This window comes from Pholis gunnellus (assembly GCF_910591455.1).
Source record: "Pholis gunnellus genome assembly, chromosome: 20".
NCBI lineage: Eukaryota > Metazoa > Chordata > Actinopteri > Perciformes > Pholidae > Pholis > Pholis gunnellus.
In genome coordinates, this window is record NC_136547.1 from 2442975 (window position 1) to 2552500 (window position 109526).

A 109526-nucleotide genomic window follows, 5' to 3' on the forward strand; every position below is an offset into this window, starting at 1 on the left:
GCACTGGGGAGGAAGGTGGTTGACAGCATATGACTGCTGCTGGCACTGACAATGGATGGATCAGACTGCCAGAAAAGAAAAAAAGCCTTTTCCCACATTCAAGAAAAAATAGGATTGTCTCACTACATCCTGTCAGCGCATCTAGGCGCACGTGCAGCTAACATTCTTTTTTATAAGCTTCTAATATTCACGTGCGTGTGTCACGAAGTGGCCTGATTGGTGTTCACTCTACCATTAGCAGTTATTGCTGTGATTGCAGGATCATATTAGAAACCACGGCACCGTCTCTAAGTTCTCCTCACATTCAGCAGCGCCACCATGCAGCCACAAAGCGGAAGTCCATTTCCGCCACTGGGAGGAAAAATGCTAACTCATCACAATGAGTTAGCATTTCAAAAGAAATTACCTAAAATAATAATATAAAAATAATGACTCAGTATCTCAAAATAATGACTTGGTATCTCAAAATGATGACATAGTATCTCAAAAATAATGACTTAAAATTCCAAAATCATCACTTAGTATCTCAAAATAGTCATTTAGTGCTCAGGCTGTGCAAAGAAGACTTTTAATAAGGTATGGATTAACACATTCACACACATTCATACCTAAATAGCAAAAGGTTTCCAACTAATGATGATAGATAGGAGAGATATGATGTGCTTGTTGCAAACTATTTTACAGTAGAGCTGTACAGCACTGATTGATCAGAGGACATCTACAACATGAATGGATTCTAATGCTGATCAGATCCCACACACACATAACATGCCATGTCAATATAAAACTAGCAGCATCTGCTTTCAAAAGACCAAACGATCGTATGCCAGTTATAACAACATTTCAGTGTGTTGTTGTGATGAGAGAAGCTGTCATCACAGAGCCTGTGGTACAGCGTGAGGTTTAACATCTCAGCTTTCACACGCTATAGCTGCCTGCCAAGGTTTCTTCCCACTGCTCCATGACTGCTGTCCTGGTAAATGGACACCACATCCACAGTAAGTTAGTGTGTGTCTGTGTGTGTGTGTGTGTGTGTGTGTGTGATTAGGACTCCCGTTACTGATGCTGACACAGACACAGATAGGGGCAACGTTGCCTTCACTCGAAGCCCCGACATCTAAAAACTAAAAAGGTTTATGATGGTCAGACACATGAGTCTGTGAGCTAAAGCTGTAAATACAACCGTCTTTATGAACAAATGATATGACATGTCAGTTACAATGGGAGATAATTAAAGATCAAGAATTTCCTTCCCCTTCTAAAGACATATATTTGTGTGTCAGAAAGGAACAGTTATCAATACATAAAATATGCCATGAGTTTGGTAAGCATTCCTATGAAAGCTCAGTATTTATGTTAAATGATCATCTATCAACAGGCCATGCAGTGGGTATCAGGCTGTGTCTTCATACATCTACTGAGCCCTTAATTACCATGTGAACTGCCTTTATGTATCTTTTAAAGCGAGTTACAAATACATTGTATTATTATTATTATTATTATTAGAATTACCATTCTCTAACCCTGACCAAACATACATTTAACCTGCCTTTAAATTTTATTCTCATCCAAGCAAAGAGCAGATACTGCTGATCTACAGTGACTGGCCCTACTGGCTTTATTGGTAACATCATCTGAATGCCATGTTCTGCTCAGTGGTGCCACCATCATCACTATCTGGTTCTACTCTTGGTAATAGCCACTATAGCAAGAGTGTCTGCTAGGAGATACGTCTCCCGATTATATCCCTTGACCTGTCTTAACAATAAATAAAATATACAATATACACACAGACATTGACTGAAACTGGCTGCAGTGTCTGCTTTAGGCTCCCCCTCTTAAACACAGTCCAGCCAACCTCCATTGGATGAACCTTTGGCATACACCCACGCTTCTCTGCCTGTACAGCTTAGCTGTCCTCTCAAAGGCCATGTTTTCTGCATCCAACTGTGTTCCAGACCACAACACCAGATCCCATTGGTTCGTGGACATGCCGTTATGAAGCCTCAAGTTCAGCATATTGGCTGTCGCCATCTTGTTTTTTTGCAACCAGAAGTTACAGCTATGCTACTGCATGACAATTTGTTTTCCTGGAGGTAATTTGAACATTTAAGGTTAAGGTTCTTTTGCACTTGGTGATTTTATAGAGAACGTTTAAGTGAATACACAAGAAGACACAGGTTGATCAAAGCACACACACATATATATTATTTGTTTTTCTAATCATCTCACTTATTTAATTTTTTCTTCATTTCATTATATTATTTTTCAACTTCCATATTTATTGTTACATTTTATTCTGTGTATTTATTTCCCTGGGTGATGCCTCTGTTTTACCGTACTTTACTCATTACTTGAAGGCAGCATTCACCTCAGCCCCACCACAGGCTGACTTGAGCCGCGCATGCGTGTCAGCATGCGAAAAACCCCGTGCACCCACGCCACCAAGCATCCGGTAATTAAAAAAGCGAAGATGCGGAAAAAAAGTGTGAAGAGACAAGCAAGAAGCTACCGGAACCGGTAGCATCCGGATGATGCTGTTGCTGCTAGGACGTTAAACCGGTGCCATTTGTGTTGTTGTTGTTTAGCCGGCTGTGACTCCAGAGAGCCTGCATGCGCAAACTCCTGGCGCTGTCCAAGGTAGGAACCCCCCCACCCCGGTGTCCTTCAACTGTGCAGCCGCTCGTCTCCACCGCGGACCCGGCTAGCGACAGCAGCAAGTGCAGCAGTGTGAAAGAGAGTCGGAGAGTTTTAGTGAGCCACTGTCTGCTCCAGGTTGGCGATAGTCATCAGAGTAACTAGCAACACCGACACACAAACACGACGTGATTATCGTTGAGGGTAATGAACTCACTTTCTACAACTACAGTGAACTGACGTTACATGTGGCGTTCACGTACACCACAGCTGTAGGATCCATCCTAGCTCCTTCCGGAAGCTGATTATCCCCGTGGTCAGTGTGATAACTTGATGCCAGTCACAGGAGAATAGTTTACTTTTATTTTTATTTTATTTATCAGGGTCAGTTAACTCACCATATATAGTAGGCTACTATTCAGCCTGTGAAAACAGTCGTGTCATGTCCTGTTCTGGTCTCTCTGGACGTCATGAAGAGATGCTATCAAGTTGCATCATGACAAGTGGAGGATCCCCATTTTTTTAGATTTGACCCATACTAGGGATTCAACGTCCAGACAAAACTAAAAAAAAAAAACTCAACTCATATCAACTCAAGGCATGATCACATCCACACAGCTCCACGGACACCCTCCCGTCTTGACTGTCTTCTTCTTCTTCTTCTGATTATCTGGTAGACTGGAAGCCTTGCAGCACATTGCTACCTTTACCAGTTCAGCATCAGATCTAGTTCCACAGACGTGAGCCTTTGAACTGGAGGCCTGCTTTGACTCTTCCTGGTATCGGTGGGATCGAGTCGGTTATTTAACGAGGTTGTCAGTACTGAGTTGTGATAGCTCTGCTCTTTCTTTTGTATCTAGCAGATGTTTGACAGTTTTGTGGTCGGGATGCTACGCCGGAAGCAGACCACTCGACACAGTATTCAGTATCGCAGTATGTGTCAGTCAGTAAAGATAATTGTTTATTATAACAGATAATAGGCCTAAGCTATGTGATTATGACATCTTGGCAGAAAGTCTTTGGCACTAAGCATACAAGAGTGTAGTTATTGTGACTGAATGAGCGGGCCTTATAGAATATGATACAGTTTGTGCACATTAGATCGTTGGTAGACAGCACTTTTTCACCACCACCAACAAACTGTGTGGAGTCTCCATGGCTGAGATGACCTGTTTGCTGTACCGGGGAAACAGAGGAGACAAAGGAAATGGGGGTTTGTTGGTCTCCAGACTTGCAACATTGTTGGGTTGGCTCATCAGAGAGGAAAGCTCTGGTCCGGTTGTGAACACCGGCTGTGGAGCTTGTGCTAACCTTCTCTATTTTGTTCAGAGGTGTGACTGCTGCTGTGACTAATGCATTAGATTCAATTAAGACTGCATATCTTTAGGTTTTCTGAATTGAAAACCTCTCTCACTTTGAGCTATATGGTTTGAGCTAGTTAGCTTATAGCTTTGACTATGTTTTTAAGCATATGATGGTTCAAACCTCACCCACTTTCACTCCACACACCTGACCAATCACTGAGTGATGTGGCCGTTTCAGAAAGTTGCGAACATTGTCATGTTGCAGATGTTGAATGCAGATTCCACCCCTTAGATGGCCTCACAAAGCCACACAGTGTGGTGTACTTTGTAAAAGGCTTGGTTTGCCTTCAGCTTCGGCGCACGCTAGATGTTAAAAACATGCGACCTGTCGGACTTGGGGCTTGCTCTCAGTGAGTTGCTGTGGTTGGTGCTGTGTTAATGAAGGCTGGCAGACTGCTGCTCAGCTGGATAAATGTCACCAGAGTTCAAGCTGTGTGTGTGTGTGTGTGTGTGAGGCTGATGGGGGACATCATGCTATTTATTACCATTTTTTCCTTCCCAATACAGACTCCAATACCTGAACTTGCGTATGAGCTGACAAATTACTGCTCCGTGTGTTAAAAACATCAAATGTTAAACAGCTCATAATTCCCTCTCTAATATCTATTTCATATTGCTTTGAAAACATCTCCTTCAAACAACTGGATTTATTCACGTTTCTCACCAAAACTCCTTTTTACAAAATTACGTTTAAACGCATCACGATAACGTTATAATTCACCTTCGCCCAATACCGAAAAGAGCATGAACGCATCATAATTTACGTTAGCCGTTAGCTCCACCATTTAGCCAAACAGGACGGTGCTGGCCTCCGGCTGTATAACAGCTAACGGCTAACGTTAGCTCTCCTGCTGGTTTCAACACAGGTTTGCGTTTCACAATGTAGCGTGATCACAATGTTTTTAGATACTGTTCTTATCTATGGTGTTGTGTGTCAAGGTGTTACTTCATAATTTACATTTTTAATGTATCTACATGCTTTCAATCACTGACTTAGCTGATCTGCACTCAACACTCCATTGTTTGTTTTGTGTTAACCTCAGTTTAATATTATTCAACTTTTATTTCCAGACACATGAGTCCATATAGCAACAAAAAACAAATGCAACAACAACAAAAAAACCAACAACTAAATAGAATACAATATGCCAAAGTCACTCGAGGTTAAAAAACATACAGACATTTGTTCCAATGTTTCCAAAAACAAGAAGAATACCTTGTGTCACTCTGTGTTGGCTCAGTTAAGACATTTATGATCACTTTTCTGAGTCATTCAATCGACTTTTGAATTTGTTGATAACATTCCTCAACACAGCATGGAAGGTGGGAACATTATGTGTCACAAACATATTAGTAACACTTGTCCATCTTGGAAGCTTGAGCAAGATTCTAAAAGCATCATTAAATGCCACCTGAATCTTCTTCATGTTGGCTTTACTGCAGCTGCACCACAGGCGGGCTGTATACAGTGGAGTACAGTAGGCTCTAAAGAGAGCTGTTTTAACATCTTCTGTACACATGTGAGATATTGGTTTGTGCATACAGTTTGCAGCTCTTGGCCTCCCATAAAAACGAAGGGAAATGTAGCTTCTGATCCTCCTTGCTTTTAGCTTTTAGCTAATAAATGATGTTTGGTTTTAATAAGTGCAACCTTGCGTGGACTCCCTCCGTGTCCCCGAGCCGGTTTGTAACAGAGAGCAGCTGGTTTAATGAGTTGTCAATCATTCCCATCTGTGTCGCATTCTGTCTCTTCCAACTTGTCTTATTTTCTTCTTCTGCAGCTCTTGAGAAGAGGAAGTCGACATGCCTCCAAAACCACTCAGCAGAAAAGAGCGGAGGAAGTTGTACACCTCACTGGCAGGCGAGGTAAGATATGATTCATAGAGACAGATAAAGAAGATGGATGCCCTCATCCTTTATTGTGACGCTTAACTCGCTGCTCAGACAAGGTCAAAGTGAGGGAACACTACACTACCAAGCACCGCTTGTCCCAGCTAAATAAAAACGATTCAGCATGATTTCTGTAGTTTCACAGTTAATGAACTGTTGAACGTTCACATTTTTAACACAATACATATATACATGAATAACAAACATCATGTAACTGTTTACAGAAGACAAAAAAAATCACAAAATAACAAAAAGAAAATTGAATTTGAACATTTCTTTAAATAAATAAAGAAAAAATGTAAGAACAAAAACACAAATGTCAAAAAGCGTTGGCAGTGTTTCAGTACTATTAGTGGGATACCAGATATTCCAGGAAAAGTAATGTTGATGCCTATTGTGCTACCAACATAAGCAGGGGTCAATCGCTGTTACCCAGACTGAGATACACAATATATCTCAATACATTTGTCCCACCTATCAGTACTTCTATAGGACATCTGCTGCCTGATCTGTTTTCAGTAAAGCAGTCCTGAAAGGATGAGCCCCCTGGGGTCTTCTAACCCCTCAGGAGGACTGGCTTACTCACCGTGATGCAAATCAAAATCCAGTCTCATGCACTGCAGTCGGCAACTTGTAGAGGATCACCCAGTTCACACAGCCTTGGTTTTAAAGTCACAATTGTCCTCAGACATTTCTGTAATACGTCTGTGTACCAGCTTCCAAAAGTCCTGGATCTCCAGGGACTCCCACAGCCTGTGAAGTGCAGGGCCCTCTGAGTCTGGGGCCCGGACACCTCCAGCACTCCGCTCACATCACATCATAGTGCTTAAACAAAAGTAGTATCATGTCACCATCTAGTGGAAAGAGAACCGAATCGCACATCTCTGAGATGCAGTTACTTCACTCTAGTGTTTTCATGGGACTTCAAGTGAATTGGAGGATCTTAAAATAGGTCTACACTGGAAATGACTTACTTGAAACTCGACTTGACTCGTTATTCCAGTGGAGTAAACAATACGAGCACATTAGTGCATTTGTATGCTTTATATACATGTTTAAGGGCATGATAATGGTGAGGGCAATGTGGATATATTGAATTCAAATACCGTTATAAATCAGTGCTGCTCATTTATTATTATTCATTTATTTGCCACAGTGCCATCGATGGCCTGAAACACCCAGAGCTATCAAAGGAATGGGTTGCATGGCATGGAGGGCCTGCATCATCATCTCACAGTGAATACTGTCACATGGCTTCATGTTGGTCATTACCACTATTTACCTACAGTCAACCTGTATGTGAGAGATTATATTTTATTCAAGCTAATTGTGTGACGTCAAATTATAAGAGAAGTTGTCCCGAGAACTTTTCCCATAGAGCAGGTCGAGATGTTACTCTATAATGTAGAGGTGACAACAGCAAGACTCCCTGACCTTAGGCAGCCATCATCTGCCCTGACCGGTTGTGTTGAGAGCAGAAATAATACTAAAACCGTGGCAACTGATCAGAAAACAGTTGTATTAATAATTTTTGTAGCAGAGGACACAGACGAACAAGCTCAGATCAAAGAACGCTCATGTTTTGGAAGGCATTGACAAATGACCTGCGGGATATGTATGAGTTGGCTCATTCCAGGTATAATTGCATCTTGAGGGCAGTGCTGTCCAGAAGCAAGATGAGAGAGATGCTCCTGCAAAACTGTAACTGACACATGAAAGAGGACTTTGGGCCCCGGCTGAATGTCTGCTACTGCTTTGTTCGAGTTATTAAACTAGCAAGCTAGAAAAATGCATGGATAGCAACACTTTTCTTCAAAATGATAGCCTAAAAATGATAGACTGAATAAAACGAACGTCATTCAACATGTAGGTGATGTAATTTAAAATATAGATTTAGGTGGTATTATAAAAGAATGTGCTTAAATTCTTTAAGAAGTCGGTTTGCAAACTGGTGTATTGAGGACGGTTACTCTGACTCACCCTTTATTATAAACATAGCACAAAAGTAAGGAAGTTTGTGTTTGGTAGATTATTTCTTTGTTGTAACAATGCTTCTTGGCAATACATCTTATACCGTTGGAAAGCCTGTTTATTTTCCTTTTAAGTGGTGCCACATTTGTAAGGAACATGCATTTGTGGGATGAGCAGCAGAGCTGAGTATGTGGGTTGCGCCCATGAAAAATTTGCCAAATCTTCTCTGCCAATGCCAACAGAGCGGTTTATCAGAGACTACCTCCAGAATTTGGGAGTTGAGAGGATGTAATGGCCTGCTAGCAGGCCTGACCTCAACCCCATTGAACACTTGTGGGATCAGCTTGGGCGTGCTGTTCATGCCAGAGTAACCAACACAACCACGTTGGCTGACTTACGACAAATGCTTTTTGAAGAATGGGATGCATCCCACAGCAGTGTGTGAGCAGGCTGGTGACCAGCATGAGGAGGAGGAGCCAGGCTGTTGTGGCTGTGGATGGTTCTTCCACACGCTGCTGAGGCTCCTGTTTGTTAAATGAATAAATTGTTAAATTGCCAATATGTCTTGTTTCTTCAGACTTCAATCATCCAATCCACCACACAATGGCAAAATAAGCTGTTTGGCATTGGCAGAGAAGATTTGACAAATGTTTTGAACCATGATCTTTTCCTTAACATGACCAAGTATTTATGTTGCTTAACCCAAACCTAAACCTTAAACTTAGTAAAACTACATTGAAAGTGTATTTTGAAAAGACACTGTATCCAATAGAGATTGGAAATTGCCACGCCGTCCCTGACACATCCAAAACTGACACTATGAACATAGAGTGTCATAGTTTGAAGCTTAAGGCCACTTGCCAAGCGTAGGTATTTGAAGAATTCGGAGTGAGAGTGTTGGAAAGAACCAAAGAAAAGTATCAGATTTGAGGAATCCCAATCAGTGTAAGTGAAATGTTCTGTCTCAGCAGATCATCTGTCGGTTTGGATATTGATATTGATTGACTCATCTGCCAGACATCCAAAGAACTGTGATCCCAATCTCTACGCTCTGAGCTTCAGTCACGATCAAAACATGGACCTGAGTCTGAGCTGTGGGACAAGCTATATTCTACCTCATGTTTCCTTTTAGAAGTTATTTATCTGAGCCTTTATATATATATATATATATATATAAGGGTAAAAGTTGAATATTTATAGATTGGGCTTCGTTTTAAATCACACAGAACATTCCGGCATTTTGAAAATGGCACACCAAGTCCCATTGAGTATTGATATTGTTTATTGTCTTTCAGTGCAATTGTATGATAATGGGAGACATACGTGTTAAAAACATGCCAAAAATAAAACAAGCTTAGTTTCTGGAAATGTTTTGAAATTGTAAGATTGTAAGAAGTTATCTCCTCGGGTGTGGTCCATAAAAATGTCCAAAACATTGCACTGGAACAGACTGTATGGTTCCTTGTATATAGTGCAGACAGAGACAGCAGTACATCTGAGATAGTGTGAGGAGGTAAACAGCTTAGTAAGACCAGGAGGCATGAAGGCTTTATTGGTATGTATCATTGATTGAAACACTAACGACTCTAGAGAGAGTCTTTGTCTACTTTGTAGTTATCTACTCAACAGTCCAGGAAAGAGGCTCCTCCTGAGAGAGAGAGGCAAAAGCAAAGACGTACTATATGAGTTCCTAGATTTGTATGTATTGTTTTCATTTTAAATTGAGAAGAAAAAAGTAAAAATTAGGTTTTGAACAAACACTCGCCTGTCTATGTCGCGTGGCAGACACCTAAACCGAGCCGTAGCCTCCGGGATGGATGGATAACTGACTTGGCCTACCGGACACATGCCCAGGGGACCAATGTGTCAGTGCCCCCCCCCCGGCCTTCACCTACCAAAATGTCCATCAAAGAGACACGTATTAACCAGGAAGAGACTCAAAATGAGGAAAAAACATAAAACGACTACAAAGAGACACAAAAAGACTGAAACAACTACAAAGAGATGCAAACCAGTTCCAAAGAGACGACAAAGAGACTCACAACAATTAAAAGGGGCAAAACAAGCACAAAGAGACACAAAAAGACCAAAACAACTACAGAGACTAAATACCACTACAAAGAGGCACACAGCAACTTCAAAGAGACACAAAATGACCACATAGAGACTCAAAATCACAGACAGATGTGTAACAAATACAAAGAGACACAATTAAGAGCAAAAAAAGGGCCTAACGTCTTTGTGTCCTAGGAGAGGCCTTTTGCATGTCTGTCAAGGGGCCCATGTTCTCATAATCTGCCCATGGCTAACAGTAGCTCCTCACAGGTCACTTATGTAAATCCTATGGTTCAGACACAAACGTATTATTTGAAGTCTGATGGGCTGGTTTTCGTGTGATCTCGTGATCATGAAGCTCGTGGGATGTTGTGAGAATCCACTTTGCTTAACTTCTGTGGAATTACTGGACATTCTCGTAAAAGGTGCGCTCACCTTAACCCATGCAATGACACGCCATAGGAGAGGGAAACGTGCCGTCGTGCTCGTGCTTCTTCGCATACGGGGTTCTCATACGCTGCTGTTGGGCACATTTCTCTCCAACGTCTGCTCACTGTGCAACAAACTGGATGAACTTCAGCTACTGGTGGGGAGAGACAGAGACTTTTCTTCATCCTCCGTCTTGTGCTTCACTGAGACCTGGCTCTGTGAAACGATACCGGACTCTGCGCTCCAGCTGGCAGGCTTCCAGCTGTTCAGAGTGGATCGCGATACCGAGCTGTCCGGCAAATCGAAGAGTGGAGGAATCTGTTTCTATACCAACAGTGGCTGGTGTAACGATGTGACAGTTTTTCTGCTGCACTGTTCTCCTGATCTGGAATCTTTCATCATAAACTGTAAACCCTTCTACTCCCCCCGTGAGTTCGCTTCATTCATTCTAGTCGGTGTTTACATTCCGCCGCAGCCCAACGTACAAGAGGCACAGTGCGCTCGCCGACCAGATACTGAGTGTGGAGCGGACCAACCCGGTCTCTTTAGTTATTGTCCTTGGTGACTTTAACAAAGGAAACCTCAGTCACAAACTCCCCAAATACAGACAGTTTATTAAATGCTCAACCAGAGAGGAGAACATTTTAGACCACTGTTACACCACAATCAGCGGGGCTTATCACGCCGTCCCTCGTGCTGCACTGGGTCTCCCTGACCACGTCATGGTCCATCTGATTCCTACATACAGGCAGAAATCAAAGCTCTGTAAACTTGTGGTGAGGAAATTCAAGCAGTGGACCAGTGAAGCTAGGGAGGATCTTCGGGCGTGTTTAGACTGTACAGACTGGGATATTTTCAGGACTGCTACCAACAGTCTGGGTGAGTACATAGAGGCTGTGACGTCATACATCAACTTCTGCGAGGACAGCTGTGTTCCAACAAGCACCAGGGTGGTTTACAGTGGAACTCAGACAGCTAAGGCTGCACAAGGATCAGGCATTTAGGAGTGGGAACAAGAACTTGTATAAAGAGTCAGAATACAGGTTTAGCCAGGCGGTGAGAGATGCTAAACGACTGTACTCTGAGAAACTGCAACACCAGCTCTCAGCAAGAGACAGATCACCAACTACAAGCCAAAAGCCCCACACTCCATGAATGACCTCCACCTGGCAAATGAGCTGAACGAGTTCTACTGTCACTTTGAAAGACAATGGGACAGTCCTGACTCCATCCCCCATGGCTCCATCAACCAGCCCCAGACCACCAGGTCCCTCTCCCCCAGCCCAGCAGGAGCCCATGCCTCTGTACCATCCATCCCAGTGCCTCCCTCACCCCCAGGTCCCCCTCCCCCAGCTCAGCAGGGGCCCATGTCCCTGTACGACCCATCCCAGTATCCCCCCCGCCCCCCTCCCCAGTGACGACTCTCTCTATTCTGGAGAGAGACGTCAACAGGCTTTTTAAAAGACAGAATCCCCTGAAGCAGCCGTCCCAGACTCTGTCTCCCCTTCCACCCTGAAGCATTGTGCTGATCAGCTGTCTCCGGTGTTTACAGACATCTTCAACACCTCACTGGAGACATGCCACGTACCAGCCTGCTTCAAGGCCTCCACCATCATCCCCGTCCCCCAAAAAACAAGGATCACAGGACTTAACGACTACAGGCCCGTCGTCCTGACCTCTGTGGTCATGAAGTCTTTTGAGCGCCTTGTCCTGTCCCACCTAAAAACCCTCACTGAACCCCTACTGGACCCCCTGCAGTTCGCCTACAAAGCCAACAGGTCTGTAGACGACGCAGTCAACATTTCATCTAGGGCTGCAACTAACGATTATTTTAATAATCGATTAATCTGTCGATTATTTCTTCGATTAATCGATGAATCGGATAAAAAAGCAAAGCATTAATTTCCTACCGAAAAAATCACGTGACGCTGTGGCGCGATAGCCTATCAGCGTTGAGATATTTCTCCTGTCATCGCTGACGTCCTGCCGTTCTTGAATCAGGAAATTAATACTGTAGCCGTCTGTGTTCACCCAGAGCTCTACGATCCCTCATATCAATAGAGACCAAACTATGTGTATAAATGTGTGTGTGTAAACCATATGGTGCAAACAATGAAATAGACGCTGCCGTATTTACGTCTAGATGACGTTATTGTGAGTGCTCCATCAACACTCAACATAACGTCATCTAGACGTAAATATGGCAGCGTCTATTCATTGTTTGCACCATATGGTGCATGTGCCTGGCTGCATGTGAAGTGTTTCGCTCACCCGCTCAGGCTGGCCTCACAACAGGCATTAAATCTGCCAACAGCAGCCAGGCTCATGGGGCGCATAACTGTCTCTCTGCGCATAACTGGCTCTCTGCCCTTGACGTCCACGCATCGCAGGTTATACCAGTTATATAACTCTTACATCGTACTTATAGAAGTTATAGACACCTTTGCATTCAGTTAAGTTTGTCAGGTGCATGCAACATTTATGACAGTGTTGGTCAGTCTGTCTGCTTGACAATCCCATTTTGCTGCAATAAAAATGATTGAAGTGAGATGAACAGACTGAAAACTTTATCTTATTAGATAAAACATGTTGACACAGTTTTCCTTTGGGGACATCATTTGCAGTTGAAAACAGGTAATACATCGCAATATATGTTATCGCAATACTCGCATACTAGCATATTGCAGTATCGTGATAATATCGCAGTATCGTGATAATACCGCAGTATTGTGATAATATCGTATTGTGACCTAAGTATCGTGATAATATCGTATCGCGGTATCTCTCGCGATTCCCACCCCTAGAAAAACCACGTCTCAGCCTCCCGGATCATCAGCACCGGTTCCCCCCAAGGCTGCGTTCTTTCCCCTCTGCTCTTCTCCCTGTACACCAACAGCTGCACCTCCAGTCACCAGACCGTCAAGCTCCTGAAGTTTACGGATGACACCATCCGCATTAGACTCATCTCTGGTGGGTATAAGTCCACCTACAGGTGGGAGATTGACCATCTGGTGACCTGGTGCGGTCTGATCAACCTAGAGCTCAACGCTCTAAAGACAGTGGAGATGGTTGTGGATTTCGGGAAGAATGCAGCCATACCTGCTCCTATCACCCTGTGTGACTCCCCGGTCGATGCTGTGGAGTCCTTCCGCTTCCTGAGCTCCACCATAACCCAGGACCTGCAGTTGGAGCTTAACATCAGCTCCATCACTAAGAAGGCTCAGCAGAGGATGTACTTCCTGAGGCAGTTGAAGAAGTTCAACCTGCCAAAGACAATGATGGTGCACTTCTACACAGCCATCGTGGAGTCCATCCTCTGCTCCTCCATCACGGTCTGGTACGCTGCAGCCATAGCCAAGGACAAAGGCAGACTGCAGCGCATCATTCGCTTGTTCGCATCAAGGACCCTGAAACAAGCAAGGAAGATTGTAGCCGACCCCTCTCACCCTGGACAGAAACTTTTCGTGCCCCTTCCATCTGGCAGGAGGCTGCGGTCCATCAGGACCAAGACCTCACGCCACATAAACAGTTTTTTCCCGTCTTCAGTTGGGCTCATCAACAAAGCCCGGGACCCCCACTGACTCTGCCATCCCCAGGACAATTTCCTACCTGTACACTCCCCTGCACATCCCTTCTAGGTGTCTTATTGAAATACACTTAACACTTTTACATTACACTTACATTTCACTTGTTTATAGTCCTGTTATCTGTTCAATTGTGCACTTTATTTTACATTTTACTGTCAATTTCAATATGTTTCTACTTTTTGCACTGTGTTGATTGTTGTTGATTGTTTAATGTTATGCACCACCCGCCATGTAAAATGTCTTGTATGTGCAACATACCTTGTCAATAAACGATTCTGATTCTGCTTCTGACACAAACTCAACACTTCCCCCATGGTTACCTGCTGTCTTGATAAATACAAGGTTAGTATCTATTGTATTTACGTCATGCCATCATTACTACAAGTCATACTCACCACTGTTCGGAGGTTCAAATACTGTATTTGTACACAAACCAGCAGTCCAACTTTCGACAGTGATATACTGTATAGTTATGTAACAACTGCGATTGTTATATAACCCACCCGTTTAAAATGTATTGAGGAGTAAAGTTCCGCATATTTGGGCAGATGCTGCTGTGAGTGACAGGTGGGTGTTGTCTCAGGTCGCAAGCTGTATTGCTCTGCTTCATCACCTGGGCCAGTCTCAGCCCCACTGACTTTCCACCTGTTTGCCTTTTTTTAGAGTTAGATTGTGTTGTCACTGCCAAGATGGCGACAGACAGAGCCACCCACTTTGGGCACCCACAACAGCTCTTCAGAAAGCTATTGGTGACTCCTACAGTCCATATTTAGACATATTTAGAACAACTGTGGCTCAGTGATGGAGCAGGTCATCCTTCAATCAGAGGATCGGTGGTTCAATCCTCGGCTCTGCTAGTCCATATCGATGTGTCCTTGGGCAAGACAGCTAACCCCAGAATTGCTCCTGAATGGTGTATTTGGTGTATGTGTGGGTATGAATGGTTAGATAGTCCTGATGGGCAGGTGGCACCTTGCATGGTAGCCCCTGTCATCAGTGTATGAATGGGTGAATGATGACATGTAGTGTTAAAGTGCTTTGAGTGGTCGGAGGACTAGAAAAAGTCTATACAAGTACAATCCATTTACCATTAAAGTTGTCTTGATTTTTCAGCGTTTCCCACATTTCCCAATTTTGTATATTTTAAAATGAAATGCATCAATCTGGAGCACTTTGGAGCAAAATTAAGAGGCTACTTCTAAGAAGAACTTTGTGCTATTGTAAACAAATGAATGCTCTTAAACTACTGCAGTACTTAAGTAACATCTATAGATACTTGTACAAGTGGCCGGCCGTGCATTTTATACCTGGGCCTTCACTACTGAAATACCACCTTATATCCACTTGATGGCGGCACAGCTAGGGTTATTATTCATTTCTAGGGCTGTAACATATACGTATATATATTTGTATTAAACCGTTCGGTACGAGGCTTACAAACCGAACAATACGTTTGAATATTACTAGTACATTTGGAAAATGCAGAAGCTTAAATTGTAGGAAATATAATATTTTCTGGGCTCACTAGGAGACAACGGTCTGTGTGACCTCTGAACCGGAACAAAATAAACCACAACAAAAAACAGCTCAGGCTCTGCAAGTGTTCTGGGAGGCTAGGCTAACTAGCTTAACGGGAAAACATGGCAGCAACATGCATTCTGCTACACACTCAAGGGCCATTCAGATATTAGATGTAAAAAAACGAACCAGTTGACTTACCAAATGCTGATCACATCCTCTTTTCTTTGTTGACAAAAAGTTTAATCCCACGGTTAAATCCCAACTCACAAATTCGTTTCTCTTCCAATTTCAGCCATTGAGTGTTAAAAAACAAAGCTAGGTAAAAAACAAAAACATCTACACCAAGCAAAATGCAAAAAATATAATTTCTTCCATATCTTTAAATTTGAACTCACTACTCCGACTAAGCCTCTGCTGTAAGTTTCGTTTAACAAAAGTCACGTGTTCGCCCACTGACCAATCACAGCACACGCTGCATCTCACTGCAGCGCTGCTCCTGAAAACTGAGCTGTGTGTTAATGCTGACGTGCTTATAGGCCAGCTAGCAGCTCTGGCACGTCAAAGAATACGTCCAACATGTCAAACTAAAGATCTGATTGGTTGAACACTATGACAATCAACAATATCGTCCCCATTCACTTAAACTGCACATGGAGGCACTGGTGAGTCTGCAGGCCTCGGGCCTCTCTTCTTACCTAAAGACACAGAGGTGAAATCTGATTGGATAAAAGCTCTACTTAAAACAAGCTGCACTGGAAGCAGAGCAACTGAGGAAGACAGTAGCTGTGCAATGAGAACATAAGATAATGGGAAAAATATTTTTATAAATGATGATACATAATTTAGAGAAGGCTTTGCAGGCCCTGACGGCCCACCACTGACTTGTACTAAATTGAGTGTTTCCATTTGATGTAACTTTATACTTCTAGTTTACTACATAACAGAGGAAAATATTGTACTTTTAACTTCACCACATTTATTTGACAATATAAGTTACTGGTTAGGCTATTTTGCAGATTCAGATAATAATTAATTAATACAAAATATAAATCATCTTAATAACTATGATTGTTTATTAATTATATATTTTAAGTATATAAAGTAGTTAAAATGATCTCCGTCTTCACCAGCAGTAACATTAAAGTGGTGAACAAATGTATGCATGAATAGTTATAATCCAATGATACAGGCCATTCTTAAATGTATTATTTGCATACTATTTGCATAATTCCGCGCTGGACTAGAGCCAGTCGCTGTGCACCTCGCAGAGGAAATATGCCTTGAGAGGGCCAGACAGCCTGTTGAGAACAGTAGAAATGTTTTTGGTTCATTATGAATCTGTGGTGGGACAAAATAGACCACAGTCTAGGTAAACAATGGGAAACACTGTATTTGTAGTATTTAGCCACGCCAGCCACAGAGCTCCAGGGATGTAAATGCCGGTCGGTTAGTCCACCACTTTGGTTCAAAAACTTGAATGGATTGCCATGACATTTTGTACAGACAGTCATGTTCCAAAGAGGATCAAGCCCACTGACTTTGGTGATCTCTGAAAGTTTTAATTCAGCGCTACTAGGATAGATGCAAAATGTTTGCATTGGGAATTATGAATTTCTTCTAAAATTAAGTTTGTGAGCTTCACGAAAGATTACTAAACATAAGAATGAAAGACTACGTGAAAACTAAATGCTGTACATTATTTTGGTTCCTTGATGTGATCTGGTGACTCCGGTGTGGAGACCACATAGCTGCACTGGCTGCCTCTCTTGTGCAGAGCTACCCCAGCCCTCCATCTCCACTTCCTCCCATGCCTGCCACATTTCATTTTTATTCAAGAACACGGGCCTGCAGGATCCGCCTTCACATCGACGGGTCGCGCAAAAGACACTGCATGAATATCTTATGAAGTTGACATGCCAGATAAGCCTTGGCTGCTTGAAGCATGCTACTTTGAAGTTTTCTCCTCTGCCGCTTTGCCTTTTTATTAGGAGCTGTTTATTCACACGCGATGAAATCAAATCTTTTGTGCTACGTACATTTGACTCGCATGCAGAAATCAGAAAGCCATATGTTTTGGCCCAAACCCGTGATAATCAACCCTTTTTCCTCTCGTCATGTTCCTCGCATAGCTGCTGCTTGGTTGTGTGTTGATTTGTGTGGACGGAGAGAGAGATTGATATGCATTTCAAAGTGATGTGTGCGCTTGTTAGCTAAGATATTTTTGCGTGCCTTGTTCTGTGATGTATTGAGTGTATCTGGGTCGCTCTGCTGCCTTTGGCTTAATGGTGTAATAAAACACAATGTAAGCATTTCTCATATCTCAACCACAACAAGCCTATTAATAGATTCTCAGTCAGTCGGAGTGATGTCGTCTTGGCAGCATATCTGTTCATTTTGAGTGGTTACCTTTTGAATATGTCACACGGGGAAACTGAGTGATTGAAGGCAGATTTCACTCATCAGTAAACAAAAGAATATCTCTTCTGTATATCCGTTTAATTGCCCTGTGAAAGAGCCAATTAACATGTTAGAGCTAAGGCTAACCTGATGGCAGCCTCATACCCAAACTGAGGGTATCAAATACCGATAAGATACCAGTGCAAGAATGAATGTATATTTGGTATTTATGTTGAGTTATGTTTCATTTAAATGCATTTAGATAAAGTATTTTCTTTCTGCTTGGTGAGAAAAGAGTAAGTTAGATTAAGCAGCAAGGCTGAGCTGTTGGATGGAGTTTGTTTCTGATGCAGTTGTTGAGTAAATGTATGGTCTGGTTGGAGTCCAAGCTCAGTGCACCAAGCCACCCATCCATCCATCCATCCACCCACCCACCCATCCATCCACCCATCCATCCACCCATCCATCCATCCACCCACCCATCCATCCATCCATCCCTCCACCCACCCACCCACCCATCCATCCATCCATCCATCCACCCATCCACCCATCCATCCATCCATCCATCCATCCACCCACCCACCCACCCACCCATCCATCCATCCACCCATCCCTCCACCCACCCACCCACCCATCCATCCATCCATCCACCCATCCACCCACCCATCCATCCATCCATCCACCCACCCATCCATCCATCCACCCACCCACCCATCCATCCATCCATCCACCCATCCACCCACCCATCCATCCATCCATCCACCCATCCATCCACCCACCCATCCACCCATCCCTCCACCCACCCACCCACCCATCCATCCATCCATCCACCCATCCACCCACCCATCCACCCATCCATCCATCCACCCATCCCTCCACCCACCCACCCACCCATCCATCCATCCATCCACCCATCCACCCACCCATCCATCCATCCATCCACCCATCCATCCATCCATCCACCCATCCATCCATCCATCCATCCATCCACCCACCCATCCATCCATCCATCCATCCACCCACCCATCCATCCATCCATCCATCCATCCATCCATCCACCCATCCATCCAATGCACAGATCAAAAAGTGAAATGACAATATGCTTTGTCCTGTTTCTCTAGAATCTCTATCTGTGCCGACCTCTTATGCCTCTCTACATGGTTGTAGAGATCTAAATCAAGAAAATGTAGACTGAGGACATTTTTATGCCTCCACGCTGGCAACAGCCGTGGCCGTAGGCATTATGTTTTTTGTCCGTCCGTCTCATTCTCCTGAATGTGATATCTCAGGAACGCCAGGAATTCCTTCAGATGTGGCTCAAACTTCCACTTGGATCTAAGGATGAACTGGTTCGATTTATTTTATGCATCGGGTCAAACGTCTTCAACTGTTATGTGGGGGCCTGGTTTCTGTCTGAATGTAGAGTGTTCAAAAATAATTTCTGTGTGTTACAGCTTTGGTTTTGTTCATCAGTCCTCTCAGTAATAATAACAGTGTACTCTACCAAGGTAATTGCTCAAATCCGGACACATAGTGACATCAGCTAAAATGTGCCGTCAGACGATCCTGGTTGTAAACAAATCTTTAGATTAATCAAACCTGTTGGGTAGAGAAAGTGAATGTTAGCAGTATAATTACCACCCAAGTTGTCCATTGCAGTTTACAGAACCACTTTGTCTAACGTTTTTGTCTTCTAACTGCTTCTTTTTCTTTCCCCGTCACACTTTTTATGGTGCAATAGGAGGCTAATGTAGGCTAACAACAGTTGGCACTTGTCGTCCATGGCAGCGAAAAACACTTTCATGCAGCAGACTGAAGAAATGCAAATTATAAATATTGGGCGTCGCTCGGGGTTAACACAGGGTACCATGGTAACATTTCTTATAGATGATGCTTTAAAGGTGGCACATTTATCTATTTATTTGTATTTATACCCCATAAACTTCTATTTAAGTAGGGAAAAGTATTAAAAGCCTTCATTCTGCAGAAAATCAATGTCCCTTTGTTGTGTACAGTGTAGACAGAGACAATCAAAATTTAGCTTTGATCTGGCTCCAACTAGTTATAGTCTACAAGGTGTTTGATTGTACTTTAATGTTCTCAACAGGTGTGTGTGTGTGTGTGTGTATGTATCAGGCTCTGAGTCCTTTCATGCTTTATTGCTGCCGCTGTGCAGTGCTGACACCTGTATTCCCCAGACAACAAAGCTCATTAGTCACTCCTCAGGGAGGAGAGAGAAGAAGAAAGAGAAAAAAAGGCCTGTCATACTTGGCTCTGATGTCATATTTACTGTGGCAGCTTTTTATATCATCTCATGTAGTTTTACTGTGTGAGGACATTATCTATAGCAGATTACATAATATGATACTGTTATTATTATCATCTACAGGTGATTATGTATCCGAATTTGTTCGTGTGAATGTTTGTGTCGTTTATTGTTTGAAAAGAAAAGAGGAAATTGGAATCTGCCAATACAACTACAATCAGTGCATCTCTTGTATGTATGATTGTATTTATGTATGTACTGCAAGCTATCTGTAACTGTTACTTAGCAAATGACAAATGCAGACTACAATGGAACGCGTCTTCTTGCCAGTATGGGAGGAGAGCTGGTTAGCTGTTAGCAGCTGGTGGGCAGTAGAGTCAAAGGCGTGTGATTGGCTAACAGAGCTAACAGCTAATGGAACTGGACACACAACAGGACTGACAGTTTGTGTTCTGAGGACGCATTAAACAGGCAACATGAACGCTACACGGTGTACTGCAGTTTAGCTGCAAAAAGCCGGTGCAGACAGTTGCATAGATTAAAAGATGGGTGTTGTGGTTTGTATTCATTTAAACCAACATTCTACCTAGTATGGATATAGTATAATATGCTTCTTGTCTGAGACTGCACTGTGTTCACACGCTCGTCACTGCTTGTATGAACTGGCCCCTGATTGGCTAGATCTGGAGCCCCTTTTCTGCATGATTGGTCCTGTGTGTGTGTGTGTGTGTGTGTGTGTGTGTGTGTGTGTGTGTGTGTGTGTGTGTGTGCGGGACAATTCTGTGTGCAAAATATGTGTGGGCTTGCTGCTATTCACCTTCTAAGTGAGTCTATTAATATCATGATTCAAATCAGAACATAGTAATTTATAGAAATTACCTTGTTATTGCCGGTAGTTGCTCTCTTACAAAAGAGTGAATATGATACACATTTTCTTTCACATTTAATATAACGTATGACTCATGGAGACATACAGTAGATGTCAAATATACTTTTCTATAGAGCAGTGTTTCCACACGTCCAGGAAAACCTGTTTTTGGAACTTTGCAGCCATAGAAATCCCAAATTTGCCCCAAATGTCCAAATAACAATGAGCTAAAACCATGTTCAATGTGCAGCATGATTATATCAGACTGATGTATGAAGTGTCACAGGCTGCAAAGGTCTTTTTGTCCAGCTGAAGTTAAAGCTCCGTTCAGCAACAGTAACACTGAAATAGTAACAATGTTTTTTTTTTTACATACATGACAATATTACAATCATTCCTAAGTAGAATAGTAATCTTCAGACGCACTTAAAAAACAAAGATAGCAAGAGTAGCGAGAACCATCGCCTGTACAAATAAAGTGATTAGTTTTCATTACTGTATGGCTTCATATTAATTATACTGTTACTGTACAGCTGTTAGGATTGTGGCCAATCTTCTATTTGCAATTAATTAATATGCATTCAATCCAGTTCAATTATTTAAATGAAAATGATAATCTACTCTGGCTAAGGTAGTTCATCAAGAGTAAAATAATAGCTGTGATTTAACTGCACGTGGGACTGTTGGGACCGGAAGTCCACTGTCTGTGGTCATCACAGTGACCAGTGTCTGTGTGTGATGAGAGGACACGTGAGCCCTTGTTGCTGTACTTTATCTCCTTGGAGCAGAGGCTGCATTTAGCATACCCTTAACGTTTGTCTTTAAAATATGCTTCTGGTATTTGTGTTCCCCTCAGGATGGATTGTTTTAACTTTGGTGATCCCCTGATTTTTCATCCAGCACCATCATCAGGTCAAAATGTGAATTTTTCCAATACTTTGGTCGAGAACTAGATTCCTGCAGCACTAGTATCAGCTTGTCATATTTCTGTATTGAATGCAAACACACATTTATTAACATTTTCTTTTGCCAATTTTGGAAATGTTTCCTCGTAAGGTATTATATTATATATTAATATGATTTTGTCCTGAACACCAGAGTTTATAGTTCATTATGCAGCTATCAGTCTGGTAAGACTAAATTCATAGTATATGCATTCTATAATTAAACACGTTTGAATGATATTTTATGGTGGAAAATGCATCATTAAACGTCTCTGGTGTGTTTCTGAGCACGAAGCCAGCAGCTTATACGTAGATTTGGCCTATTTAGTATTAAAATGGGGAGCGATGACGGACTGACACCGTAATGGCAGCCATTACTCAGAGCTGTCAGTGTGTACCTACCTGACTCCATTCACCCTCCACATCTCCGTCTCCATCCGTCTCTCTGTCTCCTCCGACAGCCCTCACTTATGGATTTCAGCTTGTCAAAGAAGCACATCAATGCATCTCCGGTGTTGGAGGAACAGACAGACAGAGGGCGGAGTATGAAATAAGATGAGGCTCCAATGATCCATGTGGGGAAATGGGGTCGCTCCAGCAACAGAAGGGAAATAGATAAAGAAAAATAGAATATTACGGACTACAGAGCCAGCAGTTGGTATTGAACATAACAAACATTTCAGCTTGTCAGGAAATAAAAATGTATGAGGAGTTATGAAATAGTTATGAAGAAGTGCAAACAGCAGGAGAACACGGTGAGACAAAAAAAAGTACCTTTTGAATTATGGTAAAAAAGTCAACATAAAAATGGAGTGTATATGATATTGAATGAGGGTTTGAATTACAAATGAGTCATGGTTCAGGGTCTAGCAGGGTGCAGAGCTACTGTTTGCTCTTCTCTGAAACTCTCTGGCAAGGAATATTAGACCCAACACTTCAAATAGTGGGGAAGACAAGCCCAGTTGCCAGGAAATAATGGTGGTATTGTACATTTCTGCAAAACAAGGATACGGTGAAGTACAATGAGGGACCAAAGAGCAAGTGACGTAGTATATATGTGTGACGACTGTTGTGTGTTCTATGTTTTTAGTGTATAGCTTTTTTATGATGATTTTAATGTTGCTGTAAAGTGTCTTTGAGAATTTTGAAAAGCGCTCTATAAATAAAATGTATTATTATTATTATATCGAGCGAGCGTTATTGAAAGTTACGTGGTTTAATAACTAGTATAGCATGCCAGAGAGTCCATAAAGATGGGTGGGAGGAGTGGTGGTCAAACAAACTCAAGACTTTCACCCAGGAGACCTCTGTTTGTGTCCCATGTGAAACCAAAAGTAAACGTTGACTTCAACGCTGTTACATAACGCTACATAAAAAAAGTCCAGGCTAGTTATTTATTTACGCTAGTTACATTGTTACGGTTGCTAGCAATGTTGTTATGCTACACTGTTGCGCCACATCATTGTGCTAAGTTGTCATGCCACATTGTTACGCTACGTTGTTCCTTTATTAACATAGACAATTAACTTTTTTCTAACCGTAACCAGTAGTTTTGTTGCATTAACCTAACCGTTTCACAATGTGGCATTGTGCCTTTCTGCAAGCGTGACACGAGGCTGATATAAAACGTGCTTATCAGAAACGTTGACGTTCAACGTATTCCATGGTTTACAGTAATGGACAATGCCAATATTTTTTTCTGGGGACTTGGTTGGAAGAAAAAATAAGGTAACGCAGGAAAAAATCCAGACAAATAAAATGTAATGCATTGCAACTTCCGTGCAGCCTTTCTTGAGAAGGGTCTAACCTCCATGTAGACACCAACGACGTTACATCAACCATGGTCGAAACAAGCACTGCTTCTGCTGCGTTGGACATGTTGAGGAAGTCCCAGATACTTTGGAAAACTAAACTTGTTTCACCGAGCCGTACTCAATGTATCTAGCAAGTCACACGTTGCCTGAATTAATCTGGTTTACTATGAACACAAAATCAACAGATTTTGCTATGATTTAAGTGCAATAAATACATAATGATGCCGATATGTAAAAAGTCTGCTTTGTCAAGTCTGTCCGCAATACCACAAGCAAACAACTTTTAAAATGCTTCTTTTCTGAATGGAGTTTGTATCAAACATTGTAGCTGCATTGTCTTTTGCATTGCCGCTTTATGTAATCATGCCATGCGGATATCTAGCTTTCTGTTTTTATGTGAACACACCATTAGTGTGATAAGGACTATAGCCTCATGTTAAGTATTCTTACATTGAGTATCTGAGCACTTCACCTCACTGCCTACAAGCAATGCCTTGCAACCTGTTACTCATGCACACCGTGCAGAGCCTGGCTTCACCAGTATTTTGGCTTAAATCCAAATCGATGGCTGTGACATCATGCAGCTTCTGCCCATTCACTTTTCTGTATCCTGATGAAATATGGGCTAAATTTAGAGCAGAGAGCTTCAGCCTCCGCTGGTGTCAGAGACACATATGACGTCTGTAGCTCTCTCCCTCCTCCTCCTCCTCGCTCTCTCCTTTCGTCCTCTCCTTCTGCTTTTCTCTGCTCTGCTCCTGAAATTGGTTGAACATGGCAGCGCACGTCTTGGTTCTATGTCCAGTTTGCACACAAAAATAGAGGAAGCTGTCAATCCTCCCATTTGCTCACCCGTCTCTCTAATCTCTCTCTCTCTCTCTCTCTCTCTCTCTCTCTAATCTCTCTCTCTCTCTCACACACATGAACACATACAGAAGAGGAGGGGGGGTTAGCCAAGCCTCTTCATCTCTTTAATGCTTGCACACCCTCAAACACCCGCAGGCTCTACCTCTCTCCCTCCCTCCCTCCCCCTCTCTCTCTCCACCTCTCTCTCCCTCCCTCCCCCTCTCTCTATCTTTCTCTCTCTCTCTCTCTCTCGCCACCTCTCTCTCTCTCTCACACATACACACACACACACACACACACACACACATAGAGTCTGTAGTTGCAGCAGTAGCGAGCAGAGGAAGCCAGGGCGAGCGAGCCTCTGCCACGATCACAGAGAGCGGCTCATCGCGTACAGCCGAGCCGTCATGAGCCGGTCACCGGGAGTCGGCAGCACCGGGGAGGAGGAGGAGGCTGGGTAGGAGGGAGAGAGGAAGAGAGAAAGAGAGAGAAAGGCTTTTGTTCTAATTAAATGTCTCTCGCTCTCTGTCTGCATCATGCTGTACTTCCAGCTGGTGATCATGGCCGGGACCGTCATGCTGGCCTACTACTTCGAGTACACCGACACCTTCAGCGTGCACGTGCAGGGCTTTTTCTGCTACGACACGGCGTACACCAAGCCCTACCTGGGACCGGAGGACAGCAGCGCCGTCCCGCCCGTCCTGCTGTACGCCCTGGTGGCCGGGCTGCCCACGCTGCTGGTGAGTGTACTCCTCATCAGAGAACTCACCCAATCAGACCGGCGCTGGTCCACTGATGGACGCTCATCAGACACGTAACATGCATCTCTTTTCATTCATAGAAGCCACATTCATTCTGCTCTCTCTTCACCCCTCGTCTTTCACCACACAATGATCATAGTGCTGACATATAATCAATGAATAATTGATCCATTGCATGAGGTCATTTGTCATTCTGTGGTTGCAGCGTTGTGAGCTTTCTCTGTTGTAATTTTAGACTGAAAATCTTTTGGTTTTGGAATGTTGGTGGGATTCATAAAATATTTATAGATCTCACGTTAGCTTCTAGGATCTTCTGTGATGACACATTTCACAATGTTGTGTAGTATAATTAATTATCAAAAAATATTTCTCATGTGCTACTCAAGATTATTGTATTGTTATAAGAAACTCAAACTAGAATTTCGAATAAATATCTATGTTTTCCCTCAGGGCACAGCCCCACGTAGATTACTGCTGACTTTAACTTGACGTTTGCTCCTCACTGTCATGCAACTGTCAAGAACCTAATTTAAAACGTCACCCCCATCACGCCCCCACGAGTTATTAGCTGTCATCCAACTAAATAGTACCCTGAGTTCTTCTGATATTATTATTTTTTCTCATTAAGATAGCATCTTCTTTTGGACTGAAATGACAAGATGAAATTTCAAATGTCATAAACAGGCAGCCTTCCAATAGATAAGTGCACGAGATCAAATGTGAAAGCTACTGTGTATCTGTATTGATTTAACAGGGTGGACCAATGCTCCATCTCATGACTTTAGCAGTTATCTCAGGGGGGATGTCGTTCATGATTCAGCCTCCATGTAGATGACTTGTGACTCTGGTCTCATCAGTGCCGCATGGTATACTGTCCAACAGACTGCGCTGATTGTGCCATTGGTCAGTGGATGAGACCTGTAGCTGCTCTCTGAAGGAATATTGAACCTGAGTGATTCCTGTCATGTTTGTTTTCTTTACGCTCATGGATTTTTTGGCCACTTGGGGGCAGCGTTACAAGCTGTTAAGGTTTAGAGGGCTTCCAGACTAACTTCCTCTTACTCATCCAGTCTTTTAGAAAGTACAGCATGGTATTAATCAGTGACACTGGCTCAGTCGGTCTCTCGCTGTCTGCACTTTCATCATCAGTGGCTTCTGGGTCGGAACGTTTTGTTTTCTCTCCCTACCCACCAGCCCCCTCCTCTCTCCTCCTCATTTAGTTTTTTGTTAAATAATCAGCTATAGGCTGCTTCATTTTCGGAACGCAGTAACAGCTAAACGGATTGTTTCGTAACGTTCTATGCCGCTACATACGCGCGCATGACATTTAATTAATCTCAAAACCTGTGCACATTAGATAATATGAGCCCTGTGATAATGAACTTCATGCACCACTCGACATTCAATCACACAAGAATTTATCACATATGCAAACCGTATTTGGAAGCAGTCTGGAGCTCTGGTTCTTTATTAGCACCCACCACTAATGTAAATGTGTTAAACACAGTATTAACACTACCAGCCTATAGGTCAAGTTAATGTGGTGACTGCAAACAGTTGACTATTTATACACCCAGCAGACATGGAGCTACAATAATATTCATTTATAGTCGTCCCGTATTCACTCTCTTTTAGCTCTGTTTTTGGTCTCCACCACCTCTTTAGCTGCTAAAGGCTCCGCGGTGTTCTCCAGCTAGTCTCTAACAGAGTACAGTGTCAGTGTACAGTGGCTTTATCGGAACTGCCTGCTGCTGCGAGAAATAATTTCAACGAGAGCTGAGTTTGAAGGTGAAAGAAGAGCCACGTCTTTCACAGTTTGTAATTTGAGCCTTTTTTTATATAGAAAATAGACTAGTGCAGCGTTGAGATAGAGCTTCCCTGTAGAGCAGGGGTGGCCAACCCGCGGCTCCCGAGCCGCATGCGGCTCTTTGCCCGGTTTCATGCGGCTCTTACGTTCATATCGAAGTTTGTATTTGTGTTTTTTTAATGTGCGTGTTCGCTTCGCTTGAGTTAAATACGGTATTTTCGTCAAACGCGCATGTGCGGCCACAGATTACGTTCCTCGTCGACCCATTTAACGCCGAGACGGACTGTTTGAAAGCCCCGCTAGTCACAGATGAGGATGCGGCTGAGTTGGAGATGATCGATCTTTGTGAGGAGGACCAACTCAAACCTGCTTTAAGGGACGGGACCATTGAGTTCTGGAAAAGTGTGCCAATGAAAAAATACCCCAATGTCAAACGGGCTGCGCTTAAGATACTGTCAATGTTTGGGTCAACATACGTCTGCGAGTCTGTGTTTTCTACCCTGAAACACGTGAAATCAAAGCATCGATCTGTTCTGACTGACACCATGTGAAAGAATTGCTTCCAGTGGCAACAACGGAATACAAGCCAGATTTGAAGAGGATTGTTCAAGGCAAGGAATGCCAGAAGTCCCACTAAGTAACATGCATAGTAAAATAAAAACACTATTGTAAATTTGTAGCGTATCCCTCCGAATGATGGTTCGACACTTAACTGATGATTGTGTAATTTATTGATTAATCAAACAAACAACAAACAACTTAAGAGCTTGTGCCTCTTCGGGGGGGTACTCATCCCGTACCGTTAGTATCTATTTCCAACCGTCTTTCTCCCGTCCGTTACTCTCTGTCCCACCGTCTTTCTCTCCGTCCGTTACTCTCTGTCCGTTACTCTCTGTCCGTTACTCTCTCTCCTTGCGCACACAAAACCACTTCCGTCTATTACTCTCAGAGCTGCTTTCAAAATAAAAGCATTTCGTTTTAAAAACAATAAAGACATAAACTCAGAAAAACAGGCAAAACATGCAACGAAAAACAACAGATTGCTTGCCACACATGAATTTGGTTATTTACAAAATTATTATATTTTTGTTTGTGGACTTGGTTGAACTGAGAGTTTGTCTGTGTGAGACAGTGCACACAATGTTCATTGTTGAAAATGACTGGCCTGTGGTCTTAGGAGTCAATTTCTGTCATTATCATGTTGGTGTGTGACATTTACAATAAATCTGGCTGAGCAAAGGTATGTGTGTGTGTGAGGAAGGGATAGGGTGATGTTCATGTGTGCCCATGTGTATGATGTGGCTCTTTGCAGTAACACAGTAAAAAATGTGGCTCTTGGTCTCTGACTGGTTGGCCACCCCTGCTGTAGATCAAAGCTCACCTCTGTGAGTGTTCCATGATGTGATTCTCAGATCACATTTGAATGGCATAGAGACTGACTTGCAGTGTGACAGCTCAGTTAGAAAGATCTTCAAAGCAGAGCTATCCAACATGACTTGCTTTAAATACTCCCTGATGGGCTTCTTATTATTTTTTACCTTGACCTTTGCTTTGCATTCTAATCACGAAATATCAGGATCAGATTCAACACGGACTGCAGAGAGCTCCTTGCCTCACCATGAATACTCCCTGGCCCGCTGAATCAATGACGCTAAATGACAATTTGTGGGATGAACTAAAAAAACATGGAATGGGATTACTTCTGCAGTGGCTGGTCTGAAGCCCGACAGTGCAGGCTGAGCTTTCACACACAGTGACCCTGCTGCTGGGTGCATGTAGGACTGTCTGTACGCCTCTGTGTCTGTTTCAGCTGCTCGCCTGCCTGCCTGTCGACAACAGACACACACACAGCTGAAATCACTGCACACAGGCATCCTGGCACGTCATACTGCACACAGTCTCAAAGCATGCAATATTCTATTTAAGCAGAATTAACAGCATAAGTTTGCTTATGTCTCCTCTGCTGCTCTGGGAGTTTCTCTTTGACGGCGCTCTGCATTTACACTGCGTACCACTTCATGTTGTAATTAAGTCCGGATGTTGGGTTTCAGACGGACAGGGTCTTGGACGCAGTGGCGGGCCGTGCATTTCATACCTGGGCCTTCACTGCTGAAATACCACCTTATAACCACATGGTGGCGCCACAGCTAGGGTTATTATTTGTTTCTTGGGCTGTAACTATATAACGTTACGTATTTGTATTAAACCGTTTGGTACGAGGCTTACAAACCGAACAATACGTTTGAACAGTGGTCGCCAAACTATGGCCCGCAGGCCGGATGCGGCCCGCCTCCACATTTGGTCCGGCCCCCTGAACAATACCAGAGACGCATTATGATTTTTTTTCAGTCTGCACAATTAATCGAATTTTAATCGCGATCACGATTTTGGCTGCCACGATTAAATGAGCATGATCGTCTGCGATATTAACGTTTAAAATACGTGCTCTGCTACATATCAAATCAAACGCTTCCTGAATCAGCCAACCACCAGGGGGCGAACGAGATGAGAGCTGTCATGCGCGCACCCTGTAGAAGTAGAAGAGTAGAAGAAGTAGAAGAGCCGAGAGACGAGAGCTTGAAGGACGAGTACTTGTGCTTAATTTATTTACACGCCGGCATGTCATGTCTGTCACTACATGGTCGCGCGTTTTCAATTCCCCTGCTCTCTTTATCGCGCACGGCGGTGTTCCGCCCCGATCCCGGCGCACGATGCAACAGTCGCTCACCTGCGAGTAGCACCCCCCCCCCCCCCCCCCCCCCCCCCAATAATCGGGCCCTAGGTCAAACGATATGTTCAGTGATGTGGCCCTCACAGGAAAAAGTTTGGGGACCCCTGCGTTTGAATAATACTAGTGCATTTGGAAAGTACAGAAGCTTAAATTGTAGGAAATATAAGGCAGTTTTCTGCGCTCACTAGGAGACAACGGTCTGTGTGACCTCTGAACCGGAACAAAAACAGCTGGGGCTCCGCAAGTGTTCCGGGAGGCTAGGCTAACTAGCTTAGCGGGAAAACAACAGCAGCAACATGCATTCTGCTACACACTTGAGGGCCATTCAGATATTAGATGTAAAAAAACGAACCAGTTGACTTACCAAATGCTGATCACATCCTCTTTTCTTTGTTGACAAAGAATTTAATCCCACGTTTAAATTCCAACTCACAAATCCGTTTCTCCTCCTCCTTCAGCCATTGAGTGTTAAAAAACAAAGCTAGGTATAAAAAAAAACTAAGCCTCTGACTAAGCCTCTGCTGTAAGTTTCATTTCACAATAGTCACGTGTTCGCCCACTGACCAATCACAGCACACGCTGCATCTCACTGCAGCGCTGCTCCTGCAAACTGAGCTGTGTGTTAATGCTGACGTGCTTATAGGCCAGCTAGCAGCTCTCGCATGTCAAAGAATACGCCTAACATGTCAAACTAAAGATCTGATTGGTTGAACACTATGACAATCAACAATATCGTCCCCATTCACTTAAACTGCACATGGAGGCACTGGTGAGTCTGCAGGCCTCGGGCCTCTCTTCTTACCTAGAGACACAGAGGTGAAATCTGATTGGATAAAAGCTCTACTTAAAACAAGCTGCACTGGAAGCAGAGCAACTGAGGAACACAGTAGCTGTGCAATGAGAACATAAGATAATGGGAACAATATTTTTATAAATTATGATACGTGTAGTGTATTTAAGAAAAAATATTAAATTATAAAATAGCCATAACTTTGTTATTCTGTTTAGGCCAGCAGAGAAGGCTTTGAAGGCCCTGACGGCCCGCCACTGCTTGGACGTGTCATGTAGACATGTGCAGCTTTGGTGCAACATGGGCATGGATGTGGACCGAGCTTAAGAGACACCATCTCTTTAATCTTAATCTTGTTAAAATGTTCTAATCAGACTGTGTGGACGTCTCTCTGCTGTTCTGGCTCATGCACGTGAACCAGCACAGAAAGCTAAATTGCCGTGTGAAGTGGAATATAAATCAGAGGACATGCTAAATAATAATTGCTCTGAAAACAGCTGAGAACGGGGAAGCATGACAACAACAGCTTAACAGACGGATAGACGCTTCTTCAGGAAATCATATTACTGTTTGAATGGTGCAGAGCGGCCTGGCATGAACACACAGAGCCACAAATCTGTGGCCAGAGGCAGATGGTTTGTTTGTTTCATTTGTACGATGGTGATAGAAATACATGATGAGAAATGTTGATGAAGCAGTTTACAGTATATTACATTGATTTAACGGCATGCCAGTTAAACAACCACATCATACAGTAAAATGTTGTTAGCAGCCTCGGCAGCCGAGTGTCTACAGCGCAAAGCTGAAAATTCACCCGTTCGTTTCTGGCCTTGGAACCTTGAATGTCATACACTCCACCCCATCATGCTATTCATTTTTCCCGTGACTCTCCCGGTTCAGTCATCAGTGCAGAAGATAAACAATAAAGCCTGTGTTCATACAAAAATTGAGGAAGAAGTTAACCCTCTGAACCCCAAGCAGTTTCACTGTTTTTTTGCTCCGGTCACATGTTTCTCTCTGTGGCCTTGATTTTCACTACAGTATAAAAGTCCTGCACCTCTATGGAAACAACACAGCCATGAAGAGAAGCAGAGATAACTCACTCTTTGCTATCTTTCTTTGATCATTTCTTTTACAAAAATTGGCAAACAATGGAATCTATAAATACACAAACATTTTTAGTTTTACCAATGCTGGAAACAAATGGGTCTACGAGTCATATACATTAAACTATTTACATTTGTACAGCCTCTCCTCTCTGCTCTGTGTTCAGCAGCCTGAAGTTCAGTCAAAGATTCACAGCATTGTTGTCACGTGACTGTTGGTCTCAAGTGAATCATGGCTTCTTAGTTGCGCTGAGGAGTTCAGAATTTAATGTTTTTTACAGGATCTGTTTTGAGCATAAGGTTTATTCGGGGCAAGATTTTAAATGAGACATGTAGAATAACATGTTTTTGCTGAAATGTCAGAATTTCAAGCTTAGTTACGGTTGCTTTTTCAGATGAAAGTGTCAGTCACACATGAAGTGTTTAAGAACCGTCGGAGAGAAGAAAATCTGACGATTATGACAGTATTCAAAGCTTCTGGCAATACAATGAACGGTGTCGTTTTGGCAAGTGTTTAAACAAAACATGCGTTTAGATCCCGCCGGATAACTAGAACTCTCAAGGTACAGTTTGGCATAAATATCCAGTCACCAAGCTTTAAAAGCTTATGGCTGGGTGGTACAGTGTTGAATCAGTTCTTTGAAACCGTGTTTTGTTCTCAACAATAAATAACAGCAATGTCCCAGTTCTTCAGTATAGACAGGTTTCAGTGGAACCGTTCTCAACTGTGTGTCTGTCTGTGAACAGAAGGAATTACATCCGTAATGGAAAATCCTCCACCTGGCGATTTACGTCCATGTTTGCTACCAATCAATGTAGGAGGTAGTGTTCCTTTTATGTTGTGAATGTGACTTTGGTGCAGGAGACAGGAGTTGTCACAGCACGGCTCACTACTTGACTGTTGCCTGATTTTACTGTTTCATTCAAACAGGTCTGGCTGTTAGTGTTGCCGTCTTGGCAACTTTCTTGCTATATTTAGCGTCTTTTGGAGCTAGTGCTGCTAGCTACTTTCATTGGAAAAGAGTTGGCAACACTGGGCTGTGTTTATTGGGGTTTTATTTGATATCGCTTGAGGCCTTCACACGCTAAGGGTGTTTTATTCATGCGATTCATTTGCATGTCAATATATTATTTGGAACGGTTGTTTTTATAATGAGTTCATAGAATGTGAATATTATGCGCAAAAATTATTTATTAACCTCAATCAATCCATTTTCTGGAGCTTTTTGCACCGCAAATTACGGCATCAACCAATCGAGTTGTGTGGAAGGGACATATTGCAAGTGTACAACAACAGGGAAGCTCTGTGGTCTGAACCAAGACGGTGCCAGACGCTGCTCTGGTTCAGTTTGGTCCTGGTGGTTGGTCCTCTGCCTGAGCGAATCTATTGGAACCTTTTATTGAAAAAGTCTTGCTGTCACTGTATGAATAGTTTTGATGCAAAAATAATCTCAGCCAAGTACAAAACCTGAAAACACCCAGTGAAGAAAAGATATAGTCCATATGCATTTGCTGATTTTGTTTTACTCTCAACATGGATGTCACCATTCTAGCCCCCAGTGTCATTATAAGCTTTTTTTTTTTACACTTGACACATCCTTGTTCCCCTTGGCTCAGAAAAGCCCTCATCAGTCTGCTAATGATCTTTCAGAATCCACATGTAAATGAGTGATACTCATCATTGGCAGCTTGAAACTCATTGAATATTCTATGTAACCAGAAGCATTCCCAGCTGAGCTGGAGCTGCTTTAGAGGCATAAAAAGACGCATTGTTCAGGGTGGTTAGGAAACCCAGTCGACTTGTTAGAAGTCACCCATCAGTTCTCCCAGTCCAGACTGGTTGATTAATTTAAAGGTCTGCTGTTTGAAGTCAGGCCAGCCAGTTTACATGGAAGTGTCTCACTGGCTATTTCTCCAAGAGAAAATAGAACATTTTGGTTAACACTGCTGTGTGTGATGTAACACGCTCCTGCTTTTAGAAAGATTTAGTTCTGATGACTGATGGACTCAACCAGACTTAGCCACACATAAATCATGTCCAGGGATACTCCAGGGTGGGTTTTGTACTCTAGATACACTCCTCTCTCTTCCTCCTCGTCTGCATAAGAAGTTTCTTTTTTCTTTTTGCACTTTAGTATAAAAGTGAATCATGCTTTAGTTGCCAGGAGTGGGTTCCATCCACTACAATAAACTATACATTTATTGGCTCAAATTTTTCTGAAATTAGGTACAGATGCAAACGTAAGCAAGATCTCCAAGCGCAAACTCAAATTGCCGTGACCAGCGATTCTAACTTAAAGCCAGGATTCTGGCTTCCCGGCTTTATAGCAACTGGCCCATTCCAAAAGGCCACGCCCCCTGACAACACTGCAAGCAGCAATACTGGGGGCCAAGCAATTGGCTCCTTCCAAACGGCCACATGCTCCGAACTGATGATGATAATAAAAGAGCAAGTGCTGCTCATTTTTGCCCATGGCCAGGTTAGGAACAAGCACATTTATGATTGAAACAGGCAACCTGCAGGACTGCTCCCAGTTCTACGTGTGAATAAATCGTGCTCATCTCCTGTGTACTCCATTTTAGCAAATTGTAACATGCATTATTCCCCTGGTGCTCTTAATAACTGAGTCAGCAGCTTCTAGGGCAAACAAAGTAATAAGAGACAAACAAACGGATCCATAAATTCCTAATTACCCACATCATCCAATATGTGAGTGGTGGAGAGGACAACAGGGTGTCCATGTAGTTCCTCAGCTCCACTCTGTGAAGACGAAAACAAAGCAAAGATTGAAGTGTGCTACAGAACATTGGCTCCCACTGTTCTCAGGAAACTATTTTCTTTGCAAGAATAAAAGTGCCATGAAGATGGATGTTCATCTGCACAGCAGAGAGTCTGTCCGAAAGCCTCAGCCTGCTGCACCCAGCTACTGAGAGCTAAATCCCTCTGAAGCTCATGACATGCTTTAAAAACAGTCCTTGGCCCTATCTGTTATTTGTTCCCCTTCCAAGTGTAAAGATTATGAGACAAAGACAATACACCTCATACAAGAACCATTATATATACAAATCTATTATGGGAAGTAACATAGTTATTTGTGTTCCAAGAAGTTTTTTGCTGTTGCTGTCTGTATCTCATGTCTCATGTTGGGGCCTTAAAGTGCATTTTCTGTGCTCAACCTGAGACCAAAGGAGCTGTTGTGAGCAAACAACTGTGGCACCAGAAGCCTATAACATATTGGTAAATTCCCCCAAAATGAAATGGCCACTAACCAGAACTTGAAGAATGTTTGCAGGATAACTTACAATTTCATCTAATGTACTCTTTTAGTTAACAAATGGAGAAATTGTCAATTATTTTATGGACCAAAAGAGCCCTTGGTCTATTGCCCTGTATCTGGTCTCATTTTAATGGATGAATCAGTTTGAATTTGTGGTTTTCCGTTGGAACCATGAAAAGGAGTTGACATAAATACTTGAAAACACTGAGTGTGGGCATAAATAGTAGCCCTGTGTGTATCAGCAGCTGCATTTTGCGCTGCTATGGCTATGGTGTGGTCAGCTGGGGTGGTTTCGATGTGCATGTTCTGCTGCTGCTTTAGTTTAGTGTCTCACATGCTTTTTTCAGTCCCATAATGAATTGGGTGTTTACAAACAATGCAGTGAGCCTTCCCTGCCTCGGTTAACCTGCTGAAGCAACTGAAGAGGACGGTGTGTCCCTCGACCTTCACCGTCTCCTCCACCCAACTCCACTTCCACTTAATCTCCACGCCTTCATCAACGGCCTTCACCTCTTCACCTACAGCTACCTTGGCCATCTTACCTTGTGTTTACGTGACAGGCAAATGGAGTGTGTATTTCTGCTGTTCTATAATTCTAACGTTAAGAGCCTGAAATCATTCAATAGTACCCCGACTTGAACTGGTGACAAATGAACAACCATGGGTTCTTTGTTGCTTTCTGTCAGCACTCGTTTACACAGCATAAAAAAGCAGTTCAGCAATCCAGCTAACGATATATTTGCTGTTTTTACAGCTGCTTCTTCTGAAAGTGTGAACACCTGCATGACAAAAGAAATGCCCACTTCCAAAGAATATACAAATCTGTAAAGACTTTATTTTCAATAGTTGCCATGCTTGATGGAAAGTGCCAGTGCTGTTTTTATTCACGTTGTCTATTTGTTTCTGGAAAAACTTGTCCACACAGAAGCAGAGAACACAAACATGTTCTTACATGAGGCCCAGTAACTTTGTTTCTGTTCTTATTCTTGTACTACAATCTGTATTATTGGGGTTATTCTTAAAGGACGTAACATGACTTCTTTTTCCACACAAAACAAAATTCAAACAATACAGAATCTAGAGTAAAGGCCCATCAGCACCCTGGTATAAATATCTTTTCAGTAGTTTATTTGTTTTCTCTGTTGACATTCTGTGTGCTGCGATCTAGAGCCTGACAGATACATCGTCCACTGCGCATCAGAAGCACACCTACGGCTATTTTCACTATTTTCTGCCGCACAAAAGATAATTCTGGTTGATTATTAAGAGAAGCAATCTGTACAAACAGAAAATGTCTCAGCACTCTAAACCCTCTGTGATACACCTGAGCTGTTGGTGTTAGTCCTTCAGAAAAGAGGCCGACGTGAAACAACTAGACAGAAGTAATGTTTAGTAGAAGAGGCGGAGATACTCACCTCTCCACCCACATATACTGGATTGCCAAGAATTGAAGGCAGCTGTGAGACAGGTCATGTTGTGACTAAGTGTTTAAGGTCACTGGCGAATGCGAAGGAAATCACCCGCTGCTGTAAAAATAGACAGGCAGGGTGAGAGAAACTATAAAGCAGAGTCAGATCAAGACTGACTCACACTGCATTGAAATGCACCGAACGTCGAGTAAATCTCTGAGTGGATTTGTTCTAAACTGGAGATGAAATGGCTGTTTGCTATTAGATTGACTATACAATGCTAATGAAGAAACGTACTTAGAAAGCCTTAACTGAATTGGGACAGTGCTCTCCATAATGAGTTGGCTGAATTGATTGGAAAGTGTTTACAGAAGAGTATTCCTTTAATAAACAGGCAATTCTCCCAGCAGATAATATCCCGTCCTGAAAAAAACCACTGAGGTCTGATTGTGCTATCAGTCACTTGATTACAGTCTGAAATATCTTGTTGATTCATCTGCTGCCTGTGGATTTTGGAACACACAGTTTGCTCTGTTAAGGATAAAAGAACTGAGATCATGAGTTGATCACGTCTATCTGCTATATGCCTTGCGGTTTTTACAATTGAGTTATTTCACTGATGATTTGTCAGAGTGGCATTAATGTCTCTGTACTGCAGTGACTACAATTAGTTTGAGGAGTTGAAAACATTGCACCTAGGATTATTCAATAAAGTTTTCTGAACTAAATGACAAAATATAGTTTGTAACTCCACTGAATGAGAATGGGCATTTCCCTTGCCTCTCAGCGGCTCTCAAGGTGGCCACCGCTGAGCCGGTAGCTAGAAGCTAATGGTGCTGGAATCACTAACAGTGCAAACAACAGCAGCAGTGCTTACAGAGCTGAACAGTGTGAGACCGCTTCCGAGGCTACGCCGTCCCGGGCCGTTTATCAGCTGTAACTGCTGTGAGGGCGCAGTGCAGAGCGACGACCCTGAGCTCGCCAGCGGGGCGCGCTCACATGCACGAACATGCACTCAGATAGATGTCTACAAAGCAAATAGAAGCTCTGATCACAACACACACAGAGGGAGAGCGACCTCATTCTCTGCTCAGCTAGACATTACTGCACTTTACTGTTACTTACAAGTTAAGGCATAAAAAAGGCTTTGTGAGGTTTGGGGAAAGTTTAGGTTTAAAAAGCACCCGTTGTTGAAGTTAGGGGAACTTTAGCTGATGCGTTTATACAAAACAACTTACATATGTGCATTCAACCATGTGAGTACTTAGGTTGGTCCCCTTAGTATTGAGGGAGTAGTAAGCCGGTCGGCAGTAGTAGAGCAAAGTGGAGGTGCTGGGGTCTACGCTTTGACCATGTGCTGGATGTAGGATGGGCCTGAGCCATTCACAGCATGATAGGCAAGAACCATAATCCTGAGTCAGATTCGAGCTGCCACCAGGAGCCAGTGCAGGGTGCAGTGGAGCGGGGTAGCGGGAGAGAACTTGGGTAGTTGAAGACCAGCCAGGATGTTGCGTTCTGAATAAGCTGCAGGGGTTGGATGGCAGTAAATTGCAGTAGCATAGGCACGAGATGCCATGAGCCTTACAAGCTTACAAGGTTCAGACGTAGATCCTCTCCAAGTTACCCATGCTGTCCTTGAGGTTGGATGTAAACGGGGAGAGTGCAGAACCCAGGTCGAGCTTGGTCAGAGATATAAGAAACCAATGTTTGTCGGGCACAGGGAAACAAACAGTGATCTCCTTTGTTAAAGTCTGGTGCTTTGTTCTGGGGGTCAGGGGGAAGTGTCTTCCTTTGCTTTCAGTTGACCTCCCCTTTCAATATCTTTGGTCTGTGGGAGGGAACAGACACAGAGAGAACACACTAGAAAGAACTCAGCCAACTGGTGAAATCAAATCAAGATTTATTGCTGAGGGATTGATTGATTTCTTTTATGGTCATTGATTGAGTTCAAACAGAGCTTTACTCTGTTGTCGGCTTTTTAATACTGGTTGCCGAATGAGTCTACAGAATACAGAAGTTTCAATTGAAGTCTTTCACAACCACAGGCAACACAATGCCTTAGTTTCTGTACTGATACCACAATATTGTGTTTTTCTACACCACACTTACTATTCATTTTATAAGTTTTCCCCTAACAACTCCAACTCCAACATTTTCGTTTTACACTTTGATACATTTCGGAATACATTTGTGACTGTGAGATTGAAACAGCAGTCTTTTGAGATTATTGTCATTTTCATAATATGTCAAATTAAATATAGATCATTATTATGTATTTATTTAAACCTGAAAACCATGCCAGACTTTTCCAGCCCTGAATAGTTCCTGTAGCTCTCAGAGTGCTTGAAATGGTTCTTGGTTTCGAGACCGGTCTCAAGACCACTTTTTGATTGTGTTCCTCGGCCTTGTCTCGGTCTCAGACAAAGAGGACACTGGATTTCATTTCAAGACCGGTCAAGACTACAACTGTGGGCATATCGCTAAACTGCCGGTGCATCGCCTGATTTATTTAACATCATTACTCTGACTACTCATAGAAAACAAAGGAACCTGCCCACACATATAATGATTATTTTATCACGACGTTTCTCATGGTACATTTATACACACACACACACACACACACACACACACACACGCACGCATAAACAGTATATATGGCAATAAAAGAGGTGAATGAAGAAGAATCTTCATTTGTTTTCTGTGGGTGGTTTAATGGGAATGTGGACAGATCAGATCAATTTAAGTAGTGCAAATGATTTGCATGACACATCATATCAAAGGTGTGTCATGCAGTGTGGGACTGGTTTGATCTTGGTCTGGTCTCGCCCTGCCTTGCTCTCGGTTTTGACCTGGCCTCAACCCCATAATGTTTCTTGTCTCGGTCTAGATACACTCTGCTCTTGATAATAATTGGTCTCGGTTTAGGTGGTCTTAACTACAACACTGGTAGTTCTACCAGGTTGCAGCCCCAAAAGTCTTCACCAATCAATGTGGTCAAGCAGCCTGTATTTCAAAAACTTTTTACACCCGGTGGTATGGACACATTTTGGTCGGTCCTCAAAAGGTTTGAGTTACAAATTGCACCAAATAAATAGGATAAATATGTTCTAAACTAGTAATTAAGGAACTATAGAGTTGAGTCCTTTCATTCTACAGTCAAAGTAACTGATTTAAAATGTGTATACAGGCCATTTGATGACTATTTGAAAGATGACTTCGAATATCCAGACCACTAAACTTAATGTCAGGCTGATCTGACATGGCACATTTGAAAAAGGATCACAATAACATCAATTGCATCAGGCATTCCCCCTAAGATCTCCCATCTGCCCAGAGATGGGTCTGTGGTCAAGTCCCCCGAGCCTTCAATTCCAAACACCTTTGTTAAATTAGGACCTCACATATTCAAATGCCCCATCTCTGTTCACCGCTGTAGTCAGCAGTCCAGTCCACACATCAGCTGTGGGGGGTTCTCCAATATTGCTGCATGGTGCTGTGCTTAAAAAGGCAATGAGAGGAAGAGTGGGAGGCAGGGGGAGAGTTTAAGGCTTAGCTGAAAGCCAAGAGAGACAAGCCACTCTAACCTCTGCATTATAATCACACACTCGGCACATTATCATCCTCATTTGTAATAGCCCAGTGACCCTCTCTTAAGAATCTATCCATGGATCTCAATATGGCAGAGGAGATAATGGAACACACTAATTCACTTTCCCACATGACAGATTGAGTTGCTTTTGTTCTGGGAAGGTTTTGATGCAGCTGCAGTAGGTTTGGAAGCAGCAGCAAGGCATACGACCGGATTGTAGTTGAAAATGTCCCTTTCAATCTAGCAAAACATATTATGAAATCAGTCATCAGGCTTTCCCAATAGTCGAATAAAAATGCATGTCATTCAGTACTATTGTTATCTAAGTCTACTTCAAAGTTGTCCTCATCTGATACATTATGATAGATGAGTATTGTATTCTCCTATTGATCATAAATAATAACAGACATTGATATTTTAGACTTTATGAAAAAACCCGCATTTTGAAGATGTGTTATAGCTCTGGCTAGTGTCTGCAGGTCTTCCTCTCAGGCTGTAGGTATAATACTCACCAATCAGAGGCTACAGCAGCAGCCTGTATGTAGCCTAAGAGGCAAAACCAGTTAGATAATCTCTCGCTGTTCCTTGTAAAGCATAATGACGTGGTAATAAGCGGCAAACATTGACAAAGGAACTCCTCTCTTCTGGATTTTACACAGTACAAAGATTCCTATTAGAGAGATTTTACACATACTTTACCGGTCCCGTCAGAGAGACTAGAGACAAAGTTGAAAGTATTTTAAAAACCTTAAAGATTTGGGGCTTTTGAGAAAGCATTCGTGGCGGGAGCTCCAGAATGCCAAACCCCTTCTCGACCTATAGAGGACCCATCCTGACGGCACCAGTGTGGATTCTGTGCTGACTTGAGGGTTTTATACAGATCAAAAGAAATACCATGACGTCAACATTTCTTTTGAAGACTGCTGTTTTGAAGCCCAGGTTCCGTATTTTGGTCGTCTCCATCTTCCACCGAATAAGACAAGTTTTAGGTGACTGAAAAGGTTACAATTAACTTTCATGATCGGAAAACACATACCCTGCTAAATGGACCATCATTTACTAAATGAACTTCATGCTGTATTGAAGAAGATATTGTGGTAAAAATCTCTTACTCTGCGCTCAACCTAAAATGCTCTTGATCCAGCGTTACGTCTCTGTGTTCAGATTTGACTGAGTTGAGTTATGACTTGGAAAGGATTCTAATTCCCAAATGTTCTCTACTGACACCCTAACTTGTGACTTTGCATTTTAAATAGAGAAGTACGTTTCTACCACGTATTTTGGAGTTTGCATCTATTAGCCTTATGAGAAACTGCATTTTAAGGCACTTAGTACATTGGCTGAACCTTCAGCTGGGGTGGTTGCTGCTTGGTTTGCGGTGTTGTCTATAGCTTTTCCCAAAATGACTGCCATGTATCACTGTGGACTGTAGAGGCTGGAGGTTTCATTCATGCTTCAGTGGCTGAAAATGAAATACTCTGCTCCCCTCCGTCCCCGGAGTCTCTTTGTACTGGCAAGCTCTTCTGTTGTTCAGATGTAAGCCCCTATTTCACTTTCCTGTTGAATCGTGTTGCCACTGCAGGTCCAATTAACTTGTAAATGGAGACATATCGACACAATGAGCGTTATTGTGAAAGCGGTACCCTGAGGAGGGCAATCTGACCAGCAAAGCCTTGCTCAAATATTGGTTCAATGTCAGTGTCTTTCCTCTGCCTTGCAATGCTGATGGAGATAGATTATGGTCCTTACATAGATTGGTGTGAAATTAAATTAGTCAGAGTCTCAGGAAGAGGGATGAAGGAAAAGGATGAGAGGAGTGAGCAAGTTCGCCCCTGACCAGAGGAACAGATGAGTACATAAGCAGCACGGGTCACCCTGGCTCTGTCATTTTGACTTAGCCACCGGGGAATAGCTCCACAATGAGGGAGATAGAGAGAGAAGGCAGGGAGCTAGTTAAAGGACTAAACAAGCAGCACATTGTCACCGTGGCCCTGTCAGCTTGTGTTATAGCCAATGAGAAAGTGGGACAAATGGCCCGTGGCTGTCACAGTGCTGCTCAGGCCTTTTGGAAATCAGATGGCCCTTCAGCCATTTCTCGCCATTCTCAGTGTTATCACAGGCAATGCGCTGTGGCTTTTAAAGTGAATGACCGACACAAGTATGTGAGGCCAATAAAGACAGCCGTAAATATAGGATAATGGTAACTTTACAGGAACTGCTGTGACCCTAAGTGGCATTTAAAGGATCATGGCACATGGAATTTCCCCTTCATTTCCCAAGATTTGCTTTAAAGATTGCTTTATTTAGTTGTTACTTTTGTGATAAAACCCTTGAAATGTCTAACACGATTGCATTAATACTGGATGCTAAAGAAGTAAAAGGTGCTGTCAAACCTAACCTGAGTAGTTAACCTGTTCTCGTCAAATGCTGATGCCTGGTCAGTGTCTGAAACCGCCGCACAGAGGCACCCTCTAGCGTCTGTATGAGACGCATCGGGCTGTCAACTAACTCCAATATAAATGCAGCCGCTTCATTTTAAGAAGGTCAGAGCCAGTGACGTATTTAGAGAAGGTTTGCATAAGGTGGAGGAGAGATGGGTTGAAGAAACACAGGACTTTCACCCAGGAGACAGCTGTTCCCGTGTGAAGTGACGTTACCTTTTTTTACCTTACTTTTGATGTAACTTCCTTACTTTACTAACGCCAGTTAATAGTTATTTTGACCAGTGTGCAAAATACATGTTGGCAAACGGATCCACACTACCTGGTGCATTGGGTCAAATTTGTCCAAATGGGTCCGTTGAGGTCCACAAACAGAAGTGAAGACAGGCGCTCTTTGTGTCGTCCCCTCTCTTTCTCTTTGCCTCTTCCAGTCTATTGATCTTGCCTATACTAATGGCAAACATTTAAAAAACTGCCCATTTCCTAAACTTATCTAAGTGCTTTCGTTGTGTAAGTAAACCAGAAAAAAGATGTCTGCAAGTAACAAGCACAGTATGTTTCCTGCCCCACCATAGAACTGTGTGGTCATAGATGTGTCATATCAGCATGAATCCAAGAGATGAACTAATGAATCCATCTGATGATAATGAACTGTTCAAAAAATCATCTTAGATGATATATACTCATGCAGGATAATGTGGTTGCTATGACAACTCGTGCACAATACCTCGGGGGAGTTTTTACATTTAGAGTGGAAAGCAGTAAAAACAGAGATGTGTTGAGCTTGTGTCGTCCTCCGTGTGTTTATCGATTCCTCATTAAAAAAAAAAGTCAGTGTAACCATAACAACCACACAGTAAGTTTCCCCTAATATAAAGGCAGAAGATGCCTCTTTTGTTCCTTTTCCACCACTTGCCTGTATACAAGGCCCCATTCAGCCTCGACAAGTAATGATGATAATCACTTCTTTGTCTTCCTGAGCTATTTGTGTTAGCAGAGAGGAGGAATAAATAAGCCGGGCAACCTGAACAGTCTTGAAATTGGATTTTCCTCTGCAGGTCCATGTAGCACTGATGATGTCACATGACCTGTAGTAGTGGAGTGGGTTTAATCAACATAAATACGGTGAAGTGATTCAATTGCATTACTACTTTAATTAACCTGCACTTGTTCAAATATGCATTTTAATTTAAAAAGAAATAGTTTTTAAGAAAGTATTAGTTTTCACAGTGCAACACAACATGTAACAAATAAAGATTTATATACTGTATATATATATATATGTTGTTTTTTAGTTTTGTAGTTATAAAGAAAATACATTTTACACCAGGAACATGGTAATAAATGTTTAATGCAAAAGAAATTCCTTTTATATGTATGTATATACTAGATAAACAGAATTGAGTATATATATAGATCGGTCACGTTGTCACCAATACCCAATGCAGCTCGTTGACATTGGCCTGATATCTGATATCAATATTCCTAATCCAATCCAAGCCATAGTCAAAGTCTTCTTTATCAAGTTGACCCCGGATGCCATATATTTCATGAGCATTGCAGCTCTTTGGTAATGTCTTGTCTTATTTTAAGACTGAACCTTCACTTTAACAGATAGGAACCAGATTCCATGTCTGTACATAATCACACGGTGCAGAGACGTGATGGACTGGAAGCACCTCGTCATGGCATCACTTCATCACACTGAAGAGACTCAGAGAGACCATTGTCGTTTAGAACTGGAGATCTACAGCCCTGTTACAACCTGACATCCAGATACAATCCACATGCATCTCGTGTCCTGTCTGTTTACGGCTCAAATGAATGACACTCAGCTGCCAGCAACGAGCTCTCTGGTGTTTGCATTCAAGGGTAATTCGTCTCGCTCTGTTCCCGTAATGCACATCACTTTCACTCCAAATATTAACTACTGTCAGAAAGATGCCAAGTGTTGGGGAAATCATGATTCGTTGTGCAATTTTCCTTTTCAAAATACACGAGTGGATGTAGTCTGCAGCTGAGGAGCGGCTGCTGTCAGTGCCGACAGGGCTGTCAGGCTGAACTGCCAACAGACACTTGATCACTTAAATGTGTGTAACTCACAGAGAACTCATGTTCAGCCTGTGTTTTCCAACAAGATCTGACCTGCATGGCGCCTTGGTAACGCCAGACCTGATCATGGTCTCCAGTCGATCTATTTGCACAGAATGAAGGTGTGGGTGTCTGCTCTGTGGCTAGCCAGTTAACACTAGCACTGTTAGCATTCTGTTCAGTTCCTGATGTCTTGGGCTGAGTCTGTCCACCAATCAGAGGCTTTTTTCCTGGAAAAAAGATGTGTATTTGCAAGTTCAGTCAGTTCAGTTTTTGTAGTTTCAGTTTTCCTCTCCTCCTCGTCTGCCCCCCTCAACAGTCGACCCGAATAAATCACCGTGGCTGCGCCTGAGTGCGTGGCAGCGCTGTGGGTTTCAGCTCGGGGCCTCAGTACCCATCATCAGCACACACACACTGGGCGCTGCATGTGCGCAGTCGCACGCACACTTGGACGCACCGTGCTGTACTCGGTGACCGGACTTCATGCGTCTGGGTGTTCAGCCAGGTGGAAACATTCAGACCGGGCAAGGTCAGGGGGTTGTCGGTCCAAATCCCAGTGAGGGGAACCTGTAAATTAAAGATGAATCCGTCCAAGCTGGAAGCAGGAGACACGGGGGGCATGGGGCACATCCTGGAGACAAGCAGCCACAATAGTGTTTATCGTGTCCTATTGTGGGCCTCTGGTCATGGCGGCTTACTGAGAACACCATTTTCAGCCAGAAGTGTCAATCCAGCCCCGCAGTCTGGCCATCGCTGCCTCACTGCTGTGAAAATGCTTGTGTGGCTCTGCTTCTTCAGAGAGCCGTTAAAAACGGCCTGCTGACACAACTACACTGGGATTATCAACTCCCTCCAACTGCCCAGCCCTCTTTTTTCAAGGCTTGGTAAATGCACCACACCTGCCTTTTGAGTAAAAAAAACGCACCTCATTTCTAGATACAGCCACTTACTATGGTGGCATAGTGGCTCTATAATGTTGGTACGTTTATATTTGAACTTAAAGTCAAACTCCATATTCTCTGCTCCCTTCAGAAATCAATCTAGATGAGTGAAACAATGATTTGTCCTTTTACACGCCAAAGCTGGTATGATGCCAGGTTCTTCTCCTACACTTCGTAACGGAAAGTAATGAACTATGATTTGTATATAACCTGCCTTGCATAGAGAGAGAGAGAGAGAGAGAGAGAGAGAGAGAGAGAGAGAGAATTGCTTGAGATGAGGTGATGTGGACTCTAACAGAAGGCTGCATCATTTTACTGTCATTCTTTTTCTTTCTGTGACTTTACAGAAACATATTGTATTATATTACTTGTTATTTACAGGAATATCTCTGTGAAATAATTCAGAACATGAACACCTTTTCTGAAGAAAGCTCACATTGCAAAGGTTACATATCTATCGCCTTTTTCCTCCCTACTTCCTATAAAGCATGCCAGAAGAGTCCGCTAGACCTAAGTGCAGTTTACATTAAAAGGGTTCTGGGTATGGAAGTTCAGATTTTTTTGCACTAACTTTTTTTGAAGGTGCTGGTATGTGAAGTCGTATTTTGTATCTTTTTAAGATTTTTAAATGTAACTGGTCACCATAGCTCAGATCTTTAAAGGTCTTCTTAACCTGCAGTGAATCCTGAAACCCACCAAACCGAGAGGGAACATGCTTCTTAGCTACAAAAAGGCCATGCCAGGAGAGATCAGCTTGACAAAACAACTTGTACTTGAATCCATGGGCTAAACTTTGAAAATATCAAAATGTATTACAAGAGAAGATGGAAACAAATGTGGCTTTAGTGTGACATCTGTCACACAGCATTTATGTGCAGAAGACTATAATTTAGAGAAGCAGGTTTTACTACGCTTCAGCTCTTTTGACTTCCACATTTACCTCGCTTTATACACAAAAACCTTGACAAGCCTGTCCCTCACAGAATGTCAGATCCTAAATGTTTGGACCAAATCTTTTTGAACTTTGGCTTTCGAAGCAACAAAAGAGCCATTATTATAATAATTGCTTTTCTTTACACTTCACCTGCTTTCACCTATTACACGTCAACTGACACTTCAATTTAAGAAATGAATGGTGCTTCCACTTCAACTTTCACACATGCTGAGAGAGCAGCATGTCTCTTTCTCAACTGACACTTCAAATGCTTTCGGACGTCACACGTCACCAGCTTTCATATCTAACCCTGCGACACTTCAACTTCTTGCATTTCATAGTATTTGATGAAAGTTAATCTGTTTTCAGTAAACACCAACCAACAGTTCAACTGATTTCAGCACTTTGACTTCCACTGCAATTTAAAACTCTGATGAAACAACTTCTTTCATCGCTTACATTTCAACTGACACCTCAGTTACTTTCGATGCTCACTTCAACTGATACATCAAACCATAGACTGTATAAAGATGGACGACGCATATCCACTGAACAAAATTAAACCAAAATGAGCTGCATACAGGTGCTGCCATCTTGGACATTTGGAGCCAGAGTCTGCACAGTATAGTGATCGGGGAAGGGATTGCTTGTTAGCGTGAGAGCTACCTAGCTGCTGCCTTAGCAACAACTAACCATAATATCTCCAGAAATACATTCATGATCAAATTGACACATGTTCTAGTACACAGAATCGTGATTCGTGTTTCAAATATGTGTGCTTCTGCTATGAGCAGGTACGATGGTCCTACAGCGCTGGCTAACCCTACTGTCAGTGGAAATGTTGCTAAGCTAGCTAGCGACACATTCAGTGACTGCATGAACCATAGACTGTATAAAGATCTTGATATGCTGGTACTCTGGATATGAATATCGTTTATTGTATAAACAGTCTATGTTTTGAGACTGACAGATAAAGTTACATCTCCTCTTGATGTTCTTATACTAGATACATTTACTGACCCTCCAGCTTCACTACTTCACTCAGAGCAGCTGTGAATCATGACGTCACGCCCCCTCTTTATAGCATCAAATAACCAATCAAAACACTTGAACATACATCAGCAGGATAAGACCTAAAAGAAATATATTTGACGTGTACTTTGATTTTTTTACCGTGAATTTTTTTAGCTAACACCAATGAGTAAAATAATGCAGCTTGGTCAGTATCATAAAGCTTCAAACTATGACGCTCTATCTACCCCTCTAGCATCAGCTTTGCACATGTTAGCGTCTTTTCAAATGATCTTTCGTCTTCACAGGAAGTACATTTTAGGCAACAAAACTACTTCGTTAGCTTCCTGGTTGGCACTAATTTGACTAAGTGTGTGACTACCGGTTGAGATTAAACAAACATCTGAAAACTGTTATTTTATTTCAAGACATTGAACTGTTTTAACTGCATATTCTCAATCAAGCATCATTTTTTCTACTGCATGCATGTTATTTTGCCTTTGTTTTATTTCCCTCTTATGTAACCATGTTCCAATTTATCTTGGTCACACCGACGTGTTACATAAGTGAGGATGTTATTATTAAGTTATGTTGTTTCACCACTGTTGGAGCAGCAGAAGCTCAGCAGACGTGCAGTAGATGCAGCCTCCTCCGGCTGCAGAGTGAGTTGTTGCTTTTTCACAGTTTATGCAACCCCAAACCTCTTTTTTTATTATTTGTTGATTCGGAGCTGCTCTGCTGTTTTGCCCCGCTGGTTCGACCATGCCCCGTCTCGGCACGGTGGAGAAATGAGACCGAAAAAGCAAACAGGCCTTCACTCTCGCTGTTCCCCGTCAGTTTATAGATTTTCATTTAATTTGAAATGAGGCCGTCTGCAGGCTTGCTGCGTTAAGTGCAAACGGTATTTGAAGTTCCCTTTCTGTTGGTTTTCCTCTGATTTTTTCATCTTCTTCTTCCTTTAACCTTTTGGACCCTAAGCCTTTTTTTAGGCCTTTTCTCGAAAATTGTAACCCATACAAAAGAGACTACAATTCTGTAACTACAAGGTCTATTTTAAAAATGTTGATGCTTGAATAACACTAGGGATTGTGAGATTTGATGAGATGAGTAAATATTGTGTATATGTTACTGGTTAATAGTAGCTGAAGACTGAACACAGCAAACAGGGAAAATTCCCAAGTTCGTCTGAAGAAAAAGCACTGTAATTTATTAAATAAGGCCCTGGCTAGCCTAAAAACATTCCCAATTCATAGCACAAAGGGTGCAGGAACCTCACAAAAAGATTTGGTGTAAATAAAGTGAAGCAAACCCCAATTATAGGTGTTTATCTAAAAAAAAACATGCGAAATTCTCATTTTATATAATTTATAATTATATATTTCACTTTATTTGTCACTCATATTGTACAATCTATCCTAACAGAGCTGTTTGGCATCATTTTGGCATAATTCTGACCCATTTTGACCCATTTTGACCCATTTTGACCCATTTTGACGTGTCATATCTCTCCTGGATGTCTCTGTCTGTTTGTCTGGAGCCCTTGCTCAGCCTGTGGTTGGTGGATCTTGTCATGTGACATCTCATTAGATCCAGGTGCTCAAAACGAACACACTCGTGTGTTTCATGAAGTGATTGACAGAAGTTTGAGCCAATAAAACTCCAAAACCGTGCAGCGGTCAGCCCCCAAGCCCCAAGCCCCTGTATGATTCGCCGCCGGCATTCTGACCACCATTTTGGCTCAGATGAATGGAGAAACTCCATTTTAAGTTCCAGACGTACCTACTGAGCAGACGAACACATTACTAATAAGGAATAATTGCGGATTTCACCGTTTTGGCCCTCAAAACCGTCTCAAGGTATGATACAGTTATAATATTTTCGCAGTGTGGGAGTTGTGCTTTCTGTGGCTTGTTGGCTGTAACTCCTGAACGCTTTGACGGAGAGTAATTTGGAAGCTACCGTTGAACTCTGTGTGGAATGCTAATGTTGTTAGCGGTGTGATTTGCCGGGTAAGATGCTATGCCCGAGATTCACGAAGCATTCTCTGAGTTGTTGTCTTGCCGGCTGTGGCGATATTGTGGCGAATCTTCTTAGTTAGTTAGTAGAATAGTTTATAATGGTGTTTGTAGTGTGTAAAATGGTTAACGTGATTACATTAAGGAGACTTTTTTCGATAAAAAAAAAAAAAAAAAAATGTAATTTCTTTTTTTAATGTCTTTAAGAACTTTAATTTCTACGACGCTCTCTTCGATTAAAAATCTCGTAAACCCCAAATGGGGCTCGCTCGGGTCCAAGAGGTTAATATTGTGCTGCTCTCTCAGCATGTGTGAAAGTCCTTGTTTATTTGCTATATGTAATGCATTATTCAGTTGGATCAAATCCATATCAGGGTTCCCTGTGGTGGTGCGATTCCTGGATAGAGGTAGCTGTGTTCAGGGATTTTCAGACAGTCACATACCGTCTTTCAGAAAGTCATTGACTGTCAGGTGATGTTATCAAATGGTTCACTCTGCAGGAATACAGTAGAACTTTTATTGCCACTTGTTTCGTGCATTCAGCTTATGACATAGTATTAGATTTCACCTCCTGAATTGAATTGCAAGAAGACTTGAAACTAGAGATTGAGACCATAAACTCATGTTTACAATGTTTACTGAGGTAATAAATCAAGAGAGAAGTAGAGTCATTTTCTCATAGACTTCTATACAACCAGAGGAGTCGCCCCCTGGTGGACGTTAGAGAGAATGCAGGATTAAGCCACTTTCACATTGGCTTCACTTTTCAGAACCAGAGGTTGTTTTTTTAAACCTGGTTTTAGACAAGCTGTACAGATTTGTTTAGGAGGCTTCTCATGTATTTGAACAATCAATTTCTAAAATGGTATGAATTTAAGGTTTTAAATGTCCTTTTAGATTTCAAAGACTACAGTTGTTTCCTTTCTTAAGATTGTTTTGAATAACTCCAAAATGGATTTCATTTATTTAACATGAATAAATATGTGATCGTGGGCTCCCGGTGCTGCTCCATGTAAATATTACAGGTAGTCACTTAGATGAGGGGAAGATGTGTGAGCGTTGGTGACTGCTCTGGAGAGAGCTTCTGAACCCTGGCTGGACTGCTGTCAGGACTTTGTCTGTGGTAATGCCGAGCAGTTTAAATGTACTGGTGGCTGCAGTGTGATGGAGAACTGTTGCCGGTGCTATGAGGCTGGCAAGCTGTGGAGCTGTTGAGCTGTTGGCAGCAAAGTGCGGCAGCTGTCACCTATTGACATTGCAGCGATTTTGGTATCACAGGTGCATACAAATGATGGTTTAAAATTCTCACTGAAGTGTCCGGTTGCCGATGTTTATCTTGCAGAATTTTTTAAAACATAAACTTTAACTTTTTGAGTGTGTTGCAACATGCAAGAGGGGCTCTCCAGCATTGCAAATCTAGACTACCTTTCATGAGCTCAGTGTTTGCAGTGAGATGCACGTTTGAGAAACATTCAAAGAGAAGGGATTCAGATCTGCATTTCATTTGTTGAAATGACTATGCATGCATGTGAGTCTGTCTGTTGTATAATCACCTGGACATAAGAATCATTGTGTTTTCGTTACATGAGTCGTTTATACACACTGAGCGGGTCTTCTTCACAGAGCCGGCCTCCATGTTTCTACAGTGATCCTGAACAGACAAACCAAACGGGAGAAGTTTCAGTCGGTTGCAATCTGCAACCTCAGCGCTAGATACCGCAAAATACCACACACTGCACCTTTATTCTATACTCCTTCCTATGTGCCATAGAGCTACACTGCTGTTAATACAAATTAAAATGAAACACATCAAACACATCAACTGCTCCTTCACTATCATGAACACACACCTTATGCCCCACAAACACCGTCCTGCTTCCAGAAAGAGCACCACACCGATGAAAAAAGTCCCCAACATATGCAGAAAACTACACTCGCCTGCTGTTGCCTGCTATAGTATGAACCAGTGGGTAGTGCAGTTGGAATGTATTGAGAGACGCACTAAGACATTGTTGGTTTGGGTCTGCACAAGAGATTTGTTGAAAGTTAGAAAAATTAGAATAACACCAGATTTTAACCACAGCCGAGTTAAAATATATTTAGTCATTTAATTTACATTACTTGCACTTATCTGGACTCTTTTAGATGATGTGTCTTGTCACTGTAAAAAAGAAAATGCATGTTATGTTTGTTTTATTTGTAGTTATTGCCTTATGAAATCTTCCCGGCACCAAACATAACCCTTTGTGTGCAAGTTCTAAATCTGAAACTGGGATAATAACAAAAATAAGAAATAATATCATTGTAATACATGAAACCATGGAACAGATCCCATTTAAATAAAGAAAATAAAGAAACGTCAGCCTGTGTACACACACACTCACCTCTGCTCCTCCTCTCACAGCACTGTGAGCTCACCTCCTTTCTTCCATATGTCCCTGTGTCTTCCACAGCTGTGTCTGTACAGATGGAGCCCACTGAGAGAAATACGTCTCACGAGCTCTGGGCCGTGTGACAGAGTGTGAGAAAACGGCTCTGCCAATGATGGCGGCTGCTACTCAGATCAACCCGTTACACAGCTCTTCTTAATTCTCTCTGTCTCTCTCTATGTGTCTCTCTCTCTCTCTCTCTCTCTCTCTCTCTCTCTCTCTCTCTGTCTCTCTCTCTCTGTCTCTCTCTCTCTCTCTCTCTCTGTCTCTCTCTCTCTGTCTCTCTCTCTCTGTCTCTCTGTCTCTCTCTCTCTGTCTCTCTCTCTCTCTCTCTCTGTCTCTCTCTCTGTCTCTCTGTCTCTCTCTCTGTCTCTCTGTGTCTCTCTGGCCTTCGTCTCTACCAGATCACAGTAACGGAGACGGTGCTGTTCCTGGTCCAGTACACGTCCAAAGAGTTCGACCGCTCAGAGAAGACGGTGGCCACGGGGGACTGCTGTTACCTCAACCCGCTGGTGCGCAGGACCTTCCGCTTCCTCGGTGAGTCTCCGGCTAATGTAGTTCTTAATTACTGCAAACCTGCACGACATTTTGTACTGCTCTGTGCATCTACTCTGATGCATTTTTCTGATAACTATGATCACAGACACTCCTCCACCTCTTCTATACTGAAAGGGAGGTGGACTATTTTTCTGTACTTTTCCTCCTACAGTCCAGAGGAGAGCCTCTCTAAATGTGCTGCAGGGGTTGTTTGTCTGTATGTACTGTATGCCATCCCTGGAATAGAGAAGTATTTACCTCATGTGTTTCAGCAGCAAGGAAGTACTCCAACTAGGGATGTCCCGATCCAGTTGTTTCACCTAGATGGAGCTGCACAGTGCACACTTCAAGTACATTAAAGTTAGTAAAACCAGTCTGATGTGTATGCATGACAATTTGACGGCTCTGCATTGCGTCAAGAAAAAAGTTTGCCAGCATCCAGGCTGTTCCTTAATGAACGATATAAATACCAAACCCTTTGTGTAGTCTTCTCTGCCTTGTCGCTGTCTCTGGGGAATTGCTCTCTCTCTTTACAGTTTTCCTCCAGTGTTTGTTGCTTATAGGTGCAGTCTTTGTCTGAGTTATCTCTATAAACAGATTCTGCACTCATATGTAGAATCTTTAGGCAGCTGCACAAAATGTTGGTATTTGAAAGTGTTCTGGTTTGCGTTGGCGTTGGCGTTGGAGCCGTCTGTGGTTGAATGCAGGCAAACAGTCTGTGTGGAGAGCAAAAGAGGTGGAACGCATTGGCTGAAATGCAATCTGTGAACCTATTTATCAACTGAAGATGATTTGGCTCATAAATGGTTTAGAATTAGCTCGTAAACTGGCTACTTTTGTACACGATGTCTCTCAACTCTCACAGACTCACATCTCAAGTTCCTAATGGGACTGTAAACAATGAGGAAGTCTTTTCCCCGTCAGCCACACCGGATCCCCAGAACTATAACCTGAGTTACCTGAAAGCTGTCTTCTGCTGAGTATTTTACTTTCATCGACGGTACTTCTTTTGCACGGATTACATGAGTAAAATACTCTGGTTGGCTTTTTGCCCGCGGGGCTTTTGTTGCTCTTGCAGCGGCGTGGTGAGTGTGGTTGTCCTCTGTGAAACACCTGCATCACAGGTGACAAACACAAGAGACTCTCGCACTAAGCTGACAGTGACACTTACATTCGGTAAATAACATACATAAACAGTCTCATACCTGATTTGTGGGCGTAGCCTCATGGGGCTCAGCAGATTGGAGAGATTCTATTTCTAATATCTGAGCAGTTTTTAATTTAAATTTATGTTGATTCAGACAAACAAAGCAACAATCAGCAGCTTTAGTGATAGTCTGTGAAGAATGTATTATTGTACTAATAAGTTTAACATCAGAGGTCTTTAAAGTTTTCACCATGGATACAGCTACTGTAACACAAAGTAAGCTAGTGTCAAGCTAGCTAGTTGTTGTTTCCACCCTTAGACTGTATAGTGGATTGTTAAAGGGACGGTACCTCCCAAAATCAAAAAGACAGCCTTCAACATGTAGTCCTATTCACTGATCTAGATTGTTTGTAGGCAGTAGGTGTGAGTTGCAGTGTGGGAGACATCAGCCATTGAGATGTGTGCCTATTCTTAAATGTAATGGAGCCAGATGCACTCGGCTTGTGATGCTCAAAATGCCCCAAAAAATCCATTTGAAAAAACCCAATGACCCGTTTACTTGACATAATCCACAGACCTTGGTGTGAGCAGTTTCATGGAGGAACTATGTTTGAAAGGAAATGAGCGACACAAGCCGAGTGCCACAAAGTGCCATTATATCAGGTAGAAAGGCAGACATCTCTACGGCCGATATCTTCAATACTCAGGAACTCCCACCAAAACAATCTCCACTGATAAAAAGCACTACAGGTAAATACGTAGTTATGATTTTGTGATGGGCTGTCTCTTTAAGGCCTCTAGTCCAATTCAGATCATTTTGCAAGGATCCTCAAATCCAACTTTATTCGTTAATTACATCACGTTCATTTATTCTTTCTCATTTGATTTACTGTACTCTTTACTTATTGCTGTAAAGCCACCTGCAACACAACGGGGCATCATGCAAGAACCACTCGCATTAACAGATGTCTTCTTAAGTGGCATGTACAAGAGATAGAGGCGTCATATTCATCTGTTTTCTTGGCGTTAGTACGTCCTCGTGTACTGAAGCAAAACGACTGCCACATTCTCGACTGCCTCCCGTTTCAGTCACGGAGCGCTTCATTCCTCTTCCTCTCTGCCACAGTTCAGCTCTGTTGTGTCACGGTGTTGACAGCTGAAGTAATATTTTTCTCTGGTTGCCTGATATCACTACTGACACTGCAGAATGTTTGATGTTTTCATCTACGGATTTCTAAAAGAAGATTTTTCGTGAAGGAAACCTGGCCACAGATCAGTTACAACAGGTAGCCCTATGAAGATGTTTAGTGCCATGTATTCTTATGATTCAATCTCACCAAAGCACTCATGCACAGGTGGTATTCATCAAGATGAAACAAGTGAATTATGGCAGCACAATGTGCAGTTCATACGATCTACTGAATAAAAGTCGTACAAGCAAACCTAAAAAAAAAAATACAAGTGAGGTTACAGATAATTTGAAATTGTACTTGCATGAGGCAAATGGCTATGCAGGTTTCATATCTGAATGTCTTTTGATATCTTATTTTGACTTTTCTTTTCTGTGCTAATTCTTGACAATAACGTTAACAAACACGCACGTTTGCACACGTGTTAACACCATCGTATTTGCTTTTGTAAGCGTGCTTCTAGCTACACGCAGATCCACAAGTTCCAGTTGAAGATGCATGCAGATACACACGTACATGTCGGAAGATAAACCCTGATGCTTTTCCGCATGAAACACACATATTCACACATGCACATGCTTACAGACTTGCAAACATGCACACTTGCATTGATAAAATAGCAAAATATCGCCTTGACTGCTTTCTGATGAAACACACACACACACACGCACACTTTGCAGCACAGCGTTGGCCTCTCCTTGCCCTCTCTCTTGCTTAAGTGAGAGCAGGAGATAAGGCTGCAGAAGAGGATTATTACCTAGATCCCCGAGGGGGAATCCACTTTGTGGCCCCGGCTTTGCCCTCGCATTTACACATCCAGCATACCATTCACGCTACTCCTTCATGTTAACAGGCCTTGTCTTCCAGGCTAAAGCTCCTTTCATCCCAGAGAGACTCATTGGAATTGGTTATCATATATTATACACTGGTACAGTGTTGTATCTGAATAAGGCTTATGTCTTAGTGTTAATTGATGCAAGTTTTAAAGAGCGCTGTGCGGTGTACTGTCCCTGCAAAGCAGAGTGAGGACGATAAAGTGCTTCAGCTGCCGAGGTTCCTTTTTCTATCTTTGCGTTCCGTCAGCAGCGATGGAGCACCACAGTAAAATCCCACCGTCCCTGCTGGAGGAAGCATTCATCAAAGAAATATCTGCTAATCAAGTCTCACTTTACCCTACAACACAATCAAGAAAGGTTGTGAAACGGAGAATTAAATGGCCACATTGGCCATGCTTAAGTGCGTTTGATCGGTGATGAAATTGAAACGATTGTTCGTTCTCGAAGAAGAAGTTTTGTGGAATTATCTGAGAAGTTTAATCAGTTGCTCTGACTGAAAGGCATTTTAATATCAGAATATAGCATGGTATGACCATGTTTATGACCATGTTTATGACTTGTTGTGAATTTTCCATGTAAAGTATATGGAGGAAGTCCAAAAGAATGACATCATAGAAAAAGTAACCAAGATGAATTTCCTGTGAAGGGTGTCTGGGCTCACCCCTCAGGTAAGCTTGAGTTTGTCATAAAGAGAAGCAAAAAGTGACAATTGTACAAATGCAGAAAGAGGCACACACTTTCAAACAGCCTCGCCTTGAAATAATTCCTAGTAGAGCTAGTTGGTTGGCCATGAATCGGACATCAGGAAGATGTGGAAGAAGCGAGTTCACACACTTCATTTGAAGTTATCTGTACGATACCTCCTCATTTCACTATAAAAACCTCAATAAGGAGGCATGTGGCTGGAGGGAGATCACCAGCTGAATTCTTCCTACTTGCTGTTGGCTGTACATATTGTATGTCATTTCCAGTAAATATCACAATATAAAACATGTGTTTTCTGGTAACTGCTCCAGCCTGATCATGAGTTTGTTTACATGACGTAGCGATAGACTTGCTGTTAGGACACAGTGTCCATCTGTCTGTGGCCGAGTTCTCTGACCTTACGGTTGTTCTCGTTCAGCTTGACTCCTATCATGTGGTGCATACATACCTTCTCTACAATTGGAGTGTCTTCGGATCCCCCATGAAAAACTGGAGGACATAGTGGAGAAGGACATCTGGACTACTTTACTAAATGCCTGGTCAGACCAGGCACAGATAAGTTGCCTAGAAGCTTGGTGACGTTGCAACTACTCGCAGTGCTAGTTGGTGAACTACTCCAGATGAAATGCTGATTTCTCACGTTTTAATCAGCCAGGAGCATGCTAGTGTTATTCTGTCACAGTAGGTCTTCACACAGTTTATTCAGGAGACCTAGAGGGATATTTATGCAACTGATTCCTGCCTTTCAACTAACCTTGTGTTTATACTCTGGCAGAGGAAGGTTGAGTGAAGCAGGAATGATGCACCACTGCTAATACGTGGTCATGAGGTTTGTCTTCAAACCCTAGGCCACTGTGACGCCCAACATTTACAGAATGCAGACGCTCATAACTCTTTTGTGCAATGAGGGATTATTAACATTTCATTAGGGCAAATTTTCACTTTGACCTCAAAGTAAAATGGTGTTGATAACGTAGATAAACAATTGGTAGGTTTGTAACCTGTCTGATCATTTGTCTGTTAGTGGTTCTTGACCTCAAGAATTTTATTCTAGTGATGATCAGAGCAACTACTTTGGGGAGTAAAATGTAAGATGGCCATAACTACAACAATTTCCTTCAAAAGTATTTTTAGAGGAAGATGCTGAAGACATACTTCACCTTTCCCATCTGTGGCCCTTTTTTCAACTGAGAGAAGTTGGAGATGGAGAGAGAGATGGAGGCGATTGTCTTTTAATGTTATTGGGAGGGGTGCGAGTGTTCCTCTGTCCTTTAACTTAATGCTTATGGCTCACTGAAGCAAACTGCATAATAGGTGCAGCCCTTGCTTCACAATACCAACATCAGCTAATGGGTCTGTGGCGAGCTGTCAGTGCCTCTTTACAGCAGCATTAGCAACAGCAATTATCCCAAATTACAAGGCACAATTTAGCATACACAATCTGGAAATCCCATTACATACAGTGTGTCTGCCTGTGTGTTTTATGGTGCAGTTGATCCATGGCTATTGATAACTACTTTTGGCAGGCTTGTTGGCACAGTGCGAGAGCACCAATGAATGAAGGGACTCGGCTGCACTGTGTTGAGCCATTCGGTCTCCCTGCGCTGCCGCGCTCCCGTGTGAGGCTAAACGCTGTCGCTCGCCAGCATCTCTCTGAGCCCTGGAGGCAAAGGCCTCCTGAGTTGATTGGACTTACATGTGGAGGGATTTGTGTCAGGGAGATCAGGGGGCATTGGATGTTAGACCTGGAGGATGTTATAGTGACTTGTCTGCCCTGCAGTGCTCAACCTGCACCTGCTGGTAAAGCAACACCGGAGCTGAGTGCCTCCCATTCACAGCTGAAGATTGATTGGCTGAGGCTGTGATGTGCAAGCTACTCCTGGAATTAATTGGGAACCTGCTGTTTGTTTCTTGAGGGCTAATCTCTTGAAGTTGTAAGAATGTAATTTGCCATAAAGACTTTACAACCACATAATGCAAAATGATTACGACAGTATTATAGTGTGTTTTTTGTTGTTGTTTGCTCTTACTCTCTCTCCCTAAGTCCGGCCCATTACGTCTTTTGAAATGAGACAAAATGTTCAGTATGGCGTCTGAACGCAGGGGAAGAACCAGTATTAAATCCACATTGGGCTTCGGGTCTGAATTTGCGTGTGCCCTGTGAACCTGTTGGATCGGATAATCTCCTCGTCATTCCTTTAAGGTAGACGATCTGTCAAGGATCCGACTAAAAACGCCACCGGACACAGCAGCAGCTGCCTAAGCCTTCACCACAGTATCATGAGTCGGTGAAAGCCTGGTTCCTCTTGGTTTTTTTATTTTCAACAAAAGTGCTCGGGGTTTGTTGATTGTTTGTTTCTGAACTATTGAGCAGACAACCGATAAACACCGAAGTAGAGTATTTTTTGTTGATGACCTGAACTGAGTTGTACCAGAACCTTGTTAATCCCAAAGTGGAATTTTGTGCTCCCGTTATAAACTGGACTGTTGCAGAGGAACTGGGCTGAATTATGAACAAGCCTGTTTTCTAACCAACAGTAAGGTAGATTGCCTTTATCCTTTGTGGGATACCTTTTTGGTTTCAATTTGATCAAACCGCTACATTGTAGCGTAACCACATTAATTGGTACAAAATATAAAGGAGAGTGAGTATTTATGCTGAGTAACATAATTAAACTTGTATTAAATTCACCTCGCGCACCACCCATTAAAAAGGGAAACGATAGCCAAATAGTGAATTTAGTCTCAATCAGTCCCGAGCCCTCGACTCTTAAACAGTGACCATAATACTTCACACACACAAAATACTTAACCTCTTTATCAATGAAAGGTATAATGAACTATTAACTACACACACAACGACTAACAAATGAAAATACCAGTGAATGAATGAATGTTATGATGAATGAATACAGCGTTTGGCCACCATGAAGATGAACACTTCAACATTAAGCAGTTAAATTGAACTAATGCCCCACTCAGCAGCTGAGAGATTGTTGTGAAGTAAAAAAAATATTTCTATATTGACCTTAGGTCTACCCTAAAATTCCTACTTACTCTTATTCTATGCTTCAACCCAAATATCACAGGAAAAAAGTAAAGATGTTTCAGATGGCCAGGGGTAAAGTTTTGTTGGAGGAGAGGGGGAAGTGGGTTGATCAGTACCAAATCTTCCATGGACCACTGGACCACTGGACCACCACCCCTGGACTGCTCGAGTTTTCTCAGTTGCGATCGCTCAAAAGTGACGGCAGCTTATTGCTCACTTTTATTTTGTTAGAACATAGACTGGATTTCTTTGTTTCTTTCTTTCAAGGTTGGCTGGGGGCCGGCCTCCAGCACTTCTGTAGGGCTCGGGTATCCAGCTGAGTTCTAGGGGAGCAGGAAACGAAGCATGAGAATGAGGAAAGAGACAACAAGAAGTCTTTGGGGCTCCCCTGTTTTTAAAATCTCTGTAAATGGGGCAGTGTCTGATGCTAATGGTGCAACACTTTACACGTTTTTCATTATTTTGCTTTGGCAGAATCAAGCTTCATGAATACTATTCAGAGATCTGCAGCCACTCAGAAATATATGAAGCTGATTTGTTTCTGTTTGAAGTCATTTCGCTTTAGGCTTGCAGTCTCATGCTGAGGAGGTGTTTATTCAATCTCTTCTTGAAGGCATGAACACTACTTGATGGGATGTGTCTGACATCAGCAGGGGGAGGGCTGCCCATGGTGTTACAGCAGAGTGGAGATAGCTCCCGTCAAGGCATTTGGTGTTAGCCCTGCGGTGGTAACCTCCTGGTGGTTCCACCTGGGAGCCTTGAGGGTGGCAGTGCTTTCAGGTCTGCTGGATAGGTTGGAGTATGCATTTTAAAAAGAACAGTGGCTGCACGATCGTTCAGCTTGGTGTTGGCACGATCCTTTCGGGCATAGTCCTCAACAAAACCAATGACCTTTAGTGCCTTTGTCTAAATGGTATCTATCTGCATGAGAGTGGATTGTGAGGTATTCATCCAGGCAAGGCAGGAGTACTTCATAATACTCCTGACCTGGGTTTTGTAGATGTTGGCTCTGCCTCTAGGATCAAGCTTGTAGGCCAACTTCTGCAAGGCTCCAAGGTGTTGTCTTGCACATTCACAGATTTTAGATGGAAGGTTGGTCCACTGTAGTTTTCTGTCAATGCATAGTCCTAGAACTTCCATCTGGTTGCTGAGCTGGATCTTAGTGATCCCAAAGAAGAGATCAGGGCAAGATGCATTCCTCTTTCTAGGGTCATAGCCACAGTCGCCCTGGTCGCCCGCCAATGAGGTGGAACTTCCTGTGTACGGAGTGAAATCTCTCAACAGCCTTACGTTTTGTGATAATGAGCAAATGTTAGCCTGCAAATACACTTTACCAAACTACCAACATTCCCATTTAAAAAAAAGAGCAGAACACAGCCTATTTTTCACACTTTTCAATGGAATGCATTTTTGCATTACTTTGGAACCTTCTGACCTCAACAACACGTTTGGCACAAATAGCTGTGTTTCCAGAACAAAGGGACACAATGGCGAAGAGTGGACGACGATATCTACTCGCCACGGATGCATTTAGTGAAAAACTCACAGTGAAGATGACACAACCCGTCCACACAGATGGTGAGGCAGATGGGGGAAACCCCCAGCTGTGTTTAGTATGTGCCATCACTGCCCATTTCAAGCTGAGAGGAGGCCTCTCTTTGTTTGCTTTCATGAGAACTTCATTCATTTTACTCACAGTTCATTTCAAGATCTTTATCTGGAACTGTCAAATACATGTAGTGCGTGAAGATATACAATATGTCCTTCTGCAATGTCATTTAAGGTAGACGTCTAAAGTAGCATCAGCATTAGTGCAAAGCCGTTACTCTTCCACCCAGAGTGCTTTGCTGTGTCCTACAGCTGTCATACAGAAGCTGAATTCTTTCAGCCCAGCTGCTCCCAGAACCCTCTCTTTGGTGTTTCTCTTGCCTCTCTTTGCTAATGTCAGAGTGTGACATGTTCCATGTGCGTGCTCGGGCTGCGTGTATGCGTTTCCGTGTGTGTCTGTGCGCCCAACTGTGTGCATTCATGTGCATCGTGTAGCGCATGCTTGCACATGCTCGTTGCCAGAGTTTACATCTGTCGGAGGGCAGTGCGGCATCGTGTGAGCCCGGCCATCTCTCAGCTCTCACAGCTCACTCCCCTTTTCACTCAGGCCTGGCGTTGCTTTGCATAATGACTCACAGGGGCTGCACTGTTTGGGGAAGATTAAATTTAGAACACAGCCGAGGGTCGTGGCGCTCCCTCACACTCTGTGTTTTTTTACCTTCATGCATTTCAAGGCTTGTTGAACTTTAGATTCAGTGGCATTATGTAAAAGAGTCAACATAATATAAATATTAAGCAGATGTGAGGCTATTCCTTTAGGAACACAAAGCACTGTTATTTTACACAGTACTATTGTATTGATAAGGACTTAAAATGTTGCATATCGGCCCCTCTGTATAAATCTTTAAAAAAAGTAATTCCCAAGTTTTCAGAAGCTACGTGTTTAGATAATAACACCAGTGTGGAAAGGAATAGTGTAAATTAACACTCGGGGGCACATTTTGTGGCTCTTGCTGCAAATAAACCTGCACAAATAAGACAAGAAGAAATGCAAAGGGTGAAATGCACCCCTTACTGCTCTGCATAGCAATCAGCATCTGGGTGCTCCTGTGTTATTTGCACCTATTTAAATGAGGTAATATGCGTTTGGTACAAAATTGGCCCCCTTCAATGCAAATCAGCCTTTCAAAACAGTCCACAAATCAGAGCTAATAGCCCCACGCAGTTACAGTGAAATTACTATTAGTCTGAGAGTTGGTGGTAAATTAAGCACATTCATAAGGACTGTGTAGTCAAACTCATTTATTTTGGAATGGCAAATTAATTTAATAAAGCTTCCCTACATGTCAACTTTAAAAATACATGATTGAATTTATTTTTAGAATACAAGATTTAAATAATCAATAAGGTGACGCTGCTGTGCCTCGTGTGTAAGTCTCTCTCAATGGGAAGACGCACTAAGCGTTTCTACTGCGGTGGGATCGCTGCATTTATTTAATAAACTCAATAAAATGTCTTAAAAGACTCTTAGAATGTAATTCATAATTTCTCATTAATGATGTATTATTTCACCCACCCGCATGTGTGTGCTCTGCTGCAGAGAGGCGTTCATGGGCACAAAGAAAAGAGAGGAGAATCGACTCACAACCAATGCATCTCTACTTTGCCACATGGATCATTGCAATCAGATGAAAAAAAGGGCAGATTGCACTCAGCTGCAAACGTAATGCTTTTACGCTGTAACATCATCAGCGTAATATCTTTGGAGAATCGGACCCTGAGACGGAGCAGATAATGGATGCACAGTTCGTGGTGCTATCAGCCGCAGCAATCCGTTCTTTGTCAATTCGCCCCCAGACATTTGCCATTTGAGATGGATTGATCATTAATCATAGCGCCGTGAATTCTTACAGCCTTTGCTGACTTACTGACTAGATATTGGACTCCAACCAAGCAGAGCTTGCATGACGTAGCGATCAACTCTTCAGCTCCACCTGAAAGCATCAGATTTTCTGAATGAACGTGAAGTATCTCCAAAAGAAAAGAACACAAACATTTTGTCGGTGGATTTTAAAGTGCAGTTGTGGTGACTATGTTGTTGCCACTGCCATCTCCATTCTTGATTTTACATATGAATCACCAAAAGCCTGTGTTGTTTATACACACGACAGTCTGTCACAGCAGCTAAGTTCACCGAGCTGTCCTCCATAATCAACGGGCGACAGTCCCACAGAAGTGCCCTGCCTCCCTCTCCACCTCTCAGCATTAACGTTTGATAATCTCTGTCACTCCTCTGCCAGTAAGAGCAGCTTTCAAAGTGTTGATGGCGGCTGAACGCACCACAGCTCTGCTCTTGACAGTGTGATTCCACTCGGCACAGAAACGTCCTTCCAACGTTCCTCTGGTGGGGTTTGACCCGCCTCCCAAGGTTGCTCCGCACCATGAGCGCTCTTTGAACATGTTCTAATCACTATCTCTCAGAATGGGAATCTTCCACGCTCATTGCTGCTGCTGTGTTTCTGCATTTAAAAGCTTGAGTTTGATCGTGGCAGTTTTTCCTCCCTCATGTGTTCATCCGTATCTTGCTTCACTTTGTTCCAAACAAACTAGACACATTCATCAGTTCCTGTGTCAGAGCTCCACATTAAAATGTGTTTGGTGAACTTTGAATTTTGATACAGCCAAGTGTTTCCATAAAAGTAATGAATCGATATTATTGTATTTATTGAAATACTGCAAACACTAAAAATAAGGATTGTAATGTGTACATCTTATTGCTATGACAATGTGAGCAAATGTATTTACAACCCATCATGCTGCCACCTGATGTGTATATTTATGTTCTTTGATTGATAACTGAATACACACATTATTAGAATTATTAGACTGCAAATCAAATGCATGTTATGATTAATAATGGTAGAGACCAGAATGTACAAAAGCCCCTCTGAGCGCTCCCCGGTCAGTGGTGTGAAACCTCGGGCTGCGCACGGACACGTGCATGAGGCTTATTGCTGTCACACACTTTTAAATGGACTTAATGAACTGACAAAGTGCACAGAGTTGGATACCAGCACAGCGGTTTCAACAGCTTTTGAGCCGTTAAATCAAAAAACCCGGGCTGACGTGCTCATATACATGGTCTTAAATACAGATCGATAGGATCGCAGATTTATCATAAAATCCTGTGGTTGGTTCGGTTGCTTTCACACCACAAACAAACCACGTTTTCAGGCGGTCTCACTTCGGCAGTTGATCACCAGGGTTTCGATTGAACCACAAGCCCAAAGGGAACCCAAAGGGAACTAACGGGGCAAACGGACCGGAGTTCATTTTAACCGGAACCAAACACTGTGTGGAAGCACTTATTCTTCAAGACTTGTAGAATTCCCCTCATATGTGAAGCTGATTTCTGAAAACACCTGTCTGCTCTGAGCACATCCACTGTCTCTCTCTCTCTAGCACACACTCGCTACACACACACAGCCCTGTCTCATACAAATTATTATATACATTATATCACTGAATAATGAATACACACGTTATTTATTTAATTGTTTCATCACATCTTCATAGGCACCAGTCAGCCCGGTCGTGTGTGATGTCTCCACCTATGGTGTGTGTGTGTGTGTGTGTGTGTGTGTGCGTGCGTGCGTGCGTGTGTGTGCGCGTGCGCGTGGGTGTGTGAGTGAGAGAGCGAGCACACAAGGAGTCTGAGATACTGTGATAACTTCCTGACTGACTGGGCCGTTCATCCCACTGCAGCACTGTGGAGATGTTGGCACCAGATCAAAGAAGAGGTGCATTGCTTCAACCCTGCTCACCCTTCAACACACACACACACACACACACACACACACACACACACCAAGACAGGAGGATGAAATACATCCAACAAGCATGCGTGGCTACACGGCTACAGCGTGGCTCTGCAGCAGATCATGGTGTTGTTTGAAGCAGACAAACTGGATTAGATTCATGCTCTAATAAGTAAATTCAGTCGTCCCTCTCTGTGCTCGCAAAGCCAGACAGGGTGGAGGGAGGGCGGAGTGCCCCACGTTCGTGTCGCAGAAAGTGGGACAGCGCCGGAACCGTGCGCCATGCGGCGAGCAAGTCACACAACGCCTGGACAAAAGCATTTTGATGCTTGTTAGGAAAATGGACCTGTCAGCATCTGGAGCCTCAGCCCCGCTCCTCCCTGTGGCTGACGGGAAGCGAGCGAGTGGAGGCGAAGACTTAAGACATTAAAAAACAAGAACTCGTGCGAGAGACGATGAAAAGGCCTGCCTTGCTCCACAGCCGTGACGCCTCGCCGCCCATTTTCACTAGTGTCTCGCAGCTAAAAGGCGCTTCAAAGCTCGGGTTAAATTAGTTTGCAGCAGCACAAACACTTGACAGTGATTGGAAAAAGCTGCTATTGTTGCACTAGCACATAATGCAGCCTGGAAGTGTGTGCGCGTGTGTTTGTGGTGAAACCCTCTCTCCATGTGTGTGTGTGTGTGTGTGTACGATAGAGTTGTCTGACTAAGCGCCCGTTTGGTAATACAGTGTGACAGAGGGCCGGGCTCTCGTAGGAGGGAAGCAATTATTCCTGTTAAAGCCCTTCAATCATGAGACGTAAAGCCTGGCTGGTTTGGTTCAGAGCACGGAGAATGGACGGTGGCACCTGGGTGACTGTTACACACAGCGTGTGTGTGTGTTTGGTACGGGTGAGGAGCAGGGATTGAGTTCCTGGTACCTGTCTAATGCGGCACGAGGTGTGAGGATCAGCAGGTCTCTGCTGTGGGATGAACAGGCGTCTGGTGTTGGAGGGAATCTAAGACAAATTGCTTGAGTGATTTATGTCCCGTCCTTGATGTTTTATGAAGCACTTTGCCAGTGTCTCAACACGATGTGTCTTTTTTTAGGAGACTGGTGAGAGGAGGGACATACGGAGAGAGGAAGCACTGTCTCTGAGGCTTCTGTTACAGAATGGAATATTTCACATCTGTTTTTCATTTGTTATTTTACTCAGCAGTGCATTTCTAAGTGTCTTTATGTGCATAGACAGTGACACAGAGGAATCCATTACATGTACTTATTCATTCCACAAGATAACTCTTGGAGATTTAATGTTTCATACAAAGCAAGATGAGGATTCTCAGCCTGTGTAGTTGGGTGACTATGGATTTGAGATTGTTAACAAAATGATATCTAAAACTAAAGGGTAACTCTGTGTTCTTTATCTCACATTAGAGAGAAACGTACAGGTTTGAAGAATGTTGTAGTCGTTCATGGTGGAACAGCTTCGGAAGAAAAATATGATATAATCTCTTGTCTAGCAACAATATTTTGTGCAGATAAGTGAACATAAGAATAAAAAAAGTGCTGACCCATGCTATTTTACCATGTTAAAAATGGATGCTATAACATAATGTTAAGAGTATGTATTTTGTACAAAATCTTGGTTTTCTTTTAGTTTAGCTTATTTTTCCCAGAATTCCAAGAGCTTTAGTAACCTTTTTTCTTGGTTCTATGTAGAAGCTCTGGAATGCAGACATGTAGTCTCTATAAAGGTGTGTCAGTGGGAGCTGCGTCTGCCTTCAGAGTGACCCCACTGAGGTCAGAGGCAGCAGCCGGGAGAGACAGAGAGGATGCTGCCGCGCTCATTAACGTGCACGGCTATCTTAACAGCGCTGTCTCAGGTGATTGTGACTCACCCTGTAACAATGGCAGTCATAGAAACCTCTATAGGAAAACAACTCATGAGCTCATTTTACTGGTTCACTGGATTAAACATGCTGACATCTGCAGGAAACAACAGATCAATTAACAAAAATGGCCTTGGAGCAACATCAATTTCAAAATTGGATTTACCGGTTCGAGCCAATAGTGATGTTAAATAAGATGTCGATTATCTAACCATTCCCTCCGCGGGAAGATTTCATGACAGTAGGACAAAAACAGTGACCTGTTCCTCCTTGCTGTCTGAAAGTACCTTAATATGACATCATATGAAAAACTGTTTATTTTAGTACAGGTTTTGGTTTAGTTTTAGTCTTTTGACAAAGAAAGGTTTTTGTAAAAAATGTTGTCATTTGATTTTGGGTAAATTTAAACAAAAGCTTAAGGGATTCAATTCATTTCTATCATGTATTTTATGTCTCCTAAGCATTTTGTGGCCATCTTTGTTGGCTACAGTAGTGATATTTTTTTAGTGAATATCTAGAAGACATTTTTTAGAGGATTTAGAAGATTTTATTCCTGAAAAACAGGACCAGGAGATGTATAATTTCTAATCTGCAAATAATCTTATTCAGGTAAATATCTTTGTCTAGGCTGATGGATCTCAGTAGTGAACTACTACTACTCACAAACATTCTGCTGATGCAAGCTTCATCTGTCCCATGCATCCCTCTTAACATCTTCTTTTCTTCCCAGGAGTCTACACCTTCGGCCTCTTCACCGTTGATATCTTTGTCAATGCGGGCCAGGTAGTGACAGGAAACCTGGCGCCCTACTTCCTGACGGTCTGTAAACCCAACTACACAGCACTGGGCTGCCAGCAGGCCCTGCGCTACATCAGCCACCAGGAGGCCTGCACCGGAAACCAGGACGATATCCTGCGTGCCCGCAAGACCTTCCCATCCAAGGAGGCCGCCCTCAGTGTCTACGCTGCACTCTACCTGGCTGTGAGTTATTCTTCTTCATGCATCTGGGATTGTGAGAACTGATCAGACGAGTTGGCCAAACTTATGTGGAAAAGAAAACAAAGGGGACGGTAAAATTATGACCCAAACTGTCCATTGTAAACAGTTTAGAAGAGCCACTGTCTGCCCCATCTTTCATCTGTACTCACTGAAGTTGAGTTTTCCTATGCAATAAGAGAGAATTAGAAATATTTCACTTAATATTTCAAATATTTCACAGTTTGACCCCCAAATAAGCAGTTTAGTGTAATCTGGACAAACTTGTTTTTACTATTTCTGATCATCTGACAGCTCGTAAGCAGGTAGTCAAATGCTGTGAACATCATTATGAATGATTAACAACAAAGAGCTAGAGCTAAGAGGAAGGCTAACTGTTCCCCCTGCTTCCAGTCTTTATGCTAAGCTAAGTTGATTGCTTCCTGGGTATAGCTCCATATTTAGATATGAGAGTGATCAATTTGAACATTTAACTTTCAGAAATAAGAATATTTCGCAAAAATGTGGAACTACTCCTTTCAATTGCCTTTGAAAAGGGATGGATATTTTGTGTGAAGCTAGGTTAAAATAAGTCACAAATGTAACTATGGTTCTGTGAATTCCTGGATGACGGCCACATGGAAACCACATGGATATGTCTTCTCATGCTCAGGCGGCAACCTCTGAAAAGTGAAGCCAATGAGGAAGTGCCTGAAACTTCTTTCTAATGGCCAGCAGGGGGCGACTCCTCTGATTGTATAGAAGTCTATGAGAAAATGACTCTACTTCTCTCTTGATTTATTACCTCAGTAAACATTGTAAACATGAGTTTATGGTCTCAATCTCTAGTTTCAAGTCTTCTTAATTACAGCATGATGTTCATTTAGTAAATGATGGTCCATTTAGAGTCAAACAGACCATAAAGCAGGGGATGCTTTAGGGCGGGGCTACCTTGTTTTTGACAGGTTTCTACCACGGCGTTGTCCAGTTTGGGTGTTGTCCATGTTTTCGTTAAAAAAAAAAGTGAACCCTTTTACAGTGTGTTTTTAATTCATGAAAGTTCATTGTAACCTTTTTGGTTGCATTCAAAAAAAGTCTTATTCAGCGTTTGGTTGTACTTAGCTTCATCCATTGTCAATTCTGGTTGCAAAAAAACAAGATGGCGACGGCCAAAATGCAGAACTCGAGGCTACAAATCTGCAGTTCACAAAGCAATGTGTGAGGTCATGGTAACTATGCCCACTTCTTTACTGCCACTGGCATTCAGGAAGAACTGAAGAGAAAGATTGGATTAATGCAAACACGAGCAAATTCACAGTATTGAAGGAGTGTTTAGGTTAATATACGTAGGTGCTGAATGTCATTCAGATACTGGCTTGAGAGGTGAGTAAAACAATCCTATCTTGAAGTTATTCTATTTTCTTGTTATTGCACGGCTGCCAAAACAGATTATACAGGAAATCAGACCAAGAGAGTGTTTTGCAATTCCAGTTCTCTCTCCCAAATGACTCTTTCTTGTATGTTTGAGAATGTTAGTGGTATATTTATGCAAATAATATTCAGCCCAAACTGATTTTGCACACAGAATGCTGCACCATCAGTTTTAAAGCAGCTGGTTCAGCTGTTGACCCACCAGCTTCAGATACAGTTATATAGTCATAAAAAAGGGCAAAATCCCAGGAGTCTCAGCTTCCACTCAGTTTCCACTTCAGTGTTGCTATCAAAATCTGCTAAAAACCTAAGTTGGAGTTAGTGGATGTGTGACTGTATGTCTTTCACGTGAAGAAACCAAACCTTGATCTACAGTAGAACATTCTGGGAGTTAGATGTTGGAGTTTTCTTCTAAAAGGCATGCGCAAATTGTTCATACGTTATACGCAGATAGAGATTGATCCAGACCCCAAGTAGATCCTGTTAGAAGGGTTATTATTGCAGAGCTAGGTTTCGTGCACCAGGTTCTTCCTCTCCTCGTCATGTCAAAGTGTTTGCACTCTTCCCTTCCACCGCGGGCCTTAGTGTGTGTGACCTTGCATCTAATCTCTCTGATATCTAATAAGATTATCGCAGTTATCTCCCCGATTCATTTCTCACTCGATTGTCTTATGTGAGGCCCAGTTATAGATCACAGAAAGTGTCAGTGAGACTGGGACGCTTCCCAGAATTCATTTGAGGGGGTGACGGTCTCCTAACAGATATCAGATTTGAGAATACTGAGACTTGAGGATGGATCAGATGTCAGATATTCTATACTCTTGTATCTATATGTTAGTACAGGCAAGCAGCATCATCTAAAGACTGAATACAAACAATTAAATAGGCTTTGGATTCATAACTTTTGAACAGTGGCGGGCCGTGGATTTTATACCTGGGCCTTCAGTGCTGTTCTCCACTTCTAATAACCTCATTATGACGTCACAGCTATGGGTTATTATTTGTTTCGTGTAAAAGCCGCATATTCACATAACACTGCAACATTTGACAAATGAAATGAAATGTGCAGATACATGAATACGAGCATGACGGGACGCTGCGTCATTAACGGACAATATAGTCCAAATCAATGTAACACAATGACAAACTCACAAGAGCAGTCGCATATATTCATATGACAACAAAGCAACAAATCAATCCAGCAGACCTGCAGCAGATCCACGCATTCCACCACACGAGCACGAGCCATTCAAATATTATTCATAAAAACGCCACGATAGACAAATGAACAGTAGCAACTGTAACAAACGAACTTCACTTACCAAATGCTGTCTATCCTCATTTCTTTGTTGACAAAGAGTTTAATCCCAGTACATCAGTTCCAGTAAGAAGTCCTTCTCCATTCATTGATGCCAGTCGAGCCTCCCCAGTTGTTTCGCCAATCGTCGTCGGTCTTCCGCTGCGGGTCGGTTGTCCGTCTTCCGCAGCCGTTCGGTGGTCGTCTTCGGCCGTGGACCGGCGAAGGGTGGGCCGCGGTTGTGGAGCTGTTTCCCTGCGAACGTGGTCGTTGAGTTGTAGATCCACTCGAGTCTCTCCAAAAGTACCAACGCTCAGTTAAAATGAAACACATTCACAGCCATAACATGTGCAATGCTTCTCCGACGCTGCATACAAATCCTTTTCCTGGCTGGGTCAGGGCTGCTAGCTGTGGGGTCATTTCTTACTGTCCAGTTTGTTCAGAAATGTCCTTCTTGAGAAAAGCGTTCCCAGTAACTCCGCCACTAAATCCATTTCTCCTCCTTCCACCATTTCATATTAAAAAAAACAAAGCTAGGTAAAATGTCTTTCATATATTTCCACTTGAACTCTATCTGCTACAACCAAAGCTCTGCTAGCAAGCATTATGTTTCGCCACTGACCAATCACAGCACACTCTGCACCTTGCAGCAGAGAGGCATCTGGACTCTGAGCTGCAGTAATGCTGACGTAACTGTAGGCCTGCAAACCGCTCTGGTGCGTCCATGAATCTCAAACTAAAGATCTGATTGGTTGAAGACTATGTCAATCAACAATATCGTCCCCATTCACTTAAACTGCACATGGATTCACTGGGTGAGTCTGCAGGCTGGGGCCTCTCTTCTTACTAGAGACACAGAGGTGAAATCTGATTGGATAAAAGCTCTACTTAAAACAAGCTGCACTGGAAGCAGAGCAACTGAGGAGCACAGTAGCTGTGCAATGAGAAAATAAGATAATGGGAAAAATATTTGTATAAATTACAATACATATAAGAAAAAATTAAATGTATTTAAGAAAAAATATTAAATTATAAAATAGCTATAACTTTGTGATTCTGTTTAGGCCAGCAGAGAAGGCTTTGCAGGCCCTGACGGCCCGCCACTGCTTTTGAAGGATACCCATTATGATTCAGAAATACAAAAAAAGCTGTGTTAGTTAAGATAACATTCTCCCACTTCCTGTGAAATCAAAACAAGTTGCAATGACAAGTTTCTCAGAAGACGGAGCTTTGGAAGAAGCTCCAAATAGGTAATCTTCACCCAAACACTCACAGGAGACGTGGCTTTGAAACAACACTTAATTCCAATGGACACATGTGAAGGCCAATGCAAACAAGCACACATGCATGCTGGACGTGCTAATGCAAACACACAAATGTCTATATTTTGTGGTCTTGCCTTCTTTCTGATCAAATTAGTGTAATGTGTTTATGGAATACCTGAATCTCATGTTTTTGCAGTGTAGACAGGCGTGAACTAGCCAACTAGAGTAGGTAAACCATTGTCACGCTAAATATTTCATACATCTGATGATGTGTATGTTCGCTTCTTAAAATTAAAATTAAGATGGATCAAAGAAACTGCTGTAAAATTCATGTTTTTGCAGTTGCAGGAGTAAAACAGCTACATAGGTAAGTATCATAATTATATCTATACATCTATATATATACACAGTATATATATATAGATGTAGTTCTTCTTTGCCACCAATGACGTCACTTTGACTTCACTGGATGCATAAAGAACATTTGGTAAACATTGATACGCAAATAGATCTAACAAAGAATAGTTAGCTTGCTGGTAAATGGCACAGCACTCCCCTCAGCCTCAGAAACATATGGACCAGTAGCCTCTAATGTTATTGAGAATATGAGACAAGCACACATTCCAATAAAGACCTAAACAGGCAAAGAGGAAAGGATATTCTTTAATGCTCTCGAAAACCTCATGGTAAAAGTATAACACAGTGATTTTACAGTTCAGAATGTGCAGACTAAAGCACATTCAGTTTCACAGATAGCAACTGTTGATTTCTGGTGACCCTTAAGGCCTTTACACACCAAGGGTGTGACAAATGAAGGATACAAAGGTTTGAAATACTCGGCTGCTAAACTATTCAAACCGGCGATATGATATCTTTTCTAACAGTAGGGTACCTTCAGACAATTTAAAAGATCCTAATGCCACAGGCAGACCGTCTCCGCTGCCACTCACTTGACCAGCAGACCTCAATGGTTGAAGCTAAATGACCTGTGAGCCCTCATGGATGGTCACGCTCATGGTCCACATCATATAAGAATAGGTACCAGGTCGTCACAGCACATTCTTTTCAAGTCCCTACGTTGTTTCCCCCTTGTTTCCTGGTTATTACGCGCTGTGTTCGCTTGTACTTACATGTATATATTGATACGTATCTGTTGAATGGAAATATGTGAGGCACGAATGAAAAAAAAAAAATAGACTAACAAGGAGATAAGCAATAAATCCAAAATTCACAAAAGTAAGTGTAGTTAGCAGAATCTGTGTTGCTCTGTGGATTCTATGAGAATTGTCTGTTCACTGTACATCCATCAGCTCTTTGACTGAAAACGTTCTTACTCAGTGCACTGTATTACCTTTGCACAATGTGAGTGTGAATGTCCAAAAATGTGCTCACAAAAATAAAAATAAAAATAATAAGTCATGCTTTGTAGCTCTCCACCTATCTGATCTATCCCCCTTTGGTCAGCAGAAGCCACAGAGAGCAGAGCAGCAGCAGATTTCTGCCCTCACTGTGGATTTATCCCTTCCAGAAAGGTTGTGATTCTAGCTGATGGTCGGTTTTGCTATTCTGTGTCAGAGAGCCTGCGCCTGCCTGAGTGCCCATGAGCGACGGAAGCACGGCTTTGGACCATCAGTGACTCTGAGCGCGATGGGGAGAGCAGATTGCCTCTGTTATCTAGGTCATTTAGCAAAGGCCATTGTCTGTGTACAGCTCGGTGTTTAGGACGTTACATGCAGTTTGCACAAAGACACTTACACAAGTGACACAAGGACGCACACACACACACACACACACAGCTCTGAGGAGATGATGCTTACTCCTCCTCAAACTCTCATTGTCTCGGTCATTACAGCAATGCCAGGGCCGAACACAGCCATCCGGCATCCACCGCACCCGAGGATTTATCGAAATGAGGCTGTAATTACCCCATTCAATGGCAATGTAACTGCCATGCAGACTTCCGATTACATATGCTAATATTTTGGCTTCAATCTACACTGTAACGTTGTGTTCTTTTTAGCTGCAATATATGAATCATGTGGTCCAGAAAATGTCCCTGCATGTTTTTTTCAACAATCTATATTAACTTCATTCCTATTGGTTATAAAACGGTGTATTCTGCCCAGACCATTTTGACACTGAAATGAAAAGCACAGCATCATTAAATATAATGTCGACAGTAAATATGAATTGCATTGATGAACTACCTTCTGATTCATTTGAATTAGGAAGTCCCAATTTCGCATTTCAAATATGGTAAATAAAACAACATGGCGACGGCAAAATCACCGAAATCGAGGCTTCATAACGTTAGTCCACAAACCAATGAGTGATGTCACGATAACTTCTTTCATACAGTCTATGAGAAAGGTAGGTAGGTTGACAGGCAGGTAGCTCGTCCAATCATGACATTCTGACATTCTGACATCACAGGCTTATTACAGTCTATAATACGCCCGTTGGGATGTATTCAGAATTTGCACAATAATATCATCAAATGTTTTTAAAGATTACAAACCCTGCCTTTAAGACACACGAGGTGCATTGAATTGTTTTTATGAAAAGAAAAATTCTTTCAGTGTAAATAAAAACATTTGAGGAAATAGAATAAATTTGAAACATGAGGTGCTCCATCTACAATATGAACATTAATCTCTGTGATACAGTACCTGCCTCTGCTTCCTCTTAAGTATTCATGTCCCCTACAGGTTTCCACTCAGCCAGCCCAGACATAGAGATTAGAAGAGAGGGAGTATCAGAGTATACCTGCAACGTTTCTGGTTTGAAACCCCTTCGAGCTGTTCAAAATGCCACAGGATTCACAGAAGAGACAAATTCATTCATTAAAGAAATCCCAATTACTATTTCAGGAGGGTTTGCGTTGCGCTTCCACAAGGAAGATGATTTGTGGTGGAAAAGGATTTGACCTGCTGTTGAGTCTTTTTAAACTGAAATATAGAATATCATCAAACAGAACTTGTCTTTTAAAAATATTTATTCTTGCAAGAAGAGGCACAGTTACACAGAGTCACATAGAGTCTGTAGAAGTGTGTGCTACCGATTTAAAAATCACACCGAGTTCTAAAGAGAGTGATCAAGGGTGGGGGCCTGTGTACTGGAACATCCTGTTTCAGGCCGTGCAGCCCTGTGTAACAACAGACACACAGATATATAGGTTTTATCCTTAAGGCATAGAACATGTGAACAAGAGAACAAGAGGATATGTGTGCAGGCATGATGCAAGCTTATGATAGTTTGTTTCTACTTATTTACTTGCTTAATGTATACTAAGTAGAAATGTATCATTACAGATGTTGGTCGGGATGGCGTTATCGTCTGTAACCAATTTATGAAAGCAGTGCAGACCGGAGGCGATTAGCTAGCCAGTAGGGGACAACAGAGAGACTCACATGCACTGAAAGTAAGGGCAGGTGGCCCAGCGACATGGACAGATCACAGAAAAGCTTGGATTACAACACACACAGAGGGAGAATGGCTCGGCTCAGGTTGACATTACTGCACTACATCTTTGCATAGCAAATAGTTGTTTGCTGCTTCATTAGTGCTCTGGGAGACGTTTGAGTTCAGGCAACAAACTTTCTTAGTTAGGTTTAGGAAAAGATCAGAGTTTGGGTAAGAATAAATCCCTTCTGGCAGAAAGCCTTGATGACAAACTGTGGAAACAGCTAGCTTGGTCCTGTCTTAAGTCCAAAAATACACCTACCAACCTCTATAGCTTTGTTGAATCTGTACTTGAGGCTGATATTACAATATTGATCCTCCTTATTCTCAAAATGAATAGATAAATGAATAAATGGTTTTCTCCAAATGTTAATGTTGATACTCCTTTTAAAGAAGACATATTATGCCTTTTAATTTGGGTTTCTACATAGCGGCAACCTCCAATGACCAAAACTAACGCTAACTTCAACATGCTAACCTGCAAACTAAACACTACATCAAGATAAAAATAACAAAGCTTAATGCTCCAAGTTTGAAGATGGGTCACAGATAGCCGGTATTGATCCATACTGAGCTTCAGTTTGGAAGTGAATGCTGCTTTGTACAGGTCCTCATTAAGAAAGTGAATCCACTGGGTCTTCACATCTGTTCTTCTAAGTCTGCTACAGCGAGGGCGTTACATTGGAGGACAGTGAGGTTGATTCAGAAGGTGGACATGCTATCTGACTAGCTCGTTGCTACACATTATCTGATGGAGCAGGGAAAAAAACAGAAAGGATGTTCTTTTGTCATATTTTGGAGGTCTGCAGACACGCCATCCTGGAAAGCCATGAAGAAGTGCATTTAGCATTATATGCCACCTTTTAAATAGTGTTGATGGATGCTGATTCATGTTTAAACGTTCCTAGGTGAAGCTTAGGTTTGTCTGCTACAAATCCAAAAATTCTAACTTCACAGAATTCCATTAAGCATGTCCACTCTTTCAAATGTTGGCTTCCCCCAAAACATGAGTGTGGATTGTGGTGGTTGCGCCATGCAGGGAGAGCATGCATGGTCAGGTATTGATTATACAATGTGGCATTTATAGACTTACAGAGGCACACAGAGCCTGTTTTGACTGTGTTTGTCTGGAGGACTTCTATCCAGCTGTGAGCCCCAGCTTGTTTTTTAGTCCCCAGCTTTGGTTTATTTGTTGCCGTGGTATTTTAACTCCGACAGTGTGGGCGGTGCAGCACTGTACTGTGACATCTCCACAATGCCTTCTTAAGTTTGAATTTCTAAAGGCACTGTTTGATGTGTTTTTGATGTGTCTTCAGCCATGTAGGGTATTGTATCACTGCTGAGCTATTTCTCTGTTAAAACAAAACAGAGCCCGGAATATGTCTTCCTATGCACCATGGGATTTCTCTCAAGGGAAGACCAGCCAATCACACATGCATGTGACAGCATGTGTGAGCGCTTTCTGAGGGTTTGAATGCATGTATATATTAAGAGAACTAGATACCAAGAGGGTTCCCCATTCATTTCAATGAAGGTTGCTTACATATCCTGGCAGCAAACGTCTGCAAATATAGAGAAGCAACACATCCACAGCTGTGCCTCAGTAACATTATGAGCAACCTTACTAAATGTCTTGCGCTAGCCAACATGATCTAAAAAGCACGCTCCATCATCACAAGCTACATAGCAACCCCGTCATTCTCACCTAATTTGCAAATTTTGCATAGAAATAATTTCAAATTTAGCTCCAAATGTAGAAATATAATTACATTCACTTCACATTTGTTTAACCTTTTAACCCCTAAGCCTATTTTGAGGCCTCTGCCTTATACTTTGTGTATAATTGTGTTTTGAGTGAGTAAAATGACTTGGTATTTATTCTCATAATCTCGTCGTTAAGTAGGTATATAGCATGTGGGTACAATTCATTATATTCGTTTCGGAAAAGTGATTTATATGACGCTCTTCTTCGCAAAACACTCTCGTCGCTCAGGATTAACAGGTTTTAAAGTAGACTGCAGAGTGAAACGTGGAATCAAAGCAAAAGATTTGTTCACTCTTTCAATATTTCTTTTGCCATCACAAAATACAATGACGCTTCTAGTGAAATCTTTCCTAATAACAGCTACACAACTACAATAAATATGTTTTCAGGAAAAATACATTGTGTCCATCTTATCAGTGTTGGACCACTCTGACTGGACCTGATACCATTTGAAATATGAGGTGACATATCTCACTGATATCGCCCTTTAAATCAGCCTGATATATGAACACAGGCTGGCTCCATCACACAGTCGGAACAGGTCCTCCTCAGCCACACCAACAGGACACCATTTGAATTTGGCAAGACGAAGAGATTGATGTCTGAAGCAGCATCGAGCGGAGGTTGAATTTGTCATGTCCCCGTCTTGGTTCGGCCGACAAGCCTGTGATATAGTGAGCGAGCCGACAGCTGCTATGCGAGATAGGTTGGAGCGCGCACACGGCTATGAAACGCTCGAAAAAGCCTGTAAAGACAAATCAAGTTGACCTGAAGAGTCTCAGGTCAAATGATGTCCAGCAGGGAAACATTAAAATACAACATGTATGTTTTATGGAGGTCAACTAGGAGTTTTTTTTTTTCCTGTGCATCTAAGTACAAAACTGATAGCATGTGACAGCTCATACGAGACTCACAGGGAGAAAGATCCTTGACCCGGTGAAGGACGGACACACACACACACACACACATACATTCCTACATTACCAACAGTGGACTGTCATGCTTCTTCTGTTTCTGGTCATTTAAAAAAAACGGGAAAAAAACTGGAATGGTAAATTTACTGTGCCTCAGTGTTCTATATGTGCTTGTACTGGAGGTGGGTTTGTTCTGCTCTTGTGTCTTATGTAAACTTTTCATTTGCATATATGTGTATTGGTTTTGTCTATACATTTTAATTCCATTTTAATTAGAAATGTTGTAATTTTAGGCTGCCTTTAAACATCTGGCCGGGGACAGCAGATGAAAACTAGCCTCTCTGGCTAACTCTGGCTCACTTACAGTTTGACTGTTCATTGGTGTGCATTTACCCTGCAAAATAAAATAAATAAATAATAAATGCTTAATAAATGGGACCTAATAAATGCATTTAGGCTGTGTCAGAAAGTTTAATTATATTAATTTCCTCTCATCAGTATAGCAAACAATTATACATTAGCTTTTCACATTAGGCAAGGCAAGTTTATTTGTATAGCACATTTCAACAATAAGGTAATTCAAAGTGCTTCACATAAAACCATTAAAAGCATCAAAATATAAGGAATGTTAAAAGTAGAATACAATTATTGGAAGAATACCAACATTCAGGCTTCCTCATGTGACTCAAAGGTGAACTGCAGATGTAAATGTTAAATAGAAGACCAATTTATTTGGCGACCCTGATAAAATTCTCCTGCGACCCCCCTGTGCGTCCCAACCAAGTCTTTGGGAATGACTGCTCTAACGCCAACCAACTAAAACTCCTGATTCCAGGGTAATAGAAATGCTCGCTGCACTTTAGCTCATAAACTTTCTCTTTACCTGCCACCAGGCTCTCACGATCGCTATTGTTCATGAGCAACTCTCAACGGAGATTAAACTGAACCTTAACAATAATTAGATACAAATCCAAAGAACAACATTCTACTTTCATTGCATGTATGGCAAATTGCCTGTTCATCATGATGGGGAGAATACTGTGTTCAATGGGGATGGAAGCAACAAATGTGGATCGGCCATGATTGTCACAGCTTCCCGTACACATGTTGTATGATTAAGAATTCTTTCTGATCTAAGTGTCCCACAGGTGCATCAGGCGAGTCTGGCCACCAATTTACTAATGGTGAGTTCACACTAAACGAGAAGCAAACATATTTTTCATGGTGCGATTACATAAAAAGTCAATGCAAAGATGCTAATTCATGCCAGGACGTCCTGATGTTGTTAAATCAGAAATCATGGAAAAAGGTGTCTGGTGCACCCAGAACTCTATGACACCTCATATTTGTACAGAGACCAGATAAAACGATGTATTCATGTATGTGTATGAACCATGCACTGTTTATAGTACAAACAATAACATTGTGACCGTATTCATGACTAGATGATTTAACAAAGCTTAGCACTGATCGATCCGTACTCCATTCAGAAAGCAAGCATGTAGTTCAGGGGTGGCCAACCAGTCAGAGACCAAGAGCCACATTTTTTACTGTGTTACCGCAAAGAGCCACATCATACACATGGGCACACATGAACATCACCCTATCCCTTCCTCACACACACACATACCTTTGCTCAGCCAGATTTATTGTAAATGTCACACACCAATATGATAATGACAGAAATTGACTCCTAAGACCACAGGCCAGTCATTTTCAACAATGAACATTGTGTACACCAGGGGTGTCAAACTCATTGTCGCTCTGGGGCCACATCAGCATCATGGTTGCCCCCAAAGGGCCGGTTGTCGGCGGGGGGGGGGGGGGGGGGGGGGGGGTGCTGCTGCTCCTTCTTCGTCGGCGGGGAGGGTGGCTGCTGCTGCTGCTGTCACATACGCTGGTGGAGGTGTGCGCGGCGCGTGCGGATCGGGGAGGAGCTCCGCCTTGCGCGATACAACGGATATTTGTAAATTGTCCGACTTTTACATTTTTACTTAAAGCGGGGCTTTCAAACAGTCCGTCTCGGCGTTAAATGGGTCGACGAGGAACGTAATCTGTGGCCGCACATGCGCGTTTGACGAAAATACCGTATTTAACTCAAGCGAAGCGAACACGAACATTAAAAAAACACAAATACAAACTTCGATATCACCACTCTTATACTTCAAGATGTTACATCATCCAACATTGATATTGGCAAGACTTACTTGTCAACTACTAGTTAGCATGCATTTTTTTTTTTTGTAGTCACAGTTTTAGGTCTAGTTTGTCATGTTCCAACCTGTTCTCACTTCCAACTGATCAAATACAACAGCTGGGTCAGTGGCCCTTCGCTTCAAACCTATAATGCTCCACGTACCCCTCAAGCTCAGGGGTTCTCACACCCCCATTTGATAAGATTTCGGTTCATGGTCCCCCACTATCAAATACAGTTATGGGAACAACTGTGGAGGAAGTAAAACCTATGATCAGAGTATTCACTCTTAAGGTGCGTTCACACCAAGCGCGGTGCAATTTATTCGCGCGAGTAGATTACATACAAAGTCGCCAAAACGCCCCAAACGCGTGAGTTGAAATTTTTCAACCTCAGCGAAAAAATGGCGTGATGCTGCAGCGCGATAGCCTATCAACGTTGAGATGTTTCTCCTGTCATCACTGATGTCCTGCCGTTGTTGAATCAGGAAACAAATACTGTAGCAGTTTGTGTTCACCCAGAGCTCTACGATACCTCATGTCAATAGAGACCGGACCAAACTATGTGTATAAATGTGTGTGTGTGTGTGTGTGTGTGTGTGTGTGTGTGTGTGTGTGTGTGTGTGTGTGAACCTTGCGGAGAGAACTAACTAAATATGAATTCCGACTTTTTACAAATCTGCATCATTACGTAGTTATTTCGGAGTCCCTTTTTGTCGGTTTATTGCCGTTAAATCACAGCCAAATCTGTTTATTTGGGATTCATACAGCTGTAGTAAACCAGCCGACATGTGGCTTTCTAGACACAGTGAATACACCTCGATGAAATCCACGGAGCTCCTCTGGACTATGTTATGAACCCAGACATGACGGTGTTTAGTTTCCCGTGTTATCTGGGACTTCCATAACACGTACTAAGCAGAAATAGAGGTTATTTTTTCCATGGTTGATGGCGGACAGTTGAACGGCTGCCAGGGCGATAAGCCACGCCCCCTCTCCGGCGCGTCCAGTGCGTCCAGTTTGGTGTGAACACGGCATTATGACTCTTACTCACTTCCACAGTTAAAAACAAACTATTCCCAATTGTTTTGGACCACCCCCTGGATTTCCCTCCAGGACACCTGGGAATCCCAGGACCCTTAGGTTGAGAACCACTAGATTAGCTTCAGCTTTGCACGTCTTCGCTTTTTACACGCAAACACTGTCTTTTCAAAATAAACTTACATATTCACAGGAAACAACGTGGCATGGTTAAGGCAATGAAACTACTTGGTTAGGTTTAGGAAAGGGTTGCGGTTTGTTACGTAGTAAAGTAGGCTAAGTTAAGTAAGTTATGTACCCTTCATAACGTGACTAATAAATGTACCTTAAAGTGGGTCAACTTCTTTTGAGTTACGGCCACTGACCAAGTTAACCGAACAGGCTGCATGTTCACTCTAATCATTACAACGGTGCTGTCATGTTTGGAGCCATGCCAGCACCCGTCTTGATTCTTATTTTCATTTGAACTGACTAAGTCTTGAGGGTGTGTTTGGCTGTTAGCGATGATGTCCTACAACATACCATATCAGAGACATGAACATGCAACTATTCAAAGAAGGACAACTATGTGCAGCTTTAGCCCTGATGCAATGCTGTGAAGTATTATCTGATCACTTTTCACAATGTTTCTTAAGAAACTGGATTCAGTTTATTTCATTTGAGAAATGCTTCGTCTGTGATAAGTGTTGAGCCAACTGGACGACAACGTGACAGAACTTATGATAATGATGCATTATTTACAGCAGCTCATCTGAGGCCCAGAGGGGGAGGAGGACGATGCTGGAGGCTCTATTGCTCCACTTCGCTCTGTTACGAGCATGTTTTTTACACAAAATGCATTTCCTGTTGAAAAGCAGTATATTATCATGGAGTACAGCGTAATGCCATTTGGTTCCTCTCCTCTTTCCTCTCTTTTGCCTTTCTCTCCTCCTATCTGCTCTCTCTTCTCCATTCTCTCCTCTTCTCTCCTCTTTCCTCCTTTCATCTCCTCTCATCTTATCTCCTCTCCCCTTTTCTCATGTCATTTTATCTCCTCTCCTCTCCTATACTCTGCTCCTCTCCTCTCCCACTCTCTCATTTACTCTCCAGTTTTTATCTGCTCACCTCTGTCCTTCTCCTCACCTTCTCTCCTTCTCTCTTCACCTCACGTATTTCCTACGTCTCTCTCCCTCTGGGTATCATCCTCCATCTCCCCTTTCTTTCCTTCTCTCCTGTCATTCCTCTCCTCTTCTTTCTATTATTCTCCATCTGCTTCTTTCACTTCTTTTCTTCAACCAGATATATATATATATTTCATCCTGCAGTTCCAGTGGCAGAACTGCCAGCACTTCTCTAAACACAGCAGTGGGAAAATAGAAAGATGCCCGGAGGAGAGACTTAACATATCAGCTCCTATTTACACACAGTCCCAGCTGTCTGGTGACATTTCACCACAGACCTTTTAATAAAACATTAGCAGCACAGCAACTTTCACAATAGTTTTGAAAGTCAAACTACAATAATGTGGATTTTCAGCATTTTCCTATTGAGACAGCATATTGAGTGATAAAAAAGATGTAATCCTCATAAACATGCAGTATGAGTTGAGTGTTTTTTTCTGACATCACTGCTCATCTACACACTGACACGGCTTCTATGAGCCAAACATCCCCGATTTTTACATCAGCCGTCAAACCAATACACACTTTTCACCTGTTTCATCACAAATTTAAACACACAATTAAACAGTTATGTGCATAACAAAACTGACAGACGAGTCTCTCCACACCGCACAGGGAACCTTTTATGGAACTGCAGTTCATTTAACAGAAATCATACTAGTTAAACTATAGGCTACGTAACAAAGTGCTAACTCTATGAATCATTTGAATAGTACCTGCACACTAAATCCTGTTTATGAAGCTGTAAATGTAAAGTATATGACTGTACAGTGGTGAAATACATCAATGCTGCTGTTAATATAGACGTCTCTTACCAAATCTATAAAAAATGGGCATTTCATTGGTTGAGAATGGCACAAAACGCCATTTACTGTTTTTAATCAGCCCTAACCTTGCAAGGTCAATGACATTGTGGACCGGTTATGACTAATGTACGTCATGAAAGGTTACGTCACCACTCAGAGATTGCCCCTGACACCTGACATTTTTCCCACTTACTTTAATGACATGGTGATAGAAAACAATTGAAAATGCCAGTATCCAGCAGACAGAAATATTAGTTATGTGTTTCTGAGATTCCCTCTCTTAAGCTCTGCTTCCCTGCTGCAGCTGGAAATGAGCTTGATGAACACCATCATTTGCCAAGGTTAGGGGTCAGAAAAGGTATATTTAATGGTATAGCATTTCCTTTTTTATGAAATACGTACTATACAATGACTTTTATGACATAAAATGAGTTCTAATAGTGACATAAATACAGGTAAAATGATGGCCTAATGCCTTGCTTTGTATTTATTTGCTGTTAATAAAGTTGATATGGAGCCAGTGAAGGCTAATACTGCTGTAATGTGGGCTCTACGGTGAGCCTTGCTGCAGGGTTCTGGACTAGTTTCAGTTGCGTGCAGACTGTCTGAAGCAGGTGAGTAAGCTGTTACAGTAGTGGCGTATTATTTGAGCGTGGACGACTTTCTCAGAATTGTTTTGCAACAAAGGAGGAGTTTTATAATGTCTCTTAATAACTGAATAAGTCACGTGATGGAACCAGTGATTTTACAAGATGTGTAAACATTCAGATGATCTCCAGTAACCCTGTCATCTCTCCTCCCTGGCAGATGTACGTGACGTGCACGGTTCAGGCGAAAGGCACACGTCTGGCCAAGCCGGTGCTGTCTCTCGGGCTCATGTGTCTGGCCTTCCTCACCGGTCTAAACCGCGTGGCTGAATACCGCAACCACTGGTCAGACGTCATCGCCGGCTTCATCATCGGCACTGCCATCGCCGCTTTCCTGGTGAGACTCAACCCAACAGAGGTCATATGTGCTCTATGTTGGTGTAGTACAGAGGTATAGAGGGATGTGGAGTGTGTGACGGGGGATACGGTGACATCTGTCCAGCTGTTGGATGATGTTATCCCACCAACATCTAGACACAGGTATAAAGCCGGATCTGGGTCTGTCCACGGTGGACCGGTCTCTGCTGGAGGATCTGTGTCCATCCACGGTGGTGCCGGTCTCTGCTGGAGGATCTGGGTCTGTCCACGGTGGACCGGTCTCTGCTGGAGGATCTGGGTCTGTCCACGGTGGACCGGTCTCTGCTGGAGGATCTGGGTCTGTCCACGGTGGACCGGTCTCTGCTGGAGGATCTGGGTCTGTCCACGGTGGACCGGTCTCTGCTGGAGGATCTGGGTCCGTCCACGGTGGACCGGTCTCTGCTGGAGGATCTGGGTCTGTCCACGGTGGACCGGTCTCTGCTGGAGGATCTGGGTCTGTCCACGGTGGACCGGTCTCTGCTGGAGGATCTGGGTCTGTCCACGGTGGACCGGTCTCTGCTGGAGGATCTGGGTCCATCCACGGTGGACCGGTCTCTGCTGGAGGATCTGGGTCTGTCCACGGTGGACCGGTCTCTGCTGGAGGATCTGGGTCCGTCCACGGTGGACCGGTCTCTGCTGGAGGATCTGGGTCTGTCCACGGTGGACCGCTGGAGTCTGAGCTGAAGTTTCTGGTGAACCTGCATGATTTGGTTATGAACAACAGTCTCCTGAGTCTCAAGTGTTTGTTTGAGCAGATTCACACGAGTACGTGTAATCACTACGACCTCTTAAGGAAACAGTCTAACAGAAGGTTCAGGCAACAAAACCACATAGTTGGTTTAGGAAAAACGTCATGGTTGGCCTGAAAATAATTATGCAAACTAAGTAAAATACATAAACCCTTCACAAACTTAACTTCACAATAACTCAACAACACATTGGGACACAAACATCGGTCTCCTGGTTGAAAGTCCCGTGTTTGTTTGACTCTCTCTTGCCGTGGGAGGAGGGGCAGGATGTGCGGATTGGGTAGCGACTAGCGAGTGACTCGTGTTGTTTGTTGTTCCTGTGTACTCGCAGGTACCTGTTCCAGCATGTTAGGCTGATACTGGTTTCAGAACAACAACTAATTGTAATGGCTAACTTAAAAAAAAAGTTAACCATTAGCCAAAGATGAAGAAAGAGTTCACACGTACAACATCTATCAGGGTGAAAGAGCATTGCAGCACATGCTTTTTTATGAAATACTATAGCAAGGCTTGTCCTCCCCTCACAGCTGTGCTGCACACTATCATGAAACGCACACACAGTGATGATGAGTGGGCCCTAGATACAGCACGTTTCCTAGCAGCAGCTGAAAGAAAGCAGCAGCAGCAAAAGATAATCCCCCCCCCTCTCTCATCATCTTTCTTGCTCTCACATGAGAAAGGCCGGCACATTCTTTGCTGTGGGGCTCACGGCTTGGAGGGGGGAGGGGGGGGAGAGTCTGTGATAAGACCTGGCTCAAGGCTCAGCCTCTTCACACGGAGCTCCATTAATGTTGGCCCTGGTTAAAAACATTACCGTTCCATTAGTGATGGACAGAGATAGGAAAAAATACAAAGACAACACTTTTAATACCAGAGAAACTCCTCATCCTTCATCTCTTCCACCCTCTGCTCTCTTTTCCTCCCCCTCTCCTCTCCTCTCTCCTCCTCCTGCTCTCATTCTAACATGGCTGCCTCAAACAAATAGCTCTCATTATCACAGAGAACAGTAACTCAAAGAGCTGACTGGCCCACTCTTGGTTTGGCAGGGATGCTATTTTATATGTGCAAATTATCTCCACAAGAGACTGCTGATATATTGGGAGCAATAAAGCCTTTGAAGGGCCTGCAGATAGGTTGTGGTGCCTAGCAACATGGCTTTAGGTCTTGGGAATTAAACTCATGAATGGGGCTTTCTAATTTAAAAGAAAGAAGAGAAAAGAGATTAATATGAATAAATATACCAAGATTTAGCCTTAAAACACACCAAATATGTCAATATACAAGTTGGTGCTACCTGGGTCTCCATTTACTTCTAATATTAAGTCTGGTGAAGCTCCATTAGATGTTACTACCTTTATCTTTTTGTGTCTTTTTATTGCAGCAGCAGTCGTAACAGAGAAAAAGCTCTTAGAACTATTTGTTACCTGCTCAGGACCAAACAGCAGCTTAAAGACACATCGTTTTTCCTCAAGAGTTAGTGGAGACCAAAAACCGAGCTAAAAGAGAAAATATTTTACTTTACTTTAATTTGTTTCTACGCAGGATGCGTTTCAGTCACTGTGTCAATAACCAACTTACCATATAAACGTAATATGTGATGATATGCCAACGTTGTGTTCACGGCATGTTTCCACTGCCCCCAAGTGGCCAACAAGTCTATCATGCCTCAGTTAGCCTACTCTCCTTTTGTAGTAAAACTGCCTGACAATACAGCCTGGTCTAATAATGGTGTCCCCATACAACAAAACTGCATTGTCAATAATGTTTTGAGGAAAACATATTTTCTCCTGGATTATGTTTGTGTTTGTCGTTTCTAAGGATGTCCGCGGAACTCTAAGGAGGAGGAGGGATGGATGGGTGGGTCAAGCAAACACTGGACTTTTAACCAGGAGAGCGCTTTCTTCTGTCCTGTGTGAACTAAAGTCCACTTTGACTTCATTTTAAGTTTGTTGCTAACTTAAATAATGTGACGAACATATATATTTTAAGCCAAACCCTGATGTTCTTACTAAACCTAGCCAAGTAGATGTGTTGCCTTAACATAACCAATTGGTTTTGTTACGTATCAATATATATAATTTTGTTTTGTTTAATTCTACAATCTTAACCACACGTTTAAAACTGCGACCGTCTTCAGGGAGAATGGTTTCCTTCGAATTGTAATTGAGTTTAGTTGCCTGGTAACAGGCTGTCGGATACAGGGTTGGCCCATAGGATACCGCCACAGTAACTGTAAGTGAAGAAGGCACAAAGAGTTTCATCTGATCAGCTATAGTCACATAGTTGGAAGGTTCATTTCTATCTGCTCTCAGCTGAGTTTGTGGCCTGGGGAGGAGCTCTGATCCAGGAGGGCAGAGCCTGATAAGCACCAGAATGGACACCTGATCGGTTGTTTGTGGTTAAAGACGTTTCTCAAGTTTTGCTGGCAAGCTTCATGACCCTCCATACAAAGTTCCCAGGTTGCACTGCTCTGTAGGATATAACGAACTGCAGCCCTGAAGAGTTTCTGTATCTCTTCTCTGCTCAGCCAACTTGAAATTGGTTATTTCATTTTGAACCTCAAAGCCACATTTTGCTCCTTATTAGAGGAGCTCCCACATCCATCATATAGCTTCAGTAAAGCCCCCAGGAAAAAGTCCATACACACATATGTGACCTACATTCTTGGGTTACTCTCTTTATCAGTCCTTGGAATTCAGTTACTCACCCATCTCTATCCTCTGCTGTGTGTGTGTGTGTGTGTGTGTGTGTGTGTGTGTGTGTGTGTGTGTGTGTGTGTGTGTGTGTGTGTGTGTGTGTGTGCGTGCGTGCGTGCGTATGTGTGTTATAGGTGGTGTGTGTGGTCCATAACTTCAAAGGCAAGTTACTGCTGAGCGAGGACTCACCAGAGGAGCGGTCCAACACAGCCATGCTGAACATGGGCCGGATGGAGAGTCCTCTGGAGAAGTACATCGCCTCACAGGTCAGTCCAGCACCACACACCTTCTTATGCCCTGAATACAGTCCCATCACGTTTTCATGCTGGAGTAATGCATGTCTGTATGAAGCAAACTCATAGTGAACATCAGCTTTAGATCAATATGGCTCTTTGAACACTATTATGTTTCGTTAAACACAGAGATTCAGTTTTTCTTCCAAATTTTAGTAGCCGCGCACCAGACCTCTGGATGCCCGCTTCAGTGATGTTGGAAAACCTGAGCCAAGCAGAGCTTTTTAGAAGTTGGGAGGTCATACTTCTGTGCTAGAGCGTTCCTGTGTAAAGGTTTTGTTGAGGTCGATGCAGCCGTAGATGTTTTTGCAAGTCAACTTACAGAACAGTGTTAGGAACGCAAAGCCAATTTTGCTGGCGGCACGATTGCTGACAAAGTCAATGGAAAGATGTGATTAGATTAGGCACGTGTGACGCACATACCAAGCAGCTTTGTTGCCTTACCCCAACTAAATTATTTTCTGTGAGGATGGAAGTTTGTTTTGGAAAGACTATTGTACATGTAAGGAGCGGAAACGTTTTGCTGGACAATTGTAGGAAAACACAAAGACAAATGTATGAGTATACGTTGACTATTGTTTGGTTAGGGCAAAGTAACTTCTTGGTCATCGGGTCACGATGACTTGATGTCACGATGACTTGGCTCCGGCACCACTAGTTGCAAGTCGATGTCGAAAATTGCTCCCGTAGCTGTGCCTACGGTATGATAGCATCTAAAATGTAAGTCGCTTTGGATAAAATGGTCAGCTGAATGACTGTAATCATAAATAATCCATGGACACCAAGAGTCCGGGCAGTTGATTTGGCAGCACACCTGGAGAGGTTCAATCAAGGTAAATGTGAAGTGACAGGTGTCAGCTACAATCACTCAGCAGTATATTACACACGACGCTGGTGTTAGTGTTTCACCTGCCAAGTAAGATCATGTCACTGTTTTTAAATACTTCCTTTTAGTCTTCAAAGCATTGGTTACATCAGTGGATTTACTCATGGCAGTCTAAATAGTAAAAAGATATCAGCAAGTGCAATGAATTAGTGAAAATATTAGATTCCTTGTTGGATTGGAATGAATTTTTAACACATTAATAGTGTGTAAACATATGCTACTTCCAGCTTCACAAATGTGGGAATTTGCTGCTCTTTTTGGAAATGAAAGCTGTAATTTTGTTCCCATCTTTTCATAAACGAGTGCCAATGACTAATAGGACAATTCCTTTATTGCTTAGATATACAGTATGTTGATAATGTACCCATATTGGTCTAACCCTGGTTTATTTCTGCATTTACATCATGTGTGCATAAACTGCTAGTTAGTATGTTTCGTAATGTTAGCATTTGTTCATCGATACAGTTCTTGTTCTTGTTGGGCTTAATAAACCATTAGCCCTAATAACGGGTACAGGTAGCAGTGTCTGACTTTTAACGACACACCTACACACACACTGCTGTAGGAGACGGATGATGAAGATGAAGAGTCTTGCTACGTTAAGGAGCGCCTCCTGGCCTTCCTGCACTGGCTGCAGGGTCTCGAATGGTTCCAGTGTCTCAGGAACAAAAGGCAACAAACCCTGACGTGGTTTCAAACTCCAGCTCTCTCAAATCTCTGGACATATAAATACCTTTCATTTTATTTCACTTATGAATTAGACTGGCTGATATTGTTCTGTAGACCTGGTCCAGCCTCAGTCCTGTCTGGTCTAAGAGCTACTACACCGAGGTCATAGGGGATGCAATCATACGTTAGCAAACCTTTTATTAAGTATGTGCACTGCCCTGCCAGGACAGATGAATCTAAATCAAATGCACATGATCTCAACAGTTCTGCTTCTCTCAAATTTGCCCCTCAATTTCCGGAAATCAATGGTTGGCTCTATATGAAATATTGCAATTAAGAGATGAGGTGAGAATCATCTTTTTTCCCTCTTAAGAAATCTGTTCACCTGATTACATGATGTTTGTGTCAATTAATGGACTGCCTTTATGTAGCACTTCTCTATTCTTAGCAACCGCTCAATGCGCTTTTCAACCCAAGCCAGCATTCACACACACACACACACACACACACACACACACACACACACACACACACACACACACACACACACTCATAGCACGTTTCAGTATCTTGCCCCAGGACACTTTGAACAGGGATCGAACCACCGACCTTCTGATTAGGCAACGACTGCTCTGACTTTTGAAATGTTGATTTCTTGCATCAGAGCACTCTTCGTGCTCCCATCTGAATCAGATTCACTTCCCGTTTCCACAGCAGACGTTTTGACCTGTCATAATAGGAAAAGCACAGGTGGAACTACCACAAATAACCATGTCTTTGTTCAGCAATTACTGCAAGGTAATGCCACAACTAAAGGTGTTATTGGTGACACATATTTCCAAGGTCAAAATGTCTGCTGTGAAAAAGTCTATTCAAACTTAGCATCACTCCAATAATGTTCAACCGCTGGGGGCCCTCAGGGCAGCCCCAGTTTTGGAACCACTTAGCTAGACCAACAAATCCCCTTCACTAAGAAAATATCTAATTCCACATTGCCTTCCAAAATGACCTATTTTGCACCATATTAATATGTTACTATGCTATGGATAGAGTTTAATCATAGTTTGAATAGATGAGATACTTTCAGTGCATCAAGGGCTTGCAGTTGCTGAAGTTTCCATTAGGATAGCCGTAGCACACCCAAGAAATTCCAGTGGTTTATTCATAATCTTACATTTGTAATGCCTTAGAATACCTATATTTTATTGAGTGTGTTTGTGAGGCACATGAGTTTCTGGCGGGTGATTTGGTCAGGGGGAGGAAAAGTCACAGAGAGCATCAGACACCCACGGTGCCTAGAGCACGTTGGACCAGGACAGGTGAGCAGAGTGTAATTTCCCCTCAACGCTCACGGAGCGGCTCACTTCCTCTGCTCTCCCGCTCTGCACTCAACTCAGATTTCGTGCCGCTACACTCAAAACGCTCACAGCTCGCTCAGAAAAAAGAAACAAGCTGCGTTGTATTTTACTTAGGGCTGTACTGGATTTGTTTGGGGGCTCACATTCTAAAAAAGCAGGATTGAACGAGAAGATGTATGTGTTCTTCTTCCTGGATTGCATCTTACTGAGACATATGCCGTCATTAGAGGGACTTATGGTGATTTGTCTTAGCGTTAGAGCAGTATGAGGCCACAGACATGCAGGATTAAGTACCACATGGTTGAGGATAATACACACGTACAAGAAGTGTTCACTCTAAGTGCCTTCAAAAGCTTTATTCTTCAAGAAATAAGACCAGGATTACACACTTTTCCAACTTTTCATCATCATCCCTACCAAAGTGTTTACATTTTAAAAATGACAACAACAGTGGACATGAATTAGTGAACGACAACATCAACAGTGAGAACACTGGTATGTATGTGTCTCTAAGGTGATGGGATTCAGAAATAGACAAATGTGTGTTTGTTGTGTATTTCTGTGAGATTTACTCTCAGCTTAATTATGAAGAAACAGAGCAGGCACTGGAACTCTGATCTGGCTGGTTAACTCACGCTGGTTAATGCCAGACTGAACCCATGAGTGCTGGGTGTGTTTTGGCAACTTGTTCACTCCCATTTGGTTAAATGAAGATGCTTGATCAGTGCCCCTCACCGTCTAATACCGAGGCATAGAGGCTCCCTTCTTCTAACACCAATATAAACCAAAACCGTGTCATTATTAGACACTCGGGAGCAACTGATGTATAAAGAGTGAGAAAGAGTTGTGGATGGGTCACAGGACACAGGACTTTCACCCAGGACACTGCTGTTCATGTCCCGTCTTCAACCTGTGCGTTGAAGACAGCGTGTTTCGTACGCTCCGCTCCACTCTTAAAACGCTGGCAAATCAATAACGACTTAAAGTGCCATTAGGTCGAGGCGGCTACATCAGCCTACTGGAGGTAGTGTCAGACTGAAGATTCTGTCTGCTTTCAGACACGTTTCCTGTTTTTACTTGGTAAGTTTGTAACATGTAGTTATTAATGCTGCGGTCTTGCTTTCAGTGACTGACTAATAACAGCACACAATATTCTCCAGTGGTTTCACATCTAAGGATAACTCTGGTTTATTACAACTTGGGTCTTATTTTTCAGATTGTATTCATCCATTTAACAGCTAAGATAGATGCTGAAAAAGATAACAATATAGGATATTTTTCTATTTTAATAGCAGTATATATTAAGTAGCAATATTTCGTAGTTTTGCCCATCATTTCTAGTAGTTCCAATAAAATCATATTCACCATGTTAATTGTTGAGATCTGGCAACCCGTTGAACGCTCAACACGAGCAGTCAGAAGACAATCAGACAGGTTGTGAACAAATGGCCATTGGGCTACCTGACTACTTCTAAAAAGATATACTGTATGTGATAAAGGTCTGGTAAAAGATCTGCTCTCAGATCTAACCAGAACAAGTATAGGAATTTGGGAACCTCCAGAACAAGACAATGCTGAGATGTAAGGCACTGAGTTTACTGCAGAAGAGATAATTCCCTTGATAGGTGTTGGAAATATAGAGTATAGTGTGCAGGTCTCAGTTTACAGTCACCTAGTATGAATCTCACAGCTTTTTGATGCAAGAAACATATCACCCCAGTCCAGTACAGACAAGAATATAGACTGAGCTAACTGTTTGTCGATGTTTTTTTAATCTGTCCAGAAGGTTAAGATATCGTCTGAATTCTCTTTATAATGAGGGTTTCCCCACATTTCAGGTGTTCAAACTTTCAGTTTGAGCTCCAAATAAAGCGGTTTAGATAATGATGTCACCATGTTCCCAGATCTCAGCTATTGCTTTGGTGAGTGCAGTGTTTTTATCTCTGATAGAAGTGATGGACAAAACTACAAAAATAAGAGCCAGCGTGGAATTTCCTTTGAACAAATCAATTGGTCCAAACATGGTCCTTTGGCCCATCTGTTGGGCTGGGGGCCATCTTGGTCCATAGTGATCAAACCAGTTTGTATCCAATGAAATGAAAGAGAGGATGAGGCAAAGTTCAGCTACACTCGGCACTGTCCAGAGTATTTGGCATGTGAGGTTGAAGTGCTTTTCTTCCTTTCTCTTTGTGTCTGAGTGAAATCATTTTTTTTACATCTTCAGAATTCATGATGCCAGATGTAACCGAGGCGTGCTCCTATTTACTCTAGCCTGCTGTGTTGTCTTCTCGCTTCCTCTAACACGATACACATTTAGCATCTGAACGTAGAAAATACACGACTCCTATCTGAGGATTGAATTCACAGCGTCCTGCTAAGAGAGCCTGCTTGTAAAGAATAGAAAATCTCACACTCTCACCTCGGCTACGACGGAACATTGACTGCTCTAAAAATAGCTCAGCATAAAGATGCCTGAAAGCTAAACAAGCCACAGTGAACAAAATGTCAGGGCAGGAAGGAAAGAAATGTATCCCACGCTTTTATTCTATTTCTTTCTTCTTTTGTGGAATGGAATGCAGAATCCAGCTGGAAGACGCCATAGCCGTACATTTCGAAGTAAAGTTTTGCTGAAAGATAAATGAAACAGGCTAATGATTTGATCAGATTTTGCACCAAATCTGCTTTGTAGAAATCAGATCAAAACACACAGGACACTTTCTCGTTTGGAGGGTGAGTTATTGCTTTTTACCAGAAACGCAACAGGAGAAAACTGCCATGTGAGAGATGTTTTCACCAATATAAATGCTAATATCTCTCCCTATTCAAATGAAAACTCTAAAATGATGAAAAGCGAGACAAATCATTGGCTAGAACTTGCAGCCTCAACAGACTACTGGATGCAGCAACCGTGAGGAAAACCACATCAGAGGGTGTTTGTGTTTTATAACAGGAGGAGGTCAGTTATTTTACATCTCCATCGTTGATCAGCTGTACAGATTAAGAAGTAGGGAAGGGTGACATGTCAGGAGCGGAGTGTGAGTGGTATGTCACTGTTGATTCCTTGTGTCCTGCTACTGTTTTCTGTCTTATGTCACTCATGGTCTACTGTCATATCTGCGGTATGGCCAATCGTTGTGGTTAGTATGCTTAGTATCGTCTTGTTTTATTCGCCGACTCTTAAGTGGTACGCTACTTTGACTAGTGGTATGTTATTGCTGCTTTTATTTATTAATTTATTGCTGAAAATGAAAAATCAAACATTTCAGATTGCAACTCCACAGATGGCCAGAAAGAAATGCAGGCACACACCACTTCCCAACAGGATATTCTGAACACAGTGAGATACCCTTTAATGTGGTATGCATACGCCATTAGACACATGGCAACGTACCACCGATCAAAGGAGCATATGACACTAAAACAAGACTAATGGTGCCAGTGGGAAGTGGTATCTGTCCAATACTGTACCTTTAGAGTTCTTCTATTCTTCTGGTCTGTGGTACCAAAGGGCCTATTATCCGCTGGCATATTTGTACAACTTGGCAGAATACTTATTATACTGTACAACAAATAAATCCCCATAATAAAAAGAAACATTGACTGATCTCTACTCCACCACTAGTGAAACCATAATCAGAGTTTGTTAGAATAAACAATCAGTGCTGTTATTTCATCAAAAGAACATTCTCAATAGGACCTCCTCTCTCAGCAGTGAGCTTAGCAGTATAGCTCCTTGAGGAGGTAGCGAGAAAAGCTTTCTCCACCCCCCCCCCCCCCCTCCTCTCCTCTTCTCGCTCCACAGCCAAACACACTCTGAGGTTGGATTAGAGAATCAAAGCCTCTAGTCTCCATGAACAACCATCCCCTGCTGCTGCTGCGTCTTACTGGCATTGTTCTGCCAGTCTTGCATGTTGTGATAGTTGCTCCTTGGGGCTAAGTCTAGTTCTGTTTGAACTGCTCTGAGATATGTTTAGAACTTGCTCTAATGCTGTGTTTTGGACATATTGAGGTTCTTGGCTTAAAGGGCAATTTGGTATATTCCACCCTGGTGTATTTCCATTCGTAAGCATACCTTCTAATACACATACTTGGACACATGAGCAGGTTTGTATCCTGGAGTTGTTGGGTGTTTAGAGGCTTACAACTGACACCCTCGTCCAGGCGACCCGACCAAGTGGCACTTTTCAGCCCGTTTTGTAGAGATTAGGGAAACAAAGAATTGTGTAGCAACAGATATCGGGGCAAACTGTGTGAGTGTCTTCTACAGCTACGTCAGGTGGAAATATACCAGATTGTTCCTTTAAACCATCTCGGATTCAAAAACATCTTTCTTTCTGGTTTTCTAATTTTTTTTTTCTGTTGTGAAAACAACCTTAAATAATTCTGTTATTTGGAACTTTTCCCTCATAGATTAATTTGTGGCTGAACGTATTTTCTCTTTTGGTTGACGATTGCTGGAATGTCCATAAAAAACTCTGACCAAGAGCAGCCTGAAATTACTTTTGAGGAATCCGTCCAAATAAACGTTTCCTGAATAGACCAACCAGAATACCTTGTCTCCTTTGTCCTGATTTTATTCGTATTATTTTTCCTTCCTCCCTGCAGAATCACATCGCCTTCGCTGAGGTCACATGACGTGGAGTCGGCCGTCTGGCAGACCCATTGGACGTCCACGCTCTTCACTGTCCAATCCAATTAACCGGAGCGCAGCGCTAAACCCGTTCTCTGTGTGTGTGTGTGGTCTGTTGGTATGTTGTTCTATGTTGTCTTTATCAGGCCCCTGTTGTCATTTGCAGCTTCTCGTATTCAAGGGGAAAAAGAAGAAAAGAAAGAAGAGTCAGTGACCCAGACGAGAACAGGTTGCTTCTGCTTTCTCCATCTATGCACTTCTTCTGAATTCTTGTTTGACTTTCGCCTCTCAAATGAAACGTGTTGTGATGCAAACCGGAGCAGACTGATCAAACATTGTGGGACACTAGAAGAACAAGTGAAGAACTGGAAGGTGCCATCTCAACTCTGCCAAGGTCAAATATGTTGTCATGGTGTGATTATGGAAAAAAGCAATGTTCCGTTAAGATGGCTGTAAGTCTTTAAGTTTAAGTGTGTCCCAACAGAGAAATACGTTTCTCTATGTTGCTAAAGTTGAGTTTTTACTGTTATCACATCACCTTCATGATATTCAGAGGACCGCTGTGAATATCAGAATGTGACATTGACTGCTGGACCCGTATTTATCAAACTGATTAATGTGAACTTTTCACTCACACAAATAAGAATGAAAGCCATCTATCAAATGTAATTTTACTATAAATACCCTTCAATTTAAGAGAGCTCCGGACTGAAGCAGTAGCTATAATTGTAGCTGCTGCTTTCATAAAAAATGTGAAATGTTTCTGATAGTATCATAAGCCTTGATTTTTGCATTCCTAAGAAGTGCAAATGAGGATGATGAGGTCCACCCAGCCAGGTTTTGGGTTGAATCTCACTTGAACTGGTGGAAGCAAAGCATTGATCATGAGATGCATTTGACACTTTGTGCCGCGCTCTCACGCCACACATTCTATTTCTAAAGCAGAGAAAAACAAATGTACTACTGATAACTTTAACATGCATGCGTTATTTTGCATTTTAATGTTTAGAATAAACAGTTTACAAATATAAAACTGGAAAAACTGCAAATGATATGACAACAGGATCAAAAAATGAGATCGAGGATACTTGAACCCGCAACAAGCTGCTGCCACAAAATGTAACCAGTGTATCTGCAGTGTGTAATTGTGGCTTGAAAATGACATCATCGCTCCAGTTAGAGACTGCAAGGAACGAATAGAATAAAGTCATTGCTGCTCTCACAACAATTGACTTAATTACACATATGACCAAACTAATTCACGTTTCTGTTCGTGCAGCAATAACAGCGTGTGTCATCTCAGGAATACATCTCATCAAACAGAAATTGGTTGTTTTCATATTTGGCCTGTTTCAATCTTTTAAGTGCACTCAGGCTAATTAATAAGCATCATTTAGGCTATGATGCCTGGAGGTTGGCAAATATATATTGATCAGCCATACTGATTTAGCATTGACATGGCTTTTCATCTATTAATGCTCTCAAATTGTGAATTTGGCTGCTTAACTTTTACAACAACATTCTCGAGTGTTTAGGGGTTATGACCTCTGACCCATACGGTGGATGATGTCACAGAAGGCCTACTGATAAAATGACTTCACTGATACAGAATCTCACTCCAAACTGGATTAAAACTCCACTTGAGAAGCACGGTTTGCAGTCGGTCATGAGACGGGAATTTATGTCTCTGATACGTCTTCTGAATACTTTTCAGAATACTTTTGGTCTCGTTAGCGACTGAGCTAGTTCGCTAATTTGTTGGAGAATGCTTGTTGTTCAGACTGCAACATAGAGTCATTCACATCACAGTTTTTTAGTTTTTTTTTAGCCAGCCAACCAACTAATTTAGTAGACTAAATGTTTGAGGACAGACACAAATCCCTACATGCCAGTGTAAAACCGTTGTGGCGATGCACTTTGGGAGGAGCTTTGTCAAGTGTGAGAAAACAACTCTTAAGAAACTTGCTTTGCAAAGTCTGGTTGTAAAGAGAGACTTTGACGGCGAGGATCTCTCGCAATGTGTCTCTTGCCAGGAAGTGCAATACTTTATATCAATAGGCCGATCCTAAGTCCCGCCCCCGGTTGTTACTGCTGCTAGGTCAGACGAGCTTGACAAAGAGAAACATGTTGTGTGTATGAGATAGTTTCTGGATAGCTTCATGAAGCTGACAGCGAGCACTACAGTATGCATTATGTTCACAATGTAATGTGACTGACATAGCAGCTTCACACAGACGTAGCATGACAGGATGAGAGCTGACCCACGGTTCCACCAGGTTATTGGAGCACTGAGTGAATGGGGCGGGACTTAGGAAAGGTCAAATGCGTACAGCTTAAAGCATGATTCTTGGAACTTTGATAAATATGGGCTCAGGTCAAAGTAGCAAATTAGGAAAACTGCAAAACTTTATGTCTTTGTATTCATGTGTCATTTACGCTCCTGACATCTCTATGAGGGTTTAGGGTGTGTGCACAAGAGTGTATATGTGTGTGTGTGTGCAGTATACACACTATACACTCTTTATTCTAACAAAAACGTCAAGCCGCATCAGACAATCACCACCTCCCTCTCTTTCCTTTTTATCTTCTCTTTCTTGTCGTCAAGAACAGGTCGTGGGTGAGTGGGTTGCAGGTCTCTGCAACCCACTGTCAAACCAATGCTGTTTGCTTTCTTTGATTCATGTGAAAGCTAAAAAATACAAAGGTCAGCCTGACTCACAGGCCAAAACTGAGATTTTTTATGGTATGCATTTATTAGTCGTACATAGTTCTCCTCTCGTCTCACTTCTGATGGTTACAGAAAATCTACTGTCTTGTCTCGGAGAAAAGATTTCTTCATGGCCCGTGACTTCGGTATCAAACAGATGCGGAGACATGCTGGGCCGGCCTCACGCTGCAGGGAGGCCGTCTCTGTAGTTCCATCTCACAGCCAATCAGGACATGAAAGATCTTTGATCATCGACTTGGCTACAAGTCTTGTTGTTGCACTATTCTTTCCTCTAACATTTGTAGTGTACTTCATTAAACATGAGTCATGAGCGGAGAATTTTACAGCAATCTGGTCCGCTTTCTTGGTTACATTTAATCATCAATTACTATCCCTCATACAGATATAATGCTGATTGTTTTAATGTATACATGTTTTGTATTATTGAGTCATGTTCTTATTATATTAGTTGTCTTTTTGAAGGCCTGAACCTATTACTGTCTGGAGTGACTTTTACAACTTCACACAAAACACCTGGGCATGAAACAGTCACATTTAATGGAACGTGTTAATATTTTAGTAAATCTTCTTGTTTATGGTCTTCCTCAGATTCACATGAGAAGTTTTATTTCAGTTTTATCTCTGTGTGTACAGCACAGGATGAAATTCGCCTAGCTTAGTACAAAGGCTTAAAGCAGAATTATGATTTAAATATTGCCCGTAGTCACATCGCCCACATATTGTTTTTATGTTCAGTACAAGATGTAAGGATACGTAATGGAGCTTTAGATTGGTTTGAATTAGTACTTTTCCCTCTTATGATGTAGCTGTCTCTGTACTGGACACACAGCGATGCTATCAATACTCTCATGTTGTTCTGGGTAACTCAACAAACGCATTGCAATAATATGAAAAATGAGAAGCTATGACTATTGACATTGGACTCGCTAAAACAGTTAATATTTGACAGATGACTTAAACCTGCATTAATGAATATTTTTGGCCAGAAATCCCAGTTTGTGAAAATTGTGCTCTACGTTCACAATGTCACAGTTAACTATTCAGTTATATATATATATATATATATATATTTATATATCTATATTGGTTGAGCTTAAAGAAGAGAGAATGTCTGAATATTGTTTTGATTTTCTTTTCTGCCCCCTAGTGGCCAAAGATGGATGAGTGCAGCTTTAACGTGTTCATCAATTGATAGATTTACTGTCCATTAACTGACTGACTGTTTTAAGCAGTACCTAACACCAATGCTAGTGACTGTACTATATATTGTATATTTGCATTGTATCAGAGTCCCGTCCCTCGTTTGTGTCTTTCTTCTTTGTAGCAATAACATGTCAGGCTTTCTTTCCCATCAGGAGGCAGGATAGGAACACATTGAAGCTATAATTCTGTTGCCCCTTCAAATGTCTATTTTTGTAAGAATCACTGAAGCACTTATGAATAAGGACTCCAGACAGGAACATGTAAAAAGCAGCACTTTAAATCAAGCTGTAACTCATTGCTAATGCTATGGCCACTCATCTCGCTGCTGCTTGAAAACAAACATGACGCAGAATATTCAGGACTCTAAAACAATGACATCTGCTCATATGTGCACCGCAAGAGCTACTACAATTAGAAAGAGAACAGTTATAATTGCCTATATATATATATATATATATATATAAAAATAAATAATGAACTATATATATCCTTTTGGTCACATTCTATATTCTAATTTACTTCTGTCTATTTTCTTATGACTGTGCACTGTGTGAGTGTTCATGATAAATGTCCCCTTTATTCCTCCGATGGCTGTTATTGCTTCTTAATGTCATTTTACTCAAATGAGGTATATTTCATGTTATTGTTCAGAATTACAGTTTTTATACTTTGTTTTGTGAATAGTGTTACGTTGATATTTCTGTTCCTGACCCTGCTTCGTATTCCACATCCTTCCTCAAACTGAGCTTGTTTTGCAACAGACGTTACAGATTTTCTAAACTTGTAGTTTTCATCTTTTTCTCCCCACACAGTCGTGTGATTTCTTTGCTTAGTGGAACATACTGTATGGATGTTGTTGCTCTTCTACTATGACAATTCTTTTTATATTATTTGCATTTCTTTTTGAAAATCCCCTTCTTTTCAACTTGAGTTCAAATTGTGACCTTTTACACTGTAGAAAAAATACATTTACAGCCTTTGAATAAAAAATAAAAAAGACTATGAAAGGGATTTAACATTGGCCTGGAGAAATTGTCTCATTCTTTTGATTAAAAGCAATGTACCATGTATGATGTTGGTATCTGCACTTCACCACATTACATTCATTTAGCTGACGCCTTTAAGTGCATTCAACCATGTGGGTACAAACAAAGGAATCATTCAAGTAGATTAAATTCCAATGCTGCATTCAGACACAACAAGACATAGAAAAAGTTGTTGTTTGTAATATTCTTTTGTTATTATCATTTAAGAAACAATGAAATTAATAACACAGCCATTCTTATTAACATGATGTTTCAATGGCAGTTTTTCAACATTGTTAGCACTATTTTGTTCCAACATCCATCCATCCTCTCTCAACCCTTACCCTGCTCAGGGCTGGAGCCGATCAGCCGACATTGGGCGAAGGCCAGTTTCACCCTGGAGAGGCTGCCAGATTATCACCAGGCTGGCTCAAAGACACGGACAACCATTCACGCTCACATTCACACCTACAGGTGATTTTAGAGTCATCTATTCACCTAAGCTGCATGTCTTTGGACTGAGGAAAAAACCTGGAGAAAACCACGCTGACACGGGAAGAACATGCAAATCCCCCAAAAAAGGGCCGTCCAGACGAATCGAATCCGGGTCCCTTTTGCTGAGAGGCCATAATGCTAATGCTTGGGCAAAAAGTACAAAAAAATGTTTTTATATATATATATATATATATATATATGAATAATAAGTATCAGTGTGGATCTTCCATAAGCTGTCCCAAGAGTCCATGAAAGACGGTGAAAAATGTTTTTCCCAGCAGACCAAAGGTAATACTCGGGTAGCCTTCAAGTGCAAACATGTTTACGCATTAAATCTGCTCAATATCTTGCTATAAAGCAAGATTTTGCAAGATATATCTCTGTCTGTTGTAAGTCAGTTCATCTGAAGTGCACTTGGCGGTTGTATTATTGGGGACCCAAGGGAGTGCTGCGTCGAATGTGGTGCAATTTGGACACTTGATGCAACATCAATATTAATGAACTTTGAATAAACAATCGCAGGGCTCTCGGTGCAGCAGCCGGGGCGGGGCTTCAGGCATGTCGTCTGCAGCAGGCATACTTCGGCTCATTGCCTTGGACCAGCAGTCACAATGGATTTCAACACATTTCAAGCTTTGCACTCTTTCTCAAGCGATCGTCTGACTGTTCAGTTTGGGGTGCGCTTCGTTTTACCAGTGGACAATTTAGGGCACAGGCACTGAGTGGTCTAAATGACCCCCTTAGAGGCGTATGTTGTGAGGGTGCTTAATGGAACGATTTCACTAGCAATTGGGGTTATAGACAACAGGTTGTCCAAATTAGACAACAAAATGTGAGGTCTGCCTTTGCCCTTTGGAAAGACACATACTGTTTGATGACATCATTTGTCTGTCCCTTCCAAAACTGTTATTATCATGGTTTGGACTAAAATAACTTCTTTGTTAAGGCTAGGGGCATTTTCCCGAGTGGTAGTCAAAATACATGGAGATGTATGACAATGTGGGAGTTCTTTGTTGTATTTTGCATTGGTCATTTGGCTACTTTCCTGCCATTAGAGGCACACGCGCACCCAAGGGTAAAATCCTGAGTAGTGTCCCCAATTGGTCCCAAGGGGGCCAAAGTTTCTACCAATTAGCCAGTAAGGCCAATAATAAGAAATATTTTCTAACTAAAAAAGATACGAAGATACAAAATACGGGATTCCTGGGACCATCCTATGAGAAGTCACCATTCCGAAATCCCTTAAAAATGGAATCTGCCACTTTGAATAACTTTAAATGGGGCGAAATTTCAAACAAATGTCCGGTCCCCCAAGTTTATTTTTCTTTTTGATCCACCCATATGGCAGAAAGTTTCTCATTTCATGGACAGTGAGAGAAATGTCAATCTACTGCAGTGCGTTTATGCCCACACAGTCCTGAAAAGAGGTGTAATCATTGTAAGTACAAAATAGTGTAAGGCCTTCAAAAGTCCTAAATGTCCCCATGAGGGGGCGGCGACTCAACGAGTACACCGCTGAAGATGAAGACACATTAGTATGTGACCTTTTCTACTGACTTATTGGAGAGAGACAGCGAATGCGACTACTGACAGTGGCAAGCGTGTGACAAGTCTGTGGCAAGCGTCAGTCAGCGGTCAGTCAGGCGTCACAACAGCGGACTCGTTCGGCACCTGAGAACACCCATTGTTGTTGTGACAGGTCAGCTGCCATAAATCAGTTTTATGATTTTAGTTGAGTCACCTGAGCCACCCGTTCTCTGTATACATCCTTGGAGTAACCACGTTGTACTTTTTTGTTTCTCATTCATTTTATTTAAGTCTGATTTTGCTGGTTTTGAAACAAAAGGGAACATAATACACTCTTTCCAAATTATTACTTTTATAGTCATTTACAACAATCAGCTAAAATAATGAAAATAAATCATCCGTTTTATTATAATTTCAAAGTATGTATATAAAAACGTTTTAAAATAAAAACCCATAAAAAGTCCAATCCAAAAATACAAGTCTGAAAATATCTTTGCTTATATGTATGATGTCAGTAGGTGCCACAAGCTGCCAGTGCCAATAGTTGTCACACAAGTGCCACCAGTAGTCAGTAGCCAGCACTTTTCCTGAGGCTCCCTGATTGCAGATCTGTCAAGCTGGAAAAGAGCCGTGCGTTGATCCTTTTAGTATTGTAGAGTGCTGCCTGCTCATCATCATCCTTATTTGCATGCAGGTTGATACTAAGGGACTTCTTAGTGTGAGTGACTGGATGCTGCTTGCTGGCAGAGGCAGCGGGCCTAAGCTCAGTAAAGCCTCTGAAGCAGAGAAATGGTGGTGTATGCTTGGGGATGTGCCTCGCCTCAGCTAAGGGGACGCTCCCAGTAGGGGTTTGACGGAGGCCTGGCAGAGGCTGCATCTTCAGGAGAGGACTGGCAGGCAGCAATGCAGCCCAGCCCCCACATCTCTCCCCGTATAGCAGCGGAAGCGTGGCCACCACACTACCATAACCCTTAATTCCAAACATCCACGTTTTAGATTCAAGATCCCGTCTCAGCAACTGGCGTGTGTGAAATTCATTATCGTCATGTGTGAGGAGATCAGAGAGAGAGAGAGAGAGAGAGAGAGAGAGAGAGAGAGAGAGAGACGGGGAGAAAGAAAAAGAATGCATGCATATAGAAAGTGTGAAATGAATGACTTTAATCTGGTCTTGCTACTTATCTGTGGCTTGTGAGCGCTGGATCGCTGCAGATGAAATCGCTTCGCTGCATATCCAACAGCACAGAAGATGAAGTGGATCATTTACCCAGAGAAAATGCTGTCATTATGGAGTTAATGACTTGGAGAGTACATCGTGATGCTCATAACCACAGAGTAGGAAAGCACTGTTTATGTGTGCCAGCTCTGTTAGTGTATAAGCACAGACCGGCCCACATATGCCAGTATGTCAGTTTGGCCATAAAATCATAATTATTGAGTAATCACAAAGAGACAACCCAAAGGTTTGTTGAGTGTAAACTGGTGATGAACATAAGCCAATTAACCAATTACAACCAGCCTCAATATCCCAGGATGCTGCTCTGCATTCCATCAAGGCCTGCTTATGCGCTCAGAGAGCAAAGCGCAATAGAACAGATTTTGTAATGAAATATTGAATGTGTATGAACAGAATTAACATGGAGAGCAAGGTGCAACTGAACCATTGAGTCCATCAGATTGAGGGTTCTAAGCGGTGGTTTGTGTTTTATTGATGTTCAGCAACTCACGCATCTCTCTTGACAGGTTTTAGTCAAAGTCATCCCCAAACACCCCTGTAGTGTCCAAAACCTGTAGCAGAGTGTAAACCTGAAGTAGACGCGTGTTTCTGGTCCTATGCACATAGCTCACACCACTCCTAGGTGAAAGCAAAAAAGGTTTTTATTGATTCAATTTCCCTCAAACAAGTTGGTGAAAACAACTTCCTTTCTTCTTAAAAGTATCGCCGTTTATCTCGACGCACTCAAAAGGTCCACGGGTTAATCCATACATTGTTCCTCAAGATAATCCAGTCACATACGTGTATTCCTTACAATAAAGAATGATATCAACAATTTTTCAAAAGTGACGGCCCCTTTCCAACAGTTTCCAATGACGGCTCCTCGAATGGCTCTGTCTCCTGCAAAAACGACATCAGAAGAGAGTGCTGAGATTAAAGACTCTTTGTTGTTTAGCAGTTTCACCCTTTGATGCTTTCCCAGAGTTGTGATGTGCTGTTTGAGGTGGACGCCTTTCCTTTCATCCAAACGTACCATTTCTTTTTCAGTTAGTCAACAGATCTGATGAGCTTGCCAGTGTTGCTGAAGTAATCACTGACTTGAATAGACTTTTGAATGTTTAATCCAGAAACTGGTTTCTATAAGAACAGAGATCTGAGATCTGAGTTCCTGTTAGAGGCTTCGCCAACAGATACCATATGTGACTCAGGGACATAGTTCATGTCTTCTTCACATTATACTTGGCTATTGGACACACCCTGTCCTTCACTAGTGATCACAGTCTCATCTCTCGTCTCATCTCGCTTGTGGAAGCTGCTTCGTCAACATTTTCTATAAAATAGTACTTCAGTGTGTCAGTGTCCTGTTTGAAAGGGGCTTCACAGAAGTGAGCCACCGCCGGCTGTTGATGCGGACGTGCAAAGCGTTTGTGTCCCACATCTCCTCCACACTCCATACATTTCAACTGTCCTGGGCTGGCAAACGTCACCACGCTTTACTCTGAAAGACACCTCCAGTGTTTGTGTGGGTGGGTCTAAGAACATGAACACCTACCGCCTCAAAGGCCGCACATGTGGGATCCTTACATCCCCAACTCTCTGTTTGGAATCCACCGGAACATTTACCAAACCTACAGAGCTCGTTCTCTAACAACTTATTAGGTATAAATGAACTTTGGATACGGTGCACAGGACTTTTCTACCAGTAGACCGGTGTTTGAGACTGCTGCTGAGTTATTTAGAAGTTGCGTTAGTGATGTTTGTGATGTGTTTTCCGTACTTATGTGACGTTGTTTACGTTGCGTTACGTAGTAAGCACAACCACAATGCCTTTCTTCAACCTAACAAAGTGGTTTGGTTGTCTAAACCTAAGCAAGTGTTTTTGTTTGAATTCACAACTTAACCACGTGTTTACAGCGACCGTTCACTGGGCCAACCTGTGTGGTAGAAAGTAACGCCAAGGAATCGAACAAAGCGCCACTCACAAGAAGGAGAGGAGGAGGTGGGAGGGCAATGTGAAGTGTGTGACCTCTGTCAAAGGTAAATATCTATTTATTAAAGGTTTCAGCTCTGAAAGCTTCGTCCCTTTGGCATCTCCACATCCATTGGACACGCATAGACCTCGCTCTACGTCCACTGTGTTGAGTTTCATGAGCTTTATCTCAAAAGTAACTAGTAACAGCCATCACATGTTGTGAAGTAAAAAGTAATATTTCTGTCTGCAATATAGTCAACAGAAGTTGAAGAATACTCAAGTAAAGTACAAGTACAATTGTACTGAAGTACAGTACTTGAGTTTAGGTATTCACCTATTTTCTAGCACACTATGTGTTGCAGTAGGAGAGTTAGCCAGTCAGTCTTCACGTGTCCACATACGTGTCGTCAAAGGAAGTATAGTGATTGTGGTTACACTGATTGTACTGAGCCCATCTGTGATATCACAGGCTGCTTTTTAAGAGTTTCTAGCAGCTAGAAGGAGACACTGGCAGCACTCGAGGCTCGTGTCTGTTACGTGTCTGTCTGCTTTACAAACTGACCATGTTGACACATCCCTGGCAAACACAACCAATATTCTTGCAAACTAGTACTTTAACATGTGCAGACATGCCACTAATATGCACAATATCAATTAGTAAAGTTACATCCTTTAAAAACATCAAGTTTCTACTTTAACAAAATAAAATGGGATGAAAGAGAATCGCCTAATACAGGTGTGATGCAGCGCTGTGTAAATGTAATGTCTCTGGAGAGACATTTGTCCAACGATGGCCCAAAAACAGACAGGATGTGGACCAGTAAACAAACCTCAGACAATATTTCATCATTTTATTTCAAAATCTGTCTTCTTGTCTTTACATCGCCTGGGAAGGATGAAATATGTTATATAATGCTTAAGCATTTAGGTAGTATAGCAATGATGACATTGTTATTTTTCTATAATAAGGTTTGGGAAGTGGGGACACTACCTAGTTCTTGGAAATTGTGATTATCCCAATCAGGAAACCAGGCAAAGACTCATCAAACCCAATACATTACAGACCCATAGCATTAACATCCCATGTAGGTAAAATAATGGAAAGAATGATTACAGATAGATTAACATTTTATATGGAGTCCAGGGGAATGATATCACCTCATCAAAGTGGATTTCGGAAAGGTAGAGGAACTATGGATCCAATTATTTGTTTAGAAACAGAAATCAGAAAGGCCAGGTGAATAAGGAGTCAGTGATGGCTGTGTTCTTTGATGTGGAAAAGGCTTATGATATGGTTTGGAGGGAGGGCTATTGATTAAATTAAATATGATAGGAATAGGGGGGAGAACATATAATTGGATTAAAGATTTTTTAATTAACAGATTTATTCAAGTCAGAATTGGGGCAGCACTATCTAGACGATACCTGGTAGAGAATGGTACACCACAGGGTAGTGTCATCAGTCCGATACTGTTCTCATCATGATAAATGATGTTTTCCTTCAAGTTCAGGGTGATATTGGGTGATCTCTATGTGCCGATGATGGAGCACTGTGGAAGAGGGGGAAGAACATAAACCATATTAAAGGGAAAGTACAAGAGGCTGTGAAAGTGGTAGAAAGATGGTCTTATTCATGGGGATTCAAATTTTCTGTGGGGAAAACTAAAACAATCATGTTTACTAGGAAGAGAGGAGTTGATGCTCAGATAAAGATGTACGGACAAAAGATTGAACAAGTGAACGTTTTTAGGTTTCTTGGTGTGTGGCTCGATGATAAATGAACATATTCAGAGGATAGTTATGAAATGTAAAAAAATTCTAAACGTAATGATGTCTCTAACAGGGTCAGAATGGGGAGCCAGCAGGTCTGCAATTAAAAATATCGCTCTGATGAGGTCAGTCCTTGATTATGGCTGTGTGGTATTTGGATCAGCTGCAAAAACTTCACTAAAGAAGCTGGAAGTGGTACAATCTCAACTAAGTCGATCAAATGTCCTATTATCCAGCTTAAATTAACTCGATGATTGACATCAGGCTATCTCGGTTCCTCAAAGGCTGATCCGCTCAAACAGTCTCGTTAATTCGAACCAGATGTTCGTCAACAGGATCGTTGCGCGTGTCCGTCCTACTTCAAAAGGGGGAAGCGTCGATCACCGAAACCATGATTTTCTAGCAGTACAACGGCAAATAAACGCAAAGAAAGAGCCTCTTTTTTCTCCGCTGACGAGCAGGAGATGATCATGAACGCATATGAGGAATTCAAGACCATAATCATGGCGAAATCTAACACTGCGAGGGCTAGACGAGAAGCATGGCAAAATATCGCAGACGTCGTTAAATGCGCAAGTGTTGGGAAAATGTATCGGTTAATTTTAAGAGCCTCATCACCTCAATCAATCAGATGATATTTCTTTAAATGTGCTGCTGGCAGTAGGCTTAATGGAACGCATCATCCAATGAGATCTATAGCGAAAATAATTATATCAACTCTTTCAGAATAAGTAGATAAAAACAAGCCCAAAGAGAATCTAACTGATACGAATGAATAGATACTTATGAGGATATATGTAGGTGTCTGCACGTATGTATCATGTACTATATATATACAGGACTGTCTCAGAAAATTAGAATATTGTGATAATCCCCATACGTGTGATTTAGTTTACTGAACCAAGCTGAGTGTTTTTCAAGGCTCAGGAAACCCTTGCAGGTGTTTCGAGTTAATTAGACGATTCAAGTGATTAGTTGAATACCCTACTAGTATACTTTTTCATGATATTCTAATATATAGAGATAGGATATTTGAGTTTTCTTAAGCTGTAAGCCATAATCAGCAATATTAAAAGAATAAAAGGCTTGCAATATTTCAGTTGATTTGTAATGAATCCAGAATGCATGACATTTTTGTTTTTTTAATTGCATTACACAAAATAAAGAACTTTACCACAATATTCTAATTTTCTGAGACAGTCCTGTATGTGTATATACATGTATGTGTAGATTACCATATAGAATAGGAGTTTGAATAGGAGTTTCACAACATTGTGAAACTAATGCTAACATTTTGCACTGTACTGTTGGTTTTTCTGCTGATACTTTTGCTAGCGTATCATTTATTGTATGACATTTACTTTTTATCTCGTCATACTGCTTTGTGCTGCTGATCCATTTAATGTGATGTGTGACGTGAGAAATGACCATGATGTGCATCAGTGGTCTGCGAGTTGTGTGTGTTTTTACCCTCAGATGGTCCGACGGTTCAACAGCGTCCAGGTCCCGGACCCTAACCGGCCCGGCGTCCTACGGACCATCCTCAGGATCAGAGGACCAGCCTCCCTGATAGGCTCCTCACCTGGACCCCTACCTGGACCCTCACCTGGACCCCTACCTGGACCCCCACCGGACTACAACCCTGGCAGCACGGATACAGTCCCTCCAACCAGGAGCACGGTAAGAGCACCAAGAACCTGAATGTCACACAGTTATTTAAACTCTTTATTGATAAGTTTCTTTCATCATCTCCCAGACAAGTGTTTACTTCAGCGTCCGTTGCATGTTTTTTATACTTTTATACAAGTTACATTTAGAAATAGCAGAAAATAAGACACAAAACTCAACCAAACCAAAAGCAATACTAAAAGACAAAAGGGGGAGGTTTGGGGGAGTGGGGTGAGGGAGGAGCCTCAGACTAGATTGATGTTATTTTACCGATTCTGTCTTTGGGGTGAATCTTATTCTATGTTTGAAGTGATCTCTGACTGTAAAACTTAATGTTTCCATGTTAAACATAAGTTCTATTGTGGAAAGAATGAATTAATGTACTTTTGGTGTATTGCACTCTTTCCTTGTCACCTGCTTCATGTCCGTCACACACGATGTTAAAGAGATTCACGTCCACCCATTGATCTTTTACTGTAAAGTAATACCCAAAATATTTCCTGCTTTCAGAGGTTCTTTCAGTCAAAAATATACTTTTTTCACGGTCTTCACTGAACAGTATTTGAACTGTGTAAACTGTAATAAAGCTTCCAGACTAATCTATAGCTGATATTAACTATAACTGGATGCGTACACGTGAACGACAGACAAACAAATCATAAACTGTTGTAGAAACGTTACGACAGCAGGATAAGCAACATGATCCA

General features: G+C 42.2%; 1 protein-coding gene across 1 annotated transcript; it reads left to right on the plus strand.

The window, feature by feature from the left end:
- Positions 1 to 25122: 25122 nt before the first annotated feature.
- LOC306712455 (phospholipid phosphatase-related protein type 5-like) lies at positions 25123 to 95223 on the plus strand (the record flags this gene model as incomplete). The annotated part of the gene is made up of 6 exons (XM_079181752.1): positions 25123 to 25326; positions 52327 to 52459; positions 67355 to 67605; positions 83741 to 83917; positions 87517 to 87648; positions 95194 to 95223. The coding sequence occupies 6 exons, from the start codon at positions 25123 to 25125 to the stop codon at positions 95221 to 95223; spliced, it is 927 nt and encodes a 308-aa protein (XP_079037878.1).
- Positions 95224 to 109526: the final 14303 nt, after the last annotated feature.